Below are 144,179 nucleotides of genomic sequence, written 5' to 3' on the forward strand. Positions count from 1 at the left end.
TTTGTCTTGCAGTGCAAACCAATTCATCTTTTAATGTATTTGGGGTGTTTAAAAAGAATATAAATCGCATAGTGGCATGCTTAGTACCTGAACTCGATAGGGAACGTGACTCACAGTCAAGTGGTATAAGAACATGTAAACACCTGGACAAGGCACACCCTTAGTATGCACCAAAACAGCATGACTGTTTGTACACAGCACTGGTGACAAGGACTGAGAGCTCAAACCAGTCTTTTGTTTGTAAGGGTTTATTTAGGCTGAGGTTGATGGTGACATACAAGAGTGGAGGAAGATGCACACAGGTGGATTATATCTTATGTAAGAGGGCCAGTTTGAAGGAGATTGGACACTGTAAAGTGGTGACTGGGGAAAGTGTAGTTAGGCAGCATAGGATGGTGGTTTGTAGGATGATGTTGGTGATCAAGAAGAGGAGGAGTGTAAGGGCAGCACCAAGGATCAAATGGTGGAAATTGAAAAAGGGTAATTGTGAGGTGGAGTTTAGGGAAGAGTTAAAACAGGCACTGGGTGGTAGTGAAGAGTTACCAAATAGCTGGGTAACTACAGCAGACATAGTAAGGGAGAAGGCTAGAAAGGTGCTTGGTATGACATCTGGACAGAGGAAGGATGACAAGGAGACATGGTGGTGGAATGAGGAAGTACAGGAGAGTATACAGAGAAAGAGGTTGGCAAAGAAGAAGTGGGATTGTCAGAGAGATGAAGAAAGTAGACAGGAGTATAAGGAGATGAGGTGCATGGCAAAGAGAGAGGTGGCAAAGGCTAAGGATAAGGCATATGAAGAGTTGTATAAAAGGTTGGACACTAAGGAGGGAGAAAAGGACCTGTACCGACTGGCTAGACAGAGGGACCGAGCTAGGAAAGATGTGCAGCAGGTAAAGGTGATAAAGGATAATGAAGGAAACGTACTCACAAGCGAGGAGAGTGTGTTGAGCAGATGGAAAGAGTACTTTGAGGGGCCGATGAATGAAGAGAATGAGAGGGAGAGAAGGTTGGATGATGTGCAGATAGTGAATCATGAAGTGCAATGGATTAGCAAGGAGGAAGTAAGTATATATATGAAGAGGATGAAGACTGGAAAGGCTGTTGGTCCAGATGACATACCTGTGGAAGCATGGAGGTGTTTGGGTGAAATGGCAGTGGAGTTTCTAACCAGATTGTTTAATGAATTCTTGGAAAGTGAGAGGATGCCTGAGGAATGGAGAAAAAGTGTTTTGGTACCGATTTTTAAGAATAAGGGTGATGTGCAGAGCTGTAGTAACTATAGAGGGATTAAATTGATCAGTCACAGCATGAAGTTATGGGAAAGAGTAGTGGAAGCTAGGTTAAGAAGGGAGGTGATGATTAGTGATCAGCAGTATGGTTTCATGCCAGGAAAGAGCACTACAGATGCAATGTTTGCTCTGCAAGTGTTGATGGAGAAGTACAGAAAAGGTCAGAAGGAGTTGCATTGTATTTTTGTAGACTTAGAGAAAGCATATGACAGGGTGCCTAGAGAGGAGTTGTGGTATTGTATGAGGAAGTCGGGAGTGTCAGAGAAGTATGTAAGAGTGATACAGGATATGTACGAGGTTAGTGTGACAGTGTTGAGGTCTGCGGTGAGAGTGATGGATGCGTTTAAGGTGGAGGTGGGATTACATCAAGGATCAGCTCTGAGTCCTTTCTTATTTGCAATGGTGATGGACAAGTTGACAGACGAGATCAGACAGGAGTCCCTGTGGACTATGATGTTTGCAGATGACATTGTGATCTGTAGTGAGAGTAGGGAACAGGTGGGGGAGACCCTAGAGAGATAGAGATATGCTCTAGAGAGAAGAGGAATGAAGGTCAGCAGGACTAAGACAGAATATATGTGTGTGAATCAGAGGGAGGATAGAGGAATGGTGAGGATGCAAGGAGTAGAGGTGGCGAAGGTGGATGAGTTTAAATACTTTGGATCAAGAGTAATGGTGAGTGTGGAAGAGAGGTGAAGAAGAGAGTACAGGCAGAATGGATTGGGTGGAGAAGAGTGTCAGGAGTGATTTGTGACAGATGAGTACCAGTAAGAGTGAAAGGGAAGGTCTACAAGAGGGTAGTGAGGCCAGCTATGTTATATGGGTTGGAGACAGAGGCATTGACAAAAAGGCAGGAGTTTGAGCTGGATGTGGCAGAGTTAAAGATGTTAAGGTTTGCACTGGGTGTGATGAGGGTGGACAGGATTAGGAATAAGTATATTAGAGGGTCAGCCCAGGTTGGAAGGTTTGGAGACAAAGCCAGAGAGGCAAGATTACGTTGGTTTGGACATGTGCTGAGGAGGGATGCAGAGTATATTGGGAAAAAAATGCTAAGGATGAAGCTGCTAGGTAACAGGAAATGAGGAAGGCCTATGATAAGGTTTATGCATGTGGTGAGAGAGGACATGCAGGTGGTTGGTGTGACAGAGCAAGATGCAGAGGATAGGAAGAAATGGAAACAGATGATCTGCTGTGGTGACCCCTAATGGGAACAGCCGAAAGAAGATGCTGATGATGATTTAGGCTGAGGTCAGAGACTGCATTGGAGATGTGTGCTCCAGTTTTACCTGCTCTTTCACATGTTTAAGAGGTAACTGTTATAAAATGTTTAATTTCTGAAGTGTCCTGTCTATCCTGTGTAGAAGCACAACTCCCCTCCTCCCCTTGGCCATGGCCCCTGTTCATGTTTGCGCCTGGCAAGCCTGCAGCTGGCCTCCTTCCTTCTGCTCTCTCTCTCTCCCTCCCTCTTAGAAGCCTGTGGTCAACTCAGCAGGAAAACTGAGGTTTCACATTTTCACTCTTTGGGCCAGCAGAGTCAGTGTTCAGTGCCAGACAGCCCTGTGGCAGAGAGAAAACTCTGAAAGAGAATCCCGTCAGCAGACAGGACATCTCCACAGCCTATGGCAGGCACTGCAAAAGGAAGGGAAGCCTCTTTCACTGTCTCAGCTGAGTTGCAGCTCTGATGTTATGCTACAGAGCATAGTGTGGCATTTCGTTTCATTGTATTAGCAATAATACAATGCAGTGGATGAGTCTTACTCTCGTGTAGTTATGTCTGTCTTTCTGCCAGCTTGTATTTTTTGGGCATTATACCTCTTGACCTTGACCGCATAACGCAAGAAATCTGAACAAAGCTGAAAATAATTGGGGGACAAAGGCACAGAAAATAGGGACATATTTTAAATATTACTCCTATAAACTTAGAAAGTTGCTAGAATAACAGGATTTATGTTAACATGCATTTTCTGAAGGATATGAAGTCTGAAACTCAAATGGCTGCAAGGGCGCCTGCAGGAATCAGCTGGCTGGGAGATTAATATTTTTATTTTTAAGGGTGTTCTTCTTTAAGAAAGCACTTTGTGCCCAGTCACACAGATGCTTCTGTGCCTGTGCAGCCAATGGTTTACGTCTTCATCTTCAGCACCCACGCGGAATTTGAATTACAGAAGATGTTTGGACTGTGGACAAATGTACAAGTGAGAGGTAGGTGTGTGCATGTGTGTGTTTAAGAAGTGTGTGTGTGTGTGTGTGTGTGTGTGTGTGTGTGTGTGTGTGTGTGTGTGTGTGTGTGTGTGTGTGTGTGTGTGTGTGTGTGTGTGTGTGTGTGTAGAAAATAGGTAGGGGTGTGTGGATGTAAGAAGTAGGTAGGTTGGTAGAGGTGTGTATGAGTGCATGAGTAGGTAGGTAAAGGTAGGGGTGTGTATGCATGTATGTAAAAAGTAGGTAGGTAAAGTTACGGTGTGTGTGTGTGTGTGTGTGTGTGTGTGTGTGTGTGTGTGTGTGTGTGTGTGTGTGTGTGTGTGTGTGAGAGGGAGGTAGGGGTGTGTATGTGTGTGTTTGTGTGTAAGTAAGAGGGGGGTAGGAATGTGTGTAAGAGGAGGGTTCATACCTCGCAATTATCCAGATTTTTGCCTCATATGTTTCATTTGTTTCTCATAAAATTGTATTTTTCTGGCAAATCGCTGAGGACTGACGTCAGAAAATAATGGCAGACATTTGAGTTTTAGACTTCATATCCTCAGAAAATGCATAGTAATGCAAACCTTGTTGTTCTATCCATTTTCTAAGGAGGTAGGGAGATGTATGCATGTCATACCTCTCAACTGTACAGATTTTCACAGAATGCCCACATTTTTGCCTTATATCTTTGCTATGTTCCTCATAAAAATTCTGTTTTTTTGACAAATCACTGGGATGATTTAAGCATCAACTTTACTAAATAATGACATATATTACAGTTTCAGACTTCACATCCTTCAGCAAATGCATTCTAACACAAATTGAGTTATTCTAGTAACTTTCTAAATGTGTCCCTAGTTTTGGTCCTTTGTCCCCAACATTGTAACAGGCTTCCTCCAGATTTCTTGTACTCTTGTGCTGAGAGACTGAGAGGTATGGTGTGTGTGTGTGTGTGTGTGTGTGTGTGTGTGTGTGTGTGTGTGTGTGTGTGTGTGTGTGTGTGTGTGTGTGTGTGTGTGTGCGCGCACACAGACGGAATTTATTTTCAAGGAATTGTTAGCTTCAAGGGAATAGAAGTTTACTGCTGCTCATGCTAAGTCTGTTTAAAATGTGCAACTGTTTTGTTTAGCGAATGGTATCAATATTGTGGTATACAATTTTAAAGCAGTGTTAGTAGCACAGCAGGTAGCATACTTGCATCTTGATGTAGAGGGCTGTAGGTTCTACTCCCACAGCATGTGGAGTTGTATTTTAAGGGGGTGGGGTGCTGCAGTCCTGAGTATGTCCTCCTTTGGATGAGATGCCTAGTAGCTAAGAACCTGTTTTTCAGCTTGCCACTCATTCCCTATTGCAGTATACCAGCTTACCATTTTTTTAATGTAACATAGGCAATTTATTCTTCAAGGGCAGCAGGCACTGAATTTGTAGATGAAACACTGAAATATAAAGTTGTTTTCTAGCAAAAACCTATTTATTAGTTTCAGATATCTTTAATGTGGAATTATTTGGATGACCTTTACTTCTGCAGACATTGTGCATATTGATTGATATTGGTGGATTGTATTGACAGAAGTTTGAGTGACCTTTTATGGTTGAAATGTTCTGAATTGGGTAGTTTGTCATTATTGGTTCATATGTTTTGTTTCATTGCTTACTGGAAAAATGTTCAAAACTATAAATTTAAACACACACTAAGTGATGCATATTATACAAGGGATATAATTCAGTTATTACATATTATAATTAATACAATCAGGAAGGTGAGTCAAAGAACTTTTGCATGGTCCTAAAAATGTGTGCAAGGGGTCTATGATTTGAAAGCAGTCCAAAGGTAAACTTAACCTGCCACTGGCCAGATGCATTTTCTTTGAATGTGGGTTTCAATGCTGTTTCAGTGAATGTGAGTTTCAAAGGTAGAGAAGTTTTAATGTTACGTCTGTTTTCATTGTAAGACTATTGCTTTGTTTAGCAAATGTATATCAGTGTTTGTGCTATAAAATTTGAAATAAAAGTTGTAAATTCAATCCAAATACCTTTAATCATTGAAGAAGTAAAGCATAAAACAGTATGCACACTGAGAGTTTTGAAGAGTGTTTATGGCAACTGGGGAGAAATAGCCAAGTAATGGGACACTGAAATGGCCGTGTGTGTGTGTGGGGGGGCTGAGTGTGTGTGTGGGGGGGGTTCTGGGTTTGCATCCCCCTGCAAAAAAATCCTGTGGGCTCCCCTGAATGGATGTCATTATTTAGGGACTCCAATCCTCAGTGATTTGCCAGAAAAACATAAATTTTAGGAGGAACAGGCCAAAAATCAGGACACTCTGTGAAAATCTGGACAGTTGAGGGTTATGGTGTGCTGGGAAAAAACTTGTTTGCACTTTCTTGAATTTGAATAAATTACAATTATGCATTGCATTCTGAGTATGCACATCAGCTGCTTTATCACTTTTTAATTCCATGGCATGAGCTTAAAAGTCATTGCAACATGGTATAGCGGGATGCTGGAAGTAACATTCCCATCTAGTTATTTTGTTAGTGTTTCTTTTCATATGTCTTCACTGTTCTGCATCGACAGGGTCTGTGTCCAAGGTATGTAAAACTGAATCTGTTCTAAATCATATTAATTCATCAAATGTGTATCGGTCTTTCCTATGTAATACCTGCAGTAACACTGCTGACATTCTGGGGAAGCTCCTCACTTCAAATGCAAGGACCCTTGACTTCAACAGGTAACACCATTACTTTGGAAGTACACACTGGCATTCAGGAACAGTGTATGTTTACAAAATATTATGGTATAACAAAGAGAAATTTGTAGAACTGGAAGTAGGCATTCACAATTACTCAGATAACTTGTCTTGAGGAATGGTAAAGAACAAATACGGAATTGGGCATAATCTAAGAACTTAAAATGTACACCCAGTGTGAATGATTTGAAATCCACATTTTTGAGTTAAGGATTGTTCAGGACATTTTCAAATCTATAATATACCCCAAAACATAGTTTTACTGAAGTTTTAAATTAAAAATCAGTTCTATACTTTGTGGAACTCTGTTAAGGAAAGAATAGCTAGAGGTATTTGAATTAATTAAATAGATCCCATATTAGAGTTTCTAAGCAGCACACATTATACCTTTAGCAGTTTATCCATCTGGAAGGCACCTGCATCCCTTCACAAGCCCCATTTTACCTTTCAAGTAAGAATGCTTCCTGAGTACACCTCTTCAAATCCAACATTCCCCTTATCCCATCCTGTCTTTCTTGGAAGTTGTACTGTTGTTGTGGGACTTACACTTTTTTGAACAGATAAACCTTTTTATCTCATTCCTTTTCACTCATTTAATAATATAGCCATACCCAGTCTATCTCCTCCTTACATTTCTCCTCCTTATACATTACCTTTTTGTTTGTCACTCCATCTCTGAAACCTCCCCTTACAGCTCCCTGTAAATTCTCCACTCACCATCACCCTTCTTTCACAAAAACACACAGCCATTCCCCATATGACATTACAAATTTCCCAGAGCCACTCAATCTGCAGGTGACAGCAGATATACTCTTTACCCTCCATAACTAAATCAACTAGGATAAATGACCCTTCTCACATTTACACCTGCAGTGGTACCTTTCCAGCTTTGCACTATTAACTTTTTCACCCACCCAATCAAGTGTGTGACCTCTAGTGCCTCCTTTCTGCTTCAAGCCTCACTAACTTTCTCTGTTTGGCCTGATAGAACCACCCTTTTCTGGATACATGTTGCACACAGGTCATGTATGATATTTGCCCATCCATTCCTATAGTCTCCATATCACTCAGAATTACCATCACAAATAACAATCATAAGCAACATCTCCTGCAAACTGTGACTAGATAATCACTATTTTTTTAACCTAGCTGGTGTCAGTGTTGTGACAAATACATACCTTTGCATTAAACTCCAATTTTGCCTTCCTAATTCATCTACATACCCACCATATCTTCTTTCTAAACCTCTCATCGGCCCACTCTTCATTCCTTTTCCCACTACTTGCTGTCTTTCCTCCAAGACTGCCTTAACTGCTCTGTCCCCTGTCTACTCCTCTTCTTATTCAAAGTCTTGTTAATGTTCATTCACGTTTCTTCTTTTCCTATCTTTGTTCTCCCCATCTACCTTCCACTACTCACCTCCACTAGAGTCTTTAACCCTCATATGCCAGTCATACCCTCTGTGGAAGCCCAAATTCAGCTATTACAGATAGCACCTTCTATAGCAAATGTGAATAATAATTCCTTAGAGATTAGTATAGTATTCTTACCACATACAATGCCAAATTATACTATTTTTTGGTGAAAAGGTATGGATACTTGTGCATTTAATTTTGTTTGTTTGTTAGGAAGGCCTCTTTGAAAATTTTCATGAAGCTGTAATCTCCTGTCATGACATCATGAAAGACTGAGCCTACAATACCTCACTACTAAGTCAATATATAGCCTACTGCATTTTCTTTAACACTACAAAAAAAGAAAAGTCTTGCATTTTAGTGAATCAAGTTGAAATCTGTGAACCACACAATGAACACCCTATATTGAAAATTAATATATGTGATTATATAGTCATACCCACATAACACAGATGTCCAGAATCTGAAAAGTTTGAGGAACCTGGCACATTACGCTGATATCAGTGTTAATGTTGAGGATAACTATGTAATATTAAATATGCTACAGAGAACTCAGAATATCCCAGTGCACAATGGAAAATCTCAGCAGTAATGACGCACTGTGTATCATTTTCAAGTACTCCAATAGTAATGAAAAATTGCTGTCAAACCATGATGTACAGTAAGAAAGTTACGGAAAGAATCTCACAATCTAAACAGCCTGACATTCATAGGTACATATCTGTAACAGACTCTCACCAGTACGTTTACAGACAATTATAGAATATCTCCGTATGTCTGTTATTTTTAAAATATGCCAGCTATCACTTATGGAGTCTGTAAAGTTTCTAATAAAAAAATGAATAAAGCTGAAGGGCAATCATGGTCACATCACCATAGCAACATTGACTAACAATGAGTGCAGGACTTGTGTGGGCAAACAACGCCCACACCCAAGGAAATTGAGACATAGAAAAACAGATGAGGGGTATGGATGTTGATGAAGAAGAGGGACACACAAGATGTATACTGGAATAGGAAAATCTTAGGGAAAGTCAGAAAGGTATGGGCAATATATATTTTTTTTTTGTGAGAATAGGCCTCATGTTTTTATTTTTTAAGAACAGAAGGAAAGGTAAAGCTAGGGAAAGAGGAGGAGAAGGCCATCACAGCAGGTACACCTACAAAACAGATATCACAACACAAGACAGACAATGGTTGGAAAAAAACAGTAAGGACATTTAAGTTACACAGACCACACACTGCACAATATGGGGAATAGAAAGTCATCAAACAGGGTGGAGATGCATACAATCCATGCTGAATTGCACAAAAACATATCTACATATGCACTTGAAATCTGCCCGTGTTTGTGAATTGTCAGTGTCAGAGATTTAGCAAAGGATGGACAGTTTTCATAAAGTTTTAGCAGCATGCACAGCCCTTCCCTTCAGAAGAGAAAGGAAGTCCAAGTATTACACTGGGACTGCTCTCAGAAACTGGTAAAAAGACCTTTACTTAATTGAACTTCACTGGTTCCACATAAATCATTATTTAATTAAAAAAAAATATTTCACTGTGGCAATTTTCACCTTCAGTGGGACACTTTCCCAGTTCATAACAGTGCATACTCGCTGTGCCATGTAAGGAGAATGTGACTCGGTATGGACAACCAACCGTCTTTTCCAGGCATGCATTGAAAATACTTATTTTGTCTGTACATGTGCTGTGTGCTGCACAGGAATTATCTCTTTCTACTACCATATCCACAGCAAAATCATGTGCATCTGAATGTATGATGTCAGCGCTTCTTAAGGTGATCTTTTCACAACCACCAAACCCAGTGTCCCACTTTCCCACTTCCACCCCGGTAGTCAGCTGACCAGACTGCGCCCACTCCCCTTTTACAAATTCCTGGATCCGCCACTGTTTAAAAAGTAAAATAATTGTCCTATGGTATGTACCTCTATACTGTATATTTATCCTGTGGCTACAAGGATCTACATCCTTTTTCTGAAAAAATAAAAAGATTTATAGACTAAATAAGTCCAGTTACAGTATCCACAATATTGCAAGCCAGTACATGAGGAACAGGGGCTGAGTTCCATTGATCTGCACCATTGCAAGCCATTATATGAGGTACAGGGATTGCTGTTATCCATTCTACACCACAACAGCCAAATAAGGATAGAAGCCTATAAACAATATAAAATATAAATATGCAAAACAAGTGAAGTTTAACCTTTAGAGTGTGTGGCAAATATGTACTGCTTAGTAACCACAGGAAAAAAAAAACATTTGGTGTACACACAAACTAAGAAAAACAAACTGTCGGACACTGCTAATAAAATTAAATTTTCATGAAGCTGTAATTTCCTGTCATGACATCATGAAAGACTGAGCCTACAATACCTCACTACTAAGTCAATATATAGCCTACTGCATTTTCTTTAACACTGCAAAAAAAGAAGTCACCAAATGCAGTAGCCACGCAGAAAATATGCCGCCAACTCTGCGGAGTTGGCGGCATATTTTCTCCGTGGCTACTGCATTTGTACACACAAACTACTAAACAGAAATGTCACTGAACAAGACTCTCAGCAAGATAAAATCACTTATTTACTTACTAAAGCTCCAATAAACCCCTCTCTTCTACTTTAAAACCATTTCCACCACAGCATTTGATAGTCTGCTTCTAATATCCTCCTTGACAGCCCTGCTGGTTCTGATGGACTTCCTACCTGATTTATCTCTCTTTGTAATACAAAAAAAAAAAAAAAAAAAAAAAAAAAAAAATAAACAAACAAAAATACATTTAGTGCAAACTCTAATGTCTCTGGAACCACTGCCTCAAACTCAGCATTATACTTTTCATCTAGAAACTTGTTTTCATAAAACCTATTCTCAAAACTCCCAAAGCAAGCCTCCACAAATGACTTTTGTCCCATGTCAATTTTGTCTTCTCTGGGGAAAATATTTGAAAAATAGTTTACAACCAGCTCTGTGAATATCTCCAATCTGACTAAACTCTCAGCCCTAAGCAGTATGGCTTTTGAACTGGTAGAAGTACCTAGCCTGCTCTAATTACCTTAACAAATTATATCCTTATGAACATGAACAATGACTACATCACAGTCTTCATCAATCTCATCAATGCTTTTGACCTAGTGAACCAACCCTTGTTTGACTTAATTTCTTCAGCTGGAATGTGTGACCAAACCCACCATGGTTCAAAAACTTCCTAACAGACTGATAGGTAAGTCAAGTTCTCCAGCAGTCCATCCTCATCAAAGGTGTTCCACAAGGATCAGTCCTTTCCCATTGCTGCTCCTCCTGTTTCCCAACTCCCTCCCAGGAAACCATCACATACCTGTAATCTAATACTTATAATAATAAGGATGACATGGTTATTTACAGATCCAATCACCAAACTCAAAGAAAGAGCACATGATCTGATAAAACTGCCTTGTGCATGGAGACAAGATGCAGATACAAGAATGAAACATCATCCCAGCACTCAAGGATTTCAAGGAGAAGAAACCATTAATTGGCAGTATCCAGTAGTTTATTGTAAAAGCAAGGATGAACTGGTAAACCAGTTTTGAAGAATACAAACTTCTTCAGTGCCAAAAATATGCAATCTGTTTTCACAGTTGTAACTTGTATTTTAATGTGTTTAAAGAAGGGGTGACCTCTATATTGCCACTCTGATTGGAGAGCAAACGTTCTCCAGCAGGGTGTTAGTATACAGGTAATGCCCAATGAAAAACTAGTCCATCTACTGAGGGAATGCAGAGGGGGGCTTGCCCTCCCTGCAAAAGAAAGTTTAAAGGAGAAGAATGATTTCAAAATTTGTTGTTCTCCTGTTTTTGTCGGTCTTTTTTTTTTTGACTTGTTGGCACTTGGCATTTTTAGAGTCAACATTTCAGTAGGGAACCATTTACTTGTATGTAGTTTTAAACACCTGTTTACAAAATATACAATTTCTACGAGGAAAAAAAAAACATTTAGGCATAGGTCCATCAATATTTTTTGTGTACTATATTTGTTGATATCCCTTTTGAAAAAGTTAAAATAGTCTGCTAAAGTTCTGCCGCATCAGTAGGTAAATTGACATGTTTCTGGTACCAAATATTCCAAGTCCTAATCGGTCTGTAAGATACCCCAAAAACGAAGACTTTGAAACCTGTTTACTAGTTCATCCTTGCGCCTACAATAAAATATTTATACTGCTGATTCGTGGTTTCTTGTTCTTGAAACTCTTGAATGCTGGAATGCTGTTTTGTTTCAGTCTCTGCGACTGACTTCCACGCACAAGGTTGTTTTATTGGACCATGTGTTCTTCCTTTGATTTTGGTGTTTGGACTGTCTTTCTACACATTGGTCCAGAATCTAACGACAGCCATCACTGTAGTTCAACATTTTCTTTACTAAAACAGCTTTTTGGATGATTTTGGTTTGGATAAAGATGATGTACATTTTTTAGTGACGATACTTCATCAGGAAGTACTCATTTATCTAACAAAGCAGGTATGAAATACAGTAATTTAACTAATATTGATGCTGTCTTTAAACAATTAATTGGTTTAGTTTTTTAACACTACATAGTTTTTTTTCAGTGGCTTTATATTGTTTGACCATTAGATGGGGCTATAAACCTATAACCTTTATATAGGAACAAAGATGAAATTGATTTAAGAGTTTTCATTCTTTAAATAACATAATAGCACATGGTTGGCAGAATGTATTTCACTATCAGGAATAAAAATGGATTGGTATGTTTAGGTCACTCTTCTATATAGGATGAAATGAATGCTTATAATTAATTATAGTAATAATATTTGCAGGCTTCTTGAATGTTTTCTGCTTTTGCATTTTTTCCATTTGTTTTTGAATTCAGTGATTATGGGTTATTTCATAACTAGAATAGTTATGGGGATGCTGCCCTCCCACACACACACATGAGGGAAGTGTGGAGGCGAAGCCCCACAGTTGCCTGGGTTTGATTTGGTTTGTTTTTTTTGTAGTGGTGGCCAAGTGTTTCCTTTCCCAGAGTAAAATTCTGGTGATCTGACTGGTCATGAAAGGAAGTTTTTGGTGAAGTCATCTCGTCCTTTTAACTTTCGGGTAAGTGTAATTTCAATCAAGTAAAGGGGATCCCTATACACAAACACACACATATATATATATATATATATATATATATATATATATATATATATGTTTAAAATACCAACTCCTTTTCCATGTAGGTAGCAATTTGGCGGTAATAACTTCAACTTCATTAGGTTAAGCAGATCGTTACTGTTCAGATACAGCAATGTTTTATGAAGAACAAAACAAATAGGGCTCACCACGGCCGATAAAAACTCTTTTATTACTGCAGTACAAGTTACACTCAAAAACCTTCTTTTTTAAATACGCTCAACAATAAAAAACAACCAATCTAAGTTGTTACAAACTCATCACATGTTCCCATCACTTAAAAAATAAAGACATATATATCAGGGGTGGCTCATGGCATCAGACTGCCGGACTGCAGCCCCCTCAGCAAAAAAAAACAGAAAACGTACTTTTTAGTTTATTTATTTTTTTTAATGAATGTCTCAGTTTAAAGTACTTGTTGTCTGACTTACTCGTCTTGTTTCTCTGCTGCCGACTCGACTGACTTGGCGAGTACACGCATGCGCACTTTGAATACTTCGGGTTGCGGGAGATTTAAAAAAAGACGTTTTTTTTTTTTCTTTCTGCTGCAGTCCGGAGAGCAAATTAAGGCATCAGTGTGATGCCCAGCAGTCTATGCGGTTCCAAACCACATAGAATTGGAAGGGGTTCGGACTGCCACGTCCGCAGGCACGTACATGACATGCTTGGGCTAAATGGCTGCTGATTGGTTGTTGCTCTCTTCCCGGGCTTTAAGTGTTGGGAAAAGAGCGAGAAGCAAACAGTTACAGACAGTTTCGGTTGTGGAGTAGTGCATTGGTGATTCATGAATCAAGTGAAGTCTTGAAGTTGATTTAATTCTTGGCGGCCTAAGGCTATAGTATTTCATTAGCTGTGCCGGGTGTTAGCAGAGTGAGAAGAGTACAGGGAGTTTTCTTCTTAGTACTGGTGGTATGTATAAATTAAATATATGAATGAGGTTTGCTTTATGGGTTTAAAAGCTGAGGCACTGTGAAGTGTGGCTATATTATGCAATGATATTATTTAAGGAAAAGAAGATGTAACTTTTATTAATAATGTCACTCTGCAAAAGGATTTTAGTGGTCTTCCACTGGTGTCTGATAGTCTGGGGCATCCAAGATATGTACTGGGCATGCTCTATGACTACACAGTACATTGCTGTTACTTCCATTTTTTTTAATGACTTGGCTATGGGATCTTTTGTAGAGAGTCATGTACAATATGTGTGCTTAGATTTTTGTTTGAAGATATTTTCTTCATAGTTTTGGTCTGTTCTTGTCAAAGTTGCATATTATTGAGGAATTAAGTCAATAAATAATGAAAGAGGTGTGGTTTTGGCAGTAAGAGGTATGTCTGAGAGCTTCTTGTAGAAACACTTCCAGCATCAAAATTGTGAGTTTCTTTTTTTTTTCATTTTTAATATATTGTATTAATTTGGTAGACTTTTTTTTTTTAATTCTTTGATAGCAATGCCAAAAACAGAATGTCTTCCTCTGGGGAATGGTGAATTTACAATGAACACATTGATTGATTTGTCCAATCAGCCTATTTTTGAATGTTAACATAATTTTATTGCATAATTCATATATTTTTTATATTTTGCCTACAGTACAGAGTGGTGTTTGATCATATGGGTGTAGCATGAGTGATCAAGCTAGATCCCGCCACTGTGAATAAAAGTATGAATTGCTCATGTCTCTACCATGGTGTGTTGTGATTATACAATGACATTATTTTGAAAAGAAATGTCTTATCATTTTAAAATACCACTGCATAATCAGAGCTCATTTATAATCCATTTTAGTGCAGTACAGCAACTCCATGGGGGGGGGGGGGTTTGCAAAGTACTTGACACATGCATGTACGTGAACTTAAAGTTGTATTAGAAATACACTGTGAAAGTGCACTTGGTGTCAATGTGGGGCAGAAGAGATGTGGACTGTGTTCAGCAGTATTTGAGTGCATAGACAAGGCACATTTAAGAATTACAAGAAGCTACCTATGGGTTCAGCTAATTGTTAATTAATTTAATTTGCAGGGCATGCAGCTGGCTTTTCAAATGAATTGCAGCAGTAGAACTAGGGGGATTTCAGTTTCATTACCTGTAGTTACACTGATCTACATTTCAGAGCAGATTTTACCTCTTGTAGCACAATGGACTTTCTTGGAAATTAGACTTTGTCTATGGCATGTTACTAATATATAAAAAGTGGAAATCAGAATTACAAGAAGAAATTATAACTTAATTACCTACAGAAAAAACACAATTCTAAACCATAATTAATATATTTCTGCTTGCCTCCAGTTGGATACTGGCTGCAAGCTTGCAAAGAAAATTAAGAAAAGAAAAATATCTCTACCTGTACTCAGTATCCTCCAGAATGGCACACCCACGAAAAGAAATGTACTTCTCCCACTGATACCTTAAAGCCACAAAATTGAGCTCTGATGCAAAGTGCTTTGGCCATATTACCAGTGGCACAAAGTACACTGTAAAAGAATGCCATAAGTCTACATCACCATTTTCATGGGCATAAGCTTATGCACTGCATCGTGCAGACATCTTCAGTGATGGGTCCCTACAGAGAACAATTATTTTATGAGCACAACTATACAATGATATAATGCCTCTTTTAAAATGCTGTATTAAAACAGAATGGTCAGTGTACAGGTAAGTTATATTTAATCACAGTGGAGGCTGCACTCTCATCACCAAATAAGTTACATTATGGGGGGAAAGCTTTAAGGCCCATACCTTTCATACTCTATGACACTATAAAAGAAAACAGACTATAGTAGTTTTTGGGAAGTTTTCTTAAATAAATTCTGTGATGGCTTGGTGGATAACTACTGGGCCTATGGTGTATAGGGTCCTTAGCTCGAGGCCTGCATGGCTGTTTGGGTTGGGAGAGTGGCTTAATGGCTAAGGTGTTTGCCTTACAAACATAAGGTGTAGGGTTTGAGTCTCACAAGGGATAATTGGCTAGGCTTAAAATGGCTCGCAAGGGCACTTAGCTTAGTACTAAACTATGAATGTATGAATAAAGGTTCCCTCTACATTTGTTTAGTTTTACCTTTTGCTTATGTGTTCTTTCATGATGGCACTGCATAAAAAGTAGCCACATAAGCTAGTGTATTATGTTGATATTGTTCAAATGCTAATCTTGCCACACTGATTCATTATATGTCACTTTATCATACAAACTATATAAATAATTGCTTTTTTATGTATTGAATAAAACAGTAAATGAAATGGCAAAACAAGCTTTGAAATCAACATACAAGATTCTAGACCAACATTCAGCAATCATTTTACATCAGTAGTTTTAAATGCATTGCACCTGGTCTTGTTATACTGTTGAAAGTCATTCTGTTGATGAGGAAACTAAATGCCTTTATAACTGTTTACCCACATTTCCATTTTTACAATGCATTTCATTTTATCTGTTGCCTCCTATATGATATTTTACTAAAGTTGCTATGACATAGTCATTTATCATTTTATCCGTGCTTCAGTCAAAAAGTAAATGGTATACCTGCTAAATATTTGAAATGCTGTTAGTGTCCATTTGCAAATGTTCTTTTAATTTTCAGACTGTTTAGTAATGAATATAGCCATTTTTCTCACTGTAGAATTTGGATCATAATTTGTGTACACAGTAGTACACCTCATATTCAGTGAAATATTCTCTACCCGGAAAGGGTATAAGATTCATGAATGAACAATTTATTGCATAGCACATTCATTTTGATTTGCCAGGGATTATTACATTATGATTACTGACCTCTGTAACTACATGCAGGTAACCGCTTTGGTGTTCTAAGTTTAAAATGAATCCAAGCACTGTCATAAAAGTCACAGTAAAAGCTGAAACAGTTACTTCACAGAGGTCTTTGATTCTAGTTTTTGATTTGGGGGTTCGTTTAACTGGAGTCACTATGCCTACAGTTATAGCCATTTCCAGTTTTCTAGTTTTTTAAAATTGTTTCTTTCATGGTTTCAACACATTGCAAACATGATATTGCAAAGCTGTAACTCCCAGAAACTAGAGGGACATTAAAGATAAATAAAAATTAAATATTTTTATTTCAGCCAATAGCTGCAGGCATACAGTTCAGCATACACTCTATCAAAAAAAATGTAAATATCTTGCATCACAGTATGGGGAGTGGAAAAATATCGCTCAGAGGCCATGCAGTACTCTTTTATTGCTTAGATTTGCTCTGTGTATTGGGGATTCAGTGATTGCCCCCAATTTGCAGACATCAGCAAACTTAGTCAGCCAAAGGCCAACTACATTAACCTTGACTTCACAGAAGTATGTTCTGAACAGGAGAAGTCTCAGTACAGAGCTCTGTATTACAGTACTAATATTAAAAAAAGTGTCCCTTCTTTGACAGGTTCCTAGCTGTATTGTGTGGCTATTTTATATTTTTGCATCACATTTTTCGTCCGTTTTTCATAAAATTGTGGTTTTCTGACAAATTAATGGCAAATCATTAAAGATTGAAGTTAGATGATAAATAATGTCAGACATTTGAGTTTCAGATTTCATACGCTTCAGAAAATTCATACTAATGCAAGGTCTACTATTCTATTATCTTTTTAATTATCTTTCTAAGTTTATAAGAGCAATATTTAAAAATTGTCCTTATTTTTGGGCCTTTGTCCCACTTCTTTGTATGGCTTTGTCCAGATTTCTTGCTCTGAGGTTGAGAGGTATGGCAAATGTGTCAGGGCCATCACAGTCAGCCAGAGACATTTCAAATTGTGACATACTTGTTGCACCCCACTCCCCCATGTAGTGACTCTGGATGTGTCGAAGCTAGGCAAGGAGTAGTTATGCATTGTAAATGTGCAGAATATCCTCCCGATCTAAGATAGACACAAGTACTAGAGTGGCTTTTCATCTATCCTTGATTTTTGCAGAATGGTCTGGTTTCTATCATATTTTTTTGAACTGTTGATTTATGCTTATTACTCAAAGTGCCTATTGCTCTGTGTTTAAGTAGCAATAATAAAGGACAGGATTACATTTTTTTAAGAAGCTCACTACACTTGGGGACTTCCAGTCTTCTCTGCAGGCTTTATCCATAAACTAAACAGAATGCCAATCGTGTGGTCCATAACCTGCATAGTAATCCTTTTAAGCAATGTATCTTGAGCTTATTTCTTGTTTGCTTTTCATTTTTTACTTTGATCATGTTTTCCCCATGAAACAAGTAGATAGTTGTCAGGCAGCAGGTCTTTTTTTGGATAAGAAACATTTTTACAAGTTGGGGCATCTAAAAGATTTCTACTTTCAGCATGTTACTTGGTACTTTAATAAAGCTGAATATAAATTATAATTAGAACTGCAGTGCAAGAAGTGGTTTGAGTTAAGTGCTGCTTGTTTTTCTTATACTTGATTTTGACTGGCATTCCATTAATGTATTTAAAAAGTAATTTATTTTTTCATGCCTCACAACCTTTTTGTTTCCATCTAGATATTAAGTAAGCTGTTATGCAGCCAATGCATTGAAATATTTTTATTCTTCTACACTTCATTTTGTCTTGATTGGACTTTCATAATGATGGTTTGGCACCCAGGGCAGTGCATTTAGTTAGTTTTTGTGGTTTTGAGCATAGCTCCTCCCCTTTCTAGTTGACCACACCCCTTCCCATTGACCCACCCATTCAGCTGTCTCCCGCAGCCCCCCTTTGATTTGAAGTCACCAGCCACCACTGATATATACAAAAGAATATATATGTATTATATAAACACTGTTCATTTCATAATAAATATATATAGTAGATTTGTTTAAACATATGTGAACAGATATGTTAAAACACTTCAATAAAAATATTGATAATAATGTACAATTTCATAAAGCTAATGCTTATAGGGGCATGCTGCTAGGAAGGGTTTTAAAGTAACCTTTCCATTGAGTCCTCGTCCCTTATATGCCTGTAGTCTAATGATCCATCTGTTCTCACACTCTTCTGTGTGATTTTTTTATATTTCCCAATCTATTTGTTCTTTTCACTAACTGCAGTACATTAAACTTAAAAGAGTATGATGTTCCTACACTTAATATATGTCGAGCTAGAGCATTGTGATCATCTTCCTTATTGATGGCATATATATGTTCCCTCACACGTTCCCGGAGACTCAATGTTTCATGCTTACAGTTGCCAAATTCATGAGCATTAAACTGAGCATTAAACTGATTCTTTTCGAGTATCATAAATGCACCCACACATTGCTGATCCATGCTAAAAAACAGACAATTCAATAACAATAAGCAGATAAAATCTAATACTTCCACTTAAGGAATCCACTCCAGCAATCAGAAAACTCCAAAGTAACAAAAATATATAGAGCAGAAAATCAAACAGGCTGGGTAAAAAGCAGTTTAATATCCAAAGCTTAAAGATACACACTCACAAGCACTTTCGGGATGAAGGCCAAGCACATAGGATTTCTCGTTTATGCACAGATAACAGTACCTTTGATTTGGAAACTAAGAAGTTGAAAAATAATTTAATAAGTAGATGGTATAAAAATGATATTATAGATCAAGGTATAACTAATACACAACTTAATAGATCAGGTACTGCAAAACCTTGGTACTCTGAAACTAATCATGCCTACAGGAGAAGAATAAATGAGAACAGAGAGCATTCATTACGTATGACATTAAATACAGTAACGATATTGGGGGCATCTGTGACATTATCCAGAGAAACTGGAAAATCTTTTTATCTGATCAGAAATTGATTAACATAGTTGGTGGAAAACCATATTTTACTTTTAGGAGAAATAAGAACTTAAAAGATTTGCTATGTCATAAACAATTAAGCAAGGAAAAAAGCACATACACAGGAAGAAAGGGAACTTTTCCCTGTAGGCATTGTAAGGCTTGTCCTTCAATTAATAGTTTAAATTACTTTGTTCATCCAAACAACTAAGAAGTATGAGTTTGATTTGCAAGCCAATTGTTTCACTCAGAATCTCATTTATTTAGCTCAGTGTAGGCACTGTCCCAGCTTTTATATAGGAAAGACTAATTGTAGGCTGAAGGACAGAATTTTGAAGCACCAGTCTTCTATACATTTATGTGATGTACATAATGCTTTATGTCAACACATTGCAGACAATCCTGGGCATGATTTTTTTCATTTATGGTTGTACAAAATGTTTTTATTAACAACAGGGGAGGTGATTTAGTTGGTCAAACTGAGTTTATAGAGATGCAATGGATCACTGAGTTGGGGGTAGATAAAATTCCTGGATTAAATGGTGTGATACCTTTAAAGCCAGCACTGAAAAAACAGAGGGTAAATACTAAAGTCTGACTGGTTGTAACAGTTATTTTTTGAATTATTTAAAAGCTGTGTTAAAGTACTTCATTTTTTATTCATCTGAAAAAGGGTTCATCTCAAAAGCGCTTATGAGTGTGTATTTTTAAGCTTTGGATATTAAACTGCTTTTTACCCAGCCTGTTTGGTTTTCTGCTCCATATATTTTTGTTACTTTGGAGTTTTACTGATTGCTGGAGCAGACTCATTAAGTGGAAGTATTAGATTTTAACTGCTTATTTGATTCTGACTGCTATTTATTTCCACACATGGCTGAGAGACAAGGAGATGATATAGATCTGGATTATTCATCTCAATGCCGTGGCCCTGGATTGATACAGGATAGACTGAAGGGATGCACAAAGGTGGTCCTTAATCCTCTACTGAATGTGAATGTAACAACGCTAGCACAAAATGAGAAGAATGCTGATAAGATGGGATGTAATGAATGTGAGTTTAATGAACATTATTAACATTTGATAAATCTCTGCATACATTAAAACAGTTATAATGCAGAGATTTCATTTCCAAGCTGGCATCCAGAATAACATTATACCGAGAGGTCTTAGTATATTATGCATGCCAACACAAGGTGAAGCTTTTCCTGAATTACTGGCACGCTGACAGCGGTTAAATATTGAGACCAGTATATCCTATATGAGACTATTATAGAGTTTTTACTCCTCATGAAAAGCAGTTAAGAAAGGAGATAAAAACACTACAAAATAATTAACAACTTATTTTAGTGAAGAACGATATGTTCATAAAGTTGATGAAGTCATATGTGCAGCAGCTAACTTCAAACTTAAACTACAACAAAGACTAAAAAATTGGTTTGGGACTATCGTGACTTCTCTCTTGGCAATATTTTTACATGGCCCCATGTATTCAGGACTTCAAATAACTTACATCAGCAAGATGAGATTCAGCATACTAGTGAAGCAATCCTGGTGACTGTAAGCAATATTAGAACTGAGGAGCAGGTCTATAAAGGTAATGTTATAGTTACCAAGATTATCATGGATACTTCCTGTAGAGAGGATATGGGACAGACCAATAAAGGAACAACAGAGTCATCATGTGCTTCTATGAGTACCGCCTCCAATATGGAGCATACAGATCAAGGAGCAAAACCTAAAACCATGCGAATGGTGACACAAGCCATTCCTTCATCTTTTCCACTACTTCCAGTGCCCGTGAGAAAGAAAATCGAAAGAGGGAGAAGTCGATCGGGCCTGAGGGAGGTGAAACAGTGATGCACATCAACTTGACTGATAATAATGGTGACTGTATTATTTTTAACTTGTCTGATGTTATTTTAACTCCTGAACAAGAATTTGTCATGAACAAATGACTTTCATATATACCAAGCAAAGGTTCGGACTGTAAAGAGGTTTTATTGGACCTAATGCTTTTTGGTAGGAATATTTCATTGAAACAAATGTTTAATAATAATGTAGCTACAGGGAATGTTAATATTAATGTGAATAGACCATTAAAATGATCTAGTATGTTAACACCACCTACACATCCTACGGTCAACACTTTTTTAAAAAGTTTGTGAGAAAGAGATTAGAACATATTTAAGTAATAAAAATCAAGATAGGTATTTTAATCTTACACATTCACAAAATAAGGCCCTACATGAGTTAATACAGGATGAATGTATTACAATAAAACCAGCAGACAAAGGGGGAGTCATTGTAGTTATGAACACTACAGAATATGTTGCAAGCTTAAGGGCATTCCTGTGTGATACATCTACATATGTGCTTTTCTCCCCCATTTCTATACATAATTTGATTGATAAAGTAAAGAGAAGATTGTTATGCCTAAGAGAATGTAATATTATACAACCAGAAATTTTTGATTTTGTATGGGTAGAACATCCGGTTGTTCCAGTATTTAAAGCCCTTCCAAAGATTCATAAAAGTTTAATTTCACCTCCGTTGAGACCTATAGTGTCAGGAAGTGGCTAGTTAATGGAGCACTTATCAATATGGGTTGAAACAAAATTGAAAAATGTTCTGGGGTTATTTCCAAGAATTTTAAAGGATACAGGGCATTTTCTAACTATTTTATATGGTTTATTAAAAGACTGTGTATGATGACTGCCTACTAGTAACATTAGATGTGAACAACTTATTCACATTTATTTCTAATGAATATGGCTTGCAAGCTATAGAAACTATTTTGAATGAATATAAAGTATATCAAGGTTCCACTAATCCGTTGATTTGTGAATTTCTAAATATATTAGAAAACAATGTATTAATTTATCAGGATAGTCTTTATTGCCAGACACATGGTGTGGCCATGGGCACACCCTGTGCAAACTCTTACACTAACCTTGTGTTAGCTCATTGGGAGGATATGAATATATTTAAAGGTGAACATTTATGGAAGACACAATTATCCTTGTATGTCAGATTTGTGGATGATGCCTCTTTCCTCTGGAGAGGTACAAAACCAAAATTAGATGCCTTTATAGCTTACTTGGAAAGTACATCTAATTTTCTAAGGTTTACTGTTAATTTTTCAGTATCAACTGTAGACTTTTTAGATGCATGTATTTTTAAGAATGACAAGGGATGGTTACAAACTACCTTATTTAGAAAAAATTGTTGGAAGAACACAATATTAGCTTATGATAGCATGCACCGAAAATCTACTTTTAAAAATATAGTCAAAGGCCAACAACACAGGACTTCTCTTTTATGAACAGAGAACAGTACCTTTGTTTAGGAAACTAAGAAGGTGAAAAATAATTTAATAAGTAGAGTGTATAAAAATTATATAAATCAAGGTATAACCAATACACAACTTAATAGATCAGGTACTGCAGAACCTTGGTACTCTGAAACTAATCATGCCTACAGGAGAAGAATAAAGGAGAACAGAGAGCATTCATTATGTAGGACATTAAAATACAGTAACGATATTGGGGGCATCTGTGACATTATCCGGAGAAACTGGAAAATCCTTTTATCTGATGAGAAATTGATTAACATAGTAGGTGGAAAATCATATTTTACTTTTAGGAGACATAAGAACTTAAAAGATTTGCTATGTCATAAACAATTAAACAAGGAAAAAAGCACATACACAGGAAGAAAGGGAACTTTTCCCTGTAGCGTTGTAAGGCTTGTCCTTCAATTAATAGTTTAAATTACTTTGTCCATCCAACAACTAAGAAGAAGTATGAGTTTGATTGGCAAGCCAATTGTTTCACTCAGAATCTCATTTATTTAGCTCAGTGTAGGCACTGTCCCAGCTTTTATATAGGAAAGACTAATTGTAGGCTGAAGGACAGAATTTTGAAGCACCAGTCTTCTATACGTTTATATGATGTACATAATGCTTTATGTCAACACATTGCAAACAATCCTGGGCATGATTTTTCATTTATGGTTGTACAAAAAGTTTTATTAACAACAGGTGTGGTGATTTAGGTGGTCAAACTGAGTTTATAGAGATGCAATAGATCACTGGGTTGGGGGTAGATACATTTCCTGGATTTAATGGTGTGATACCTTTAAAGCAAACACTGAAAAAATGGAGGGTAAATACTAAAGTCTAGAGGAAACAGAAAAAGACACTCAAAACTGAATAAAATGAAAATGGCAGTTCATGGACTCTGCTGGCAGCAAATTTAGATAGAAGACAAGTCCACTATGCTGGAAAATCACACAAAATCCTTTATTGTTTGAAATAAAATATCCTGTTAGTGCTTTTGTTTAAACAAAGTGTTAAACTTCATCAGACAACTGTTAGTTTCACATTCACTTCCTATATAAACTTCCTTTAGTGTTGATTGGTTAAACAACTCATTAATATTAATAAAACTTAAAAATCCATCACATACACACAAACATAAGCACCTATTCGTTCTAAATGCATCTGCCTACTACTACTTATGGTTATTGAATTTATGAATAAACTATGAGTAACTGTAAAATAAAATTCATTTAACATCTTATATAAACAGTCTAAGACCAATGCTAAAAACTTTTTTCTAGTAAACATTTTTTCTATGAACTGTGTTTTAGTGTTAAAAAACTACATGTAACTCCAATAGCTTCACATCTCATAAAAACATTTCTTAAAAATGACTAACTACACCTATTTGATAAATATGTGCAAACACAGTAAATTAAATATAATAAATATTTAGAAAAATATGTAAAAAAATACTTCCATCAAATGAAAAAGCTTATATCAAATAAAATATGTATATATGTAAGTAGATTTTATCTAGCTGATACTGCCTTCACTTTTTATGAGCACAAATGTGCTGTAAAGAGACAAAATCAGAACAATGCCTTGGCTGAACATATTAATTGTAATAGTGACCACAAGTTTAGTTTCATGGCTATAGATTCAGTACTTATACAGGATAACAAGCCATGGGGGCTACTTCTAGAGATAAAAGAGCTTAAGTGGCAAATCCACTTACAGGCGGATAGTTGGCCAGGTCTGAATGAGTGTAGCTCAATAGCCCCTGTGTTGAAGTTAAAAGCTCTTGAACGGAAAAAAGTGAAGGCAGTATCAGCTAGATAAAAACTTTCATGATTTTCGTCTCGGGATTTTGTTTTTTTCAATAATTTTTATTTTCATTTTGCATTTATAAAAGACACAAAAATGTTCATATTTACAACATGACCATAAGAGAAAGTTATATATTGTAGTCAATATAGAACCATGAAGGTCATATAACAAACCTATTTACACTATATACATAGATGCTTTCTCAAACAAGTTTAAACAATATAAAGACAACACATACATTAATGCTTGCAATACCATATTTTGTTGTGAGTTTGTGGGTATATTGCTAGGTTCCCTTATAACACGTTACTCTACAGTGTGCATGATGTTTTTATGCTAATATGATATTAAAGGTTTGTTCCCAAGTTGCTCGAGTTTTGCTGTTTTTGTTTCTTTTTCGTCTCGGGATTTTGAAAGTCAGTTATGTGACAGTCGGGCTTTAGAAGTAGACCCTAAATAACACAATTCATTTTCTTTTATCCTGTATTTTCTCATGGTCAGCTGTATAGTGCCAGTGTTCTGCTGTATCACTAAATCTGTCAAAACTCTATCCTGTTTTCTGCTCACATCTGTTTAGGATTTTACAAGTTTGCATCTGTAATTTAGAACAGAGTATATTGTTCTTTATGACGGAAAGCTGTTTCTTTTGCTGCTCTCTTTAAGCACCATTAGGAGGCTGAATATATGCATACACTGTAGGCACCCATATAGTGGCATTCCTGATATAGGTGTGGTATTGTGCAATCAGTGCATTAGTACAATCTAACTTTATGAATTGTGGTGATTACATCATCACATAGTAACCACAGTGCCCACAGCTGTTTTATGTAAATATACCATGTTTATGAAAACTGGGGATGGGGGTTCTGTAATGGCCACAACAAATTGGGCAATATTTCAAAAATGTACCTAATGAATTGCAATGCATTTGTGAGAGTTACATTAGGAGATAGTATTTTGTATTTGCTAAGTTCTGCTTCTACATACCGTTGCTTTATTTGCATTTCTGTATATGTGGCAGACAGTACTGAGTTATTTTGTCTGTCCATCCATATGTTGTCTTATAACCCACTTTATCTTTTTACAGGTTTTGTTGGTGTAACAAAGCCTATACTTGCAAACAATAGATGCAAGGCAATGACTCTAGGGTTGCCACCTTTTCAAATGGCCAAAGTGGGACATTTTCGGGACACACATCAGATTTTACAGGCCGACACATACCCACGGTCAGTACAAAGTATATAATTTAACTTTTTTGCCTAAATAAAAGCTTATTCTTGTAACATTTTAGTTGCTTATTCTGTTTATTGTAACATTTAGTTATTTTAGATACAGAATAACTGTTTTATGCACCCATTACATAAAATATGGGACATAATTATGTCCTACAATCTTAGGACATTTGCCATTTTTAATATTTTTTGTTAGGACACAACTGTCCAAAGAGGGACTGTCCCTTGCAAAGTGGGACAGGTGGTAACCCTAAATGACTCCCGTTTTTGGACACAGTGCTGGTCTATCAAAGAGCACACACACACACACACACACACACACACACACACACACACACACACACACACACACACACCTATCGGCAATTTGAAGAACGCTAGTTCACCTACCATATGTCTTCAGGAGGTGGTCTTTCTGAGTTGGAAGGAAATCAAAGCACCCAGAGAAAACCCCCAAGGATACAAGGAGGGGATGTAGACTCTGCACATAAGACGTTCTGTCTGAGAATCAAACCAGAAAACATTTTGCTTTGACTTGGCTGAATGACTTGCCACCCTACTGCATCACCTTGTGTTAATTTATATTCTTCTTTAAAGAGGTCTGATAACCAGGCAGCACTGCAAAGTCACTAAGGCTAACACTAAGTTGTGGTACATCTGGGCTCACACAGTATATCTTAGTAAATATGTACCCTTTCTTAATAGCAGTACTAATTTGTAAACTTCATGATGTCAATAATAGAAAAATCCAGGTAAGTGCCAACAGGCTCTTTTGCCAATCTGTTATACATGTCTCTTTGCTGATCTTACTGGATCTTATCTGTATGGCACCAGGTATTTAAATGTACTTACAACACACAGAAACTTTAGCTGACACTTCAGTAATAACCATAAGTAATTGTTTATATCATTTAAAACACTAAGTATCAGTAGAAGCAGTCTTACCCCTCCCCGATACAGTCTTCAAGTTCAGTCATGTACAACTGTGTCCCATGCACACTGTAGAAAAACATTTTATGGCATTCCACAAGGAAGTAAATAAAAAGTACTGCATTAGAGATTTTAAACTTTTTTTTTTTGGCAGGGCGTTATGTGATATAAAGACAGCGAAACTGGGGAATATTTATAGCAATCTTCTTTTCTGGGAAACAGCTGCAACCCTACTGCAATGCAGAACTAGACTCTGTGATGTTTCATAGCTATGTCAGCACTATAGCCCTTGGCAAACACTCAAATCAGACTTGAAGTTCTGACTGATAGACCCTGCAATACTTAACTGTATAACATGTAACAAATTCAGCTGCAAACAACGTTAGAGGCTTTAGAATCAGTGCAATAAATAATACTTTAGCATAAAATAGAAAAACGTCTCTGTAAGGCATTTGCAATTTTTCAGAAAAAACCGACCCCAGGAAACTGGTGCTTATATTGTACAGCTGAAGATAACATTAAGAAACAACACAGCAGTCAGTAAGCCCAATGAATACTGACTACAGAAATCCTTTTACTTGTCTAGCTTTAAAGGGTCCCATTGAAGTAATGTGGAGAAAGATAGGACTGCATTATTTCCCTCAAAACTAAATATGCTTCCTAGAGATGAGTATGGAGATGCAGCTAGAATCACATTCAGAATATGGCCATTTCGAAAGGGGAAAAATTGTGTTTGAAGTTTTTAGATTGTAGAAATAATTAGCTTTGGAAATTTGTATGGCTTAATTTGCAGCTGAATTTAAAAGGTCACATTATAATAATGTGGGGAAAGGACTAGATAATCTTTTTTTTACTATTAAATATTCATCCATCCATTCTATAAACCTCTTGTCCTGGTGAGGGTTGTGGGGCTAGCAAACACAGCAGGGTAGAACAGATTTTTTTATCCCTAATAGTTTCAGATCATCCTGTTAGGTTTGTGTGAATCCCTGGCAAGCTGAGGGCTATAATGCCTCTACATCCTGGGTTGGCTTCTGGGCCTGCTCCCAGTAGACTGTGCCAGGTATGATTTTTGTGGAAGATGCACTCATGGGGCATCTTCACAAAGCACATAAACCACCTCAAATGACTCCACTCAACTTGGATACAGCAGTGGCTGTACTCAGAAATCTCCAGGGCTGTGAAGGTCTTCACTCTGTAGACAGTCAGCTCAGCTACGCTGTAAAGAAACTTCATTTCTACTGTTTGTATTTGTGATCTCATCCTTTTTGTCACTGCACCAAGTTCATGACCACAAATGAAATGGAGTCATACACTGACTGATAAATTGAGAGCTTTGTGCATGGCTTAGCTGTCACTTCATCGCCACAGTAATCTATAACACCTGAAATATTGCCAGCACTGTATCTATCTACCACTCAGTCCCATTGACTCCTGTCTACTCTTGCCCATCAACACCAAGGTGCTTAAACTCCACCACCTGTGATACTGCTCTCTCCACATCTGCAGACACCAGGCTACACTTTTCTAGGAGAGAACTGATTTGGAGGTGCAGATTTTCAACCACCCAATTCACATTCAACAGTGAACTGCATCAGCCATGCAACAGGTCACAGTCACTTGAAGATAAAAGGACATCGCCACTTGCAGAAATCCAAGATGGGAATGTCACAGTCCCAAACCACATGCCCTTCACTCCTTGGCTGTGTGTTGACCTCCCACCTATGAAAATCACAAATAGTAAGGACAAGAAAATCCTTCCATCTTATGTCCACCTTGAATACATTCAAATTAACACTAAAGATGTAGACACAACTGTCACCCCTTAAATACACAGACTAAATGCAGCAGTGGGCATGAGATATCATACTTCTGCAACAATTCCCACAAACACACTGCAGAGTGCATTATCATAACATCCTCCAAGTCCACAAAACATATATCAAACATATTTCCTAGAATTAAAGAATACAGATGTACAATTAGATTTGCATCCAGAATATAGTCATTTTTGAAAACAGGATTTGTGTTTGAACATTTGATTGCATAATTAACTGTGGACATTTACATCTTTCCACTTGCAGATGAATTAGCTTCTTTGCTGGATCTACCCAGGGGGCTCCACTTCCTTTACCAGACTGGATCATTTATTCATTCCAGGCAACCCTAGGCAAGACAAAAGTCCCATGACTCATTTATTTCTGGTTGGAGTGCCAAATCAGCTCATTCAATCCCTCTATGGTGAGAGTTAGATGATAGGGAGGAGACTATCTTTCAGGTATGACTGAATAACTTAACCTCCCCCTTGGAGTTCCCCCACTTCCTGTGGCAAGCAGTTCCTTCAAACTCCACTATGTGCTTTCTGCTATAGGAGTTGTGTGTCCAAATGCTGACTTCCCCATCCAGTATGGTTGTACAAAGGTAGTATGTGTTTGGCAGGCCTGTACTCTATGAGTTTAAAGCCCACTGCTTCCTGTAGGTGACACCTAAGCAGTAGCAGGTTGCTTCCATCGTTCTTGCCCCAGGGCATCCATCATCACAGCAGCTAACTGAACCTGGGACATCTGGGCAGTTGTCAGGGGGTTATCCCTCTATGCCACAGAGCCAAGAAGTTAGCTGCTTTTTTAAAATACAGATGATGTTTATTTCAAAGGAGGCAGGGTATTTAAACAATGTAAAATGTATCTCCAAACCATCTCCATTAAACTTTTTAATTTTAAAATGAACTATCAAATACATATGGTGTACGTAAAGTGGTTCCTACCTCCTATTTCTGTAAATGGATTCAGCTGTTTTTTTTAATATTGCTAAAGTTACCATAAATATTCCAGATAGTAGAACACTATATTTATTTTGTATACCTGTCAGTATTATGAACACTAAAATCATCACATAAACTATCAAAAAACACTGCACATGACTGAAAAGGAACACCCTGTATTATTTTAAATAATGATAGATTTATTAGATTTCATATAGGGCTATGTGCCAAGGAATCTGCACATATTTAGATCAGTGATTTAATAAAATGTACCTTTATCAAAGGACTTTTATTTTAGATTGGGGTGCCTTTTTCTGGCATTCTGGACAAGAAGCCCATAAATTCTCTATTTTTTTATTTTGTTTTATTTGAAGCAGAACACTGGTCTCTTTGGACCATTTATTATAGGTTTAGCTCAGGAGCAAAAGATAAGATTTACAAAACTGAGGTACAACAAATAAATATAAAGTATAAAACACAGAAGTGTATTATAAAATAAAATATAGCATATGCAAACTAGCAGTGAAAACCGATATGTAAAATACAATGTGAATCAATGAAATATGGGTGAGGTAAAGAGAAAACAACACTGAAGAAGAAACCATCACCAACTGCAGAGTAAGTAAAGAGTATGGGAGAAGTTATGTGTATGTAAGTATTATACAGAGACTTAAGCTGAAATGAGCACAGCCACTAGATAAGAAAGGTGGTGGTGTAATTAGGTAATTGAGCTGACTATGAAACATGAGCTAGTAGTGTCTTTGAATAGAAAGAATTTTGTTTCTTTCCTGAATATCTAAAAGGAGGAACATTCTTTAAGAAAATTATGGAGGTATTCCCAGATCTGTGATCCAAGGATGAAGTAGCCATGGTCAATGCAATGAAGCTTTGTTTAGTTTTTTTTAGAGGGAGGTTGTATTGGGAGAAAGCTAATGCTGTAGTTTGAGGTCCTTGGAAATAGACCTCTGGTAAAAAAAATGAATGAAGGTTAATAAGCTTAAAAAGAAATGATCCTAGTATGAGTTTTATCCTGTGAGTGCTGGATAACCAGTATGATTTGGCAAAAACCTGACAGTGATGTTTTGTCTTTGTTGATAGAGCTATAACTGCGGATCTTGTTGGTACAAGTGTGTAAGCTGGAGAGGTTTTTTTTTTTGGAGGCTGATACCACCAGAGAAAGCCATGTTCAAGGTATGAAAGAAGCACCCCTATACCTATAGCTATCCTTCCTTCAAGGAAGAGTAAGTAGGAGATGTTGGTTGTCTGGAACAGTTGAGTTAATTTTTGCTTTGGTTAAATGTACGTGGTGTTGAAAGTTAAGCTCTAGACATTTTATTTATTTATTTATTTATTGACATTTGATTACTAGGAAAGTCTGACTGGGTAGAAGCCCACTTTCAATGGAAGCCTAGACAGCAACGCTTCAAATTATAACATAACATTTTAAGAATAATAATTTTACAATCTTCAAAAATAAAACAAAAACATCTGCAGTTTAAATAATTATAACAAATTAGACATAATATAAAAATATTGGTAAGAATCGATACAAGGTATATGACAATTGTTTAATATTTAGAGAAATTTTAGACAATTTGTAGAGAAATCCTAATAATAGAAATGATTGGTAGTTTAAGAAGTGTAAGGTTATTTCTCTGCCCCACCGTGCAGATGGCCATCAGCTCTTCTCCTTATTTACCTAGTTTACTGGACCTGCTTTAGCCTCTTCCAGGCACAACCCAACCCAACCCCATATCTCTGGTTGGTGAGCAGATCAAAGACTGGTGCAGCACCATATTGCTAATAGGGAGTGTATCCAAATGGGTTACTAAAAGTAGTCCAAATACACAGAGTTTGGTGTAACATTGACAAAAATTGAAAAATAAATGTCTACATTGAACTTTTTTTATATTGTACTGTTTTATATTGTAATTTGCTTAGTTATGGAGCTTTTCTCCCCTGGCCTCCACTGAAAATGGGTTTTTCTGGCCCAGTGGACTTCCCCGGTTATCAAACTGAAATAAATAAATAAATACATAAACTGTGCATGCAGTGAGGCATAACCTAAGAACCTACAACATTTAAACTATATTTATTTCAGGAGGAGCAAGCCCCCCTGCACCCTTCCCCACACACCCCTGCCATAGCTCTTAACCTTCAGTTTCTAGAATGTGAAACACCACCTCACATAATGTGGAACATATAGGGAAAATGTGGAACACTTGCTAACATCTTATTAAGAACTTCAACAAGGGAGCTCATGTGATGGTTAAATGTGTTAGTTTCTACTTACAAAATGTTCTTTTCTGATGAATTAATATGATTCAATATTATTTACTATGGTTATCAGTTAAAAAAAATTCATAACACTGAAGGTGTAGCAGACCATTTCAGTGTGGAAGAATGAGGAACATTTTTTTTTCCAGATATAATTTTTATTTCTTTTTCCACCTTTTTTTCACAATTATATAGTACAGTAACAGAAACAGAAAAATATATAGAACAAAGTGCTTGGAAATTTCTTAGTTGCATTAGAACATATTCACATTTACAGAGCATAACTCATCATTTCAAACTTACACAATTAACATAAAAATATTTGGAAACTTATTACTGTACACATACATTAGTGATGTAAGCAATCCACTCATAAATTCCGAGTCTTAGTAAAGTCTGTCTTTGAGTACGAAAACAGTTTTCTTTATTGGAGTCTCTTAATCCTAACAGCACCTTGTTAAAACTATGTACAGTATATACAATGAATGCCATTTATGATGGTCAGCATGTCTGCACTTCCTGTATCTTTACCATTTTAGTATGAATAAAATTTTACAGCATTTAGATTCTTGTGTTTCTCCTTGTCTTTAAGAAATAATAGAGATGTTTTAGTCCCTTATCTGCATTCTGATTTTACCTTAAGATTTCTATAAGCATTTTCCAATATTTCTGGTAGTACAAGAGTTTTTTTTTGTCTTCTTGTAATTAATTTACTTGCTAATACATGTTTCATGGCCATACCTTTAAAATCGTCCCATGTGATTTTTGTCCTATCTAACCAATTTTGAGCTATGTATGATGTTATCATTGCACACAATGTTACAATGATGTGTTTGTTTTCATAAGTATAGTTTGTAGGAAATACATGAAGCACTGCAATTTCCCATGACAGGGTAGATTTGGTGTATTCCTTTTTTCTAACTTGGTTCTTAATGAGCACCATAATTTGTATACATTTTTACAACTCCAGAAGATATGGAGTGTATCAGCTGGGCTATTAGGACAAAAGGGGCAAAAAAGAGAGACAGAGGGATTAATTTTACATAGAAAGAGTGGTGTATGATAGGCATTGTTATTTATCATAATTTGGGTATAAATTAATTTTTTAAGTGGGATTAATTTTAAGGTAAGTTCAATTGCTGCAGATTTTTGGTCTACAGTAATCTTGTCATTTTTTCCATCCCAATATTTTCAGTATAGGAGTGAATTTTGGTTTTTAACTTTTGTTATTAATCTATATGTGTTAGATAGTATTTTAGATCTCATGAGTAATAAGTTTATGATTTGTTGGTATAACTCCATATCTTGTTTGTTTGAATTAATGTCTGAGGTAATTGTATTAACGAAGTATAGTATTTGCCTGATGATACTGGTATAACTTTTGTTTACTTCTAACCTTTCCCTTAAATTCTCAATTAGTAGGTTTTTTACTTTGATAGAAGTAGGCTTTTTAAAACTCAAAATAATGAATTTTTCTCATAATGAGATACACTTGAGAAGTATGTCCCCTACTACTTGTTCAAACTCTGAGATTGCACAATACTGGGGAAAGGCGATATTCCCCAACTCAGGTAATCTAGTGATCTCAAACAACTGTCTACCATTTGCTTTGTCGACCAAAGTGTGTTGACAAATCAGATGTCAACTTTAACTACCCTTGACTAACTTCACGGATCTCATCCTAACACCACTACCTCCCTATGGTAACTTCTGCAAGTTTTTTATATTTGCTGTATCAGTAGGTGCATGCATGTTCCTGCACATATGCAACCTCCAACTAAGAGATATACAAATTGCAGTGCATAGCTCACCAAGCTCTTCACACTGCTATGTTGCAGTAAGGCTATGGTGTTGTTCTCCCTCAAGGACAGGTAAGCCAATGTCAGCTGCTCAGTCCCACCCTCCCCCATATGGGTCATCTGGGTCACAGTAAGGACTTTATCCCTCTACACTATGAGGGCATTAATGAGTGTATGGTTATTGACTGATATTTGCCAATTGTTGGGGACCTTGCAGAGACTGGGTTTGGTTCTAAATATCATACTTCTTGTATACCTGGCAATTAAAATCTGTCTAATAACACCACCTATGATTTCTTCATCCTCAGGTGACCTCCTAACACATGACTATCTGCTAGCTTTGTTACTAGCATCCTACAAGGTTAGGAATTAGTAACAGATTCAGAATTTCCTCCCTTTCTTTACTTACTCTATATAAAAGATCATATTTTAACTTAAAATAGGAATAATAAACAATGAGAGCATTCTGTTTACTGTCCTACCATATAACTTTGATTATATGTTCAGTTACTGTACTTAAAGTATAATTTTTCCATTGTGCCTTTTTAAAGCTTATGGGGCTCACTTGTAAGTCTACTAGTTCAGAATCACTCTTTAGTAACCTGCCTCATGAAAGAAGGAAAGTAAAGCTTTTTCCCCTAAAAATACCAGCACTTTGGCTTTCCTTCAAAAAGTAGTTCTAAATAAAAATCAACTTTTACTTTACTTTCTTGACTACCTGAACAGGTGGCTTAAGTGCTCTCTTTTCTTTTAGTTTGCTGTCTACCTACCTTATTTTGAGGGCATATCACCCTCTCATTTTCCTTTCCTTCCCTTATGTTGCCATTTCAGTGCTTAGGGTATCTCAGAATAACATTTATCATTGGATTTACTTCATTCTTGTCTTACAGGTACTTGCTGTGGAGAGTTTGCCTTTATTGGCAGTCTCTGCTTTACAATAGCAGAAACAGGCTCAGAATTCTACATTCAACTGTTTACTTCACCTTTTGTACTCACTTTGTTCTGAAACTCCTCACTCAAGTGCCCTTTGTTTCCTATTTTAATTACATTCATTTCTGTGTTAACATATATTGTAAGTCTTTGTGCTGACTTCTGTCTTGTACCAGTTTTTACTTTAGAATTTCCTATCAGTCCATCTTGAGTTTTCAAATGGACATCTCTCAGAGTTTTGGATTTCTTTTGTTCTGTCCACTCACCTTGCTTCTGATAACATTAAGGATCCTTTTGACTTGATTGACCACAACCAAATTATGGTCCTTTTTGTAATTTATATGCCACCTCTCTTCTTCTGGTTTGAATTATGCATCTCTTTGTGAGTGTCACTGCTTTGTTCTCCATCCATCGCTATTCTAAATGAGAGTGTTAGCTTTTTATACTGTGTGTGTGTATCCCTCCTCCTACATTTTCCATAATGACTTAAAATGAGAAAGTATTTTCCTAATGTTACATCACAGGCTTAATCAGGGGTTACAGTTACAGGATGCATCATTTTCCCCAGAACTGTCTGAATTTCTACATGTATAAGTGGATACACTTTCCTGTTATCATGAATGTATCTTACTTCCACTTTTTGATAGTTGCTAATTTTATGCTTACACGTTAAGGAAAGATTAACAAGAGCATCAATTTTCCAGAATTTAGCAGAGCTTAAACCTCTCTTCCTTCTAAAAATGCAGTGCATTTTACAAGTTTGACTATAATACAGTCATATAGGGCTAATTAATTATCCTAGCTGTAATTATATTACATTTCATAGGTACAACTTCATCTAAAGCATACATTTCTTTTCTTTCTTTTTTTTTTTTGCATTACTATTGCCAGAATTTTTTTTAGTTTTAGCTACACAGCATTTAGCAATGTGACATTTTTAGTTTTTTTTTGGCTCCCTCAGCAGACTGGTTTGTGAGCAGGTCCTCTCTTCATTCACCAAGTCTACAAGACCCACCTTAGTCCCTCCTGGGCTAACATTGACCCATATCTGGGGCCAGTCAGGAGAGGGTGGATCCTGGTACAGCATCATACTTTTTTTTATGCCCTAACTTCTCCCTGTCTCTTGAGCACAACTTTGATGTCTTTGTGATGGAAATACAATGAGATGTGTTGGAGTATCTGCCTGGCTGCCTCCATGGTGAGTCAGCCCCTGCCCCTGCCTCTGCCTCCTTTAGACAATGTGTCCCTGAATGTCCCTGAATGTTCCAGGTCTCTGGTGAAGATTTAACACAATGTGCACCTGAGTATATGCCCCCCCCCCCCGGGATGGTCACACTCATCTTCCCATACCAGCACCTGAAATGTCCAAGTCACTAATCAAACTCAGGTTGTCTGGGCCATAATCAGGACTTCATCTCACTAAAAAAGACTGCAACCCACATTTAAAATAGATTATCAAATATCTTGCTGTTTTGGCTTGCAGAAGAAGTTTAATTTCTTCCTGCAGTATTAGCCTTAGAAACTGATGGTTCATTTTAAGCATGTTGTCATTAACTGGTAAGTATCCTACAAAAGTTTCTAACTTATTATAATTCTTTGGATTACTTTTCAGTTCCCATTTTTGTGTGGTAAAATGTAAAACATTTTAGCAGAAAATGTTGGTATTAGACTCAAGCAGGAGCTTTAAATATGCGTTATGTCATACATCTGTGCATGTACTGATTTATGTCTGTATTAAAATTCATCATGAACTTCTATTACTTGTCCTGCTTAACAATTCTTTCATAAGTTCATCATAGTCCATACAATCAGTTTCTGCCATGCCCTTGTATGTTTTCAGTGCCTCTCCTATTAGATGAGATGACAGGATTTTTGCCCAATCTGCCTGGTTGCAGTTTTCTGTGGTGAAATAGCACTCAGATGTCACTAATAAAAATCCAGGTCATCCTCCCTTAGTTAGCTTCTTCATTGGCAAAATAGTCCTAGGCAGCTATACTGGCCAGCATAATCAGCTGTTGTTTCAGCTGCACAAGTTTCTGGTCAGTCCCCACATGTGATTTCATGATTTTCTAAATAATGATTCCATGGTTGGGAATACCAGCTAACCATGCCAAGGGCACAACAGTTGCTGTTCCCTGAGGAATTTGTAGACTAAATATGATTTGTAGATCACAGTGGAAGTATCATAAAGAACTAAAAAATGGCAAGTCCTTAGCCACCTGCCCATTCACACACAACCAATGTAAAGTCCAGAAAGGCATTGGTGACAGGATATATGTAAAACAACACAGGTTTATTTATTAACTCATTCACTTCAATGGAGATCAGGAAGTTTGCACTGTAACTTCCAATGGGCGGAGTCTAAGATTTTTGACAGAATCAAATTATGTCCTCACATTTCAAACAAATGTTCATATCTCTGGAACCATAGGGGTTATATAAGAAATATGAATGCCAAACTCTACAGCAAACTATTTTTTATAGTAGTAGTATTTTTAGGTTCTAGGTCTTAAACCAAATTTTATGAGTCACAGTAAACACAGTAACTATTACATTTGTAGTTTAGTAGTATTTTATAAACAACTTACAATATCTCAGGATCCGCTCACATTACACACATAATATCAGCAGCATTTTATTTATCTAGCTGAGAGCTTTCGTATGAGGATAAGGAGTTCTGTCTATGTTACTCGATTGTTGAGATATTTAGAAAATGTGAAAATTATATCTATATAAATTAATATCTTAAAATAACAGTTAATATCTCTTTACCTGCACTAGACAGAGTTCAAATATTAATACAGTTGAGTTTGCTTTTATGTAAGCTTTAAGATGAAATCTTTTAAAACCATGGTTTTAGAATTATTGATATGGATATGAACAAGCAATATTTGATGCCTAGAGGTGTCAGTGGGAGGTAACTGCAGATACACCTGGAGGCCTCACTCGGATGTAATGAATTAATCCACAAATTATAATATTAGCCCACTTGGCTTTGCAAGTTGCATAATAAGCAGTACCTTTGTAACAATAGTCATTCCATACAGCCCTTCCGGATACAGGTTATCTTTTTGTTTTTAAACACTGTTATTAAATTATCATATAAACCCGCGGTGGTGGTGGTGCTGCGGTAGCGTTGTCGCCTCACAGTAAGACGCTGTCCGGTTCGATTCTCAGCTAGAGCGTCTTCTGCGTGGAGACATGCGTGAATGGGCGTACCTTCGTTGAAGGTTATGCATCAGCCCTGGCAAGCCGGTAGGTAAAAATCAACTGCCAATCATTAGCGGACCGGTGTTCGTGACCCCTAACCGGGAAAAGCTGAAAGACACAAACATTAAATTATCATTTAAGACATGAGCACATATACATAAACTGAAAATAAAATAAACCACATTAATATTTGTCATATTTATGCTTTTGTAAGAACTGATAGGACTGTAGAATACTGAAATAAACTGGAAATAATTGAAAGAAATTGGAATGAGACTGGAATGAATGTCTTTATTTTTTAATTACTGAAAAATTCGCTGAACAGGTGCCAGTCTCTCCTTTACGTTCCAAATCTTCTTGTACCTTTCAAAATAAAAGTCTGCATACACTGTAGTTCAGTTAAGAATGTTTTATTATGTAGGTAAATGTCAACAATATCCAAATCAAATCTTAATGACCGTAGCTTCTGTCCTCATTATACTGTCTATAAATTCTCTACTCAGAATGTCAAATCTTATTGTTGCCAATAACAGTGCTGATAATTATGTCTGTAGCATCTACACTCATATTCCTTTCGACTTGACTAATATAATTAATATTCTGGAATGCTGAATATTTGACCTGACTTTTGCACTCACTCTGTACCAAACTTTTGAGGACAGCAAAGACGTTGTCGTGTTCGATTCTCAGCTAGAGCGTCTTCTGTGTGGAGGCATGCGTGAATGGGCGTTCCTTCGTTGAAGGTTGTGCGTCAGGGCTGGTAACTCGGCACGTAAAAATCCACTACCAAACATTAGTGGACCGGAGTTCCGCTGTGGCGACACCTAACTGGGATAAGCCGAAAGACACAACAACAACAACAACTTAAATGATTTTCTGTATATCAGTCCAAACAAACTAACTAACTGTATCTGAAGCATCTCCTAATAATATCAAAATACCCTGTAAATTTCTGCACACCTCTTTAACTTTGGTTCCCAAGCCTTGTACCATCCAAACAAGATCTGTTTGTACTAAATGTACTGCACATAATGTTAGCACATTTTATTCTTATCAATATTCTTGACTGAAGGTTATTTTCACTAATTGAAAGTGCATTCACTGAAACTGCATGTAAAATGTGAAGGCCTGCTTTAATATGACTGCATTTCTAGACTTATGCAAAGAGAATACTCTATTTTTGTCTAACAAACTACATTTACTGTAAATGAAATCTGATCTTACAACATTATAAATTACATATACATTTCTTTCTTTTTAACGGCTATTGACAAGAACAGTACATAAATTACTCAATACCTGTCTTTCCTTAAACCTAACTTCACCTCTTCCTGAACATCATTCTGCAAGTATTTCCCCACAGGTTGCATTAATTTCTATGTAATTTGTTTTATCCCTTTTATAATAATCCCATCTCTAGTTCTTTAATCTCCTTTACAATATTCAGTACTTCACTTACGGTTGGTTTAGATTTTTATTTACATTTTTAAATAATTGTTTTTTTGTAGCCAATAGTTTTCAATTTAGTAATACCTTACTGTGTGTAGGTAATTTAGATCCTGTGTGTCTCAGCTCAAACAAATCATTTCCTTAGTTACAGACATTTGCCTCCCAACATTTCTGACAGTATAGTCTGTAGGGAATTTTTAAAACATAACAGAAAACATTGGTAAAATGGCTTACACAAGTCTGAAAACTACTTGGAGATTCAAAGAACGGAGACTTGTTTAAGCTCTTTCATCCTAATTTGTATTTCAGAGGAACTTTATCAGAGAATTTTAAAATATGTCAACTCATTACTCTCAACAAAGCATGTTCCCATTTACTTCTCCATTTTCTACCAAGCCTCCAACATTTGCTACCTACCCAATGAAAAATTCTCTGAAGTTTATCTGAATAGCTAGTTAAAACGTCTTCTATTTTCCCATCCTTTTCTTATTTGAGTTAATATATTCATTCAGTGTTTCATGCATTATAAGTACTTTCAATTCTGGTGCAAGCATTTTGGGGGCTCCCAGCAAGTTTCAAGTTGGGGGCCCTACCCAGGAGAATACAAAAAGTGTGACCATATTGCCGTCATGCCCCCTTCCCTATAAAGCTCATGCAGCACCACTTAACAATCATTGTGTAGTGTTACTACATTCAGACCATTAAAAAGACTTGAAATGTCAGGGTACACACTGACTGGTATTTAGTACCAATGTTGTATTATGGCAAGCCCCTGTACCACAGCAAGGTAGCCACTCATAATGGTACACACACACACACACACACACACACACACACACACACACACACACACACACACACACACTCTGACTGGGACTGCGCAGAGGTGCAGCTGTTAACACTGTCGCCCCTTAGCAAGAAGGTTCTCTGGTTCAATTCTCAGCTGGGGTGCATTCTGTGTAGAGTTTGCATGTCCTTCCTGCATTCGCATGGGTTTCCTCCCACATTCCAAAGACATGCTTCTGCAACATTTCTCCCCAGGCCTCGGCAGAAAATTGGCTCTGTCCTAGTCAGACTTTCCCAGAAAAAAAATGTTAAATAAATAAAATTTAGTACCAATAAATTATGACAAGCCCCTGTACCACAGCAAGGTAGCTACACATAGAGGTTCACACACTGACTGGCATTTAGTACCAATGTTACATTACAAGCCCCTATACCATTTCAAGGTAGCCACTCACAGATGTACACACACACACACACACACACACACACACACACACACACACACACACACACACTGACTAGCATTTAGTAGTAATGTTGTTACATCATGGCAAGCCTCTTTACTACATCAAGGTAGCCAGTCCCTCAGAGGTACACAAAAACACCCACACAGGCTCTCTCACACAGGACAGAGACATAAGATACAGTGAATACAACAACGAACCACAAGCATCCAACAAAGGACAAAAAATAACATCAACACAACACTCCACAGCACAGCTTCCAAAAATAACAGCAGGCAGGGTAAATTTTCCACCATTTATTCTTCTCTGGTACCTCGGTTTTTCGCCTTCAAAGGAATAAATTAACTCTGCAAAAACCCCACCTTATATACCATTCAAACACATTTAATTAAACAATAAATTCATTCTCCAATGAATATATTTTTTTCCATAAATTCTGCAATACTGAGTACTCAAAGAATTATTTTGTTTAAAGCATCATTTTAAAACATTCACATTTAGAGACCCATAGAAACATTATAAACAGTTAATCAAATGTAAACATTTACCTTATTAAATGTTTTTAACATTTAAGCATTTAAATGATCTTATACTTTAAACAATTTTAACACTAAATGCATAATGCCTGTCTAACCCAAGTGAGTTATTTTATAAGATTAAATTACTATCAATATTCATACCACATGGTTGAAGTGTTCGATAGTTAATAATGAATCTACATTCCAACTTATCCAACTCATTTTTAAAACTACCTCCATATTCCATAAATGGACGTGCTTCTAGAACTCTAAAAAATAAACTCTTAGAACAACCCCAATGTGCAGATGCAAAATGATCACCTACTGGACAGACAGCTACACAGACTTGCACACAAGACATAGACACCCACACATGACGAAGACAGCATTACAGTAAGACTGACCATTAAGAATTTAAAATAGTGGGATTATGAACTAATGATGATGCTAGAATAAGCATGCACTGTGTGACCCCACAGTTTTGATGAACAGACCAAAACTAACTAACATCTGGACATTGTGTAACATTCTCACAGCCCCTACCAATCTCCTAACCTCTCAGCATAATTCCAAATCCGAAAATAACTGCAGAACAAAGGTGTAACATCAAGAATAGTTGCCAACATTGCTATGATAAACTTAAAAAGATATTAGAATAACAGGGACTGTCTTCTTCTTTTTCTTTGGGCTGGTCCCATTAGGGGTCGCCACAGCACATAATCTTTTTCCACATAATCTTTTTCCATTTCTTCCTGTCCTCTGCATCTTGCTCTGTCACACCAACCACCTGCATGTCCTCTCTCACCACATCCATAAACCTCATCTTAGACCTTCGTCTTTTCCTCTTACCTGGCAGCTCCATCCTTAGCATCCTTTTCCCAATATACCAATCATCCCTCCTCAACACATGTCCAAACCAACGTAATCTCGCCTCTCTGGCTTTGTCTCCAAACTGTCCAACCTGGGCTGACTCTCTAATATACTTATTTCTAATCCTGCCTACCCTCATCACACCCAGTGCAAATCTTAACATCTTTAACTCTGCCACGTCCAGCTCTGACTCCTGCCTTTTTGTCAATGCTACCGTCTCCAACCCATACATCATAGCTGGTCTCACTACCCTCTTGTAGACCTAACCTTTCCCTCTTACTGGTACTCGTCTGTCACAAATCACTCCTGACACTCTTCTCCACCCACTCCCATCCTGCCTGTACTCTCTTTTTCACCTCTATTCCACACTCACCATTACTCTGAACTACTGATCCCAACTATTGAAACTCATCCACCTTCGCCAACTCTACTCCTTGCATCCTCACCATTCATCTATCCTCCCTCTCATTCACACACACATATTCTCTCTTAGTCCTGCTGTCCTTCATTCCTCTACTCTCTAGAGCATATCTCCACCTCTCCAGGGTCTCCTCAACCTGGTCCCTACTCTCACTACCGATCAGAATATCATCTGCAAATATGTGGACAACAAGGGATTGTATTAGCATTAATTAAAATAATTAGTACATTCTGCAGAACTCTCATAGTCCCCCCCCCAAAAGTCTCAGCACAGTTCTAGAGCAGGTAAAAACAAAATAAAAGAAAGTTAAAAAAAGACAAAGACGTAGCATTAGGGATTTAAAACACTGGGCTTATGAACTAATAAAGAATAACAGAGTTTTCCAGTAGCATGCATCGTGTGAATCCACATTTTTGATGAGTAAAAACACAGATCAAACATCTAAACATTGTGCAACATTCTCACAGCCCCTACCCCTCTCCTAACTTTTCAGTGTAACAATTACAGACAAAGCCCCCCCCCCCCCCCAAAAAAAATGGCAGAACAAAGGTGTAACATCAGGGATAGCTTGAAACTTTGCTATGATCAACTTCAGTAGTAGAACAGGGTTTGCATTGGCGCACTTTAAGACATCAGCACATTCTGCAGAATTCTCACAGTCCCTACCCCCCAGTGTCTCAGCACAATAAATCCGGATGAAGTGAAAGAAAAAGAAAAACACAAAGGCATAATATTAAAAAATAATGTGTTTATGAGTAAACAAAGATGCTGGAATAACAGATTTTGCAGTAAAATGCATTGCGTAACCCCACGTTTTTAATGAAAAGTGGCAAATACCAGGCAAACATCTGAATATTGCACAACATTCTCACAGCCCGTAAATCCCCCCCCCCTTACCAACCTGTCAGCACAATAACTCCAGACAAAGCAAAAAACGGTCATAGATCAAAGGCGTACCATCAGGGATAGTTGTAAACATTGTCGGTATACACAATGTTAGTATAACAGGGTTTGCATTAGTGTATATTAAAACAACAGCTGTACATTCTGCAACATTCTCACAGCCGCTAACTCCCCTCCCAATCTCTCAGCACAATAATTGTGGACAGAGCAAAACATTATCGTAGAACAAAGGTGTAGCATCATGCTTAGTTGTAAACATTGCCGGTATGCATAAAACATACTAGTAGAACAGGGTTTGCATTGGTATACATTAAAACATCTGTACATTCTGCAGCATTCTCACAGCCACTATCCCCCCCACTACCAATATTTCAGCACAATTGTACACAAAACAAAAATGCATTAATGAATATTCTTATGTAAGACTAGCTAAAAAACTACTTCAGATCTGAATATTAATTACAGACAAGCCTTCCTTCCTCAATCTCTTAGCAGAAGAATTCTGGCGAAAGGTAAAATAAAACTGTTACAACCAGAAGTCTACCCCCCCCCCCAAAAAAAAAAAAATCATCTTGGCATAAGAACTCTCCAGAAAAAAAGCTATACAATCCTCTCCATAGATTTCCTTACCACCCCCAGCAAAAAATAAAGTTAAAAATAAACCCAGCAACTTACCTTTTCTGCAGTTGATACAGGGCTGGTATTAATCCTCTTCTTACTTCTCCTACACACAGACCAGACCAGTTCAGCCCCTTTAAAATTTCCCTCAAAAGGACAGTTTCTCAGATCTTTTAGAAATTGCCCTTACAAGGGCAGTTAAAATACAGCTGCTTTGCTGGTCCCACAGTCTTTCCAGAAAAACTTGCATTCTCCATCCATCCTCACACCACACCTCTCAACCTCTTAGTGTGAACAATCTGGACAAAGCCAAAAATAATGGGAGTACAAAGGCTTAAAAATAGGGACACTTTTTAAATATTGCTCATATAAAGTTACAAACTTGCTTTCAGGCTTTGCTTTAGCCTGCATTTTCTGAAGGATATAAGGTCTGAAACATAAATGTCTGCCATTATTTAGTGAAGAAAACCCAAAATTTTATGAAGAACAAACTAAAAATATGAAGCAAAAATGTGGACATTATTAAAAAAACTGGGCAGTTCAGAGGTATGCCTAACGCCAATAATCCATTGAACTGACCCAACAGACCACAGATTACAGCAAAGCCGATCAGAAAACTGGAACTTGTGTCTTTGACTGCGGCAGCCAATCAGATCCCTAGTTTCACTGAAGCAGACCTGATTGAGTGCAGCTTTCAAGTGAAGCAAGGGACCTGATTGGCTGCAGCAGTCAAGGAAGCAAGTTCTTTAAAAAAAAAAAAAAAAATGGAATTGCGCGACTACGCTAAATGAACGAGGCAAGGAGCAGAACAGATAGAGAAACCCGCGGCTGCTTAATGTGGGGGCCCTCACATACGGGGAGATAATCGGGGGCTCCCTGCGACCGTGGGTTTGGCGGGTGCCTAACGCCGGCTGTGAGTACTTTTTTAGTAAATTTGATTTATTTTTCACTGTAAATTACTGGAAGCCATCTTCTATAGCAAAGATGAAACTTGAATTGCTTTTTGCTAAACAGCTCATAGGATCATAGGAAGTTACTAGGCTATCGGCCCTGAGGCCCTTATAAGCCTATCCAAGGATTTAGCCCATGTATGGACAAATCAGCACCTGAAGCCCCTGTCTAGCAGGTATATGGGTGGAATCCCAGGGATGTATTTTCTATTTCCCATCCAGTTATCCAGGTTGCACTTAAAAAGGGGTAAGGAGGTACTCTGCTTGATGTGGAGAGGGAGTCTATTCTACAGATGGGGGAGTCTCTGGGACACAAATCTGTCACACCAACAAGTCCTATCGATGTCACAGACCAGGTTGAGACCATGTGTGTGAGTTACTAGAATGGAGCTTGACTTGTGGATATGCAGCTGTCCCATCAAGGCGGGGTCCGAGATTGCCTTGTATGCCAGACAGAGGTCACCTCTGTGGAGTCTGTATGAAACAGAGTAAAGGGATAGGGCTTTTAGCCTACCTGTGTATGGTTGATTTTTGAGGCCCTGAATTCTCCTGGTGAGGAACCTCTGTGGTTTGTCCAGCTGCTGCCTGTGCTTTGCGAGGTACATGCTGAATGGCACATTGTACTCAATAATGGGCCTTATAAGGGAAGAATACAGGGATGTTATAACCTCCTTGTCCCTGGATGAGATACCCTTACTTATGAGGTGGGCCATGTAGAAAACTTTCTGTACAATGGAAGCAACATGGTTGTCAAAAGTCAGGTTGCTATCAATCTGGTTGCCCAAATCCCTCACAACTGACAGCATGCTTAGGACATTGTTATTAATTTGATAATTTGTGGGGACTTCACTCTTCTCAAAAGGGATGATGATGCATTTTTTTTGTATTCAGCTTGAGGCCATGTTTCTGGCAACAGTCATTTGTTTGGGTGAGACCCTCTATAGGATTCTTCCCAGCCAGAATTTTCTCTTCTTTTTCTGGTTGAATTTCTCTCAGGTTCTTCAAATGGCTTCCTTGCTAGCATCCAGGCAGTGCAAATAATATACAGTAACTGAATTTTACCCAAACTGACAGTTTCAATAGCTCTTTCTTTCTCAGTATCTGTTTTCACAGTGGAAGAGCTGAAATCATCCTATTGATTAGTGAGCAGCCATCTTGAAAAACTCACAAAAAGGAAAGTCAGTCCAGGACTACAAACCTCTCCTAGGCACAGTTTTCAACCGTAGAAGCAATTATTCCCAAAAGTTACCCTCCACAGATTACTCTCCAAAGTTTACATTGACTGAGCTCTTTTTCTATATGCTTCCAAGTCTTCCCTCAAATAAACACTGGAGTGAGTACTAAATTTTAAATTTAGCCACCCCCCCCATGCTACTCCACTTTATAACATAGTAATTGATAGTTAAGACCTAGTGAGTTAGCTAACTCCTATGAGAATATTCCCATATTTCAAACTGTGGTATACATTCTTTGAATACTCTGTTTAAAGGCATACACACATGCAGATAAAAGCACATTATTGCAATGTATGCATAAAACGTTATTGTCAGATGTTTTTCTTTTTTGTACCTTTGTAATAACTGTCTGGAGGTTTTTCTCCTTGGGTCACCACTGAAAACGGGCCACTGGTTTAGTTGGACTAACCCGGTTAACAAATGACAAATAATAAATATATACAGTAGTGGGGGTGTGGCTGCATAGCCTCCTCCCCACATGGGTGTGTAGCAAAAATTGCTATTTTTCTCAGGGGGGTGTTTCTTTTGGTTATAGTATTTTGTGGTTTACTTATTAGTGTGTTTGCTTTTATATGTACTCAAGCTGTTTTTTTCCCCTTTTGTGTACACTTTTCTTTGAGTTAGACCTTTGCTGATATATACAGCTAGTTTAGTTGATGAAATGTTTAAAATGTTGAAATTTATAAGGACAAGACCAAGACCATATTAGTCAAAAATCAAGAAAACAGCACAAATAGTATTATGTATATATATATATATATATATATATATATATATATATATATATATATATATATATACATACATACATACATATAGACTCCAAGACTGCACTATTGTAGGCAAAATGGCACATTCCCTGACCGCCATTGTACTGTAATCTCAGTTCAGTCCAATCAAGTTGATGTTTTTAGAAAATTTTGATCATACTGTCTCAACCATATAAATTATTTGACATTTTAAAAATGTCATCAACTAAACTAGATCTGTATTTCTATATCTATCTTTATCTAAATCTCTCTCGCTCTATTATATGCGTGTGTGTGTGTGTTTGTGTGTGTAATTTTCTCACACCATTTAGCAGTCAACTAAATGAGAGTCAGCCAGATTTTGTTTAATAGTCCTTTGCTGACAAAATACTGTTCAATGTTTTACATTGCAGCCTCACTGTGTGCGTATGCATGTTTGTGTGTGTGTGTGTGTGTGTGTGTGTGTGTGTGTGTGTGTGTGTGTATGTGTGTGTGTGTGTATATATATATATATATATATATGTATATGTATATACACATACAGAGAGAGAGAACTGTAGCTAAACTAATATATGCATTTTCATATTAGTTACACTGTGTCCAGTGTTGCACCTATAAAAAGATTTTGAAAATGTGTTAAATGTGCTTGTTCATAAACAAATCATTTATTTTTCTGAAATAAGCCTGTTTGTAATGATTGCCATAAAATATTAAGAATGTACACATATTATGACATCTGTCCCTTTCATGTCATTAGAAGCAGTCATCTTGAGAGGTAAGATTGTGAAATTAAAATTATACTGTATATTACAAATGCATGACATTTTTAATTGCACTGTCAGGATGTTCTGGAACCACAGAAAAACAAATGATACGTATAGCCTAGTATTTTCTGTTAGATTTAGTTCTGTATAGATACAATAAAAGCCAGTATGGTTAAATAGGTTTCACTTTTCTTAGAAATGAGTAATTCACATACAGTTAAACAACTGAATACACTGTATTGCAATTTTCTAGTTAGCAAAAAGAGATTAGCTCCTAGCATAAAACTGTTAACAGCACTTAATATATTTTTTTCTTTTTTAAATATATTATCCTTTTTTGCCTGCTGCTTGTAAACCACCATCTCTCCTGCTAGCATTTGGGCCATTCACTCACAGAATGAGAACTGACCCAGGGAGGTTGTCATTCAAGCAGCCATGAAGATTTTTGTTATATGGAGTTAGCCCTCTCCCAGTGGCTAAAATGAATGCTCGCACCCTTGAAGGCCTGCTTTGCCTTCATTTTTCAGTGTTTCCATATCCACACGCACACAATGAAGGCTATAACATGAATGCAGCTTAGCAGAGCAAAACTCATATCTGTGGCCCATATGCTACATGCTATGCTCATCTTATGCAGTAGGTGCCAGTATTGCAGTGTGGCAGACTGCCTCTGCCCCCTCCCCCCAAGATGGGTGAGCTGATATTGGCCATTGAGTTCCATCCTCTCCCACCTTGTTTCACTAGTATCCCAGCTGGTAATCATTCTCTGGTTGATTATAGTTCTTGAAAATAGTTTTGTCTCAAGTCCATAACCGGACCCCTTGTTAGTCTGTTTCAGTATTGATAGAGCACTCTCCTTTGCTATGTAATGATATTAAAATAAAGATGTAAGATTTTTTACATATTCAGAGTGCTGCTTATTATTTATTTCATTACATGTCTTAGTATTATCTATCTACAAACTCCTTATCACTTCAGGCAACAGCTGTAAATCAAAGTCATCCTTTGTCTTGATTCTAAGCTCTTCCAACTTCTCAGTGGATATAGTTAACGGACAGATTCTGTATCTTTCATCATTAGTTCTTCCTTATATTCTTGTAAATACAGTAACATTCTTTGCAGTCTTGCTGGAACTGTCCAAAGAGATTTCTTGAATATACTTTAAAGTGGCTTGCAATCTAGTCCTATACCATACGTATAGCCAAGTATAGCCAAGGAAATTCTGACAACCCAAAAATATGACTAAAACCACCACCTCAGTCTGAGCATAGGATGTTGCACTGACAAGGCAAAAATAAAAAAAAATAAAAAAAAATAAAACATTTAAGACAGTGAGATTTGGCTTTATTGACCTGAATGTGCCTATAAAGACTTAAAAAAAAATAAAAAATAAAATGTCATGAGCATTCAGAAGTCATGAAACAGTAGTATGCCGTTAAGTGGTCATTTGCATTTATCCCATGGGACTTCCCTACAGAAGGTTTAAGGTTTTACACAGCAAAGACTTTATCTTGGCTGGGTCTTACAGTTTTTTATTGAATGGTTTGTCTGTGTGACCATCTTACCTTTTGGTTTCAGTGTATAGACTGGGAGAATAATGGGAAATTGGGAGCATGATTTGGATTCACCACACAAGTTGGGCAAGTGGGAATTGTAGATTTAGGGAGAGACAAGAAGGAGATATAGGTGGCAGTATAATGGATATAGCTATGCTTGAGGAAATGCTACTTTACAGGGACTTTGTTAGGGCCTTTGAATGCATTGTGGCAGTGATGCAGTGACATTCATAAAAGGGGTTCAAATCTCCTTGAGACAAACAGAAAAGGATGTGGCAGTAGTAGGGTCTGGGAAAACTGCTCAGGGCTAGCACCACCACTCAGACTGACTCTGCAGCACATGGGGTTTCTTGCAACCAAATCTTCAAAACAATCATATTACTGTTTGGATACAGCTTAGAATCTGCATAAATATGAAAAAGGAATTATCTACAGTCAAAAATCTATATGCTGCTTGTGTTTCCACAAAGGGTGACCCCAGCATTTCAATGAAAAGCAGTCAAGCTGTACATCCCCACACCTAGTTTTCAGGGTAACAACCGTACATCACAGTCCACATAGCACTCTGACTACCTTCAGTCGGGGTATCTCAGCATGAGTAGTATGATATAAGGGACAGTTTCTGCTTCATTGCCATATGTGAAATGCATGACAACCAACACATGCAGTGCAGTGCTATATACGTTTTTTGAATTATCACTTATGACAAAGGCAATCATGAATTTATATAAATTAAAACAAACCATATTTACATATTTTCAGTTGCAAACATTGTACACCACATATAATCTTCTATGCAGCCATTGTCATTTGACCATTACATAGCTCATTCAATTCCTTCCTTCCCTTAAACCTTATTCCTCCTCCAAAACATCATGTGTGTAATATTCCCACAATTCCCATTTTTTTCTATGCATTTTGTGCCTACCCTTTTCTAAAAATCCCACTTCCAGTTCTTTTATCACTGTTACTATATTCACTCCTTCTAGTACAACTGGTTTAGACTTTGATTTCCACTTTCTAGAAATTGCTTTTTATACAGCCACCAGAATTAAACTCAGTAAGGCCTTACTATGTCTAGGCAATTCCAATTCTGTATCATAGCTCAAAAAATCACTTCCTTAGTTTCACCAATTGCTCACCCAGTATTTCTGACAGAGTAGTCTGCAGGGAATTTTTAAAGTCTACGAACTCATTACACTCCCAAAAAATATGTTCCCAATTATCTCTTTCTACCCCATTACACCTCCAACATTTGTAATCTACCTAAAGAAAAATTATTTGGAATATACTTGGGGTATAAAAACACCTATGTGAACACTTCCAAGCAAAAATCTAAATCTTCTAGACTTTGTTGCATATTTGGGAGTCATACAAACATCCTCCCATTGTTTCTTTGTGAATTGCTTATCCAGTCTCTCGTCCCATCCATTCTACCCTCCTCTGATTGATTCCTGTAGTGCCATGCAATATTTTATATGCCCTGCTAATTATCCATTTTAACAACAGCTTCTGTTCTAGATTCTACTAAAAACTCTACCAGTACTGGTTATTCACTTAGGACCCCCATCCCTTTCTCTTTGCCTATATCCTGATATCAAGCCTTGATATGGAAGGCAATTTCTGATCTGCAGTCCAAATATATTCTTGGCCTGTTCCCATTCTGTTACGTTTCCCTCTCTAATTACTTGCTCCCAATACCTTGGTTTGTTTGCCAGTTTTCTCCAGTAAGTTCCAGCCCTCTCTTGTCAATTCTCTGTACCTCTAATTGCAGTCATTCCTATAATCAGAATCTCCTTTCTCTATTCCTGTATTGGTTTAGTTCTTAAATACTTTCTATTACTTTATGAATATAATATTCTTTATGGTTATTGTTATTCTCGTTAAGTATCTGCATCCAAAACCCAGTCTCTCTTTTTTTCTTGAGCTTTCCCCATTTCATCATCATCCTTTTCCACTTTGAGTTATAGCTTTCTGCTTGTGCTATGTATAGGAACCTTACCTGTGTAGCTCTGAAATACCCTTTCAAATCAGGTAATCCCAAACACCTTGTTCTTTTGGAAGGATAAGCTCATCCCACTTGACATTTGTCCTTTTGCCCTCCCAGATAAAATTCTTCAATTCTTTATTAAGTTTGTTTGTTTGTTTGTGTCTTTCGGCTTTTCCCGGTTAGGGGTCGCCACAGCGGAACTCCGGTCCACTAATGATTGGTAGTGGATTTTTACGCACTGGGTTACCAGCCCTGACGCACAACCTTCAATGAAGGCATGCCCCATTCACGTATGCCTCCACACAAAAGATGCTCTAGCTGAGAATCGAACGAGACAACGTCTTGCTATGAGGCGACAATGCTACCGCAGCACCACCACCACAGTGCTATCCATAAATTCTCCTCTGGTTAATAAAAACATGCCTGACATGTGCAAAACTAAAGGCAGCTAAAAACATTTTCACTGCTTGCATCTCCACAAAACAAGAGCTTCCAGTTTCTCAGTTTTTGCAATATCTTTTGTTTAGTCTCTTCCAACATATACTTAGCTGCCCTAACAGAATCCTTTTAACACATGCTCCTAAGTACTTAATTGTATTATGTCCCCATAAATATGGGTATTTCTGAACCAATCTGTGTGTGGGTACATAGGGTTACAGCTACTGCCTTTATCTGCATTAATTTTGTATCCCAAAAAGACTTGAAACCGTTTCAGAATGTTCCATAACACTGAATTTCCTTTTCTGGTTTTAGCAGGTGCAAAATAATATTATCTGCAAATAAAGACAAATTTTCTTGGTTACCATATCAATTATATCGTTGAATGTCTGAGTTGCTTATTTTCTTTGGCAATGGTTCTAAATATAGTGCAAATAACAAAGGAGAAAGAGGACATCCCTGCCTGTTCCTCTGTTCAAACAGAACTTATCAAAGAGGAACCCCTCACTTTAATTTTCACCTCCGATCCCTCATTTATCTTCCTAATTAACCTTATTATTGTGTCAGGGAATGAAAATGCTTCCATTGTTCTACTCATACAATCCCAGCCTACTCTGTTGAATGCTTTCTCTGCATCAAGACCCACCAACAACAGAGATATTTTCTTACATTCCACTTCCCTCTGGATCATCATTGTCTATTAATGTTGTCAAATGTTTGCCTCCCTTCCACAAAACCACATTAATCCATATCTATCAATTTTGGAAACACATTTGCCATTCTTTTAGCCATTATAGACATAAACACTTTATAATTACAGTTTAGAATCAAAATGGGTCTGTATGAAACTAGATCTGATGTGTCTTTATTGTCTTTAGCTATTACAGCCATCACAGCTTTCTTCTAGGATGTTGGTGCTTCTCCTTCTTTTAAAATGCTGTTAAACTAAACCTTCCAGATCTTTATCGCTTTCTTCCCTTCTAGCTTCCAAACTTCCACAGGAATACCATCTATTCTAGGAGACTTTCCTGTAGATTGGTTATACATCACCATTTTTGTCTCCTCTCCTCCTATCCTAACTGTTAATAATTGAGCCTTATCTACCCCTAACCTTGGCATATTCAGCTCTTCCATAAGCATTTCCATTTCTACTTTTTTCTTGATTACTACATCTCTCTGCTTTATACAGATTTTCATAAAATTTCCAAAATATTTCTAATACCTCTTCATAGTCTCTGGTTATTTTTTTTTTGTTATAGGCTCCCTAAGCTTGGCAACAACCCTTTCTACTTTTTGTTGCCTAACAGCAATCTTTCTAAACTAATGCATATTATCTAGGTGGTCACATATTTTCTCTTTAGCCTTCTGCAACTGTGCTTCTTCTTCTTCTGTGAGATTCCCCTTATTCTGCAATACTTTAACTTCTGTCAGTCTCTCTAGATAATTCTTGTTTCTTCTTAATCATATCTCTTTTTTCTTTTATTTCTACCCTATTTTTAAACTTCACTTTCATTTTATCCCACTTCTAGCTATATTTTCTGAATAATATCCACTACCCATTCCTTAAAGTCCTCTCTTTTAACAGGTAGGTGGGAAAGCTCCAGTGTCTTATTTTTATTTCATTACCCTACATTTGTATTCTAGTTATTATTGGCATGTGATCTGAAATAGTTATTGGATGCATAACAAAACTGTCAATTAAATGCATATGTTGCCGTGAAGTATTATTTCTGTCTAGCCTAGCCCAGTTTTTGAGGAATAATATGTACATTCTCTCCAAGCTCCCACTACTGAATTCACATCTTCCATACAAATTATTTTCATAAATTTCTTTAAAAAGTCTACAGTAAGCTCTCAGTTAATCGGCACCCATAGGTATTGGTAGATGCCGGATAACTTTAGTTTCTGGTTGCTTGAGAATTACTATTAAAAACAGGCCTGACTAATACTGTACCCTATCTTTATCTCTCAGCTCCAGTCTCTGGTTTATTTCCAACATACTCTTGGTTCTTTTAGTTAACTCCTCTGCTTTTCTCTGTCTCTCAATCAATTTTCTTTGGAACATTGTAAAAGTTTTTATGACATATTCTCTCTATGAACTTTATTATCAGAAGGATAAGAAACAAAGTGTCCTTCTGTTTTATAGCTTACTTTTTGTTGGACAAACTTTTTTTATTTCTTCCTTAGCATGTTCTGCATGAAAAAATAACTTTGACCATCTAGGAAAAAAATATCCTGAAGATTGCTGGATAAAGAAGCCTGCATCGCACACCTGCCTGTTGACATTCCCTGATTTTTGGAATAAATTTACTCATCTTCTGCCTGGTGTAGAGTGAGTAATCATTCTCCCCAAACACTCTGCTGTCTCGCACTTTTAGTACTTTGTCCCTGCCACAATTTTATCAGAATCAACTCTTTCAGCTGGTAGTATTGCATCTTTACTATTAGAGGTCTTGGCTGCTTTCTCATGGCCAGGTTTGGAGCATACATACGATATGCCTTTTCAATTAACACCCCCAGCTGTGGAATAGCGGTCCAGTTATTTATGTGTGCTTTCATAAAATTAATACAGTCTGTTCCTTCCAGTTTGGTACAGCAGAAAATCTCAGGTTATCCCTACATGCTCTGTTCTCTAATTCTATCATTTTTTGAAACATCTCTTCTCGAGCAGTTCATACTCAGCCAGCTTTTTCTTCATTTTGACCTCTGATTTTTGCAGTTTTATCAGCTCATCTGGATATGTCTAAAGCTTCTTCCATTTTTCCACCCTTTTGTTATTTGAGTTGATATACTCCTTCAGTGTTTTGTTTATTTTAGTCATCTCTGAACACATGTGACTTATTTTTTCATCTAGATTACAGGAAGTCATCTCTTGCACCAAAACTGGAGCTAGAACTGCTTTTTGTGCTGAACAGTTGTAGGATTCTTCCCTGCCAGTGTTTTTTCCTCACCTTTTGTGATTGATTTTCTTTCAGGTTCTTTGAATTTATTTATTTTTGCTGGCATCCAGGCAGTGCACTTACTAGCCAGTTAATGAAATGTACTCAAAAAGATAAATTCACTGGCTGTCTTTTCTGAGTTTCTGTTTTCACACTAGGAGAGCTGAAATTAAGCTGTTACTCAGTGTGCAGCAATCTTGGAAGTCTAGTCTGTACCATAAGGTTTGAGCCTTCCTGAAGCTACTCTGTTCACCAGGAGCCCGTACCCCCCCCCCCCCCAGCAAAAAAAAAATGTCAAAGAAAGACTGACACAATGACTTTGTCAATTAAAAATTTGTCTCCTTTGGTTTATTGAATTTACATATCCCATGTCTAGCCTACCAAGGGCCACATTACCACCACCCAGTAAACTGATGTAAGGTAGTTTAATTACAATTCCAAATAATATGTTTTTTCAGGAAGGTTGTACCCCACCCCTTGATGTAATGTGGGCTGTGCTCTAATTTCCCAGTTCATAAAGTATATTCCCTCCAAGGTTGCAGCAACTTGGAGAATGTGGAAAAGCATTTAGTCCCTTTCTTTGAGTTAGGTCAGCCTCGGAGGTGGTATATTTAAAAACGGGTTGTGGGGACAGATCCATGAAAATAAGAGGTTGTGGTGGTGGAATGCAACCCTGCTACAAAGCAGATTAAACTCAGTTTCATATAGATGTTCTTCATGCTTCACTATTGCAGTCCTAACTTATTGGATTTCTTGCTTTGGAAGCTCTTGGTCAGCCCAACTACCAGAGTAAAAAACTCCCTCCTCCCTGAGCTGGTGTACACCCTACCCTGACATCAGGATGGTTGGGTATAAAAGGAGCCAGCCAATGCCATGACATCAGTCTTTCTTGCCATTAGAGCCTGAAGCAGATGTGGGTCCATTGGTCAGTCTGCACTGGAGTGAGAAATTATTCTAAAGTTAAGTACCCAGTCGGGGAACTCTTTTTCTTACTTGTTACTCATGTTAGATTAAGTTAACAACTGTCTCCATTGTGGTAAACAAATCCCACACAGACACTTTCATACCTTGTGTGTTGCTTGTTTAGGCCCAAACCACGGCAACCCTAATTGCCATCTGTGCACCCTTTTCAATACTAGGACTATAAGGCGTTCAACCGAAAAGTTGTCTTAAGCACCTTAGTCAGCAATCTGCTTCCCATCGGATGATGGCATCCATCGGTCGTCCTGAGGTTGACCTCCCTAAGTGAAAAAAGGAAAAAATACACAAACTTAGGGCCTCAGACAACAACCTTTCTCCATCTGCCAGTACTCCAAGGCTCATTCTCACATAGGAAGGAGAGGCACCTTCACAGCCCTTTCTGCATGCAAGGTGGTGGTGCAAGCCTTTGTCGAGACCCTTTCGGAGTCTGACATGCTGTTGGGTCCCTCAACTTCAGTTCAGGCCTTGGTGTTTAGTACATAGATTGGGTCCAGAGTCACTAAGCAGACCTCAGCTTCCAGTATACGATCCTCAACTGACAATGTCCCTTCGAGGCATCTGCCAACATTGGGTATTTCTTACAAGGAGACTAGCATCAGAGTAGCAGACATGCACAGGCCCAAGGCAAAAGCTACGACTAAAAAGAGCTTGACTTCAGGTACTGTGCCGAGGCATACCATCTCTTGCCCCCCACAGGTTATCAGCAGAATTTAGTCAGGTTAGCTGAAGACTTTATTTCTTTGGCCAGAGGCAGGCAACTCCCCCCAAATCTTCAACAGGAAAAAGGAAGAGGGACCCTGCATCTGAGACCTTTTCAGAACCCCCTGATTCAGATGAAGACTCTGAGTAGGAGGACTCTTTCCTGGAAGATGAACCTTTCCTTACCTCTTTTGAGGAGTTTGACTCAGAAGAGGTGTTTCCTTCTCCGTCACCCCCTGAGGACATTACCTTTGGGGTGACACTGCATGCCATGAGAGAGTTTTTCCAGTGGCAGGCACAGGAGTACCCCCAAGCAAAAAAGAGGGTCAGGGAGTTCCTTGATCTCCCTCAATGCAAACCCTTGGCTATCCCTCCAGTTTTGGAAATGGTAGAAGATGTCTTTATGGAATCATCTCTCAATACAGACTCTCTTCCTCCAGCCCCTCATAAACTAGACAGGTTTTACAGGGTACTGAACTCATATAAATTCCTTTTTTAAGATCCTCTCTGCTGACCTAGGGGTTGTCAACCCAGGCCCCAAAGGAGTTAAAGCTAGTACTTCTAAAAACCCTTTTCCCATGGACAAAGAAAGCAGGGTCCTTGACAGATTTGAGAAGAAGGTTTACACTTCTACTCTGGCCATCACGGTACTCAATTGCCAATTCCATATGATAAAATACCAGCCGAGTATTTTGGGAAAAATGAAACTAAAGATTTCCTCCCTGGATGACAAGAACACCTCCAAGGAATTGCTGGATCTCTGCCACTCCATTTCCCAGGTAGCTAGGCACTCCTTGCACTGTGGATATGATGCCCTAGAGGCATCTTCCCAAGCTTCTGTCTCAGTCATCAGAAGGCATGCTTAGCTTAGGGAACAGACATTAATAGAGCGTGTCAAATCTAAACTGCTAGATGCACCCCTGGATAAGGAGTCCCTTTTCGGACCAAAGGCTGAGGCTGTGTTGAAAAAGATGGAGGATAAAGCAAAATCCATGCAAATGTTCAAAGACTTCCTCCAAGTCCAGTAGGATTTTTCCCACTAAACATTGGTCCTTTCCCTCCCAGTCAAAACCCAGTTAGAGGAAAATCCAAAGGGAAAGTTCTCATAGGTAGCAACAGCAATTGCAGAGGGCAAAACAGTGGTCCTCAGGGACACCCAGCTCAGTGAGTTCTAGGCCACAAGGCTCTTTCAGAGCTCAGCAATAACTCATCCCACTCCCAACCCCCACCTCCCCTCCACCCCCCACCCACACAGACAAGATAGTAGGAAAATTAGGAGGAAGACTTTTCCTGTTCAAGGAAAACTGGACCCTCATCACCTACTACAAATGGATTCTGGAATATAATCTCAAACAGCTACAAGTTCACTTTCAAAGAACCATTAAGATTCTCAGGATACTCCATTGTGCCACAAAACCAAAGGGCAGAGGTAATTTCTCAGATTCATAACCTGTGCTTTCAGGGCTTGGTGGAACCAGTACCAGACCTACAGATAGGAAAAGGGCTTTACTCTGGTCTATTCCTGGACCCCAGGAAAGAAGGCTCTTGGTGCTCTATTCCGGATCTGTCCATCCTCAATCAGTCCCTCCTAGTCCCAAAATTCAAAATGCTTACTCTTCAAAACTTTCTTCCCATGATCACAACTCAGGCTTTAATGGTCACCTTTGACCTGAATGATGCCTACTTGCATATCCCTGGAGAAGAATCCTGCAGAAAATTTCTTCACTTCAGAGCAAGTACCAGTCACTTTCAATTCTCTCCATTTCCCTTTGGCTAGTCTACTGCTCCCAGGGTCTTCGCCAAATGTCTGGCCCCTGTGATTGCTTTCTGCAGAACAAGAGGCATCCAAATTTACCCTTATCTGGATGATTGCCTCATTCAGACCACAAGTCAGTCCAAGCTCTTCAAGGATCTGGCCTTCACCCAGACCCTACTCTATTACCTAGGATTCACTATAAACCTCAGCAAATCCAACACAAACCCTTCCACCAGGATAGTTTTCCTGGGGGCTCTGCTGGATTCCTCCCTCCAGAAGGCCTTCCTCCCAACAGATAAGGCTTCCTTCTTAACCCAATACTTCCAGGACATTATGGAGAGCAATGCTGTCAGCAAGGGAACATCTCAGAGCACTGGGCTACATGGCACCCTGTATACTAATGATCCCTCTGGACAGGCTACACATGAGGAAGCTCCAGTGGTACCTCAGGAATCTGTGGTGTCAGCACTCACAGTCTCTGGAGACAGATATTCACCTAATTCACTGCATCAGGGAGGAATTGGTATGGTGGGCATGGGCATGTGCACAGAACCAGGTTCTCCCCTTCAGGTTCATCCTTCACGACCAAACCTTAACTATGGATGCATCCAGACACAGCCTGGGGAGCCCATTTCCAACATCTCCTATCCCAGGGCAAATGGGAAGAGCAGTTCAGACACAAGCATATAAACTGGAAGGAATTGATTCAGTACAGAAGGGCATGTGGCCTTCAAGGATCATTGGAAACCAGGGTTATATTTATCAAAACAGACAACACAACAGTTGTGTGGTACATATACAAACAAGGGGGTACCCACTCCTACCCTCTTGCTGACGGGCAGTGCAGATCTGGAGACAGCCAATGCTATGGGGTTGTACATGATGGCTCAGTACCTTCCTGGGGCTTAGAACACTCTAGCAGACCACCTCAGCAGACACTTAATGGAGCCCCAGGAGTGGCAGCTGCATCGGGAAACATTTCTCAGCATAGTCCAGAAATGGGGATCCCTTCAACTAGACCTCTTTGCCACTGACAAAAACACTCAAATTAAAAAGATTCTGTTCCAGGGGCACACTACACACAGCTTGGAGAACAGATGCCTTCTCCTTCCTCTGGAGCCACCTTTTTGTTTATGCATTCCCTCTCCTGGCTCTTCTTCCAAGAATCCTCCTAAAAATCAGGGAAGAAGGACCAATGGTCATCCTGATAGTCCCAGAATGGCCCAGGCAAGCACTGGTACTCCCTGCTACTCAATTTCACCAAAGAAAAACCTTGGCAGTTACCCAGAGAGTGGATATGCTGACTCAGGCAAAGGGAATGTTCATGCATCCCAACGTGTAAACTCTCAAACTCTCTGCCTGGATAATTCATGTAAATTATCCCCTGAACAATCCCTGAGTAGTCAGGTGTTTAATATCCTAAAAGAATCTAGAAGACCCAGTACTAGGAAAACATACTCTGCCAAGTGGAAAAGATTCTCTATTTGGTGTCAGCAACAAGGCTTCAACCATGTCTCAACCAACATTTCAGCCATTTTTGGAGTACCTGGCTATCTTGCTGGACAAAGACTTATCCTTCTCATCCATTAAGATTCACACTTCTGCCATCTCAGCCCACATCCCTACACCTCCTCCTATCTTTTACCATCCCCTAATGAAACTGTTCTTTAGGGGAGTGCTGCACATCATACCTCCCAGGAGGCAACTCACCCTCCTTGGGACCTCAACTTTGTTCTAGAAAAAATGACCTTACCCCCTTTGAACCAGCTGCTTCAGCTAATTTAAAATTCTTGACCTGGAAGACTGCCTTGTACTGGCTATCACCTCAGCTAGGAGTGTCTCTGAGTTGCAAGCCCTCATGGCTTTGGAACCCTTTCTTATCTTCCACCCAGACAGAGTTTCTCTCTGAACTAATCCTTCCCTTATGTCCAGTGTGGTCACGGAGACTTCCCTGAATAAAGCTATACACTTGCCTACCTTCTTCCCTAATGAAACCAAACCAGTGGTAAATAGACAAAGCTAATAAATACAATATCCAAGAACCAAATTCTGATGAAGTCTTTACAGGAGATGAAAGCGCTTATGAGAGTTTTGTGATTTTATATTAAAGTCCATTTTTCCCTTGCTTGAGTTCGGTCCTTGGATATTGTATTTATTACCTTCTTCCCTAAGCCACAGAATCAAAGGGAAAGAATTCTTCACTCTTTGGAAATACACAGACAACTTTGTTACTACCTTGTCAGATTAAAACTCTCAGAAAATCAGAACAACTGTCTGTTTCCTTTTCCTTGGGCTCTGAAGGAAAACCAGTCTCCAGGCAAACTATCTCCAAGTAGATCTCCCACTGTGTTTCCTTTTGTTATATCTACCATGGCAAAAAAAAAACCCTGAATCTGTTAGGACCCACTCAACTATGGCCACTTCTACTTCCACAGCATTCCTGAGGAGAGTACCCACCAAAGACATTCTGGAAGCAGCCACCTGGTCATCGATGCATACCTTTACCAAGCACTTTCACCTGTCAGCCTTTTGCAAGTCCAGAGTAGGATTTGCCACTGCCATCTTGCAGGGCATCCTCTCTTCCCATTATGGCACCTTCCACCCTCATCTCATTTTTGGTAATCATCCCATAAGTCAGAACTGCACCAGTGAAGCATGAAGAACATAGTACAGTTGTGTACACTTAACATAAATGTAGATGTTCAAGTGTATTCACTGTTGCAGTCTTCTATCTCTCCCCCATCCCCCTTATTCTCCTTACAATAGCATCTTTTCTCTCTGTCCTCCTCTTCTAGAGGACACTCTTCAGGGATTCCCTACAGGTCCCCCTCCTCTAACTTGGTCCCTTGCTTAAGATTAATCTATGGGACTCCTACCTTCTAGGGGCAAGAAAAAACTGATGTCCATGGCGTTGGCTGGCTCTCTTTATACCTAACCATCCTGATGTCAGGGTAGGGCATCCGCCAGATAAGGGAGGAGGGAGTTTTTTACTCTGGTAGTCAGGCCAACCAAGTGCTTCTGAAGCATGAAATCCCAGAAGTCAGGACTGCAATAGTGAATACACTCAAAAATCTACATTTATGGTAAGTGTACACAACTGTACTTTTCTGATTGTGCCTGTGTAGTGAGACAGCAGGACTGTGTAGTTTGTAAGGTGTGCATCAGTCAATATGCTTCAGTCAAAGCAGAGTCAAAAACATTACCTTATAAAGACTATGATAGGGCACAGGAGATAGAGACTGTAAGAGTGTCAAGCCCACCGAGGAGCCTTTCTAAAGACTAAACATCTATGGCATTTACATAACCTTTGTGCTCACTATTCCTGTGCATGTAATTAAAGGAATAGTGAATACATCACCACCTACCCAGTATCTTAAACCTGGAAATAGGTATCTTTTACTGAAAACAAGACATTAATTTAAACTGTGGCAATCTTTATTCAGTCAAAAAACTATATATTAAGCATCAAATTCTGATTAATTGAGAATAAAGCTGGTGTAAAACAGTCGTCCAATGGTAGTGAATTTGATTGGATTTGAAGTGAAGTAACACTGACAGAAGTAACGTATTTGTGTAAGACAGGCTGTGAAAGGAAATGTTCTTCAGTAATATGTCCACAGAGTGCATGTCAACCATTGAAATGAGACAGCACTAGGCTATCACATGCAAGGATACAGAGCCATGATCCATTGCATAAAGAGTCTGATGTGCCTAATTTTAACATTTTATGTTCTCATTCTCATTTTATCCTCTGAACAAAGTGCCAGCAATAATTTTCCTGCTGCCACGATATACCTTTTTTTCATTTTGCTTATAAATATGTTAAGCAAAGGCATTAAAGTTGCTTTTCAATGAACTGACTCTAAGATATTCTGGTACCCATTCCCTTAAATGTTTCTGTGTTTTACTGTACAGTAGCACAATGAAATTGTATATATGCCTCCTTGGCTATAGCCTGTCTTACTTTACTCCTGCCAGGACAAGCAGGGGGAGCTGCAGTACACAAATCATACTCAGATGAATAGTTCTCTGAAATACTGTATCTCAGTGAACATTAAAACGTAATGAAAATGAACCAGTGTCATAATGACCTACTATAACAACTGCAGGACATCAGTGAACCCACAGCTGAGGAGAGAGAGAGAATCCAGCATAGTTACTATTTATTACTCTGAACAAGGATTTGCTAGGAAGATGCAGCTAGGATTACACTAAAATCATTATACTATTTGTTATCCCTTTGAACTTTAAGCCAGCACCAGTGCACATTTCAAAGCAAGCACCTAATGGTAATTTAACATTGTATTTCTTTATGACAGACTTATTTTTCCAGTCATTAAGTAATGTATCTTGTTTGCTACATTAACTGAAGTATCTTCATTCAGTAGTTATTCTTTATTTGCAGATGGTAGTGAATGCATGTATATATTTACTCGTGGTAGTGGTGCTGCGGTAGCATTGTCGCCTCACAGCAAGACGTTATCGTGTTCGATTCTCATCTAGAGCGTCTTCTGTGTGGAGGCATGCAGGAATGGGCGTGCCTTCGTTGAAGGTTGTGCATCAGGGCTGGTAACTCGGCACGTAAAAATCCACTACCAAACATTAGCGGACCTGAGTTCCGCTGTGGTGACCCCTAACCGGGATAAGCCAAAAGACACAACAAAAGTGAATGCATGTACATTTACTGTAAATCAGGTCTCTTAGGTAAAAGCTGTGGTATATTCTTTGAAGGAAAAATAAAATATAAAGTTTTTCTTGAAAATTAAGCAGTGACATTGTGCTAGAACTAATATAACTGCTATCCCTAAAGTGTCAGTGTTTAGTAACAGATTTATTCCTTTATAACAGACTTTCCTTGCTATCAGTGATAGCTATATAGTGTTTGACTTATGTAACATTTCTCATACAGCAGGTATACAATATGTTCACTCTGAGGGCAGTACTTTGTCTCACAATAACAGTAACTAAGTGAACTGCAGAAAACAAAGGGAATTCATTTATAAAAGATTGTTTTAAACCAGTTAGTGCTATGTACTTAACTTGTATATACATATGGTCTTTCACTTTCACTATCTGTAGAAGCCATTTTCTGCCTTCTTAATCTTCAAACTGTTAAATGCTCTAGTAGAAAGAAAGGTGGCAGGATAACATACCTAGCCTTTCTGGAGCTACAATAAAACATGACAATGTCACATTATGATCACATTTGTATAAACAGTTCTCACTGTTACTTTATTTATTTGCACAACAAACACACACACACATACTTACATAGAGATCCATGCACACATTATATTATATTATATTATATTATATTGTATTATATTATATTATATTATATTATATTATATTATATTATATTATATTATATTATATTGTTTGTCACTCTTCATTTTCTTTGTTATAGTCAGCCTATGCAACAGTACTATCCATGATGCTATGGTGAAATATTCATTAATGGGAGAATCCTCTATCTACTAGGGATTTATCCCAAAGTCCCCATTTAAAGGTCAGTGGTAAGGATCTGAGCCAGCTACCAAAGATGTTAACATTCTGGCAGACATGTTTTTGTTGGGGGGTAACTAACTCCCCCCTTCACCATTAGGAAGCACTGATGCCAAAGCTGGAGCCAACAATGCCAAGCCATGGTCCTGCTCATGTAGTACAACACCATTTCATCTGTCCTTTGATGGACAGAGCTCATGCAGCAATGCCTTGCTGTGACCTTTCTTGCAGGATGGATGAGGCAACAGTAGCTGAGCATTCCTGGCCCTTCCCAGTAGACTTCTTAAATTCCAGAGTCAGTGACTGAACCTGGATCATCTGGGGGCCAGTCAAGGTTTTATCCCTCTGTGCCTTGCATCTGGCATGACACAGTCAGTTGTGATATTAAACATGTTATTTGATAGAGAAGTGTCAATATTATCCACGCAGTATATAAATATAAACATGCAGGTAGGCAAAAGATAAAATTACAAAGCAATACACTGAGTCCCTAAATATGTGTCCCTCTGTATATTTGCACAATTAATAGACTAACAGTATATGCTGGAAAACTATTCATAGGATCATAGAAGGTTACTAGGCTAATGGCCCTGGGGCCCTTACAAGGCTAGCCAAGAGTTTATCCCCAAAAAGAAACCTCAGTCACCACCTGTCATCCCTCTCAGTGAGGGACACAGGTGGAACCCCTGGGACAAATTTGCACTTTTCCATCCACTGATCAAGTTCATGCTTGAAGAAGGTCAGCAAGGTACTCTGTTTGACATGTATGGGAAGTGTAGTCCAAAGACGGGGCAGCTTCTGGGAGAGAAACCTGTCTCTCCAGCAGGTTTTGTTGATGTGGCATATTAGATTCAGGCCTTTTGAGTGGGTAATTCATGAGGAGTTAGACTTACGGATATGGAGCATCTCTAGTAGGTCAGGGTCCAAGATTGCCTTGTAGGCGAGACACAGATGACCTCTGAGCAAGCTGTATGATACTGAGTAGAGTGATAGTGATTTAAGCCTGTCCACATAGGACAGGTGTTGGAGGCCAAGGATTCTCTTTGTGAGGTATTTCTGTGATGTTTCTAGTTGGTGCAGATGTTTGGAGAGCTACATACCAAATGGGGCGTTATACTCAATTATTGGTCTAATGAGGGAGGAGTATTGAGAGGTAATAACCTCCTTTTTCTGGATGCAAACACTTTACTTATGAGATGAACCAAGTAAGAGGCTTTTCTGACCACTTCTGCTACATGATGGTTGAATGTCAGATTGTTATCAACCTGAGTACCGAGGTCTCTCACCACAGGCTGTGTGTTTAGGGGGTTGCCGTTGATGTGGTAATCAGTAGGGGCCATGTTTTTGCTGAATGGTATGATGAAAAATTTTTTTGCATTTAGTTTGAGGCCATGACTTTGGCACCAGTCATTAGTTGCTGTGAGTCCCTCTTGCAGTATGTTAACATCATCTGGGGAGTCAATGACAGCACCCAATTTACAGTCATCCACAAACTTGGTCAGCCACAGGACTTTTGTCTTTGCCTGGACCTCCAAGAAGTATATGCCAAACAGTAGTGGTCCCAGGACAGATTCTTGGGGAACTCCACTAATGACAGGTCTGCTATTGGAGATGGCGGCACCTATTTTGACCACAAGGATCCTATCAGTGAGCCAGTTGGCCACCCACCTGATGAGATAGGGATTTATGCCAAGTTGTGTTAGCTTTTTGATGATGCCTGAGTCAGGGATTGTGTCAAAGGCCTTGGCAAAGTCTAGGTAAGCTGTATGTACTGACTTTCCTTCATCCAGGGCCTTGGTGACAGTCTCAAAGAAGTCAACGAGGTTCAACAGGTAAGATCTGGCCTTCACAAATCCGAACTGGGTGGGGGCAAGTGCTTGGAGATTGCCTATGTCCTTGTTTATGAAATCCATAATAATATGCTCTACGGTTTTACAGATCAGACTTGACAAGCTAATGGGGTGATAGTTTCCAGGGTCAGTAGTGGCATCACCTCTGTGCAAGGGGATGACAATGGCAGTTCTCCACTCTGCTGAGATGAAGCCTGTACTTAGGCTGTGTTTAAATAGGGTGCTGAATGGCTGAATGCTAGTTCTTTCTGGAGATGTTGCCGAATACAGCCTGGGATACTATCACGTCCCATGGAAGCTGTGTTCTTTGCCTTGGAAAGGGTCTCTAAAACTTGATCTATGGAGATGTGAGGTGCAGGATAAGTATCAATTATGTCAAAAGGGCCTTTGGGGGGACAGGGGGGGCTGAAGTTTGCACTGAACCTATCTGCTAGCAGGTTATCTGAGTCAACAGGATCAGTATAGGTGATACTGTTAAATACTAAGTCAACAGGATCAGTATAGGTGATACTGTTAAGTACTATGTCAACATGATCAGTATAGATGATACTGTTAAGTACTAAGTCAACAGGATCAGTATAGGTGATACTGTTAAGTACTATGTCAACAGGATCAGTATAGATGATACTGTTAAGTACTAAGTCAACAGGATCAGTATAGATGATACTGTTAAGTACTAAGTCAACAGGATCAGTGTAGATGATACTAAGTACTAATTTGGAACAAACCTGGGCTTTGCTATGGAGGTTCCTGATGTAATTGAAGAAGGCTTTGTGGTTTTCCTTTGTTTTGGAGGCTAGTTTCGATTCATAATTGGCTTTGGAGGTTTTCACTAGTGATCTAATTTGCTTGTTGAGGCTAAGAAGGGAGTTTTTCCAATTTGGAATTTATTCCTTTTTACCCTTGGACAACTGTTTCCTCCTTTTGTTGTAAAGCTTGTTGATAGAGGATGTCCACCAAACAGGTTTGTGTTTCCTTGAGGAGCAGGTTTTAGTTCTGTAGGGAATGGCTCAGTCCATGCAGTTCTACAGGTGCTTGTATACTGCATTGGTGTACTGTTCAGGATAGTTGTCTGCATCCTCTGAGGGGGGCGGTGGTGTGAAGCTACAGATAGCCTCCCTTAGGAGGTTGTAGACAGCTTTTGAGATGTTTTTTAGCTTGATTATGGCTGGGGGGGGTGGTTGGGATAGAAACTTCAAATGAGACAGTCCAATGATCTGATCTCACCAGGTAAGAACATACTATGGGGGTGGTACAGCAGTCACCCATGTTGGTGAAAACGAAGTCCAGAATGTTATCTCCCCCTGTGGGGGATGAGACAAGCTGGTCTAATGCGTCAGAACTGATGAAGTCAAGGAACATTGAGTGAGTGCATTAGTGCAGGAATAGTTCACCTAGTCTATGGTGGGGTAGTTGACGTCACCAAGGATCAGGGTGTTAGGGAGTACCTTGATGGTGTCAAATAGATCCAGTTAAAAGAAGTGGGTGTCCTGAGTCATGGAGGAGGGTCTATAGCTGGCTATAACTTGGATGGGTGCATTGCCAACTGTCAGTTGCACCTGGTGTGCATCATGCTGGCAAACCAGTCTGAAGGTGTGCCTGTCCTTAATGAAGATAGAGACTCCACCACCTTTAGTCTTCCTGACCTCATTTTGTGGTAGGAATGCGTGGAATGAGGTATAGCCTGGTAAGCCAGGGGTGCTCTCTGCAGCCCTGAACCAAGTTTCCATGACCACACAGACATCAGCATCTTCCAGTGCAAGGAGAGCCTCCAGTGACTGCATTTTCAGGTTAAGGCTACTAGCGTTAAGCAGCAAGACCTTCAATTTGCTTTTTGACAAATCTTTTATGTTGGAATATTTGTCTTTGGGACATTGCCTAAAAAAGGCACAATGGGGGGGGTGGGAGATCCTTGGCCAGCTGTGGTAACAGGGTGGAGGCCATCTTTGGCAAAGCATCGAGGCCTATCAACTTTGTCATCCCAGGCAGACAGATACTGGATTCCCATGGAATGACACCAGAAACTAACTAAGCCAATTGTTGAAGTCAATTATTTTTTGTTGGTATTGTGGTAACATTCTTGGTGAAGGTAGGATGCTGCTTAGAGCTAGGATCATACCTGCCTGTGACACATACACTGAGAAATGAATTATGCCTCTCTTCATGTAGTCCAGGGAGGTATGTCTCAAGTCATTCACACAAATATGGACAATGACATAGTCATATTTGTACTTGTTGTGGAGAGACTTAAATGTGTGCATGATTTGGCAGATTCCTGCACCAGACTGACAACTGACCATGACCATCTCCCTGTCGAGCCTGGTGAAGAGAACATTGGTGTGTCTCACAACTGAGTCACCAATGACTAGTATGTTTGGTTTATTGTTAGGCCTTGTGGGCTGTGATGGTTTATTGTTTTGCCTTATGGGCTGTGCTTGTGAGACACTGGTGTGTTGTCTGCTGTGTGTGATGTGTTTGGTGTTGTGCATGGAAAGTTTGTGATTGTGTTTTGGAGGTCTCTGCTGTTTAGGTAAGTTTTTATTGAGGACCTCTGCATAGATGGGTGTGTCGTGCTTGGCTATGTGATGTGAGTGGTGTGGTGTTTGTGCTGGCAATCTCCTTTTCATCAGGAGTACTGACTGTGGCGCAAGAGAGCATGGATTCCAGGTTACTGATGTACATGCATTTCTCGCAACTAGAAGAATTATGTACTAGGAAGAGGGCTGTCAGTAACCATGAGACAATTGCTACACTGTCTCAGTATGCCCATGTCGACCAGGCTGGCAGGAGAAACTAATGGGAATTGTCCAGACATAGTGTTCTGAAATACTTGGTCGGACTTATGGAGAGAGGGTTTTGATAAAGGTTTGTCCACAAGAGTGTAGACCACAAAAACCTTCTTAAATGTAAAGTAACTGGCCTGAAGCACAAGTGCTAAAACCAAAACTAAGATGCTTAAAATAACAGATAAATTTAATCAGGCTACTAACAAGCAGTAATAAATGCAGCAAAATACAAGCACTCGAACACTTAAGAGCATGCAGCAAAAATAAGGTGATAAAGTAGGAAGAATACAATTACAGTAAAAGCAGCTGAATAAAGTGTAATTTTTTTTTTTTTATTAAGCGGTTGGGGATGAAAGAGAAGATAGTTCAAAATTAAGCAACTAAGGGGGTTGGCCTTCCCAAACACTCTCTCTGTACTCAGTAGACTGAGCTGATGAGATGGGACAGGGAGGAGTACCCAAAATCAATTTTACAGCAATTCCAAAGCCACCAGGTTTAAGAGTACAACAACACTTTTTATTTATTTAACATTTGTTTACTGGGAAAGTCCAACTTGGAACAAAGCCAGTTTTCAGTGGAGGCCTTGGGAGAAACGCTCCAGCTGCATGTATTTGAAATGTGGGAGGAAACCAGAGTATCCAGAAGAAACCCACACGAATGCAGGGAGGACATGCAGACTCCACACAGAAGGCACCCCAGCCAAGAATCGAAATAGAGAACCTCTTGCTGTGAGGTGACAATGCTACTGCTGCACCACTGCGGTGTCCACTTGGGTGGGAGGATGGGAAAAGCAAACAAAGAAGACAGAAGAGGCCAGCAATAAACAATGAAGCAAATATATACATGCACTACAGTGCAAAAAAGTATACTTATCAGTTTGGTATATCAGTGGTTATAAAGTCCAACATAGCTCTGCACAAATTCATAGAATGTGGTTAGCACTGCCGCCTCACAGCAAGAGGTTCTTTGGTTCGATTCTCAGCTGGGGTGCCTTCTGTGCGGAGTCTGCATGTCCTCCTTGTGGTCGCGTGGGTTTCCTCCAGGTGCTCTGGTTTCCTCCCACATCCCAAAGACATGCAGTAGGTAAATTGGACACTCTAAATTGGCCCTAGGTGTGAGTGTGAGCATGTGTGTGCCTTCTGTGGAAGGTTGGGCGCTGGGCTGGCAACTCAACACCGTAAAACTTCACTGCCAATCATGAGCGGACAGATGATCCGCTGTGGTGACCCCTAACTGGGAAAAGCCAGAAGAAGAAGAGAAGAAGTCTTTGTACTAGAAGTACAACAGAGGAAATAAATCTCAGGCAATCAGATTAACACAGAGGTATTGGCCAATAGCTAACACCTTAGGTGGGCTGACTCTACAGAAAGAAAAAACAATCCCCACTTGAAACTAACTACTGAACTACCCTGAGAAACAAACAAAGCAGACAGAAGAGGCCTGCAATAAACAATGAAGCAAATATATAAATGCAGTACAGTGCAAACCAAGTGCAAAAATGTATACTTATCAGTTTGGTATATCAATGGTTATAAAGTCCAATATAGCTCTGCACAAATTCATAGAATGAAAGTCTTTGTACTAGAAGTACAACAGAGGAAATAAATCTCAGGCAATCAGATAAACACAGAGGTGTTGGCCAATAGCTAACACCTTAGGTGGGCTGACTCTACGGAAAGCAAAACAATCCCAACCTGAAACTAACTACTGAACTACCCTGATAAACAAATAAAGCAAACAGAAGAGGCCAGCAATAAACAAAGAAGCAAATATATAAATGCAGTACAGTGCAAACCAAGTGCAAAAAAGTATACTTATCAGTTTGGTATATCAGATGGTTATAGAGTCCAATACAGCCATATTATATCTGTTTCTGCTATTTATATAAATTGCCAGCCTATTTAACATCTGAAATCCTGTAAGTTCCTAAACTGTTTACTCCACGGCTTCTAAAGTTAGTGCAAATTAAATCATGGCATTAGACAGCCTTAAACATTATGTCTATGTAAATTAAATCCAAGAGACAGAAAAGTCTTTGCACAAGGTTTACCTTATGAGAATGAAAGAATGCTTGTTCTTCTCCTTCCGGCTTTTCCCAGTTAGGGGTCGCCACAGTTTTACAATGGTCCACAGAATGATTGGCAGTGGAGTTTTATGGTGTCGAGTTGCAAGCCCAGCACCCAACCTTCCACAGAAGGCATACACATGCACACACACCTAGGGCCAATTTAGAGAGTCCAGTCTACCTACAGCATGCCTTTGGATGTGGGAAGAAACCGGAGCACCCAGAGGAAATCCAAGTGACTGCAGAGAGGACATGCAGACTGTGAGAATGAAACAATTCTACTTGTTAGAAATGCATTTACTTATTAACTGAAATGAAAACAAGACAAGCTAGGATAAAAAAATCTCAAAAACAAATAGGTGTTTTTATTGAATACTTGCATTGCAGAAACATTAGATGCTAGTTCATGGATTCACTCTGGAGTAAGCAAACTCTCCTAGGAATTTTAAGTTCAGGTGGCCACTGGAGAAGGCCTTAATCTTGCAAAGAGAGTATTATTAAGCACTTAGCTCATTGAGCACTTAACTTGAAAGATTCAACAGGACACTCCCAGATGGTTTAAGCATGCTACAAGGAATAACTCTGAGTCCTGATTGGTCACTATTTAGAGGGAGATGGTTGACAGAGTAGCAGTAATATAAGCCGGAAAACAGTGAGGCACTTAACACTGACCATACACTCTGTGGGTGGTGATGGCTATTAATGGGGTCTACTGCAGGAGTCAGATGCAACTCAGTGTTGACAGCAATTTACCCACATAACCTTTGTTAACAGGGTAAGTAAGACCATCTGTATCAGAGCAGTTTTCAGACAATGACTTTAGTTATGAGATTTAGAAGATTGAGAAAACAAAGCTACATTGAAAGTGTAAGTCAATGGGCAGTGCAAACAGGATAGACAGGCAGACAGACACAGAACTCAGGCATAGGACACTTAGTTGTGCAGACAATGATGCAGTCATAACTCAGGGATGTAGAGCAGTTGTGATCAATGCTACGCTACCATCCACTTCTAATCATAAACACAATGACTTTAACCTCTCCCCAAAGTGCTCACCACTTGCTGGCCTTCATTAAGACCTAGGTTAATCATGGCATTCCTCTGCAGTGTTGCATCTTTCTCTGTCTCTGTATGTCACAGTGAATACTTGAGCTGTGCACTGCACTTTTACTCTTGCTTATGAGTTGGTAGACATTCCAGTGTCTCCAGCATTTTCCTCACTGATGTGGGCTGCATAATCACACTCTTTCAGAAATGGAGCTTCTACCTAGTCTGGGTGCTACTGCTTTATGAAAGTGTCATTTTTAGCCTGCAGCCTAAGCACAAAGTGGAAGTTCCCCTCAGGTGTATGCTTACTGAAGGGTTCATTGGCAGCCACCTCACATGACTTGGTCCAAGAAATATTATTCAGAACATTTCCTTTAATTACAAAATTATAGGTTAGTACTAGGCTAACTGGCCTTGCGAATCATTTTAAGCCTAGCCAGTTATCCCCTCTGAGATTCAAACCCTGTACCTTGTGTTTGTAAGGCAAACACCTTAACCATTAGGCCACCCTTCCAACCCTGATGTATTTTTCTTGCTCATTTTTCCCCCTTTTGTCTGCCAACCATCAGTTTCCATTTCCACCTTAGCCATTATCCAAACAACCATCATGGCTTTCTGCTTATGTCCTTCTCCCCCATTGCCCCCAACAGACACCATGCCACATCCCCAACAAAGTAGGGATTGCAATGCTGGACCCATTTGGTTTAAGCATGTTCTCACACCTATGTCACTGCAGTCTTTCTGTGTGGCTGGCCAATGATTTTAATACATTCTGCTGCCTTCTGCTAGGAACCACAAGTTAAGTGGCTTTGTTAACCTTCCTCTCCCCATGATGAGACAGCTCACATCAGCCATTCATTCCCACCCTCTCTGGCTAGCTCCTTCAGCCCCAGGATTGTTAATCAATCCAAGCTCATCTGAGTCACAGTTAGGACTTTATCACTCTCTTCCTCAGAATCATGAGCAGAAAAGTATACAGTTTTCCATATAATGTGTTTTACTTTCCCTGATTTATCTTCTGTTTCTTTTTTGTGTATATTTTTCATGTATCAGCTTCATCATTACCCACCTGGTACTTGTTCATAATCCTCCACATCTCCATCAGTCACTGGCTCGGTATAACCCCGTGAATGGGCTGAAAGCTCCCCTCTTCTGATGGAGTGGGATGGGGTAGACGAATTCTACAAGAAGATGGAGAGGAGCTCAGTCCCCGTATCATATATTTACTGTTCTGGGGTTTTTGCTCCTTATCTCTAGCTTCCTCACCAAGCTGGGTGACATTGTTTGTGAGTGGGGCTGCAAAGGAAACTACAAGGGGACCACTTCTACCTGGGTGGTGAGGTGCCCTACCAGTTGTCCACCTAACCAGCATTACCAGATGATGTCTGTTTTTGTCACTTGCTCTGATTCCGCCACCAGAGTTAAGACATCAAGTACTCCCTTAGCACATCCTGCAGGCACTGCCGTGTCATTCCTCTTTTATCTCCTCATGGGCTCTCCAAGTGCTCAGGCTACTAATCAAACCTGTTTTTTTTTTTGGGGGTCATAGTCAGGGCTTTATCCTTCTACTCTATGGAGCTAACTTTATTTTCCATTTTTGGCCTCTAGTATCACATAAGGGTTGGCTGGCTAGTGTATCTGAAAATATGCTCTAATCTGTTACGAGGGTAAAACACACTACATATTGCTTTTTAACTACCATCTTGTATGAGTGCTAATTCAGAAGTCCTTCTTAATATCGGATACTGTTTTAATGAATTACACGGTGATGAGAGCCTATCTCCTCAAAATGCATGACAAAAGTAGAATTAGGAAACACACAACAATATACTTTTTTTCTGAAGAGCAAGGCCCACAACCTCCTGCTACTAAATATGAATACATTTGAAATGGCCATATCTCTCAGAAAAAAAGCATGTACATTTCACATTTTATGGCTGCCTCAGAGCTGAGGCTGCTTTGAGATAAAACAGCCCTTTCAACTGAATTTGGCTGATTTTGTTAAGCAAATCTGTCAGTTAGACATTTGCATTTGACTATCTGACCAGCTCTCCATATATACCACTTCTTTTACATGTCATACATATGTGATTCTGATGATAAATAGCTGGAGGTAACTAAATGGAGTGACACTTGTGTGACAATGTTTTATCAGACAGCCTCTTAGAATCATTAAAGATGAAGTCGTGGATGAGTCTAGCCAGCTTCAGTACATCCATAATGCAGTAATCACATCAGTTATGTAGATGGCTGTATCTGAACTTGAAGTCTAAACAGCATGCCAAACTTAAATTAATCAGAGCCAAATCTGTCTTACCTAATGCAACAAAAACAGCCTTTCCTGAAAAAAAAATTGCAAAAAACATTTTTTGCAGAAGCTGTTCACTCTTACCCCCATGCAAGGGGGGTATACCATTTGCAGTCCCTAAACAATCTAACAAACAATCTACAAGTGAAAAGACAACAAAACAGGACAGGTTCCTGATTATACTAGTCTGCACTGAGAAAATCTTCATTAAAATTAAAAATAACAATTGTAGAACTATTAAGTGGTGGGGTAGTTTCAAACTTGATAAACCTATCTTCAACAAATGCTAATACATCTGTTTGACTGCATGATTTAAAACATACAATGTATATTGGATTTTATGTCTACCCACTTACAAATATTCTTATGAACAATCTGTTATATAAAAGAAACTTCAGTGTGCTCACTGTTTGAAATTAATACCATCAGTATGGATGATAAAATCAGATATTCTGATTCACATTTATGTCTGTCTCGTCCCACTTTAGAGTGAAAGGAAATCCTGGATCCACGTAATATAAAAGTGGTATTACAAGTTAAATTTTTTTAGTCTCTCAGAACAGTATCAAAGCCAAATCTTTTTCTCATGTCTTAAAATACTTTGCATACTAACCATTTGTCCCTAGACGCACAATATTCTTTAATCTCATTTCCCTTCTTTGTAATATCTGTAACAGAGGCATGAATTCCTTCCACTTATCTTCCTGTATTTGTATCATGTGAGTGTGGATAAAAAGATCTGAAGCACAAAGAATCTGCCCCATCCAACTAGGAAACTGTGTTTTAAACTGATCGTAGATACAGGCAGCATTAGCTATGTGCTTTTTAGCCCAGACACTGCAGAGCTTCCACTATAATGCTGGCTCACTGCCAACGTTACTTGTGTTAGCAGAAAAATTAGCTCTTATTTGCGAGATCTATTCTTTACAATTCTGTTACAAGATGAATGTTTTGCATATTGTTAGGTTTGCTGTAATGCAATAGAACACATTTTTTTTTATGACACAGAACATGAGAGCTTCGTAGTAAGTGTCTTTACAAAACAAACAACAAAAATGAAAGGAAACATACAGAGCACATCAGTTCTCTGGCTAGATATGCCAGTTAATAACTATTATAGCTATTATTATAAGATATGCAATGATTTGTTTTATCACCACATAAAGGCAGAAGTTACACACTAGCTTGCAAGACCGAACAGTTAATTCAGCATATAATGGTGATAGTGTCATATGAACACACATCTGCTTAGGACTGAATTACTTGAGTAAAATAGAAGCTGGTGTTCTGTGTCACTGCTGGAGGTTTTTGTTCTCGTGTGGTAAACATGCAGAGTCAGGCGCTGTTTGTATTTCTGTGGCTACTGTCATGCTACAATGAGTCTTTGTGTCCTTGGAGCCTTGCTTTGCATGTTGCTGTCAGATACGGTACATAATTTACCTATGCATGGCAACATAATGAAGGCAGTATATGACCAACTGATTTTTGGCACCTTTTGTACAAAATTATCTTTATAGTCTCTCACTAAGTTTTCTTACCAAAGTCTAATTCATCCAAACAGTGCAGACATAAAAAATAAACATGTTGTATTCCATTATAACATAGCAGTCACAGTATCATCAATACATTCATCAGAAGTCTCAAAAGACAAGTTGGAATCCCACACAACACCATCACTTTCACACCTCGAGCTTAACCAAGTCATTTAACTTACTTGCATTCAGCGAGTGGGCTTAGAAGTAGAACCTACTGACAGTATCTTGATAAGATAACCAAAGTAAAATCATTAACATAAATGAAAAAGTTCTTTGTCACAGCTCTTCTGGGGGCAGCAAACCTGGATGCAGTGTACATATCTTTGTTTCTGCTGGTGATTAACAATACTGTGTAATCCAAGGATAGTACCTAATTCACATGCAGGAAACTGTGATGTGCGAATGTTGTGGAGCATTGCTTCCTAGCAGGATATACTGAACATCACAAAATGTATCTTCAGTTAAGAGTTCCTTCTGTTTCATTGTTATTCATCTCAATATCAAAATTAAAGAAATCATATGCATTATTCCAATAACATGGAATTAAGTAGATAAAGTAATTAACTGGTAATGCAATTATGCTCATCAGCTGGTCACCAGGAAATAAGAAAAAAAGTTAGGATTCCTCTTCCCCTTTTACCAAAGGGCCGAAAGTCTTTCAAGGAGAGTTTTGTACCTCTATTGCTCATTGCATAGAGGATTCTGAGCAGTTCACCCCCATTATTATGTGTTCAGGTAATGGATGCCAAGTTCACCCTTAGAGTGAACCAAGTTAGCAATCGGTGAACTGCTCATAATTCTTTGAAGTGCATGGAGCTTTATCTGCTCCATGTACTGCGTCACAGTAAAAAAATAAGCAGCAAGTGTTTCACCAGTTTTCAAAGCCGTAAAACACTTAGCAAGTGCTTACAGAAAGGTAGTGTAACACTGTCCCTTGTGTTTACACTCACCTTGCATGGCTCTCAACTGTCCAGATTTCCGCACAATATCTGGGCTTTTACCTCATATGTTGGGTGTGTCCCTCATAAAGTCTATGGTTTTCAAACAAATTACCAAGGATTGAAGACACTAAATAATGAAATACAGTTAGGTTTCAGACATTTTATCTTTCAGAAAATTAGGCAAACTCACATCCTGTTATTCGTGTAACTTAAGTTTAAAACAGGAAGTCAAGGTCACGTTTCTGATGCGCAGCAAGCAGAAATAAATCTTTTACTCTGCTTCTGTCATTTGTACTGGTAGATTTTACTGACTAGTGCAGGATCCAACATTAACAACTTTAACAAGAGGTGCTTAAGCAAGCAATAATACCCAACAGGGTGTGTGATACTGTATAAATAATGCATGCTCAGGGGCCTCTTCACCCCCTGGAAGGACATTATTTCACAGTAACACACACACCCTGGAAAGCATTATTGTGCTCAGAGAATGGGCTGTCTGTGGTGGTGCTGTGGTAGCGTTGTCGCCTCACAGTATGACATTGTCCTGTTCGATTCTCAGCTAAACCGTCTTCTGTGTTGAGACATGCGTGAATGGGTGTACATTCGTTGAAAGTTGTGCGTCAGAGCTGGCAACTCGGTACGTAAAAATCTACTGCCAATCATTAGCGGACCGGAGTTCCGCTGAGGCGACCCCTAACCGGGAAAAGCCGAAAGATACAACATATGTATATATATATATATATATATATATATATATATATATATATATATATATATATATAATATTTGATGTAAAATATTTCATCCACCTAGTAGTAATGCTGTTGGAGGAAGTATTTTACATCCAAAATATATGTTTGGTAATTATTTAATGTCTGCACAGGCACATGCACAAACACACACATACACAAACATTTAAAAGCAGTGTAGCTTTTGCAAGCTTGAACAGTTAATGATTTTAATTAATAATGCCAGGCATTAAAAGCTTCATACCCCCCATATCTGTCAACTGCCCAGATTTACAATGAATGTCCAGATGTTTACCAAATTTTTATTCTGGGTCTGTTCCTCATAAAATTAGTGTTTTTCTGGCAAATCATTGAGGTTGAAGTCACTAAATAATGACATACATTTCAGTTTCAGACTTTATTTTCCTTCCGAAAATGCATGCTAAAGCTAAAACAAAGCTTGTTATTCTAGCAGCTTTCTAAGTTTATAAGAGCAATACTTAAAATCTGTCCCCATTTTAGAGCCTTTCCCTCCATTATTTTAGGCTTTATCCATATATCTTGAGCTAAGAGGTTGAGAGTTATGCATACCTTTTAACTGCTGCTGCCACTGCTCAATAGCTCTCACTCTGTCCCTCTGACACACACACTCTGTCTCACGCACGCACACACGCACACACACACACACCCACACATACACACACACACACACACACACACACACACACACACACATACACACACACACACACACACACACACACACACACACACACACACACACACACACACACACACACACACACACACACACACACACACACACACACACACACACACATACACACACACACTTCTACTTGTATACATCCCAAGCATGCATACATTCAGGCATAAACATAAACACACATGCATAAAATTTCCTATTTTTTTAAATACTCAATTACTTTTATTTTTCACTTGCTAAACAGCAAAAGCACTGCTTAGTAAGCGTAAAATAATGGCTACCATTAGCTTCCCTACTTTCTGAACTTCACGGCACCTTAATATGCTGCCATGAAGCATCTGACTCATTTTTCAGTGGCCATTACCTTTACGTTAACACCCTGCTGGAGAACATTTGTTCTCCAATTAGGGTGCTGATGTATGGGTTGTCCATTCTCTAACATTTGTTTAGGTGAAGTCTTGTGTCACTCTAGCACTAATTTGTCTTTTTCCAAATACTGGAGTATAATTAGCATGCTGTATGCAATACATGAGTATTATATACTTCAACACAAAGTTTTTATGGATGATCACTCAAAAACCACATCACTAAAATGGCACATCTCCAAAAACCTCTCTTCACAATTAAGTTTTCTTTGGAAGCAGAGGACCTCCTCCCTTTCTGATACAGAGGGGAGAACCCTGCATCACCCACTTAGAAATAAGCATCTCCAAATCTACCATATATCGAGGGGATTAAATGTGATGAACTAGAGGTAAATATTTTGGGTTCAGATTAGACTTTTAGGGTTATTGATCAGTCTTAGGGTTAAGGATGAAGTTTTAGGATTAGAGTTAGGCAGAGAGTTTTATGGTTAGGGAAGGGGGTTAGGATTAGGGAGGGAGTTTTAGGGTTAGTACATTTTAATGACATTGATTGCTTAAAGCAAACAGGAGTAACTTGCATTATCATTAAATGAGGTAAGATACAAACAAGTTACGCCTGCATGTCATAAGCAACCATCACTGGCTGAACACTCTAGCCAAGGCATTCTGCAAACTGGGCCAGATTATTCAAAATAATCTTCCAAAATCCATCCACTTAGTGGAATGTGCTCAGGCTTTCTGTACAGAGCTAAACATCTGTTAGCCTCAGCCTACCTAATTATTATCTGTTCATGAAAATGAGATACATTTGAACAACAGTGCTGTGTGCAGACAAACTATGTCCTATTACAGGAAGTAAGGCTGAGTAGAACTAAAATTAAGAACTGACGTCATTTTGAGCTCTTCATTTCCAGACTTAAACATCCCTAATAGGAAAATAAAATACCATTTCCTGAACATCAATCATTCTGATCACCTTCTAATAACAGTTTATGTACTAGCAGCAACAGAAAGTATATTCATTTTATTTCCATTGTCATTATTATTGTTATTAAGTTTGATAATTATGTGCATACCTCAACCTCTTAGAGCAACAAATCTGGACAAAGCCATAAGTAATGGGGGGACAAATGCTCATAAGTAAGGACAATTTTTAAATATTTCTCTTGCAAACTTAGAAAGTTGATAGAATAACAGGTTTTGCTTTAGCATGAAATTTCGTAAGGGTACGAAGTCTGAAACTCAAATGTCTGTCATTATTTTCTGTTTTCAATCTTTAATGAGTTGCCAATAACTTGCCGGAAAAATCACATTTTTATGAAAAATAGGCCAAAAACATGAGGCAAAAAGCCAGACATTCTGTGAAAATATGTACAGTTGAGAGGTATGATCATGTGGCATATTTGTATGTTGTATTCTGTTTTCGCTGTTTAAAATTTGCTTGTTTTATTCATTAGACTTAACTACTTTATCTCCCATGTTTGTAAATTTAATTAATTAGATAAATAGCCATGGAAATACCTTTATTGGTTGGTTCCAATATCATCAGATGTTTCTACATAGCTATAACCAAGTAACTGTCCAGCAGTAAATCTCATCACCCTTTGGGGATATTCCAATCAACATTCACCCAACAATAGGAAGCCTTGATCTGCTTCCAAACTTTCCTCACTGGCATGAGTGGAGATGAGAAGTACAGTGTTTCATCCATTTCCTCTACTTCATCTGCTCTCACAATGATCGTTTGATCCTAAATACCTCAATACACAAATTCAAAGTTTCTAATAGTAGTTAAGCATACTTTTATAAACACACTTTTCTTTTCTTTTTCCATTTTAAATGATGTCCGGCCAGACATCACTGAAAATTATTAGACCCCTTGGCCACAAAGTCCTCCCTGTCATTAATATTACATCAACCAAATCACAGGGCTGTATACATTTCACTAAAGTTATGGGATCTGCAAAGCTTCTTTAAACCTTACACTGTGAAAATGATTGAGAAGTGTATTTTACAGACTGCACTTGACATCATAGGTACAGTACAGTCAGAGCCAGATCCAGCACTAGGCGACCTAGGCAGTCCCCTAGGGCCTGCTGGCTAGAAGGGCCTGCTGACTCAGGGGGTTGCCACTGCATTTACTTTAAAAAAATACTCTTATTTAAGAACATCCTCTGCATCTGTGGGTTCCTGCGTAAGTCAACACTGATGCCTGCTTTTGCTTGCTAACTCTTTTCGGTATCCATGCATGGAATTTAAACACAAGGCAGTTCCTGCTGCCTAGACATAGAATTTATGCCTGCTTCTGCCTGTGGACAGAAAGGTATGCGTGTGTAAAATGCCCTCGTCAGGGATGGCTGGTTAGTTCATTTTCTCAGGCTCAAACCATGTAACTTGGTTACAGGAGACAAGAACATGAATCCTCTACACCAATTGCCAAACTACTGAGTCTCACTGCATTTTCAAGGAATTAAGTTTCAATCCATTTTCAAGGAATTGTGTGAGCTACAAGGGGAGAGAAGTTTACTGTTGCTCACTCTGTCTGTTTACAATGTGCAACTGTTTTTGATTAACAGCTGGTCATCACTGTTTGTGCTATAAATTGAAAACAGTATTAGTAGCACTACAGGTAGCATTCTTCCTTTTGCTGCAGAAGGCTGTGGGTTCTACTCCCACACCATGTAGATAGATTGCTAATACTATGTTGTACTTTAAGGAAGGGGGGCTGCAGTCCTGAGTGTGTCCTCCTTTGGATGAGATGCCTACTATGAACCTGTTGTTGCTTTGCCATCGATTTTCCAATTGCAATATTACCCGCTTACCATTTTTTAATGTAATCTAAGCAATTTATTCTTTAAGGGCAGTAGGCACTGAATTTGTAAATGAAGCACTGAAATATAAAGTTGTTTGCTAGCAGCAAAACTCTTCATTAGTTACAGATCTCTTCAATGAGGAATTATTCAGACAGCTTTTACTTAATACAGAATTATTCAGACAACTTTTACTTCTGCAGAGATTGTGCATATTGATTGACATTGAGTGGCCTTTTGTGGTTGAACTGTTCTGAAATGGTCAGTTTTGTCATTATTGGTTCATACATTTTGTCTCATTGCTTACTCAAAAGATGTTCAAAACTACAAATTTAAAACACACTCTCGCAAGTGGTGTTGTATTATACAAGGAATATAATTTAATACAATCAGGAAGGTGAATCAAAGAGCACATGCATGTTTGCATGGTCCTAAAATGTGTGCAAGGACCCTGTGGTTTGAGCAGCCCAAAGGTAAACTTTATTAGGCAATGGCCAGATGCATTTTCTTTGAGTGTGGATTTCAATGCCGTTTCAATGAATATGAGCTTCAAGAGCACAGAACTTTACTGTTAATGTTAAGCCTGTTTTCCTTGTGAGACTGTATTGTTTTGTTTAGCTTATGTCTATCAGTGCTTGTGCTATAAAATATGAAATAAAAGTTTTACATTAAATCCAATTATCTGTAATCATTGTTGAAGCAAAGAATACGATTTGAACAGTGTTTATGGTAACTGGGGAGAGAAATAGACAAGTAATGGGACACTGGAGTGGCTGTGGAGGGGGCTGCTGTGTGTGTAGGGGGGCCCCAATCAATTACCCTGCCTAGGGCGCCATTTGACCACGATCCAGCTCTGAGTACAATACAGAAATTAAACAGATGCTGAATGCAGCTTCTATTTACACTAAATGACTACATTGCATTTTTTCCTTAATATGACATTAGTGATATAAAAAAGGCTGACAGTGTCTCCACAATTTAATATTAATGAAACCACTCCTTAATATACTCTCAACTGTCGCACATAACATTTTTGCTTGTTATGAAATGAGAGTCTGTTTTTTTATTGGGGCTTCTAAATGCTTCATTCATAATTCACATTATTTAAAAAATAGTACACCACTATACAACATGGTAATTGGGAAGCTTTATCAACAGTACCCTTTCAGTATTATTAAAACTGGTTACAGGCATCAAAGACCTCTTATTCCTGCCTGTCTAGTTGTGAGAGATTCCATTCATAACACTCTGTCAGACTCTAAACAGTTTGATTATGCTGAGAGAGCCAACTGCTATCGTTACAACCACTGCAAGTTTATAGCATTTGGACCACAGTTCTGAAAAAATAATGCAGCTGGTTCTGGAAACAGACAGAAAGGTCAGAGAAACAGTTGGCCTTTTGTGAATTTAAAACTACAGCAGAGATGGCTATCCTGGCATAGTAGAAGTTCTAATAGTGTGTAGGCAGCTATTTTATGCAGTGAAAAGATAAAGCTCCTGGTGTTTAAGATTGTTATGAAATGTCTAACTATGTACTCTATAGTACTGTGGCACTAAAAAGTACATTTAATAAAATAAAATACACTAACTAAGCATATAATGAATGGCTGTATAAGCAGGCTAAAGTTCAAAGCTGATGCTCTGCCTGCTAAGACACTGAAGATGAATCTCGCCGTATATCAGTACATCAGAATCATTTTTTTTTAAATAATTTTGATCAAAACAAATGTAGTCAACATAATTTTTGAAAATTAGGTTTTTATTTTCTATGAGTGGCAAGTGCCATACACCCCTCCATGCAGGAAGCTTCACAAACCTGCCACAGAACAAGACAACACAATTTGTCCTGAGGTCACTGCATTTTGGGGCGGTAACAACTCCCACTACAACTTGTTTACTTGGGCAGTATGCATTTCAAGTTGTGTACAAATTGCTTAGTATTTGAGTGTAATGGAACTCCCTGGAAAATGAGTAAGTCTTACATTACAAGAAAATGAACAAGAGAAGGGACATAGAGATCTGTGAGGCACTGAAGATGTGGGACAGTTGTTTGGTTCTGTGAGTTTTGGGGTGGCAGAAGCTGTGGTGTCTGCAGTGTTGTGAGAATCTTTATGGATGAATATGGGTGCTACTGATGCAGTAGGTCCTGAAAGAAAGTGGTAACAGAAGGCTTTGGGGCAGAAGGGGCTGGGAAAAGATATGGCAGAAATACTGAGGACAGGAAGATATGGAGAGAGGGTGTCAGAGGAGCACAGTTAAATGGGTTGGCACAAAGTAAGGCAAAGGGAGACACTGGAATATGCAGCCACAGAAAGGAGGACAAGGAAAAGAAATTCAAGGTGAAGGGACAGATGCAGACAGCAGAGACAAATAGCAAAGGGGAGATGGTGCTAGAAGTGACTGACCACACAGGAGCCAACACCAAAAGAAAAGGCAGTGGGAGGGAGGGACACTCAATCAGGTAGGAGGGAAAGAGGTGAAATGTGCGCACATTACTGGAGAAGGCATGTAGGAAGACTACAGGGCAAACTGAAAAGGGAATCTTATGCAGAACTGAAGGAAGGCAATCAGGGGTGTTGGGCCTGGAGGGGAAAGCTTGCAGATAGGAGAGATATTGCCACTGTACAGGAAATGACTATGATGATAGCCAGTGGAGAATAGAGACGAGATGGAGTTTGTAACTGGTTATTCAGTCATTGAGAGAAATAAGCATGCTGGCAATGAAAAACGGGACATCAGATTACAGTGAAACCAGTCTCAGGGCTGGTACTTAGACATGGGAGGAGCAGACCAAGGTGGTCTCAAGGGAAGGGATGGCCACATGTTGTAGTGCTTGTAGGTTAGTGATCTGTCAAAGAAGATATCTGATGTAGTAGCAAGCTGGGCAAGGGAGGTGACAGAGATGCCAGTATTGGTAGGTAGAGGTAGCATTTCCAGAACTGATACCAGTGTTAGCAGGTAGCACACTGGGGAAGGAGAAGATCAGGGAGCATAATGACTGCCTGTGGTCGTGGACAAGGGAGATGGACCCTATGCCACAGACAGTGTCCAACTTAGCCCAGAAGGGGCAAAAGTGCTTACGGATGTATATCTCAATGGTTTACCTTCAAACTAAGGTGGAAATAGGGAGTGACAAAGACGCATAAGAGGTATACATCTACAGGCAGCAGACAAGAGGTATACGTCTACAGGCAGCAGACAGAAGATAAAAGCAAATGCCAAATGTAGCAGAGGAACGAGCAGGGGATGGCTCAGAACATGGCTGGGTAGTATTATTTTGCAATACAAGGAGACTCGGTAGGAAGATGACACGGCTGTAAGCAGTGATGCTGGAGGGGAAGGTGAATATTGCTGATATCACAGAGACATGGGGGGGCAGTGACATGAGGGGAGGGGAGGGGAGAGGATATGACAGAGAGAGACAGAGAGAGGGGAGAGGTGGAGTAACAATCTACATAAAGAAGGGTATCAGATATGAGATCAGAGAAAGGGTTGGGACAATGGTCAGAAATGAATCGAGCCTTCCAATGTTTAAAATGAGAGAGCTGATAGAGGGAGACAATGTATTATCCCCAAACACAACAAAGGAGGAAGAGAGGGAGAGAATGGAGGATAGCATAAAGGAGTAATACTCATGTTTGATCTGAATCTGTCAGGATGACACAGTGAAATTCTGGGCTCCTGCGTAGAGAGGCAGAAGAAGTCGACTGAGATCTTTGACCCTGTGGGGTTCAGCCACCTGATGCAGGACTGTACCAGAAAAGATAGAGTTCTGGCTGTGGGCCTAACCAGTGCAGATGGAGTCATGGATGAAAGTACATTGAGTCAACATACTACTGTACAGTTTAGAGTGGCAGGACAACGGTAAGAAAACAAGAAAAAAAAGTTGTGGTATTTTAGCACAGCAGATTATAGTGAGTTCAGGGAGAGAGTCAGTGATGAATTACAAGACTTGGAGAAAACAATCTATGTGAATGGGATAGGCACAGAGTACCTAAGGATATGGACAAGAGTTTGGGGATGGGACAAAATAGGATATTGCCAGTGTGTTTACATAGGAATATAAGTCTAATAATAAAGGAGCACAAATATAGGGCATATATGAGATGGAAAGGAGGGCATGTGGAGGTGAAGGCTGCACAATGCAGGCATGTTAACAGAAGGCAATAAAGACGGCAAGAGCAGTACACTGCAAGTTGGAAGGGAGTGAGCAAATGGGATCAGGAAGTGGAACAGGGGCTTTTTAGGTGTATAACAGAAAGAGGGATGTGAAGGATAGACTTGGCCAGAGTGAGAAAAACAACAGTTGAGAGATCAACAAATACTGGGAAATAAGTATCTATACAGAATAAATACTTTGCTTCAGTCTTCACACAGTAAAGTAAGAAGAAGGTACCATACTTGGGGGAGGGAGGTTTGAATGAGAAGAGTGGAGACACACCAGAAGGGAAAGGGGGATGCTTAGTGGGAACTGTCTTCTTTTAGGGAGGGTAAAGTAAAAGGACCAGATAGACTACCTCCAAGAGTCTTCGGAAAGCTGGCCGGTGTGTGTTGGTGGATCCCCCCCCCCCCAAAAAAAAGAGATCATCATCAAATCCATGGCTAATGCGAAAATGCCAGGACAACGGGTGTGGTACCTATCTATGTACATGGGGAGGGGGCAGGAAGTAGATCTGAGGAACTGCAAACTTGTTACCCTAACAAAAGTGGCAGAAAGTGTCACAGAATTCTGAGGGGAAGGCTGGTAATGTATCTAGAGGACAACATTCTCCAGAACCGTAGCAAACATGGGTTTATGGTCAGAGGCAGCTGTTAGTCATCCCTCTTCTGGATTTATGGCTGGATTACAGGTGAAATTAACAGGGGAGTACAGTCTAAACTGGCATACTGACCCACGCAGGTGGCTGACCAGAAAACTAGAGAGGATAAGGGTAGGACCACAACTGTAGAACTAAACTGCTGCATGGCTGAAGAGTAAGACACAAAATGTAGGAGTGAAAGGGACAATACCAGGAATTAGGAAAGTGATTAATGGGGCATCACATGGAACTCTCCTGGGTCCATTACCCTTTAGTATGATCGTCTTGGACATATCTCAGGAACAGTCTCTACACTGATGGCACAAAGTTAGGGGCAAAAGTGAATGATGAGGGGAAGAGTCTAGGGAAGAATTTGGAAAGGCTAATAAACTCTTATGTATGTATTTACTTATTTATTTGAGTTTGTTAACTGGGTGAGTAAACTTCTTTCTAGTCACTTCCTGAGCTATAAGCTTAATACAGACATTGCAAAACAACAAATACACAGAATGAGAAATAAACATTTGTTGCATTTAAACTGAGAAACAAATGAAAATAGGATGGTAAAATCAAAATCTGTAAAAAGAATATTCTTGAAAACATACCATGAAGAATTCTTATTTACAATAGTAAAATGTATGCATAACACTGTTTAGAATTACAGACAAATAACAGGAAAAAGCGCTAGATTCAGCTGCTGCTTAGGCTGGTACAAGAAGACAGAATTAACAGGACAAGACATTCTGACGTATGAGGACAAACTAGAAGACTAAAAATACCAGCCATAGCTTATAAGAAATGCATATTGAGATGATTTGTTAAATTTGTTTTTGAGTTGCTTGCAGACTACAATCAAGCCTGCTGATTTCCCTGATATCTTCAAGCATCGAGCATCAAGATCCAGAAAGCAAGTGCTGAATTGGAGAATGATGTTTCACCCACAGCAAGTAAAGAAAATGTGAACGTGTTGGAAGAGGTGGAGGAGAGGTAGAATCTCAAAGCACTTTATGGGCAGACTAGATAGGCTTATTGTCTTCTTCTGCCATTAAGCAAACGTAATGGATTTCTGCTGAACATTATTCATTGTGGGTTTATAATTTTATAATTCCATGTTAGCTTAAGTTATTTCTAGAAGGTTTAGAGTACTTTTTAATTTATTTAAATAGTACCCAGTCCCATCCCCAGCACGGAATCAGTTTTTCACTAATACTCAACAAATGAATCCACAGTATATCATTTGCAAAGTATTGCGATGCTGTGAGTTTGTTTCTTATTTATATTCTGGTAACCAGGATGTCCTTCTGGACAGAACTCATTTCCAATAGAGTCCATGGAGAAAACCTCTGTAATAAATTAAATATAAAGCTACAGCACTTGGATATCATACTGTAACAGTGAGTCCAAAATATGTAGCTGCAGAATTTGGAAAGCATCTGTATTGAATACTTGATTTGAACTCAAATTAATATTCAGTATAACTAAATGTACTCCATCAGATTCAAACCTACCAATCAAATATGAAGAAAACATAACAAAATGTTATAACATTGATTTTGCAAGGGAGGCAAGTCCCTGTGCACCCCTCACACCCCACTCCTTCAAATATATCAACTCTGAGATGGCACATCAGTCAGGAAAAGGTCAAACAAACCACACACATGGTGCTGTAAATCATTGGTAGATTAAGTGAATGGAACAAGATCAATTTACTTAGACTGCGGATAGCAAACAAGCTGCACAGGGTCGATCAACTACATACATCAATGAGACAGACCAGTTTAATGCAGCAAAAGAACTGTCCAACAAAGTGCAGCCTGGCCAATTGAATGACACCATCTGTTTATAGGCAGACTAGATCGGCTTATTGTTTCCTTCTGCCATTAAGCAAATGTAATGTATCTCTCCAGAACATTATTAACCATCTGTAAATTGGTACATTATTTGTTCGTGTTTGGAAGAAGAATAATAGAAATATTGTACTGTTTCACTGACAGAAAATAGTGAAAAACAGGTGTGATGTGATAAACCATTTGTTGGATCAACATACGTTTTGCAATATGGTTACTTGTGCTTTTAGACTCCTTCATATCTAGATGCAATAAGTTGTTGTACTAGATGCAGTACATTAATATCCACTAGTCACTAGTGCCTAGAAAAGAAGACTAAAGTGCATCCTTGATTTCCCATTCGCTAAAAGAGATGTTTCAGACATTCAAGAAGGACCTTTATTTTATATGCCATGACCTTGTCTTGTAAGTTTCAGGTAGACATAAACACACACACACACACACACACACACACACACACACACACACACACACACACACACACACACACACACACACACACACACACACACTTCCAAACATAAATGCCATATTTTCTCTCATCAATCTGTGTCATCGGTCCAAGCGTCTAAGTTGCACTCTTTTTTTCTCACACTAGCATTTTTCAAAATGTGTCTTTTAGTCAGTCAGAAAGAAATGATTCACTCTGTTCGCCCTAAACATAAGTCTATATTAAAGCACTATATGCAACATTAACAACTTATTACTTCCTGATAAAAGGCTTGTGTTACTATGAAAGCTTGAATAGCTACATTAACAACATATTACTTCCTGATGAAAGGCTTGTGTTAATATGAAAGCTTGAATAGCTAGCTGTGTTATAAAACCTGTGTTATTCAAACTAAAGGTGTCCTATCATTTCTGTGCCCCAGTGTTTTCATTGATATTTGTGAACAGTGTCAAGTGGCACAGCAGGTAGCACAGTTGCCTTTGGTGAAGAAGGCCATGGGTTCTATTCCCACACCAGTAAGATTAATTGGTCACACTGCAGTGTAGTATGAGGGTGGGGGGTGATGCACTCCTGAGTGTATTGTCCTGGATGAGATAGTAAGCCAATGCCCCATATGCTTGAGTTGGTGGTAGTTCAGGTGGCTGTAAAAGATCCCACAGCACCTATCAAAACAATAAGGCTTCTTTATTGATAATCGCCACTGATATACATTATTTACAATTATTTATACCATTATATAGTACAAAACAATTTCATATTATTAAACATTCCCCCCACCCTTTTTTCCAGAGCCAAAAACGTATTTTCTTCAAGAACTCTGATAAAATCCATTTCCCATTAAACTTTATTTCATTAAGTCTCTCAATCCATAATGTCCATAGAACAAAAAATATTATTTTATCAATTTTTTTTAAATTCTTTTAATTTTTTGTTAGCATAATACCCATATTTGAACATATTCATGTTTAAGTGTTCAACCTTCCAAAACCTTTCAACATTTTGTTTTTACATATTTCTTCTCATAACTTCTTTACTCTAGAACATTTCAAAAACACACACTCTGTTGTTTCAAGATTCCCACAATGAATACATATTTTTCTTGTTTTTTTTTTAATAAGGCATGTTAGCTTTAACAGGCAGTTTACCGCGCATTAATCTCCACAGAAAATCTTTACAGTCATATATTTTCTTACACCACGTAAGTATTATTTTAATAGCATTTCTTTTCTCCATTTCTAAATTATTCCAAGGAAAAATAAAATATATTTTCTTACACCATGTAAGTATTATTTCAATAGCATTTCTTTTCTCCATTTCTAAATTCTTCCAAGGAAAAATAAAATAATTTTTTCATAATATTCAAATACCATTCTTTCAACAATATTTACATTCAATTTACATAAAAAGATTTTACTTTGTACTCTTTTATATCTTCATTGATATAACTTTTCCATGTTTTCCACAACAAAATTCCTGCATCACATACGCATTCCAAGGATTGCAATTCTTTTTTCTTTATACTGTTCTAAAAATTTGTCCATATACTGTCACGTTTCAAACCATATATCATTTCTTTAGTAATAAGAATAAAGGCTCTTACCTCTTTAGGTGAAACACCCAATAGTGCAGTTATATTGTCCCATACGTCATACCTTTCAAGTCCTTTCTCTTCCTTACTGCTTAACCTTATAAGGAATTTCTTCTTCACTTCCTTCACTTCAACTTTTCTCTCTCCTTCTTTCACTGCCTGGCTGTAGGATTTCTTTCTTACTGTACCCTCAGCAACCTCCTCTTCTTGTATTTTCTCCATAATTACACCCCATGAAGCCACTGCTTCACTCTCTGCTTCACTCTGGTCAATCATTTCCTTTAAATAAACATCCTGCAACCCTCCCAACTGGAGGGTTGTTACAACACAATTTTGTATTGCTACCTCTTCATTGAAGAGGTTTTGCTGTCTTAAGCCGAAAAATCACTCATCCTTCTAGGATCCATCTCTTGAAAAGGCTCTTCTGCCTTATCCATTTCAACAACTGCTTCATTCTGCTCCTTGCAAAGTAACTCTTCCTCCTTGCTTCCATTCATCACCACAGTCATCTTCGTACCCTCTCTAACTTCATCAACCATTAGGACTTCCATATGTTGCTGCATTACTCTCATCTCACTGTTTCTCCGCGCTGCCTTTGCACTTGGAATGGAAACAGGAAGTGCATCTGCAAAGCGTGTCCCTATACAGAGATTAGGGGAAGTTCCCTGATGTCCTGACCAAATACCACCTTAGGTCCCCCATGAAAAGAGGCTTTTAGCCTAGTGTAATTAACCTAGTCAACAAAGGATAAAGAAATGGTCCAAATGGGTAGAGCCAATTTTCAGTGGTGGCCTGGAAGAATACCTCCAAATAATATGTATTGATTTCAGTGCAATATAGCTTGAAAATCAATAGGTTTATTTTTCACAGTAAAGTAATATATAATTTTGGATGATACACATTATACAACAGAGTAGTGCATGTGTTATAAGATTAGTACTTACAAAATTGAATACGACATATTTTTGCATAGAAAAAAACATTTTGCATGAAAGATAGGATCACTAGTATTGTACAGGAATCAGCTGACTTGTGTAGTTTGCCGACATACAGACTGCAGACAGCAGTACATACATAAACACTTTATAGAGAATGAGACCCAACAACCAACACATTTTATTGTATAGTAAGTGCATAGTGTGCAGTATCGCTTCTGTGTTATGATAAGAGAATGTCCATGGACTGTAGAAACCTTGCTGTAGGGTAAGAAAAGAGAGGTGATTAGTAGAGGGAAACTAAATTATATTAGTGATAAAGATAAGGAGTAAAGTTAATATACTATTCAAGGAGTATATGTGTTAGTTGGACAATAGTCCAGAGAGAGATGGGGCAAAAAAAAAAGTGGGCTAAGTAGGGGAGGGAGGGAGGACCTGGAGTAACCTTAGTTCATAGATTTATGGGTTTATACTAGGCTAATGACTACCAGAGTCTTCACAAGCCTAGCCATGCAACCCAGCCCAGTTTTGTCCCTTGGATGTTTATATGGTAGAATACATTAGTAAAGAGGTAGCTAAGGGTTATGTGGGAGGGAGTATGTTAGTTGGGGATTAATCTACTTACTGTTGACCTCTGTCCATCAGAGACATGTGGGCTAGAACGAGGGTGAATTTTCAATTTCCAATCCAATGATCAAGGTTTTTTTTTTTTAATTGGATCAGGGATAAATTTTGCTTCATGTAGATGGGGAGCTTATTCCATAACATGAGGATCCTTTGAGACACATATTGGTCTCTACAGTATGTTCTATTAATGTCTCAGGCAAAGCTCAGATCCCTGGATTTGTGTTTCTGGTGCTTTTTGCTTTGCTGATGTGCAATAAATCCATCAGAACTGCATATAAGGATGCTAGGCATATATCACCTCTCAGCAATGTGTAGGAGTCTGAGTACAGAGATACGGCCTTATGGTGATCTGTGTATGACAGGGTATTCATACCATGGATTCTCCTGGTGAGGAACCTTTGAGGGTGTCCCAGCTGTTGCAAGTGCCTGATTAAGTACATGCTAATGGGGGTATTGTACTCAGTGATGGGTCTGATAAGGGCTGAGCAGAGTGCTACGATAACTTGCTTCAACCTGGATGCCATACCCTTGCTTATGAGTTGGGCAAAACAGAACGATTTTCCTACTATGTTGGCTAGGTGTTGGTCGAAGGCCAGATTACTGTCTACATATGTTATCAGATTTCTAACAATCAGTTCAACTCTTAGGGGTGGTTTATTGATGGAGGATTAGCTTGGGTAGATGATTTTCCAAACAGCACTATAATGTACTATAATTATATGAGTGATGGTAGTAGGACTGTAATTATAAGAGCTACATACCCAGGAGCTCCTAAGTTGGTCTGGGTAGTATTTAAAGGGCTTATTGGAAAACTGGACATTTGTGTTTGAGCTTAGGGCATGGAGTAGGTTGTTAAATGCTTTTAGTGCTACGGTAGTGCTAAGGTAGAGCCACTATGTTTATTGTGGGTACGGCCAGCCTTATGCATAGGCCAACTAGGTGACCTCCTATGGTGCCATGCTTGGAGGGGCACTCTTTCCCAATTTATTTATTTATTTTACAGCAATGAAATGAATAGCTTATTTGCTATTATTTGCTATAAAAAAATAAATAAAATATGGCATCCTAATCAAACAAAATGCACCAGCCCCCCCAGGGCGAGGTGATCCACTTAACTTGACCATTCAAGACAAGCAACATCACATTAGACTTGCACTGTAGTGTCACAGAGATGACCTCACAATGTTCAAATGGCAGACACAAAGCCATGGCACTGAGAGTGAGGGTTAACATCACTATGACACTTTTTTGTATTAAAACTAAAATGTTGGAGTGTCTGGCTTTGTTGACAGTATTTTCAATTAATCAGGAGGGACATGCTGCTGAATTCTGAATAGTTGAAGGGAATGGAGTAAGACAGAAGCAGTAAGATTAAGTATTATTATTTTTTTAATTGTTCCTGGCAGTGGGTCAACTATATATTTTCTGGTAATATTTATGGTTGATTTGTGTGGTGCAACTTAGGAGTACTGTAATGTATGGCAACGTGTGTGGACTGGGCTAGTAAAGGTGAAACTTGCCATCTGACCTCATTGTTGTAACTGTTGGATGCAGTCTGGGCATACCTCGCAACTGTCCCTGATGCTGACTAAAAAAATGGGCTCTGTCCATCTTAATCCCTTAATAAACTAGTAATTTTGGGAGAAAATATGGTAGATTATACCAAATAAATAATGACAATAATTAGGCTTATAGTCTTTTTTTGCTTCAGAAATTCAATTTTTTTCACATTGTCTTATTCTGTCAACATCTCACATTAATAGTAAGTGTCTGGTTATTTTTGGATTTAATTCTGGAGGTAAGAGGTTGAGAGCTACGGGGCTGGGTTTGCTTGATTGAAAGCAATGTCATGCTGTTGTCATTTGTTCAGTTTTAAGCAGTCACTGCTATCTGTCTTTGCAGAACTACTGTGCATTTGTGATAAGTAATATTGACTACTTAACCTGACACTTGATATGCACAGACAGAGTAGGTATAATTGCTGGGGCTTTCTGTGAACAAAAATGACTAGCTGCCTGACAACGTTAGTTTATTATTCCAGCTTTGCAGAAGGAGTTTGATTTATATGAATCAACCTGGAATATTTTAATGTGTGGAAACTGTTTGAAACAAAGGTGAAAAACATTACATTGTCTTCCTTTTTTATCATAATCCAACGTATGAATTGTAGATAGATGTGGGTATAACTGCTTGGTGGGGGTTACCTGTACGAAAGTAACAGATCCTCAGTTTACATTAATTTCTCAAAGGGATGAAATGCATAACAGAATACCCAGACCTTTTTTTGGTGGTGGGGGGGGGGGGTCTGGTGGGCTACAAAACTCAAGGCTATATAAGTGGATTTTGTCATGGACTTAGTAGTGGCCTCTGCACTGAACTCCACCTGGTCTATACCCAGCCCTGCTCAGAGGTGTAGACACAGGGTCACTGTAGCTTGTGTGGGGAGCTGGAGATAATATAATTTCTTTAACTTTCCTCCCAAACCTCACAGGTCACAGCTTGTGTTGGGCTTGGGACAGTGTGGCATTATTTCTTTAACTTTCCTCACAAACTTCAGAAAGGTTTACAGAAGGATTAATGAGCAGTGCACAGGAGCAGTGCACTGTATAAAAGTAGTTGGAAGCATTATTGTAACTGTTATCTTTTTTTTTTATTTTCCTCACACTCAGACATCAGATTACAGGTGGTCATCTTTTGGGGGAGGGTAAGGAAGAATTCTCTTTTAATATGTCTGACAGCAAATATGTTCTATTTATTTTTTTTCAGTTTTGTTCAAGTGTGACATCAGAGTGGTACGTAGAAGGTGGCTGTCCTTTGCTGGTAGGGATGAGGAGGCATGCTGTTTATATATGTGTATATATATATATATATATATATATATATATATATATATATATATATATATATAGGACATCAGTGACTCAAATTATGATTGTGATCATTTATTGCTTTTATTTCATTCCAATTTAATACCAGAAGGGGATACACAGAAAGTGACTACCTTTTTAAAGGTTATTGCCAGATAGGATATCACCAAAAGCATTTGAATTATATTTTTATCGTGCACTACTATTTGGTTAACTTTGATCATTAAGCCTTGGATACAACTAATTTCTTTCTTGAAATAAAAAAAAGTATAATTGATTTTTTTTCTTTTTTGTTCAAGCCGTCAGTGAATCAAAAGGTGGGAGAAAAGCACTAAAATGTAGCTCAGAGCATCTATAACGCTATGATTTCTGATAAACAGCAGTCCCAAGAACTTCAGCTTAATTCTGTTATTATAGTGTAGTCTCGGTCAGTTTGGGGGTGTTGAAAGAATTCAAGGTTATTAAGGTATAGTTTTGACGATTAGACTATACTGAAATGATTCCTGGAAAACCAAAGTTGAAGAGCAAGACTGAATTTCTTCCCTAAATAATTTTTGTTCATGCCATCAGTGGATGAAAAGATTGTTTAAAAAACTATAAAATGCACCTCAGAGCATCTGGAACCCTCATGGCTTCTGTGGAACCTGCAGTCCTTTGACCCCTGGCTTAAAGCAGTTATTCCCACTGCAATTATTACAGTGTAATCTTCGTTAATTAGAGTATTGAAATAATTCAGGTGAAAACCAAAGTTAAAGAACAAGACAGAATCTATTCCCTCAATCATAATTTTTGTTAATGGCCAACAATGAATGTAAAAAAAAACTTTATTTAAAAAATGTAAAATGCACCTCACAAAAGCATATAGAAAACCACATCGCCTTTTATTTGCTTTCAGACCCCAATTTAAAGCAATTTATTTCCAACAGAGTTATCAGAGAGCATTCTTGCCTACTTAAAATGTATGACTAAATGAGAGGAATTAGGTTTTGGTTTCAAACCTGATGAACATTTTTATAGGATACTGTGGTGGGTTACAGATGAGTGGATGAAAAGTAGCAACTCTGTGATAGTCTTGCTAGAAATTTGCCTGTTAGGGATGAGCTGAGGCTAGTGATAATACTTGTACAGAAGAACAGATTAAGAAGGAAGAAAAATTTTGTTGCTAGGTGATTACATGGGGTCATAAATTGTTGAACCAATGCAGCTTTCCTTACTTTTGGTACACCATTCCTAGTTTTTGATTACAGTGATTGATTGTTATGGAAACATGGTAACCAAATTTTAGGGCTGGATTTCTGAATGCTGGTAATCCTTTAAAAGTGGTGACTGTTTCTGGATGGATTGTTTTTGTTAGTTGTTTTTAGTTCTGTTGCACATTATGGTGGTTTTAATAGGGGCAGAAAAGGATAGCTGTAGTTTTTTTTGCGTGCTGAAGTACAAACAAGAATTTTCAATCTGTGTTTCAGTGTTGCTAAGGCCTTTTTGAAGTCATGAGGATAGTTCAGGTACGCATTAAGATGAGAAGCACAAGGTAGTGTTATTTGCATGTTGTATGATTAAGGTAGAAGACCAGATGTCATGTGGTTTGCAAATGCTGAGAAAAGGGTGGGCCTAGGACGCAGCTGAGCCTTGGGGTACTCTGAGTGTTGTGTCACAGAAAAAGAGAGGACGATATGACCTATCTGCAGACTGCATACGTTTTGTAAGCCAAATAGCTGTAGATTCATTTTATGGCATTACTGAGCATGTCAATGTGTGGGAAATGGAGTACTTTATGGATACTGATTGTATAAAATGCCTTGGAAAGGTCTAAGAGAATGGGGCCAGTGTAATGATACTTATCTAGTCTGGATATAGTTTGTAAAAGAGAAGAGAGCTACTTCAGTGCCTCACACTGACTGGAATCCATGTTTGGGGGTGGACAGCAGCTTTTGGTCATTTAGTTGTCTTAGAAGTTGCTTATGTATATATTTTTTGAAATCACTGGTGAGTCTGGGAGGTATCTTTAAGGGACTTTATTGACTGAGATCCTTAAAAGGGCCATTTTTATGAAGATAGATTATTATTGAAGATATCCAGGGTTTGGGTACATGGAATTCACAGATTGGTATATTTAAAATTATGTGGACAAAGTACACAATTACAACATCAGCAAGTTTAAGGCATTATGGTAGCAGTTTGCCAGTTGATGGTGAAGATGTTTTGAGTTTCTTCTAGACTCTATGCACTGCAGAGGTTAAGACGGGGAAGGGTTGTGGGGTACTGATGAAACATAGGATACAGGTGGTGGGTGGTGTACAGTTAAAAGACAATGCACTTGAAAGAACTTGCTTACAAGTGAGCAACTAAGTGCAAAGATGAGACAGGTGTGTTCAATAGGTTTTACATTTTTAACACCTTTATTAAATTAGCACTTAAGACATAGGCAAATATGCATTTATATAAAAGAGAACAAACCATATTAACATGTTCCTACTTACATGCATAAGATGGTAGAAAACGCACGTTAAACTGAACTGCAAAAAGCACGGGTCCTTGGTACTCCACACTAGTCATAAACCAAAGTACTCGGAATGGCAATAACATACTTTTAATAACCTTTAAGTGTACAAAAATACATTCCACTTTTCGTCAACACAAATAGCTCGACTTCTTCAGAAACCATACAAAAGTAAATGTTGAAACAGGTTGCTTAAATATATAATTTGATTCTGTCACATGGTGAGTAAATTGAGGTTTAAAGGCGTACAACATAAATGCAAGAAATTATAACTAAACCCTTAGTAAATCTCAAGCCGTCTTCCACCTCAACTATACCTAAAAACCTCTCCAAAAGACATATAATATATAATTAAAAATTCAACTTTAAAATATATATAAATTTGCATACATTTATAAATATTCAATGTAGAAAAATATGTTAGAAAATATATAAATATATATAATAAATTGATATATGAACACATGCATATGTATATTCAATATTTATAAGAAGTACATGTAAATATACAAATACATAGAACACAAACTATGTAAACAAGTACATAAGTATCTATGCACTAATATAGTGTAAGTATGTAAATCCTGTAAAAACTAGATATAGAAATCCATAGTGTATAATATATAAGTAAGATAAAATGAAATATGAGTATAAATATAAATGTATTATATGAGTTAAATAACCCTATTTGTACATTCCATCGTACATATAATCTACATAATATAATAAAATACAATATTAAAATAAACAAGTTATGTCCGATGGAATGTTCAACCAAAAAATATATATGTGTATTTAATAAAGTAAATATATTATTATTCACATTCCACTAAGATAAACATAAAAAGGATGATAATTTCTTGCATTTATGTTGTACGCCTTTAAACCTCAATTTACTCACCATGTGACAGAATTAAATTGTATATTTAAGCAACCTGTTTCAACATTTACTTTTGTATGGTTTCTGAAGAAGTCGAGCTATTTTTGTTGACGAAAAGTGGATTGTATTTTTGTACACTTAAAGGTTATTAAAAGTACGTTATTGCCATTCCGAGTACTTTGGTTTATGACTAGTGTGGAGTACCAAGGACCCGTGCTTTTTGCAGTACATGCATAAGATATTTTTTATATAACTATCATAAATTCAGCATTACATATGTTTCTCAGTTCCTGCTTTCCCTTAAATCTCACTTCTCCTTCTTCTTTTTCTTACAGTTGCTCCCGTTAGGGGTCGCCACAGTGGATCATCTGTTTCCATTTCTTCTTGTCCTCTGCATCTTGCTCTGTAACACCAACCACCTGCATGTCCTCTCTCAACACATCCATAAACCTTATCTTAGACCTTCCTCTTTTCCTCTTATCTGGCAGCACCAACTTATCATCCTTTTACCAATGTACTCAGCATCCCTCCTCAGCACATGTCCAAACCAACGCAATCTCGCCTCTCTGGCTTTGTTTCCAAACCGTCCAGCCTGAGCTGACCCTCTAATATACTCATTTCTAATCCTGTCCATCCTCATCACATCCATTGCAAATCTTAATGCCTTTAACTCTGCCACCTCCAGCTCTGACTCCTGTCTTTTCATCAGTGCCACTGTCTCCAACCCATATAACATAACTGGTCTCACTACCATCTTCTAGACCTTCCCTTTCACTCTTACTGGTACCTGTCTGTCACAAATCCACCCTGATACTCTTCTCCACCCACTCCACCCTGTCCGCACTCTCTTCTTCACTTCTCTTCCACACTCACGATTACTCTGAACTGTTGATCCCAAGTATTTAAACTCATCCACCTTTGCCATCGCTACTCCCTGCATCCTCACTATTCCTCTGTCCTCCCTCTCATTCATACACATACATTCTGTTTTAGTCCTGCTGACCTTCATTCCTCTCCTCTCTAGAACATATCTCCATATCTCCAGGATCTCCTCAACCTGTTCCCTACTCTCACTAGAGATCACAATGTGAAACGCAAACATCATAGTTCACAGGAATTCCTGTCTGATCTAGTCTGTCAACCTGTCCATCACCATTGCAACTAAGAAAGAGCTCAGAGCTGATTCTTGATGTAATCCCACTTCCACCCTGAGCACATCTGTCACTCCTACTGCAGACCTCACCACTGTCACACTGCATTCGCACATATCCCGTACCACTCTTACGCACTTCTCTGCTACTCCTGACTTCCTCATACAATACCACAACTTTTCTCTAGGCACCCTGTCATATGTTTACCTAAATCCACAAAGACACAATGCAACTCTTTCTGACCTTCTCTATACTTCTCCATCAATGCCCTCAGAGAAAACATCACATCTGTAGTGCTCTTTCCCGGCATGAAACCATACTGCAGCTCACTAATCATCACCTCCCTTCTTATCCTAGCTTCCACTATTCTTTCCCATAACTTCATGCTGTGGCTGATCAATGTTATCCTTCTGTAGTTACTACATCTCTGCACATCAACCTTAATTTTAAAAATCGGTACCAATACACTTTTTTCTCTGCTTCTCAGGCATCGTCTCACCTTCCAAGAGTTTGTTAAACAATCTGGTTAAAAACTCCACTGCCATCTCTCCTAAACACCTCCACGTTTCCACAGGAATGTCCTCTGGACCAGTAGTCTTTCCATTCTTTGCCCTCTTCATAGCAGTCCTTACTTCCTCTTTGCTAATCTGTTGCACTTCCTGATTCACTATCCCCACATCATTCAACCTTCTCTCTCTCTCTCATTCTCTTCATTCATCAGCCCCTCAAAGTACTCTTTCCATCTGTTCAACACATTTTCCTTGCTAGTGAGTACATTTCCCTCATTATCTTTTATCACCCTAACCTGCTGCACATCTTTCCCAGCTCGGTCCGTCTGTCTAACCAATTGGCATAGGTCCTTCTCTCCTTCCTTAGTATCCAACCTTTCATACAACTCTCTATATGCCTTATCCTTAGCTTTCACCACCTCTGTCTTCACCACATGCTTCATCTCCTTGTACTCCTGGCTACTTTCTTCATCTCTCTGGCAATCCCACTTCTTTTTTGCCAACCTCTTTCTCCGTATACTCTACTTGTGCTTCCTCATTCCACCACCAGGTCTCCTTGTCCTTCTTCCTCTGTCCAGATGTCACACCAAGCACCTTTCTAGCTGTCTCCCTTACCACCTCTGCTGTGGCTGCCCAGCTATCTGGTAACTGCTCACTGTCACCTAGTGCCTGTCTTAACTCTTCCCTGAACTCCACCTTACAGTCATCTTTTTTCCCCTTCCATGATTTGATCCTTGGCATGGAGCTCACTCTCCTCCTCTTCTTCTTGATCACCAACATCATCCTACATAACATCATCCTATGCTGCCTAACTACTCCACCTCCAAAACATTATTCGGCATGTATTGTTCCCAGAGTTTCCATTTTTTCTATGTAATTTGCTCCTACCCTTTTCTAAAGATCGCACTTCCAGTTCCTTTAGCTTTGTTGCAACATTCAATACTTAAAATACACTTAGCCATGACTTTGAATTCCATTTTCTAGTAAATGACGTTTTGGTAGCCATGAGAATTAAACTTAGTAAGGCTTTACTGCAATGTCTTTTGGCTTTTGCCAGTTAGGGGTCGCCACAGCGGATCACTGGTCTGCTTACGTGGCAGTGGATTTTTAAGGTGCCGAGTTGCCAGCCCAGTGCCCAACCTTTAATGAAGGCATGCCAGTTCATGCATGCACCTACCTGCATGTCTTTAAATGTCACTTGACTATGGGGAGGACATGCAAACTCTGCATAGAAGGTGCTCCAGCCGAGAATCGAATTGGAGAGCCTCTTGCTGTGAGGTGACAATGCTAACTACTGCACCACCGCGGCATAATTCAGATCTTGTATTCAAGCTAAAAAAAAAATAATTTCCTTAGTTACACCCATTTTCTCAATCAATATTACTGACAGAGTACTCTGTAGGGAATTTCTGAAGTCTGCCAACTCGTTACACTCCCAAAACATTCTTTCTTCCCCATCACACCTCCAACAGTTGCCAACTACCTGAGGAAAAATTCTTTGGAGTCTGCTTGGGGGTATAAAAATATCCATGCAGACACTGCAAAAATCCTAAATCTTCTAGACTTTGTTCCATATTTGGGAGCCACACATATGTTCTCCCATTGTTTCCTTGTGACAAATTACTTATCCAGTCTCTCTCCCCAGTCTTCTACATCCCCTGATTGAGTCCTATAGTTATTGGGCAATATTTTATATGTCCTGCTAATTATTTCTTTTTAACAGCAACTTCTAGTCTAGATTTTACTAAAAACTGTGCCAGTGCTGGTCTTTCACTTAGGCTCCCCCTATTCCTTTCTCTTTGCCTATAATCTGTTATCAATCCCTGATAATGAAGTCCAAATGTCTTCTTCAGGCAAATATTGATAAATGATCAGTAAGTGTGTTCAGTACTGTGCCAGCTGAGGTGAAGCTATATGGGTTGAAAACTATTATCCACTAGGGCTCTTGATTAGCAGATTTATCTCCACATGTGATTTGGAAGATGAACTGTGTGAGGTTAAAAATCTGTATATTGGGATTTCAGTGTACATCTGAAGATTGCTTCTAGTCTGGGTTGTATTCTTCAAGCAGTATAATTTCATTATGGATGTTTCTAGTATGCAGGATTGTTTATGCTTGGTTTTATCTTTGCGGGAATCAGGGGGAATGTAAGTGTATCCTAGGGTGATAGGTTTGAAAGAATTTAATACTGAGTATGATTAAGAGGGAATCTATATGTATAGTTATTTCCTGCTATCCATGTCCCAAACACATAACAGGTAGGTTATGATCAGATACACAGTCATAATACTCTGTATTGTTGTTGGCTTTTACATGGACCATGGCATACCTGCACATCGATTAAGAAGCATTCATTGCCAAGCTGAATGAGAAAGAGGTGGTAGACATGAGAGGCTTTTACCAAGAAGGTTTACTATAGACTTACTAGTTACAGGGTCACATGATCCAAAGTACCCAATAGTTTTAGTTCATTTAAAGCCGCATGGATTACATTCACATATTACTATGCATGCAACATCCTGCATACTCAGTATCAAATGTGTAATTTATATACAATAGTTCAGGAAAAATATATGCTATTGCTGTGCTATGTAAATCATGTGAAATGTAAACAAAATGAATTTAACATAAAAACAATAAAACCTGATAACATTTAAACAACAATACATTAATTTATGTCCATTTACTGTATCTGAGTGTTTTTATCAGTCTCCCATACCTAGAATATTTACAAATATCATTTTGATTAGACCTGTCAACACATCATGGTAGGCAGGTTTGGAATCAAATGCAAGATGATTTTCATTAGGATGAATATTGGACATATCAGTAGACTGTGGTTAAGATTTAGTAGCTGCAATAGGTTCTCTACAAAAAGACACTTGGATTGTTTTATTAGATTCTTTATTGAACAGCAATACTTCTCTTTGCTGATTCATCTAAACCCAAACTCAGTTTGACTATTCTATAGCAACTGAATATAGCATATCTTCAAGAATGTTAAGGATGATAGAAGTAGCATTTACAAACACATTTAAATCAAAATAGTAATGGCATAGAAGGGGTAACAAAAGTATAATAGCCACAAACAATGGACATCTGCATTTAAGGTTAGCTACACACTTGATTAATAATATTATAAATAAGAACTGGAACATTTTAAATGGAGATACAGAACTTTTTTAGAACTATTGGCAACATGCCATTGCTTATTAATAAAAGAAAAGGTAACTTGAAAACTATTTCAGAAAAAGAGAACAAAGTTGTTCATGGTGGTCCACATAAACCAGCTGAGATATAAGTGTAGCTTTTGCCATGGTTTAATGTCTCCAAATGCTTAGGTTTTTAAATACATTCGCAAGAATGGACCCCATTCCTGAGTCAGGTCATAATTAAAGTTCATGATATCCGTTTTGCTTTAGTCTTTGACATTTGATACCAGTGCTCTTCTCAGCACCCACAACGTATCCAGAATTGCCACTTTTTGGTCTTCATAAGGGGTTATTTTTATCAGTAGCATATTTAGATATGTTTGAGTATTCTTTTTTTATTTTCCTAGTTGCTCCTACTACAACTGGAACCATCTGTACATCCTTATTCCACATTACTCTAGTCCTGATATTTTACAAATGTATGCCTTTCAGTTTATAAGACACAACAGTCACTAGGTGTAGCAATTTCAATAATCAAAGCTATTTCTTTCTTTTTCAATTGCATTACAATATCCAGTCTGTTTGCTTCTACTTTCTTAGTTGCCAGTATGGGATGATTCCATGTGATCATTACTTAATAATTTTCAACAGTCCATTGCAGTTCATGTTTCCAATGTCTCAGCTGTCTCTGTGTTGTGATGTTTACAATCTCTCCAGTGTAGCAACCTTGCCACTTTATTATACTTTTCAATATGCAAATCTTCTTCAGCCATGATTGTATCACACACCGCAACAAGATGTGTAACTGTTTTTAGTTCTGTACCACAAAACCTACACTTGCCTGTATATCCTACCGTCTCTATAGATCTTGTGAAGGATCTAGTATGTAATCCACTATCATGGCCTGCCAATATTAACTTTTCTTCTTTTGGTTTACATTTAGTTGTCATGTGAATGGTCATCTGAGCCATTCACATGACAACTGTTACTCAACATGTGGCTGTTCCAGCAGATCTCTATACTTCTTGCTAGAATTCTGATCTTTCTCTTTATTGTTTTCCTGATCTCATTCTTTATATTCTTTCTTTTCCTTTTTTGCACTTGCTGTTGCCAACTGTTCATAGGTTCATAGATTAGTACTAGGCTAACTGCCCTTGTGGGCCATTTTAAGTCTATCCAATTAACATATGTGAGAATCAAACCCTGCACCTTGTGTCTGTAAGGCAAATATATTAACCATTATGCCAACCTCCCTCTCATGTCTCTCAAACTCTTAGAGCAAAAAATCTGGCTAAAGCCATATATAAAACTGGGATAAAAGCCCAAAAATAGGAATTTTTTTTTAAATATTAGTCTTACAAAGTTAGAAAGTTGATAGAATAACAGGTTTTGCATTAGCATGAGTTTTCTGAAGGGTATGATACCTGAAATTCAAATGTCTGCCATTATTTTCTAACTTAGATCTTTAATAATTTCCCAGTAATTTGCCAGAAAAACACAATTTTATGAAAAACGGACCAAAAATATGAAGCAAAACTCTGGACATTCTGTGAAAATCTGTATAGTTGAGAGGTATGCTCCCTCTGTTTTTTATCTCTGTTTGGTTGGATTTCCACGCCGGTCTTTTTTTCTAAAGGCTTTTACTTACCTAAGCAAATACATCATTTTAGACTTATTTTCTTCATGTTTTAGAACTTTCAGTGTGCTTGGATCTGCTTATGTCAACAAATATGTATGCAGTACCGCAATCACTGACCTAAATGTATAGTCGATTTCAAGGATGCCCATACCTCCTTCAGATGGAGGGATATAATCTTGGTAAACACTGGATCTTGTATATCATTTAATGGGCATGGAACAATTTTGTTGTTTTCCTTTTAAGCTTGTTCAGCTCTTTTGGTAGCTTTTAAAAGCTAGTATTGTATTAAAGAAAGTTAAAGAAAGTTCGGGATCAGCTGATCATGCTCTAAACACTGCTTCAGGGCAACTGACCCCTTCGCCCCTGCCTTTGAAAGCCCTTGCCTCTCATACATATTATTATATTTATCCCTTTCTATAAAATCCAGCAGATCATCTCATAAATTATTTTCTTCCTGATTGAGAATTTCTTCTGTGATTTGTGTTTCCTGACCTTTCCGCCTCTGTGTGGAAATATCTTGGCTTTAAGTAACTGTGACATTTTGTTTTGTGAAGCATCTTTACTGCTTTCAATATTTAGCTGAGTTAATGAGTGATTCTCTCTACTATTGCATTGTTCTACTTCATCCTGTCACTTCTTCAAGCTGTTCTTCTTTTAGTAAACCACCATTCTGAAGTGACCTGTGTATCCGGGATACCCATTCAAATCATTCACTTCGTAACTGATCTATCACTTCAAATTCAGTTTCCTCTATTTCTGTACCAAACTGTTTACTTGTCTCTAAATTAGAACTTCTGTGCTACTATTATCTTTTGTAACATTTACCATGCCTTGGTGCCTTTATCAAAATGTATTTTCACATATTTTTGACTTTGCTTTACGATTATTAGATAACATTGATTTCTTTTCTGAGTATAAACTGCACCATATTTAGGTCTGGATTCTTCTCCTGAGTCATCCTACAAATACCTGTGGACTTTTTTCTTTATCTCTACATACTTAATTTTTGCTTCCTTTTCCAACTCAATGTTTTCTTATCTACATATTGTTTTGTTTTTATTTGGTCAATTAATGACCTTAAATTGGCATTTGTATCGTTTCTCATTTTTTCTATTTCAATACTTTTTCTCTTCTGTATTTTCCCTTACTGTTGCAGTGTGACCCTTTTTTTTGGGAACTCTGAGTTAGCTGCACATAAAAAAAACATTATTTCTTTTTTGTCCTCAAATGTCCATTCTTCTGTTTCCAGGCATCTTGCTTGGCTGGTTAATTTTTTAACATGTTGAGAATTATTGTTTTTTTATTGCCATAGTGGGACCTCTTAGATCAGCTGTTGGTTCAGGGCTTAAAACCATGACTTTGTACTAGTTTTCCTACCAACCCTAGCTCTATTGCCTTTGCCAGGACTGGGCACCTTTTTATCCTGGGATGAATGCACCCGGCTCTTCCTTTTTCTTATTTTTTCATGATGTATATATATATATATATATATATATATATATATATATATATATATATATATACACAAGAGTCTATATATATCAGATTTGCTTTGGTGGGATTTAGTATAGAATGGGCCCATCATCTGAAGGTATACACCAAGGCCTGAGAATGATTTCAGTTCAGAACAAAACTTCCTTTTCCTTTTTATTTGTGCTGATTTCATCTTTCCATCCAGGTTATCAGTGTATATCTCTTAGTGTGGTCCATATGTTACTAACCACAATTACCCTAGATATTTAGGGTCACAAAGCTATTTTAATTGCACCTCTATTGGAATTGTGTAATTACCTACTTGCAGCACAAGGAATTCATCTCACAGCAAGAAGTTCTCTTGTTCAGTTTTCATTTGAGGTGCCTTCCTTGCAGAGTCAGCATATCCTCCTTGCATTTGTTGTTTTTTTCTCTAGATGCTCTGGTTTCCTGAAATCTCCCAAAGACATGCAACAGACAAATTGGTGACTCTAAATTGTACACAGGTGTTCATGTGATATGTGTGTATTTTGTGAAACAGAAGCCAGTCCTCGCAAGCTACTCCTGTCCCCTACTTTCCAGTTCTAATTTAGTAAACTCAGTGCGTGGCCTTGGCTGTTCATGAGGTTGACATGACTCATGAAACATGAAGAGATGATGTACAAGTGTAATGCTTTTTATGTTAATAAAATTGAAAGGAAGTTGAACCACTGTATATATGAATATATGTGTGCCCTTAAACATCATTAGGCAGAGAATGCTGTTTAGAGATATAGCATATTATATATCAATTACAGAAAAAAAATCATTTTTTATACTGGATTCAGTGTAGTCGGATGGCAAGGATGCATCCTGGTTAAAAAAAAAAATATATAATAAATAAATATACACGTGTGTGTGTGTGTGTGTGTGTGTGTGTGTGTGTGTGTGTGTGTGTGTGTGTGTGTGTGTGTGTGATAAATATACACATGTGTATGTGTGTGTGTGTGTGTGTGTGTGTGTGTGTGTGTGTGTGTGTGTGTGTGTGTGTATAGAGAGAGAGAGTGAGAAAGTGTGGCCTAGTGGATGTTAAACAGTGAGAAATATTCATATCTGTTGTAATAAGTACTGTCTTAGTGTAAAATTACTGTTTTCTGTGTTATACGTTATTGAATGAGTGTTCATACTTAATGAAATGTGATGTAAAACCTATAATATCTTTTGTGCTGGAATTTCTATATCAGATATTATGACAAATGGGTTTATATTAGATGATCGAGTTTTCAGGTGTTTGAACTTCATATGTTCTAGATCGTATGTTCGACTTTCCCAAAACTTGAAGCATTTGTATGGAGATTGCAGTACAGTAGGGATCGGGGAATTTACCATTTTCCCAATTGTAGTGCAATCTTATCATTGATATATATAATTTGCAGGGGTTTTGGGGGCACAGCCCCCACATGGGGGGTGCAGGGGGATTGCCCCCCTGCAAAAATGTAGATTTTTGTTGTTTTGTTTTGTTTGAGTTTTCCAAAAGGAGAACATATGGCCTCAACCATTTGAAGTTTGAGTTTCTGAAAACGTAATCTTCTGACAAAATCAATGAAGCACATAACAACACGATCTAGGTAAAACAGCTGTCATGATGATCTTAAAAGAGAGGACTGCTGCCCAGAAAGACAGTGGCAATTGCATCTCATAGCAGTGGGAAAAGTTTATCAGGAGTCTGGGTAGTTGCCAAATGATGAGTTTCTGCATGACAGAACACCAAAGATTAACACAAAGAAAACACGAAGACCCAGGTAAAGAAATCGTTTGATTTAAAGGTTTTGCTGGAGGCAGAGACCTGAATGAACTGTAAAGACTTAAGACCAAAACTTTACCTGGTTGTAAAAAAACTTTGTTTACTTGTTTGTCACTGAAAATAAAGTGTAATGAACTTGTGAAATTTGACACCAGTGTCTTTTACTTACTAAAGTAAAGTGGTGGAGAATATATATATTACACACTCTAGTAATCTATGGAAACAGACTAATGATACATTGGTGGGGCTAAAGGAAAGACTGATAAGTAATGAAGCATTTTTCAGAACTAAACAAATTCAGATTATATCTAGAAAAATGCAGATGCTTGTGAACACCCAGAAAATGTCAGTAAGTGAAATAATGATGTAATTGTTGGAAAGAAGGGGCACATTCTTGTATGGCATAGCAAGGGTAGGGCAAAGGGAGAATGACTTCATATGCTGCTGGTACAATAGTACAATACTGGCATTCAGAAACGAATGATGATGCTATATCAAAAGTTATGGCCAAAAAGCTGAAGAACATCATCTGTGGTATCTGTAGGAACCAAGTCCTCCCGGTATCTACATGAGTTTCCTCCAGGTGCTCCAATTTGCAGAGCTAGCCAACCAACCAGCGGTGTAACCCTTGGTTGTAGATGATTGTTACTGCTGACGTGTCACCCTGACCCCATGTGCAAAAATGGGAAAAGGGGTTGTGGATGGATGGACATGTAGAAACCAAGCTGCTCCTCAGTTTAGATTTGAGGGAGGTGCCAGATTAGGGAAGTGCACAGGGAGTCAGATAAGCTAGCTATGATTCTGACATTGCCAAATATTATTTAACTGGTAATGCAGTACTTAACGAAAATATTATCATTAACCAATCTATTAACAATGAAAACATAAATGATGTGCCTAACAAAAAAGTGATTTTAACTAAGTTCCAAGCATAAAAAATTTGACTGTAATACTTTTCAGGAATGAAATTTCCAAGGAACTTGACGTTAATGAAACTTTACCAGCGGAGTGCAACAAAAGAATTTCTCGACTTGTAATGTTAGCCTAATGTCTCTATGTCACAGCTATATTAGACAAATGTACAGTATCGGATGGGAAGGAATGGAAAGGATTACTTGACCTGGGAAGGATGATCACACTTATTATGGAACCTGACATCTAAAGGCATAAACTCATGTGACAAAAGAAAGACAGATGGGACGTGTTCATGAGGATAAGAAAGAGTACCCTATAACACATGTAGAAATTTAGACTTTGTTGGGTAAAGTACTAAATCCTCAAGCTTTAGTTCCTAGTCTAACACATACTGTAATGTGAAGATTTTGCTGTATTCAAGACATAGTATAAATTGTTGGGGGAGGGAGCACAGTTAGATACTCTCTGGCCTGAATATTCATCAAGTAAAAATGTCAGGGCAGCAGCAATTTCTGGGTCTTGAATGTACATCTGGTTAGAATGGGGAAGGGCAGCAACAGGCTCACATACTACTATGAAGACAAAGCCATGAACAGATGCTTAGTGAAGCTGTGGCTGGACAAGAGCAGCCTGGTACACTGTTACAACTGCATAATCCAGATAAAGAGAAATATTCTTAGTAAAATTTGGGGATCGCAGCCTGCCACACTGTTAAAAATACATGTCTGATAAAGAAATGTGGTAGGTGTGGAAACTCTGACACATTATTATAAATACATAGTCCTGATAAAGAAAAATGGATAGGCATAGAAACTTAAGAAGGAACAACATGTAGTGTGGGACCAGGGAATACTACTTCTATTCTTCAAACAGATAAAACTTTTATCTAAGACCCATAAGAAGAAAGTGAAAGAGTTCTTTTAAAGAAATAAATATGTAATTTTCAGATCTAGCTGATAAAACCACTACAGTGATACTGCATCAGAGAGAACATAAACATAAACCATGCATGGTATCAGAGTCCCAAATTAAGCAATAAATGAGGAAGTGAGAAAGATGCTTAAGCTGGGAGTTTTTAAAGTGTTCTAAATTGAATGAAACAGTCTGACTGTCATGGTCCCTAAAACCACATGACGCATTATGATTTTGTAATATGCCTTCTGGAAACAGAATGAGATGTCCAACGTTGACATTTTTCTCTACTGCCTGGAATAGAATAGTTCGTGGAGATGCTAGGCAAGGCAAGGGCGTTGACCACCTTAGATGTGACCAAGGGGTGTTTGGATCAAATAACACAGATGCTCACACAGAGGGGTTATCTAGGTCCCATGACTCATCCTGAATAGTATAAACCAGGGGTTCTATGCTGGAAGGGGGTCATTGTGGCATATTGTATATCAAGAAACTGAAAAATATGCATTTTTTGTGCAAAATGTACTTTGCATAAATCTGCTTTTTTTATTTTATGTATTATTGAATGGGTATTTATACTTCAAGAAATGTGACTTAAATGCAAGAATGTACATACTGCAAAGAAGAACACACAATAGCAATAACTAACTAGAAATACCTGCTGTGATGATCTTAAAAGAGAAAGCATTGAGCAAAGAAAGATAGAGATGATTGCCTCCTATACCAAAGGGAAACATTTTTGGGCATCAGTACTCTTGATGGTTGCCATTAGTGGATTTGTTGCATAACAGAATACTGAGAAGTAATAGCAAGACCCCCTGTCCCCCTCCCCAAAATATAGATATACATGTATAAATATAAACCACAAGAAAAACTCAGTCAAGCTAGAGCTTTCACTATGTGATACCTTAAACCTCCTGTAATGGAGGCTCATGGGATATATTCAAATGACCCCTTAAGAACATCAAGTGTTTGAACTACATGGCTTCTGAATGTCCATGACTTTTTTACTTTTTAATTTTATATGGTTACATTCAGACCAATAAAGCCAATCCCCACTAGCTGTGGGCATGCATGTTTCAGCCTTTTTATTGAGCTCATCAACAGAATATAAGTGGACAGTTTGGCTATACTTCAAAAACACTGGGTCTATGCAAGTCTCAGTGGGACAAGCTCAAAGTTTGTCATGACTTCATCAGACAGTTTTACTTACCAAATAAAAACAGTCTGATGAAGTCCTGATTTAAAAGAATGAAAATAAATAACCTTTGGGCTTACCTGTACATATTGAGACCATGTATTTTTTATTTCACATGTTACTTTGTTCATATGCCTGCAATAGAAGATTTCTGAATTGTTTTTTACTCTGATTTTTATATATACGTACAAGTATATATGACATAAACTATGAAGAGAGGAGAAATCACAAGATTTGAAATCAAGTCCACTAATGTTATGGTAAAAGATATGTCATGTATCATATGAACTATCCATCCACATATTCCAGTCAGCCATTTTTTAGCTTAAATTACTATTTCCCTTTAATATAAATTTGTTGAGGTAGTTATGCTTTTGCACTAAGTAAGGATTTACATCCTTTTTTTAAATGTTTTATTAATGGACAGTCTGGACTGGTTTCTAATCTATACTTTTTAGGTGGAAGGTAAGTTTTTGGTATTGTTTTAGTAATGTACTGGAGGATATATTTTATATTAATTTCATAGGTTATTTAACGTTTTGCTTAGTTAGTAGTTATTTAAAGTCAGAACCTTTTTGCTAGTAATACTATTTTATTATTGGATGATTGTAGTCCTATTTTTATTTATTTTTTACTAATTATAGTCAATTTTCTTCAACTGTTGACAGATTTGTGATTTGGGGGTTTTAAGTGGAGAGAGTTGCTTTTGTGGTGTGGTTTTATGTTTGTTTCTACTGTATAAATAAATATGTTTTCTTTAGCTTAATTTGAAATGTGGCTGGGGGTTGACATAATGGGATATTGGGGGGTTGGCATAATGGTTAAGGTATTTGCCTCACAGACATGAGGCACAGAGTTTGATTCTTACCTTTGAAAGGAAAATTGACTACCCTTAAAATGTCCCAACAAGGGCAGCTAACCTAGTATTTTACCTATGAACCTAATGTAAACTCTTCAACTTAATGCATTAAAATATTTGATTACCAGTTTTGACTAGCTGAGGAGTTAGTGACGTGTATAGGAAGGACATAATTTTGTTGATGATGCACACAGGATGTACATAAAAATATGTACATTCTGAAATAGGATCTATATAAATTTATTATAACCTCACATCTAAGTATGCCAATAGTATAAATACATGCAATTATTTATTCATAAACTTGGACTATACTGACGTACACACAGCCACATATTATATTTGTGGGTACACATGTACATACATATGCATGCAACACACACACACACACACACACACACACACACACACACACACACACACTCACACATTTACACCCATAACCTCAAACGCCACACATGCATACATGTACACATTGATATGCAAGTTTAGATTTAAAAACTTACTTTCGTATTTTAGTTATTGCTGATGCATAAAAAGGTAACAAGTGGGTTAAGATTATGACAGCATGAGTGCATTTTGCATTCAACAACATATAGCACCCTGCTTCTGCATTGTTTTGGGGAACATTTCAATATATTTTATCACCTGTCCCCACAATGACTGTCAAAACTTTCTTCCCTTATAGATGTATGCATTCCTACTTTTTGTCAAATGTAAGTGGGTGGGGGAGCTAGAGCTCACGAATTCATGATCATCTTCCTTGAAGTTTTAGGAATGTTTTGGCATCTAGAAGATAAGAATGGAGCATGATCATAAAGAGAGTACTTGAGTGATCACAACCAGTCAAAACACTTCTATTTTATTCATTCTAATGAAACATACAGAAAACAGTTGCCCCCCCCAACACACACACACACACACACACACACACACACACACACACACACACACACACACACACACACACACACACACACACACACACACACACACCCTTCCCATGTTGGAGGCAAGTGCCCAGACATTCTGAACTTGTATATGTAAACTCCAGGTCATATAACACTGGGGAAAGAAGAATCTCCCCAAATCAGTGCATAGAGATCTTGAGCATCACTGCTTTCACTCTTAACAAAAATATGCAAGTGATTTTCAAAGGAATGTTGTGTGATGAAAAACAGGACAGATATTTTTCATATATTTGCATTTATTTCCCTCCTTTCTCCCCTGTTGGCTGGCAACCATGATGTTCCACCACAAATATATGTGCAGGGGTATGCTTCCACACATAATCATCCCCCAGCAATAGACACAATGGAAGGTATATGCCCACTGAGTCCCTGTGGACATCTGCTAGATGGTACTTCTAATGGAGGACTTCATAAACTCCTTTCTCCCCATGATGAGTGAATTACCACTGGCTGCTCACTCCCCTCCCTAGCCAGCTGTTCCAAAGCCATCCTTGATAGATGAACCCAAGACACCTGGGTAAAGTCAGAACACAAATCTCTGCCATGGAGCTGACATGCACATTTTCGTTGTCCACAAGTTCTAGGCCCTAATCTCCAACCCCCTCTACTAAACTACATAGCTCTGACTCTAGTATCTCTGTACTTGGTCCCAAACTGTGGCAGTCCCTTCCTCACTGTCTCACTGATCATGCTAAATAACTAAGTTCAAGCCAGAATTCAAACAGTGTCCTTAGGCAAGTCACTTAACCAAACAGTTTTTTTGGGGCAACTGCAGATTTGGACTAGGCTCCTCAATGGTCCCCTGGACTGCAAGCCTAGTAACCACTCATGAACCAGAGTAGATATGGCATAAAGAAACTGATGGTAGTAAACATGAACATCATCATACAAACCATATTCTTCAGATATGATCCTTGACTTCCTTAATTCTGACATTATTTTTATTATTTAGCTTCTAATAAACTGGACATAATGATGTCTATGAGTTTAATGTTAATAGGTTAACTATGAATACATTTTTTATTTAGTTTGTTTTTGCAGGCACACTGGTGTGAAATACACTGTTTGGGATATAACAGTTTGTCTAGCACTTAGTGCAGATGAGTAAAGCTATTAGTTGTTAAAGAGCTACTTCCTGTAATGCATGGTTTGATTCCCTCAACCTGCATTTATCTTATTTGTGATCCTACCAAGTTACTTCACCAGACAATACTTCTTGACTACTCATGAACAGTGAAATGCGTCTGCAGAGGAGTGTCCCAGGCTGTTAGCAAATGCATTTTACATTTGTTTTTTAAATTCCTGCACCTTTTACATATGCACTATTTAGAACTTCACTATGTTATTTCAGTACAAATCCCAACACATCTCTTGTAGTTTAATGGGTTGCCAGAGGTCTTTCATATTTAGTCTGTTTTCAATATGAAAGTGTTTTGTTTAGACACTGGCTATCAGTGTTTTCTTTTTCTGTAAAGTTTGACATAAAAGTTTTAAATGAAATCCAAATCTGTGTGATAATTGTAAAAGTAAAGAAGAAAATAGTATGTCCACTGATAGGTTTGAACAGTGCTTGTGGTAACTGGGGAGAGAGACAAGTAATGGAATATTGTTATGGCTAGTGGGAGCTTTATTTATTACCCTGCATAAGGGCCCATTTGTCCTTGATCAAGCTCAGTAGTGTCTGGATGTATATACTACAACAATGCAGCATTATTAGTAGGGACTTTCCAAGATGGCTGCACACTGATCAACAGCTTAATTGTAGCTCTCCAAGTGTGAAAAAAGAATCTGATAGATAAGGGCAAGTAATTCTTCCTATTTTAGAAAAATTCAGTTACAGGCTAGTAAGTACACTACTTGGATGCCAGCAAAGAAGAAGCTTAGAGAGCCTGAGAGAAAATCACTTTGAAAAGGTAAAAAGAAAACACTGAGAGGGATGTATCCCGCAGGTGTTCGCCAAGAAGCAGTTCAAGCTCCACCTTTGGTACAAGACACAATTTCCATTTTTTTTAAATGGAAAAAATAAGTTGAGACTGTCCCTATTGCAGGCCAGTAATCAAGGACCCTCAATCCTCCCCAATGACAATTGTGAAGGCTGCAAATCCCCATCACCACATTGGTTGTCTTCCTGGTTGCTAGTTCATGCTGCAGCTGTGATTAAGGCTGAAATAATTTCCTCTTTAGTCAGGTTGACATGCATAAGTCCTTTGGCTTCGCACACCTTGGTCAACTGGTTCTCTTTCAGGTTGCCATAATCCTCTGCTGACATTGTTGCCTGCTTTCCCTGACTAATCTAACAAAAATAAATAAAACTGCTGCAAAAATGAAAATCTGTATGTTTACCTTGTGGCTGCTGAGAGTACTCACACTCATTCACAACTGTCCACAGGCTACTGAAGTTCAATTAATATCCCACCCAGCTGTTACCAATATGTGACAATCCCTACTCTGGGCCAGTAATCAAGGAGCCTCAATCCACACTACTGACACAAGTGAGGAACGGCCACTAGGAACAAAAATTGATGGATGCATTATTTTCAGATGCAGCTGTCTGCACCAAGCACAATTTCCCTTAAGAACACACAGGGAGCACATTCCAGACCTGGGGCTGGACTCTTTCTCTCTCTAGGCCCCAAACAAGACCCCACACTGACCAATTTAGAGCTCTGTGTCCCTGTTTCAAGTGGCTGACACACACTTGGATATTTGATTTTCTCTCACACACACACACACACACACACACACACACACACACACACACACACACACACACACACACACACACACACACACACACACACACACACACACACACACACACACACACACACACACACACACACTCTTGGGAAGAGCTAGCAGAGATTTATCAGCTGTGTCCCCTCTGCCCAGACTACAACGTAATTATTCTGCCGTCAGTCAGCTCTTCTAAGGCTCTTACAAGAGTATCCAATTATACTGTGTAAAATTAATACTTATACAAATAGTAAAGTTTGACCAATGCAGCAAGGCTTTCAGAAGTGGCCACAGTGTCACTAAAACAAGCATAGGTACTCTTAAGATGTTAAAAGTATTCTCTAAAAGACCAGCCACAATGAAAGGTATAGAAATATTTAATAATAAATTGTAAAATAGAAAACATGAGAATACTGAATATCTAATTGCAATAAACACAAGAGTTTCAGTCACAGGAGATATATAAAAAAAAACAGTTGGATAGATTCACACAGATGCAGAAAAACAATACTTAACTTATCTCACTATATTTTCCTAACTGAATAAAGAATTACTGTTCCCTAGTTAAGTTACTTACTGCAGCAAGGCCAGATCATGAGTGCTGAGCTGCTTAATACAGCAAGGCAGGATGAGGTGTGAGGTTGTGTGAGATATCTGTGAGAGATCTTTCCTGTCAGGTTTCAAAAAATAAAGTGCTGCTGCGAGAGTTCCATCATATCTCTCACTAATATCTAAAGAATCATTTCAGTGCTCGTTATAGAATGACATTACATCTGGTCACCTGACTCTGGTACAATACACACCCAGAGCTTTACTAAGATCTGTTGCAGTATCTGAAAGCTATAAAACAATTTCAAAAACTTCCACCCTTCAAGGGCAGAAATTAGTTCACCCCTAAGGATAATACAGTAAGATTCCTAGTCCTGATTTTCCCAAACATTTTGTCTCTGTCTGCAGTCAGACTTGTAAGATAAAATCTTTATGGCCTAAATCAGCCCATTTAATTTTCAACCTGTTTTTCAAAATTAGCTGGACAGAGAATAACCTCTTCCCTTCCAGAAATCTCTGTTAAAACATATACATTTAATCAGAAATAATAACACTGTCTGACATACATGTATATACTTTTTCTATTCAGCAGGACCCACACAAGTAACTTTACAAATACATTTTTAACATGAGCATCTGTACAAATCAGTGTGATATTCAAATTACATCAATTTCTTTACAAAACTCCAGCTAGCTATGCTGGCATCTGTTAAATGTACTGCCCTACTCTCCCTGGCACAGATGGCACTATCTCATATCATCACATCAGTCAAATGTGCTCATGGTAATTAAAATAAATGAAACATTAAAGGAGTATATCAATGCAAATAACAGAAGCCTGAAAAAAATGGAAGAAACTTACAGAAAACAGACATTTAGCTTAACTGATAAAACTGTAAGAATCAGAGTTCAAAATGAATAAATGGCTGGCTGGGTAGACTGGTTGACTATGATGCTGGTCAAGAAGAGCTATTTCAGTGTATGTTTGCCTATGTCTTAAGTGATAATTTAATAAAGATGGTAAGAAAAAGGAAGAGCTATTTTAAAACATAATTAGTACTTATAGATTCCTGTCCCAGAGACTTCCCATACTCTAGAACAAACTACCTATCTATATCAAACAAAGATCATCATTAGAACTCTTCAAGAAAAATCTTGATGATTGGATGGGAGATAGGAAATTCACCCCGAGGATCACTTCCATGGCTCTGCTTGACAGGGGCACACGAAAATAATTTTCTTGGGTGGCAAAAACCAGGGTACCATTTGGCTAGGCTTATATAGGTCCTAGGGCCAATAGCCTAGTACCTACCTATGAACCTATGAACCTATATTAATTGCTAGAGGAGCTCCAACAGGGAAAAAAGATATTAATACAAGGGAGGAAGATTAAAATGGTATGTATTTATATTCCACCTAAAACTGCTATTATGGAGCTTAAGAAATTTTGGGGAAAATAAACAGCTTTCAGCAGGGAATATTACTTCTTGGTAGGGACTGGAACTTGATTTGCAACTGTGATGATGCATCTGGGGGACCTATTAGGGAAGATGTAAAAAAGAGGCTAGATTTCTAAGGTAATTTATGAAAATATTTGGTATAGAAGACATGAATTCAGTAGTAGCAACTCTAAGAGAATTTACATATTACTCCCGAAGTTAAAATAACAAGAGTAGACTAGACAGAAATTATATTTCAAAGGAAAATTTGCAATTAATTGAAAGCTTTGACACACATCCAATAACTATTTCAGATCATGTGTCAATAACAACTAAGATAAAAATGCAGGGTAATGAAGTAAAAATGAGACACTGGCACTTAGGTCTATATTATTTCTTTGACAGCTTAGGTTGTTGAATGCTCAATGATCGACACCTAAGCATCAAAGTTTCAAAGTCGCAAACGACCATATAAGCAAATTCTTTCCCCGGGAAAGAATTCACTTGGACATTAGCGGGGATTTGCCTTTTCTCCAATGTAGAGCAATCTCGGAGTTGATATATTTAGTTAGGGGGGTGTGGGGGGCACAGCCCCCCACTATATTTAGGTTGAAAAGTTAATTTTATTTCCGGATGGCTTAGCAAATTCTTTCCCAAGAAAAGAATTTGCTTATATGGCCATTCGTGATTTTGAAACTTTGACGCTTAGGTGTCGATCATTAAGCATTTGACAACCTAAGCTGTCGAAGAAATAATATATGCCCTGGCACATCACCACTTATCTGTTAAAAAGACGAATTTAAAGAATGGGTAGTAGAAATTATCTGAGAATTATTAAGGAACATAAAAATTTCTTCAGAGGTTATAGCTTATGAATGGATAAAGTGTGACCTTGTTAATATGGTTTGATTTCTTTTATATAAATGAAGGTTTGCCTATGTCACAAATGATAATTCAATAAAGGTGTTTAAAAACACATTGATCCATATCTATCAATTCTGGCAACACCTTTGCCATTTCATTAGTTATAACAGACATAAAACACTTTATAATTATAGTTTAAAATTGAAATGAGCCTGTATGAAGCTGGGTTTGATGGGACTTTATCATCTTTAGGTATTACAGCCACTACAGTTTTCTTCAAGGATGTGCATGCTTCCAATCCTTTTAAAATACTGTTAAACAAAACCTACCAGATCTTTATCAAATTCTTCCCTCCTAGCTATCAAAGAAATACCATCTATTCCTGGAGACTTTCACTGAAGAATGATTATACGTTACCATTTCATCTCAACTCCCCATCTTAACTGTTAATTGTTGAGCCTAACTCCAACTTTGGCATATTTAACTCTACCATAAACATTTCCATTTGTGCTTTCTCTTGATTTCCACATTCTTCTGCTCTATACAAATTTTCATAAAATTTCCAAGATATGTCTAATACCTCAACAGGATCTCTGGTTATTTTTTTGTTATAGGCTCCATAGGTTTAGCAGCAACCCGTTCTAGTCTCTGTTGGCTAAGTCACTGTGCTAAAAGTTTTTGTGCTCTACAGTTATCAAAAAACAGTTGCTCAACAGCAATCTTTTTTTAAATAAGAAACATCATTATTAAATTATCATGTATGACACAGGCATTCTTATAGTTATATAAAAGAAAATAAACTGCACCAACACAATTTCAGCTGGAAACATTATACATTACAAACCATGCTGACACAACTGCAGCTGCAAACATTATACATCACTTATAAATATATCCAGTCATTGTCAAACATTACATAGCTCATTCAAATCCTGCCTTATTTTAAACCTTGTTCCTTCTCTGCATGTAATGATCTCACAATTCCCATTTTTTCCAATGTAATTTGCTGATACCCTTTTCTAAATATCCCAATTCCAGTTGTTTTATCTCTGTTACTATCTGTGCTACTTCTAGCAAAGTTGGTTTAGAGTCTGATTTCCATTTTCTAGCAATTGCTTTTTTGGCAGCCATCATAATTAGACTCATCTAGGCTTTACCATCTCTAGGCAATTCTGATTCTGTATCATAGCTCAAAAAATAATTTCCGTAGTTGCAGCAATTTGCTCACCCAGTATCTCTACCAGAGCAGTCTGCAGGGAATCTTTAAAGTCTGTCAACTCATTACACTCCCAGAAAATATGCTGCAAATTATCTCTTTCTTCTCCATCACCCCTACAACATTTGCTGTTTACCTGAAGAAATTTTCTTTGGATTCTAAAAATACCTAAGTAGACACTTCTAAGCAAAAGTCCTAAATCTTCTATACTTTTTGCATATTTGGGAGAGATACATACTATTTCCCATTGTTTCTTTGTGAATTGCTTATCCAATCTCTCTTCCCAATCCTTTATAACCTCTTCTGATTGATTCTTATAATTATCTCTACCAGTGCTGCTCTTTCATTTAGGATTCCCCCTATTTTTTTCTCTTTGCCTATACTGTGACATCAGTCCTTGATAGGGAAGGCAATTTCTAACCTGCAGTCCAAATAAGTTCTTGGCATCTTACAGTTCTATTACCTTTCCCTCTCTAGTTTTTTGCTCCCAATATCTTGGTTTCTTTGCCAGTCAACTTCAATAAATTCCAGCTCCCTCTTTCCTAGTGTCTTTATCCCTAATTGCAGACATCCCTATTGGTAGAATCTCCTTTCTCCATTCTCACGTTGGCTTAGTTCTTAGAATACTTTCTACTATTTTATGACTATAATATTCTGTATGATTATTGTTATTCTCCTTAAGGGTCTGCACCCAAAATCCCAGTCTCTCCTTGTTTCTTGATCTTCCCTCTGTTTCATCATCATCTCTTTCCATTTTGAATGATACATTTCTGCTTGTGCTATGTATAGGAGCCTTAGCTCTGAAATACCTCTTCAAATCGGATAATCCCAATCTGGCTTGTTCTATGGGAAGAATATGCTTATCCACCTTGACTCTTGCCATCTTCCCTGCCCAGATAAAATCCTTCAGCTCTTTATTAATTGCTATCCACAACTTTTCGTCTGGTTGATAAAAATATGCTTGACCTGTGTATAAGACTAAAGCGACTAAAAACATTTTAAATGTTTGTATCTTACTTCAACATCCATACAACAGAGCTTCCATTTTCTCAGTTTTTGTATTATGCTTAGTTTAGTCTCTTCCCACATATCCTTAGCTGCCATACTGGAATCATTTTTAATCCATACTCCTAAATACGTCATTTTATCATGTCCTCATAAATATGAATATTCCTGAACCAATTCTTGGGTGGCGTAAGCCAGGGAACCTTGTTGGCTAGGCTAACTTAGGCCCTTGGGCCGCTAGCCTAGTACCTACCTATGAACCTAAGAACAGAAGTTGTTTTACTTACAGTTACCCTTTTCCTTCCTCTTTACCTGTCCTCTTTGTCCTTCCAATAATGACATGAAGGCAAGCAAATACCTTTCAGTTCCCCACAAGTTTAACAAAGTCAACAAAAGTCCACTCTTTCCACTTTTTCTTATACAGCCGTATTTCACAACTGTGATTGATGTTTTGCAGTTTCACATTTATTCACTAATTTCCGTGTCGCTGGTCTTCCTCCTGTTCATCTCTTTCTCCTAACTCCAGATTCTGGTTCAAATCCAAGGTACTTCTGATTATTCTATCTATCTCCCACACTTTTCTGTTTATCAAGCATTTTCCTTTGGAACAGTGGAAAGGGTTTTACTGGCAAAGTGTGCTTTATTATCAGAAGAATGAGAAGCAGAGTCTGTTTCTGCTTCATGGCTCACTTTTGTTTTGGACAAGCTTTTGTATTTTCTCCTTAGCTTGCTATGCATCAAAAAATGATTTTGATCCTCCAGGAAAAAATATTCTGAAGAAAGCTGGATACAGCAACTTGAATCTCACACTTGGCTCTTGACATTCCCTGATATAAATTTGTTTCTGTTCAGCCTGCTTTATAGTGAACAACTGATCTGATGTTGTCATTTTCATTCATTCCTCAACATTTAGGTTCAAATCCAACCCAGCCACTTCTTCCAGACTGTAGAATACTTGAACTATTTAGCTCCTTCCTTCCTTTATCCATAATATCCCATCAACCTAACATATCTCAGATCTTGTTTGTCTCCATAGCATTCGGACATAGATTGTGAACCCTCAAGTTTTGAATTTAATTCCTTTTTCATCTACTCTCACAAGTTAGCAAGTATAACTTTTTGTTACCTTTTTGATACGGCTATTATTCTTCCCTTCCTTTAACCTTTTTTCATAAATATTAGCTCTCCCTTTTTCTTCTTGTACTCATTAAGTACTATTAATACTATTGCTGGTATTTTCCCTTTATCTCTTGTATTTCAATAGTACTTGTAATTACCATCATTAGTAATAATTTTCCCCTTTCCCTTTCCTTTCTTTATTTAAAAAAAAAAAAGAAAGAAAAAAAAACTTTTGCTGTACTTTTCTATTTCAGTTTAAATTTGTCTTTCAAAATGTCTGATAAGCCCTCTGGCTTTAAGAAATGTGTGGATGTGGCCACAGAATACCTAATTCAGACACACACATCGAGTGTGCTTATTGTTTAGGTCCTAGACATTTGGACATCGAATGTGATATTTGTAAGTGATCCAACTCCCGTGCTCTGATAAAAACAATAATCGTCAGGGGTTTACTTCCCTCTAAATCTTCCTCAACAGCTGCTGGGCTCAAACTATCAAAAGACAAGAGAAAAAAAAGGTGATTCTATTTCCAAAGAATCTCATAAGAGATTCCTTGAATGCTCTTTGGCTTGGACCTCAACTCCATCCTTGGAGCCACCGATTAAACTAGCAAAAAAGTCAGATTTGAATGTATTTGATCTGAAGTTAAGATTCAAAAAATCTCCTCTGATAAGTTCTCCTCCTTTAATATCTGAGCCACTCACATCTAGGCTTCTGTCACCTTTCTGGAGCAGTCTCCCTGTCATCACTCAAGACCTTCATCCACATCTTCCTCCTGTCTTCCAGGAACCTATCTGAGGAAGATGTGGATAGTATGATGAGGAAGTTCCTCATGATACAAATTCCAATGGAAGTCCTTTTGACTACAACTGCCACTGAGTCTGGAGAACCTCCTTAGAGCCACACCTCTACTTTTGTAGCTCCTTCTCTGATCCATGTTTCAGTTTCTGAGTTGTTGGATCCAAAAGCCTTGGAGTCATCTACCTCAGATGTGAAGATATTGCATCTGTGACTCAGATTGTGTCTCTGGGGTATCTGGCCCTGAGTATCTCGGAGCTGGATGACTGTCTGTGCCAAAGTGTCTGTGCCAACTCTGGAATGTCAGATTTAATGCTGAAGTTGTCAGAGCCATCTCTTCCCCATGAGCATCGGTATTAGATAGCTCAGCTCCGACTCCCTTCTCAGGTAATTTGCCTGCAGGACAGCAGGAACCAATGATCCACGAGCCTATCTTGTCACATCCATCATTTTATGCTTCTCCCAGGCACTCCCCTTTCAAGGTAGTGGAGATAACATTCTCTATACCTAAAGTACAGACAACTTTGTCAACCTCGGATCCAACTTGCCAATCTCATTCGATTTTGTGGCCACAGCCTTGTTCATCTATTCCACTGACAAAGCCAGCCTGAACCAGTCTCCAGATCACCCAGGAGGGTATCATTATCTCTTCTGATAACTCTCTGGAGCATCCCACTGAGTAGGTCCCTCAGAACAGAACATGCAAAAGGAGGCACTTAGACTCTCTGCAAGAGTATGTCACTGATGACACTAATTTTGATGAAGGGGAAGCCCCCCCCCCACCCAGATCACTACCCAATGATGTCTTATTTGGAGACATCTTAGAACTCTGCAAACAAAGGGGTGGTTAGTCCCCCGATAACCCTTCCCAAGAGGAATCAGTGTTTCTGGAGGCCTTCAGGTCTGGCCCATCTACCTCCTGGGTGACTCCACTTACCAATGAGCTCATAGATTTAGTCTCTCAATGGGTGTGGAAGGAACCAGAAACAGCTGAGCCTATTCCTAAGAGACCAGACAGAATCCTGGTGCCACCTAAAGAGAGACCACACTGGTGTAAAGGAGTATTCATTGATGCCTTGGTCATAGTGGTGGCCACAAGAAAGGAATTGGCAGAGCAAAGTTCATTTGTCCAGCCCCCTAACAGGGAGTCTAGGGTGCTGGATAGATGTGTGAAGAGTGTCTATGCTTCAACAACCTTCACTCTTAGGTCACTGAATTATTTGGCACACTTCATGAGGATTCAGACAGATTTGATCAAGGAGCTTTAAAAGTTTCTCTGTCTGGGACTATATCCTCTGAAGAAGAGAGTACTATTTTCTCACAGTTGGCTGCCCTTCAGTCTATTTCTAATTCATCCATGAGGCTTATCTCTTACACTGCTAAAGGTACCTCATGGGTGGTGGGTTCAGGCATTTCCATTAGAAGACATGCCTGGGTGCCTTCAAATCTTCTTTCATTAGTGTATCCTTGAACAGAACCTCATTGTTTGGCCCCAAAGTGAAGACATACTCTCTAGGTGTGAACAGGAAGGGAAAACCCTGTCTGTTGTAGTAGTCTGTTGTAGGTCCTTTTCTAGAAACCAGTGAGGTGGTAGAAAACTGTGGTTCACAAATCCCAGGGACTCTTTCAAGATCCAAGTGGATAGAGTTCCCCCAGGAGCAGAGGGGGGAATTCAAATGAAATACACCATCCCTGTGGCAGAGGTGGTCAACATAATCAAGGTTCTAGAGATTTATTCTCTGATAGATCCTATCAGAACTCCTGAAAGGAGGCCTGATTATCCATCTCTGCAGGCAGTCAGGGGCCATCTATCCCTGCGCCAGAGAGCCTAGTTAGAAATCACAAAAGTTTCATGGGTGCAGATGATAATATTCAGTGGTTATATCATTCCGTCTCCTCATCCTCCATCAGTTTTAAAGAAAATCCCCAATGTTCCACCCAGTCAGAGGGAAGCAGCAACAGCACTAGAAATAAACAAGCTGCTAGGAAAAGAAAGTCATTCCCCAGACCAGAGAGAGTCCAGAACTTATTCAAGATTTGTTTTAGTGCCAAAAAAGACAAGGGACTGCAAACCAATCTTGGATATCAGCAAACTAAATCAATTTGTTCAGCGTACAAAGTTTTAGATGGCCACAGTTCAGTCCATTCTGCTGTTTCTGCACAAGGATGACTGAATGTGCTTGACTGATCTTCAGGATAAGTACTATATCATCAAAATGAACAGGCGATCCAGAAGATATCTACAGTTCCAGCTGGGAGATGGTCATTACTAATTCAGGGCACTGTCTTTTGGTCTCAACACAGCCCCCAAGGTGTTTACCAAATGCGTGGCAGTAGTACCATCTCACACAAAACTGCTGGGATACCACGTGTTTCCATACCTGGATGACTGGCTTCTGACCACTCCAACCAGGCATCAGCTAATTCAAGCAAGGGACTAGTTACTGCAGCTGTGCTCACACCTGGGGATATCTATCAGTTGCAACAAATCTCAACTCAATCCAACTCAAACTCTGGAATTCATCTGTGCCCATTTTAATAAGGTTAGCCAAATAGCTCTACTCCATCTGTCTTGGATTCAAACTATTGAGTTCCAGGTCAAGAGGATTACTCAGAATTCTTCTCTTTCAGCCCATCTGATACTCCAAGCCTTGGTATCCATGTCAGTGGCAATCGCCCTTGTAACACTGGCCAGATTCCATATGAGAATCCTCCAATGGACACTTGCAACTCAATGGTCTACTCCCCAACACCCATTATCCAGGCCAGTCAACATAACTCAAGTTGAAAGAAATTACCTTTTCTGGTGGATCCATTCCAATCAAATACATGAAGGCCATCCCTTTGTTCTCCCTCAGCCCAAGGTCACAGTGACCACGGACACCTCTTAAGTCAGGTGGGAGGGCACTACTTCGGAAGAACAGTCCAAGGCACATGTTCACCTGAAGTGGACAACACACATATCAATGTCCTGGAAATAAGAGCTGTCCTGCTAGCATTGCAGGCTTTTCAAGACACTCTCCTAACCAGAGTTGTCACAATTCAGACTGACAGTATGTTGGTATTGTGGTACATCAACAAGCAAGGGGGAACCAGATCTTACCCTCTTTGTCTTGAAGCTATGAGAGTATGGCAATGGATGATCTTCAATTTCTTTCTGATAGCAACACACACATCGTGGGGAAGTCCAATATAATTTCAGACAAATTAAGCAGGTCCATAGTGATGCCTCACAAGTGGTCTCACAATATCAATGTGGCAGAGATGATTTTCTGCCTTTGGGGCCAACCATGCTATGATCTTTTTGCATCTCCCCTCAACAACAAGTAAAGCAGGTTCTTTGCTCTGATCCCCCCAGTGGGGGTGTCCCCAAAGGATGCTCTGATTCACACTTGGCCCTCAGGTCTCCTTTATGCTTTCCCCCATAACTCTTCTTTTTCATAGTTCTCCTGAAAGTATCTCAAATGAAGAACACAGTTACCTCATTGGCCCTTACTGCCCTCATCAGATCTGGTTTCCCTTCCTTTGGCCTTGTCTTCTACATCATCCCTGGATTCTGGATCCAGCTCCAGACCTACTGTCTCACCCAATGGGCAAGACTCATCTACATGTTTCAGGCCTCAAGTTAACTGCATGGTTTATCCAGTTCTGTTGATTGTTAGACAGCCTAGACTCCCCTCTTCCATCTGCCATAGTTGCTATCACTTCTGCCAGAACACTGTCGGAACTTCAAGCACTGTCTTCTAAATCTCCTTATTTAATTTTTCACAAGTATACGGTCTCTTTACAGACAAATCCTTCCCTTTTACCAAAGGTGATGATGGAATCTAATATTAATCAGGTCATCAACTTCCCAATCTCCTTTCCTAATTTTTCAAACAAAAGGGAATACATGTTACATATTTTGGATGTCCCCAAACAGTTATGTTTCTACCTTCACAGAACCAAAAGAGAAATCTGAACAATTGTTTGTTTCTTTTTGTGATTCAAATCTAGGCAAACCAGTATGTAAAGTGACTTTGACCAAATGGTTAACTGATTGTATTACCTTTGTTTATGAGGAAGTGGGTTTGCCTTTATCAAAACCCCCAAGAGCCTATTCCATGAGGTCTATGGTGACTTTGTCAGCATTTTTGTCTATAACTTCCTTGGATGATATTTATACAGCTGCAACCTGAGCTAATCCTCATACCTTTATTGCTCATTACAAATTGATTGGGTCTCTAGGGGAAGAGCAGCATTTGGCTCAACTTTGCTCTGGAATATCCTTCCTTAGAATTCTCTCAGAATTTAGGTAGCTGGGGACTCTGTCACAAGTGTTCAGGAATGAATGAAAATGACAACTTTAGAAAAAGATATATGTATTTATCATAACATTCTAATCTGTGTTGTCCATTTTCATTCTTCTCAACTTCCTACCCACCTGCTCCCTCCTTGTTTTACTCCTGGAGAGATTAAAGACTATAGGAGGAACCTCTGTTCCTTGTTTGTGCTCCAGCTTCTGTTTTCTTATTTTCCACTGCTGTATAAATCTATGAGCAGCAAACTAGAGCTAAGGTATATTAGGTTGGTGGGGCATTATGGGTACAGGGAAGAGCTCTAGAGTTCAAGTATTCTGTGAACTGGAAGAAGTGGCCAAGTCGAATCCAAGAATCAGATCCAAACCCAACTATTGAGGAACAAGGAAAATGGACAACACAAATGGAATGTTATGGTGAGTATATAACTTTTTTCCCCACAAGCACTCTACTGTCTTCAGTTTTTAATACTTTGCCTTTTTGCCACAGTTTTGTCAGGATCAAATCTTTGTGCTGGTAGGTTTGCATCTTTACTAATATAGGTCTTGGCTGCTTTCTCGTGGCCAAATTTGGAGCATACACTTGGTGTGCCTTTTCAGTTAACATTTCCTACTGTGGAATACCAGTCCACTTGCTTATTTGTGCCTTTATAGAATTAATATAGTTTGTTTCTTCCAGTTTCTCTGGTACAACTGAAAATCTCAGATTTTTCACTCTGGGCTCTGTCCTCTAATTCTACCATTTTTTAAACATCTCTTCTTGAACAGTCTCATACTCACCCAGCATTTCCTTCATTTCAGTCTGTGTTTTTTGCAGTTTTATCAGTGCATCTTTATATCTTCTTAAAGATTCTTCCATTTCCCAGTCTTTTTTATTTGAGTTGATATGCTCCTTCAGTGTTTCATTTATTTGAATCAGCTCTAAGTACATTTGACTTATTTTCCCTCTAGTTTACTGGAAGCCATGTCTTGCACCAAAGTTGGAGCTTGAACTGCCTTTTGCTGAACAGCTGTAGAATTATTCCCAGTCAGTTGTTTTCTCTTCACCTTTTCTAGCTGAGTTTCTTTCAGGGTCTCTTAGTTTCTCCTTTGCTGGCATCCAGGCAGTGTACTTACCAGCCAGTAACTGAATTTACTAAACGTTACAGAGTTCCTGACCCTTATCTTTCAGTTTCTTTTTTTATACTGGGAGATTTGAAGTTAATATGTTGATCGATGTGCAGCCATCCTGGAAAGTCCTGGATGAATGTGGTTTTGTGGAGGGGAGGCAAACACACGAGAACATTAACAAAACAATGATGATCCAAATGGAAGCAGAATGTAAGAAAATACTATTGATGTTGGTGGGTCTTGCTGCCGAGAAAACATGACAGAGTAAAATGGGATTTTATGAGTAAGACAATGTAAGCATTTAAATTCCCTGATGAGGATATATGAAGGATCTGAGGCAAAAATTAAACTGGGAGGGTTCCTCTCTGATAAGCTGTCTGAACAGAGTAACCAGGCAGGGGTGTTCTTTTTCTCCCTTTGTTATTTGAATTATATTTAGTATAATTGGCAAAAAAAGGGACTCAGAAATTCAAGGATATAATTAGCATGGTAATATGGCTTTATTTGAAAATAATATTGTTATGTACTTGATAAAAACAGAAAAGGACATCTCAGTGTTCTGGAACATTCTAGCAAGATACAAGCAGTGAAATATTTTATTCCCTTTAGTTTTATATACAGGTCAGGCATATTTGTATCAACCAGAGGAGAAGTTGTGGACAGTAATTAATAAAGAATTGAAGGATTTTATCTGGGTGGAGAAGAGGGCAAGCGTCAAGTCGATAAGATGATCTTTCCAATAGAACAAGGTGGTTTAGGATTATCTGATTTGAGGGGATATTTTAGAGCTACATGGTTAAGGATTATATGAGGAAGCAGGGGAGGCGGATTTTGAATCCAGATCCTTAGGGAGAATGACAACAGCCATACAGAATATCAGTCAACAAGCAAAGGAGAGTAATATTGCAAAGGAGAGAAGTACTACTGAAATTGAATTCATCCTCAAGTCCTGGTGAGTATCTTCATGAGATGGACCCTGTTTGTCACAAAATCTCATCATGACAACATTGATATATAGACTGTATTTTATATAGCATATATCATGGACAGAAGTAGATCAAAAATTTAAAAAGATAGCTGGGTGCACAAGACCCAGGATAAAAACTGCCCAGTCCCAGTAGGTGCACTGGTGCCAGGAGTGGAAAAAAATGACAGCAGAGAATCCTCAAAATATAGAAACATTCCTACAATGGGGCCAGGCCAGGCCCAGGGGGAGGATAGCTCCCCTGTTGTAGAAGGAAGTAGCAGTCCACAAAAAACACAAAACCTGATAGGCCAAAGAAGAGCCATAAAAATGACAGAGTGGACTACTGAGGATAAGAAAGAAATTATGTATCGTTACTATTATCTAAAAAGTCCAGAATTTCCAGACACAAGATATACAAAAGGATTAAGAGAGAAATTAGAGGAAAGAAAAATACTTCCACAATAGAAACTGTCAGAAGCTTCAAATAAAAATGATTTCATTAATGCAACATGTGATGCCTGTGCACTGGCCCAGTAATCAAGGAGCCTCAATCCTCACCACTAACACAAGTCAGGGGCATGCACATTGGGAAAGATAAAAGTACACACACAGTAAAGTAAAATTTCCCTTAAGAGCACACAGAGATCACAGTCAGTCTGGGGCTGGTTTCTCCCTTTCTCTCTAGATCCCCAATAAGACTCCCCAGTGGCACAGCTATAGAGTGGAATCCTTAGCCAGGGTTCCAAGCCAAGTCCTCCCAGCACTCCCTCTGTCCAACCAGTGGTTTGTGTCCCTGCCCAAGTAGCTGACAACACACACACACACACACACACACACACACACACACACACACACACACACACACACACACACACACACACACACTTTAAGATATGATTTATATACAAACACACAGACACTTCTGGGGAAGGCTGGCACAGGTTCACTAGGTATGCCCCTTCTACCCAGGCTATAAAGTAGTAATCCAGTGCCACCAGAACCCCTACATTTCAGCTACTATAAGGCCCTTCCCAAAGGATGACCAATTTTCTGTGTATAATATTGTTATCCAATTAGTAAGTGTGACCAGAAATTTTATGGCTATTGGAGTGGCTTAGTACAGTATCACTAAATACATGCAAGTGCTCTAAAGCTTTAATTATCTCTACACAAAACAGCCATAGTAGAAAGGTTTAAAAATATTTAATAATAAATAATAAAAACACAAGACAAATCTCCTCAATTCAACACAATGTTAGTCAAGAATTCAGACACAGGAACTTTAAAACAATACTGTAGGATAGTCTGACATAAATATAGAAATCAGCTAGTCTAATCTTACTATGTTCTATCTATTTCTAAGAGAATGCCTAAGATCCTACTTACATACAGAACAAACAAGTGCTGGTGATATCAGTTCTGAAGGTAAATGCAAAATTATTTCTCTTTCTATCTGAGATTTCATAAATTGATAATACATCACTGCTGACTCATTTTAGATTACATCATTCTTGACAGTTCTCTGGTTTACTGGCTAACAGAAACTCAACATTTATATTTCTCTTTGTAATCTGGCACCTGGCCTCACAGCAGTAAAAGACGTTATACATGTAAAATCTAGCAATTAACTCTGGTTTCAAAACAATAGAAAGAATTCCTTTGTCCAGACATCCTGTCTCCGAGCTTTGAGATCAAATAGTTATAAAATGCTTTATTTTATCAGCTGTCTTCCAACAGGGTGCACTGTGGTTACATTTTTGAAGTTCAGAACATATAACACAGTTTTTCTTACATTTAGTTTTCTTACATTTGTAAAACAGCCTATGGATTATATTAATATTTACAGTGACATAGAATTATCTACACAAATCTATGTAGCTGGGCTGGCAACCTTTCAGTTATTCACACAACAGATTTGTAAAAAAACATTATATAGACCAAGAAACGTTGATCTGTTTGGAAAAAGAAGCACCTGAGGAAGTACAAAAATATAAACAACAAAACTTAGAGATTTATGAAAAGTATAAAAAAGAAATATGGATGTGGGAAAGAAAGATATGCAATGGTTCAATATCTGTGCAAAATCAAAGGTCAAATTAATCAATACAAAAAAGACAGCCCCAAAGATATTCAAAGAGAAATACAGCAAAGGCATCCCAATATGGACAATTTCACAATAAAAAAAATAATATCACAAAGAGGGAATGTAGAAAAGAAGATTAGTAAAGTAAAAGTTAAAAAAAATAGAAGTTGAAGTTATGGAATGCCTGCGAAGTGAAAAATTTGGTATAGAAAGTCTAACACAGGTTACATCACTGCATGATGGAATGAGTCCCCAAAGTAAGGGAAAAAAGGAAGCCCAGGAGGCATCTGAAGAAGAAATATGGACATGAGAAAGAAAAAGAGATTTAATATGCTGTAATATTTTTGCAAATAGGAAAACAAAACTGATCAATACAAAAACAGCAGCACCAAAGATATTTGAAGAGAAAGAAAAAAGCACTCAGATAGCTGCTGCTCACCCACAAACTTCTTTAATAACACAGCACAGCACACCCAGTAAAAAATAACGCTGAACACAGTTCTCAGTACGTTTTCGTCCAAGACTTCATCAGAATGGTTACAAACACAACTCACTCCCATTTTATACAAAAAACACTTCACCAATAAAGCAATTAGGACAATAAATCAATTTATTAAGCTTTTTAACCTGCTTAACACAACCAAGAACTTGCTTGTGAATATAGTGCTTAAACTGCTTAAATTACTATAAAAATGTCCCTACATATTATTTTATTAAAAACTAATAATCCCTATTTATACACAATCATGATCATTTATTAAATAAATAATATGGACATGAGAAAGAAAAATTGATTTTAATATGGTGTAATATTTATGCAAATAGGAAAGCAAACCTGATCAATACAAAAAGAGCAGCACCAAAGATATTTGAAGAGAAATACAGGCAAAGGAATAGGAATCCAGACATAGAAAACTTTACAATTCAAAAAATAAGAAGACAAAGAGGAAAAGTAAAAAAGATCAGTAATGGAGAAGTTAAAGAAATAGAAGGTGAGTTTATGGAGTACCTGTGAAGTGAAGGATTCAGTGTAGAAAATGTAACTTAGAAAACACCACAGAAGGATAGAGCAACAGACATCCAAATTAAGGAGAACCAGTGGAACAGGAAGCAACAGGTCAGTTGCCGTATGAAGACATTTTGGAGCCTTTCGCAGGAAACCAGTATAAATGTTCACTTGAAGCTGGACAGCAAGGGAAGGAACAGGAAATTGTGGCAACTCTGACGCAGTCAATGTTGAAGAGTGATAGGCCACTGAGTTCCCATATGACAGCGCAACGGATGGCAAAGGATAAAATTGAAGAGAATGTGCCACAGAAAGATGTTATAGAGCTTTCTATAGAATGCCCACAGGAAATAGACAACAAAAAATGTGCCCTCAGTTTAGAAGAATATGAGCTAAGAGAAGAGTTGCTTGATTTACTAGAGACAGGGAGACCTATTAAGATCAATGAAAGAAATTAACTGCAGAAAGGCAATAAAACCCCAAAATTTTGAAGTTTGATAAAACAAATGAACACAGTAATTAGGACTGTCCATAGAGATCCATGCAATACAACAGAAGTCAACAGGTTATATTACTGTACAGGTAAATTAACAATAGATACAATTCTACCACAAGAACACAGGGTAGTAAGGCAAATGAAGGGGAGAAATCAAATGCCATTATGGATATATCGAATAGAGAAAACTATAGAGCAATTAAGACAATAAGTGTCAGTGTTAGAAGAGTATAGAAGAGGGAATAGATCAACAAAAATGCTCAGAAAGATAGACATGAAAAAAGCAATGTGCAGTATTATAATGGATCAGGATTTAGCATGCACTGTTGCAAATAAACTAAAAATATCAGCACAAGCAGAAAAAACTTAGAAGATACACAGATAAATATAAAGGAAAAGTACAAAATAAGCAATTTATTGATGACTCAAAAAAGTTTTATAGAGAACTGGGAAATAAGGTAAAAGGAATTGAAAGACCACCAAAAAAGAAGAAATAGATATGTTTTGGAGAAGTATTTATGAAGATCCTGTGGGATATAACAAAGATGCTAAATGGATAGAAGAAGTAAAATAAATGATAATAAGTTTAAAGGTACACAATATGAAATGGGATGAAGTAACAGCCAGAGAGATTGAAACAAAGTTAATAAAAGCCTCTTATTGGAAAATCTCAGGCCCAAATGCAGTACCTAGCTTCTTGTTAAAATAATATCTTTGCACAGAGATTTAGCCATGAGTAAGAACTATTTATATGTGTACCCCGAACAGACACCAGTGGTTAACCACAGGAAAAACAATGCTCCTACTTAAGAGTGAACCTGCAAGCTACCCTAAAAATTATAGACCAACAGCTTACCTTCCAACGATGTATAAACTATACACCAGAATTGCTACCAACAGAGTTTATAGTCATTTAGAAGAAAACTCAGTTATGCCAATAGAACAAAAGAACAATAAAAGAAAGTCATATGGAACAAATGATCATTTGTTGTTAAATAAAGTCATAGTGGAGAACTGTAAAAATGGGAAGAATCTAAGTATGGCATGGATTGACTACAAAAAAGCATTTGACAGTATCCCACATTCATGAATAAAAGAGTGCTTAAAAATGTATAAGATATATCCTTCACTGATCGATTACATTACAATGACCTTGAAACAGTGGCAAACCACTCTGTAATTAAGCCATGATAAAGGACAAATTATTATTATTCCAGGGATAAAAAATCAAAAGGGATATTCCAGGGTGACTCCCTGTCACCGCTACTATTCTGTCTTGCACTTAACCCATTAAACTGTCTACTTAACAAATTAGGCCATGGCTATAATTTGGCTCCTAGAAAACAACAAAGTGTAAAGATACTTCTCATCTTCTCTTTGTCGATGATTTAAAATTGTATAGCTCATCAGATAAAGAATTGAAAGCACAACTGCAAGTAGTCAAAACTTTTTCAGATGATATAAGAATGTCATTTGGTCTTGATAAAAGTGCAAAAGCAACCTTTAAAGCAGTAAAGCTGCAGCACCAAGAAAACATCAGTTTTGGGACAAAAATGTGATATAAAAGAACTTGAGCAAGCGAGAGTGTATAAATATTTGGGAACTGATGAAGGATCAACAATAAAACATGAACAAATGCAAATAAAACTTGGTAAGGAATATTTTAGAAGACTTTAATTCTGAAAACAGCATTGACATCTAGGAACTAAATTCAAGCTATAAACCAATTTGCTCTTCCTGTCCTAACTTACAGTTTTGGAGTGACTGCCCCAAAAGTTGTTTGATAGATTAGATAGGAAAACAAGAAGGATGCTTCATGCTCACCAAATGACTTACAAAAATCAGTGCATACCAAGATTATATATTCCCCATTCCTAAGGAGGTATGGGCCTCCTTGAAATTGATTACATGTATAGATCTGCAATCGTGGGACTGCACAGATATCTGCTAACCTCACAAGACCCAAATGTAGTGAAAATTTAAAAACATGAGGAGAATAAATCTATGATTACTTCCCTGCTTAGTCTAGAAGATGCATATTGTCGTCAAACAGGAATGGAAATCAAACCAGAAGTAGATAATAATCAGGCAGGAACTGCATGTGCCAAAAAACAAAAGAAAGAAGGAATATAAGGTGAAAGATTAGATGAGAAGGCAAGAAATGTGGGAAATGCATAAATATAGTTGCAAGTATAGAAAACTCCTGGAAGAACCTCGCGTTGATCAGGATCGAATGCAGGAATAGTTAAGGAGAGGCAAATTCAAACCAAAAGATGAGTTAATATTGCAGGCCCAAGATAGTGAGCTGCATACATGTCGGTTTACAAAGTCCATTGAACATGTGGGAGAAACAGATAAATGTAGGTTTTGTAAAAACAGAATTGGAAACAGTCACACACCTTGTTGCTGGTTTGACATACTAATGGCAGAAGGACTGTATAGTGAAAGGCATAATAATGTGGCAAGACTGTTGCACTGGGGATTGTGTAGACATTATTGTACTGAAGTGGCTGAAAAGAGAAGCTTCATTGATGGCCTCTTCTTTGTGTGGACAGACACTGAGAGAGAATTGAATAAACTATATGACTTCATGAATTCCAGCACTTCTTTTTTGAAATTTACATTGAGCAGCTATGGGAAGACCATCATCTACTTGGATATCACATTATCATTAGAATGAGGCACCAATGAATTTGCAAGCAAAATCTTTAGAAAAGACACCTTTGTAAACCAGTATCTTCACAAAAGAAGTTTACACCCCTACCACATGAAGAAAGGGGTAAAAGGACAATTCATAAGACTCAGCACACTCACCAGTGAGGACATGATCTTTGAAGAAGAGGTTGTTTTTTTAAAAACACTGTTAAATCAAAAAGGTTATGATTTGGATTATCTAAATAACATCAGTTTGTTTGTGTCTTTTGGCTTTTCCCGGTTAGGGGTCACCACAGAGGAACTCCGGTCCGCTAATGATTGGCAGTAGATTTTTATGTGCTGGCTTGCCAGGCCTAACGCACAACCTTCAATGAAGGAATGCCCATTCACCCATGTCGCCACACAGAAGACGCTCTAACTGAGAATCGAACGAGCAACGTCTAACTGTGAGGCGACAACGCTACCGCAGCACCACCACCACAATAACATCAGTGAAGAAGTGTATTCACTAAGGCTGAATGAAACTAGACCAATTTTGAGAAGACTTCGGTCTGAAATTGATTCTGATAAGGAAATAGCATCTACTTACACCAGCAATTCGCTGACTAAATACAGTAGAGTTTTCCCACTACCCATTACCGGTGACATGTATCTCATCCAAGATGTGTTAAAAGAAAACTGGAAGATCATTTTGGATAAAGAGGATTTATCAAAGATTCTGTGTGCAGGTCCCTCTTTCACTTATAAAAGGAGTCAGAATGTAAAATCCTTGTTAGAAGGTCAGCAAAGAAGACCACTGAGCACACAGAACTCTTCTGGCACCTACAAGTATGGAAAATGTAAGCAGTGCCACTTCATATAAAACAGTTCAACTATATCCGTTAAGTCACTGGCTCTTCATTTGTGGGCTAGAGACAGGTACAGCTGCAATTCAAAGGGAGTGGTCTACCTGTCCACCTATGATTCCTGCTCTAGATTTTATGTAGGAAAAACTGTGAGGAAGCTAGCTAGGAGACTGTATGAACACAGTTTAGCTGTTAAGAAAAAGGACAGTGGCAGTGCTCTGGCTAAGCATCATCCACTTGTCCAAATTTCAGAAAATTTCAGTTCTTTGTACTGGATTCAGTGGGCATGGATGAATTTGTTGGGAACTATAATGCCTTACTAGAATGCCATGAGTCCAGTTGGCAAATAAGATTATGAGCAGATAAATCTTCTGGGCTTAACAATTCTATTAATATAAAATGCTTTCTTTTAGCACAAAAGCTGTGAAATGATTTTGTGTTGTTCAAAAGTCTTTTTCTAACTAAATGCATACAACATTGAGTGGTACAATTTTGATGCACTTATTGCTTCATAGAGTTTCGATGCATGAGTACATTACTTGTTTCTTTAAGTATGCTTTTAGATACAATGTTTCTTTAAACTTACAAGCTGATTACAAAATTGTTTGACTGTCTCAAGTGGTTCATGTGATGTTATGACTCCATTTTTAAATGTTAGGTCTGATTATGTATTTTTATCTCTGAGGAAGTTCAAGGGTATATTAAATGAATACAGGTGCTTAGTTAATCTAGACCAGTGACGGAGAATGTTTCTTTTACTGGCATCAGTGGAACAGGTTTTTTTTGTGATTTAAATTATTTATTCTATGCCACTTTGGTTGGACTTTGGCTGCTGTGTGTTTGTCTGAAACAAATTTAAAATATACGACTTTGGTTATTATTGTTATTAATTTTTAACACAGACATCTGAGAAGGCTGCAGTCAGCATTGTCTGTGTATAAAAATGACTGACCCTGCTGAGCTGATAAAGTTAAAAAGCCATTAGACTGTGTTTGCAGAACTAGTGTGTATTTGTGTAAAGCAAATTGGAATACTTTACCATGGCCATTTTTATCACAATCGCACATATGATATGTACAGTCGATAAAGTAGCTGTAATTGTTGAGTATGGATATCAGTGTATTATAATGAGAACAGTTTGATTGTTTTTTATTGTTGAAATGCTGTGAAGTTGGTACTTTTGTCACTATTAATTCATACATTTTGTTTCACTGCTTACTGGAAAAAATGTTCTAAACTGCAAATTTAAAACACACTCTAACAAGTGTTGTTGTATTAAATAAATATAATTTAAATCAAACAAGAAATAAAACATAAATTTCCTGTATACCCTTAAGGCAGAAAAACAACATTTCCTCGGTACTAGGTTGCGTTGTCTAAGAAATATAACTTAAAACAATCAGAAAGGTGAATCAAAGAACACATGTATTATGCATGGTCCTAAAAATGTGTGCAGAGAATCCATGGTTTGAAAACAGTCCAGGGCTCAAGGTACACTTAATCTGACATTAGCCGGGTGCATTCTCAATGAATGTGGGTTGCGCAGATGCATTTCAAAATAATGTGAGTTTCAAGGAAAGAGAAGTTTACGGTTGCTCATGCTAAGTTTGCTTTCAATGTGAGAGTGTTTTGTTTTCTTTAGCAAATGGCCATCAGTGTTTGTGGAATAAAATTTGAAAAAAAAAGTTTTAAATTAAATCCAAATCTCTGTAATACTTGTAAAAGTAAAGAAGACAATGGTATGCACACTGACTGGTTGGATCAATGTTTGTAGTAACTGGGGAGAGACAGCCACATAACGGGGCATTGGGATGGCTTTGGGGGCTGTCCATTATCTTACCTAGGGCCCCATTTGACCAGGATCTGTCTCTTTTGGTGGTTGTGTACACTGTCATGAGCTTCAAGGCTTGTTCTATGGATCATGACACTGATGATTTTCCCTGAAGATTTGAAAAAATCAGCCATCTCATTTGTTGCTGGGTGATATATAGTAGATGAGAAATACTTTATGCCATTTTGTGCAGTGAAATACTTAAATTCTTTTGCCAAAAACTGTTGGCCATAATCACTGACAGTTTGGTCTGCAAGGCTGATTCTTGTGAACACTATTTGTAACATAAACCATATGACTAAAAACAGATGGAGCTACAGAGTTGATGCAAATATTGGCTGGTGTTTCTATAGGCATGCATCCATGAACATGTGTAAATGATTTTTTTCTGTGTTTATTTGGCTTAAACAGGAAGAAAACAAGAAAAAAACTTTCTTGAGATTTTCTGTAACCTCATTCAAATTCTAGACTACATTCAGCTGAAGTCTTCTTTTTACTAAATGCATTATTTGAGTAGCAGAGTTGGAAAACAGTCCTAAAAACATTTTGACTGTTGTGAAGCAGGGAATAAGTCTTTTGGTAACTCCATTAAAAAAACAGATGCTCAGAATAATTGACCAGTAAAAAAGAACAAGTCAAGAATGATAACAAAAAGAAAAAAAGAACTAATAACTTCTTATTATATTGTTATATCTCAAGTAGTATTGCATTATGATGCTGGAAAGAAAAAGAGAGAAGCAGGACTGCATAAAGAATCCGTACCTATTTTTTTTTAGCATGAGAAAAATTGTTCAGGAAGCTAGTTATAGATTTCTATTCTTCTGCAAGAGAAACACCAGATAGATAGTTGTTCTGGTATATACACACACACACACACACACACACACACACACACACACACACACACACACACACACAAAATGCAGTGACTGGTTCAGAAAGAGAGCAGATCTTAAATAACAATATATAATCTTACCCATTCACCCAGACTAGGCCGCAGTAGTGCAGCGGTTAGTGTTGTCGCCTCACAGAAAAGGTTCTTCGGTTCAATTCTCAGCTGGAGTTCCTTCTGTGCGGAGTTTGCACATCCTCCCTGCAGCTGAGTGAGCTTTAAAGACATGCAGGTAAGTGCGTGTTGGTGTGCCTTCCATGAAGGTTGGGCATCGGTCTGGCAACTCGGCACCATAAAAATCCACTGCCAATCAATCTGTGGACCGGTGATCCACTGTGGCGACCCCCTAACCGGGAAAAGCCAAAAGACAAGTGAGACCCATTCACCGAGAGTCTTAGATGGATACTGAATCCACTCCTGTTATACCCAGAACTAAGTTTAAAACCAATTACAAAGCTTGCCCACAGAAGATGGATAACTAAATTATGTCCACCTATATAAAATACAGCTGTCTCAGTTCAGCAAATCCTACTCATCCTGAAGGGATTGAAGGCTGAACAAACTCAGCAGGCCAGATGTGTAGTGATGTAGCAGTGTACCCTATGCAATCAAACCTTGAAAATGTAGATCAGTAAATAACAAGCTTCTGCCAGAAGATATCTACACAAAGGTGTTTCTACTAAGAAGAAATAGTCACAGGCATTAGGCCAGGCAGGATGTTTTCTTTGGAGGGGTTTATAATGCGTATGTTAATAACAGTCATTCTCAGTCAGTAATAGAAAAAAAATAGATGACGGGCCTCTCTCAAACCAGCCACATAGCAAATAAAAATCATCATTGCTTTTCTAGCAAAATTATGTATTACATTGGTATCAGAAAACACTCTCATCTTTCTGAATCCAGAGTTAGTAGTTGAGGACCTTCATAGTACAGGTAAACAGAAAACCATGTGCACAAAGTAGAAACAAACAAGGCCAAACAATTAGTGTCGACAACGCCGAGGTCCATGGCAAAGGTCTGCGTAAACTTGTCTGGAATGAAAATAATGTTTCTATTTCATCCAGTAAAATAGGGCAAAGGAGGGGTAGAGTGATAGATATAACGTGCCCATCTACTTTAATAATATTATTAAAAATATGCTGAATGACATACTGTAATAAGGTTGATTACAAGTGGCAGTGGCTCTTGTGACATGACAAATACTTCTTTTGGATATGACTATTATAAATAAAATGCAGTAGTTGTGGTTAGTGTTTTTGTAATGGGAGTTTTCACAACTTCGGACTGTGATCAAAGGATGTAAAGTTGTCGTGCTGGGGAACAGTAATTACAGAAAGAAGCTTCTGCGTTTAAACACTGTATCCCACCCTTCATGTATTGCATGGCAGCTGTGATGATGGCTGTGTATAGAACATTCATTATATTCTCATTCTTTACTTAAAATGATTAAATGTTAGCAAACTATTTCTTGGTTTGTACAGTAGCAGTTAGATTACTAGCTAGTACTGTGTAAGAAGGATTTCTTATCAATTGTATGATGCATGATCACAAAACACAACTTATTACATTTTGTGTGCATGTGTGCGCGTTAGTGTGTGTGTGTTTGTGTGTGTGTGTGTGTGTGTGTGTGTGTGTGTGAGTGTGCACGTACGTGTGCGCAGGCGTGTGCACACGCGTATACATACGCGGGCATGCTCACGTGTGCTTGTGTTTCCTTGGGTGGTAGTGGAGACAGCCATGGTACTACTAACACCATAATATTCAGGTTTGTAAGAAATAATTTATCACAGCTTTCTGTCTTACCATTTTGTACAGCACATTGAATCTATAAACACTTATCTCGCAGTCTACTGACTGTGGTTCATTTATACTGAAATTTGACTCACTGTGCCTCAGTGAAGTACAGTCAGTAAACTGCTTCAGTAAATTACCTTGTTACCCCAATCTGCCATGCATCAGGAAGTACTGTTACTCACAATGCTGAATATTAGTCACAGCAGCGTGTGTTCATTCACTGTGTGACATTTAAGGTACAGAGATGTCAAAAATAAAGGAAATTTGTAAGTAACACAAGTAAGCAGTGAAATGCATTACATTCTTTTTTATTGGTCATTTTTTAACATTAAGAAAATCCACCTTAATGTATTAAAAACACTGTTAAATGAAAAAGGTTACAATTTGGATTGGCTAAATAACATCACTGCAGAAGTGTATTCACTAAGGCTGAATAAAGCTGGAAGCAAGAAGTCAGTTGGCTTTCATCCTAATCCAAGAGCAATAAAATAATACAGCAGCAAAATACACCGATAAAGAACGAATGAATCTTTGATTAAGCTGATCAGTAGTGCATTGAGCTTGCTGGAATCCTGCTGTGCATACTGGATTTTGTTTGTAGTTTACATTGTTTCACCTGGGTTTGGTCCTACTGCACTAACTGGATTTTATTGCTATCTACTGTTGAACATTGGTTCTAGAAGATGGTCACTGTTCGTGTGACATGCCAAACTCATGTGTAAAAATGGGTTAAAGGGGTTGTGGATGGATGCTCTTGCTCCTTTGTTAGACATTCCCGCCTTGCAAATTCTAATCCAGTCTATATTAAGGTGAATTTTCTTAAAGGACAACAACGGGATATTAAAGCAGATTGCTCAACCTGCTGTCTCTTTTAATCCCTGTTCGTTTATACAGCCTCAAAAAATCACCCATGCAGGTTTAAAAACTAATCCACTCAACCGTTTTCCCTGTTAGGCTTCCTACCTTTCTGTACTGTTTTACTTTCACTTTGAAAACCAAGTTGAAAAACCTCTAGCTGACTCTGAAATGATGATGTCACATTTGCCAGAGCTCTTGCTCTAGCTACCGGGACGTTTCCTCCCCCAAAGTGATGTAATCCACGCCTGATTTGCATGCTGTATAGAAGAGCCAGCGGACCTCCCACATTGTGATGTCAGAGCTGCCTTGCCTAGCCCACTCTTAACCTAGCAAAAATGTCAAACTATAATCTCACTTTTCTGAAAAGCCCTACCGATATGTGACAAAGTACAGGCAGAAGCACAGTAACAGCTGCAAAAACTAAGAGCATAAATTTGCAATGACTATGCGTAGACATTAATTGCATGTTTTTACATAAGAAGCAGATGTCTGTCACAATTAATCAACAACACTACATCAGATTACAAGAAGTATGCAGTACCATAATTTTCTTAAACTACCACTTAAAAAGTATATGGGTGCTGTCATGCAAGTCTGTGAAGTATTTTGTGTTTATAGTGCATCATTTGTTAGCTATTTAACCATACAGGAAGGAAAAATAAGTGGGAGTTTCATGCTTTGCAAACAGTGATTATTCCCAGTGCTATGGAGCTTGGTTCTAAATTTGACAGGAGGAGTGCAACAAAAAAAATCTCCCACTGTAAGGAAGGAAAGGCTTTCAAGAAAACAATACATTAGTCTGGTCACCTGCTTTGAGCTATCAACCACATGCAGATAATGGGTCAAATTACCCTTAGCTCTTTGACAGCTAGGGAAGGTAGGTGTGAAGGGGGAGGGGAGATACATTGAAGAACTAGATTTCAGCCTTCACAAAAGAAATCAAGTTAGCATTTCTAAGAAGAAAGAGCAATAAAATACACTTTTCAATTCTGTTCTGTAGCATTTGCACTGCTTGTGTTTGAAGTAGTCATTGAAAAAGGATAACACTTTAACCAAAAGTAGGTGACTATAACACAGCAGTGAATGCCTGTAAAGTCAGTAGACTGAAAGGAGCTTTAGGGAAAATGTGGCAGATCTGATGCAATTTTTTGGAGACAAAATGCATTCTGGGATACTTAGAGGCAGATTAAACAGTCAGAATTATTTCAAGATGCCAGACCCCATGTGGTCAGAGTCAGAAATTGTGTATAAAAATATCTAAAAAGCTCTAAATAGTCCCAGAGTGGTGTTAAAATGTAGGAAACACCAACCATGATGAAATAAACATGTGGGAGCGGTTGTCCTTTAATGTTAGGATTCTTATCAATAAATTACTTGGTTTAGAAACCTTAATAGGGCACAAGCACATTCACATATTTGTTGCTATAACAAACTGATTTTAATATTCTGATAATGCTCCCTCTATAACAAAGTATAGCACCTGTCACTCTTTCAAGCCCTTTGAGGGTGATAGGGGAATATTGTTTTTACCTCATATATTAACTTATATGATATACTTTGTGATTCTGAATTTGAGATCCTTGACATTTTTGTCAGATATGATAAAGTCACTTACCTTATCATTGCCTACTATAAATCCCTTTCAGTGCTACCTGAGGACCACATTAAGTGCCTTAACAAACCGGATTCTATGATTAGTAATCCCAGTACACTAATTCTACAGGAATTCAATTATCCATCCATCATATAGGAGTCTTGTACAACTAACAATAAAGGAACCTAACATTCCTAGATTTCATTAATGACAACTCCTTGTGTCACATTGTCCAAGTTTCCATTTGAGGGAGAAAGTACAGTTTTGTAAGTAAACTTACCATAACAGCAGATGTTTAAATGATCACTGCTGCAGTAGCCTTAACTATATGGGATTATATCCTGCCAAGGATATAACAGCCAACCAGCTTCCAAATCTTCAGGACATCTTCCATGAGACCAAACTGTCAGGCAGCTCAAGCTTAGATGACTAAAAGACAAGTTTGGGTTCCAAGCCCTTCAAAGCTTTCCTACCAACAGAAAGACAGAGGCTGAGCCCTGAAAGGACAATGCTAGGAAATAAAAGAAATAACCACACCCTGGCATAGACAACATACCACAAAACAAGGGAGATGGAGAGACAGAGTGGTTACTGCAGTAGTGATCATTTCAACATCTCCTGTTACTGTAAGTTTACTCTCCCAACTGTACAATGTTTATCATACTGATCACTGCTGCAGTAGCCTTAGCAGTATGGGTAGATTACCCTAGCTTACTACATTTGGGAGGTGGAAGAAGAAGAGTCCAGGTGTCTCTGGACTGAGAATGATCCAAGCAATGTCTGAGCTAGACTAGAAATGGAATAACATTTATAGCACTTTGTAAGAGTATGTACAGAGGACCACTAGAATATATAATCCTTTCCAAAAAGCCATAGATGAAGCCAAGGCCCTGGTATAGTGAGCCTTGACCCTGCCAGGAATAGTTTTGTTGTGATGAGTAAAACAATAGGTAACAGCCTTAGACAACATTTGGAAATAGTCTGTTTTGTCACAGGTTGTTTCTTCTTCATACCTTCACAAGAAATGAACAATTAATCTGAAGACCTGAAAAGATTTGTCCCTGTCAAGATAGTACATAAGTTGTCTCTGGACATCCATGGTATGGAGCATCCTTTCTCCCACATATTTATATTCAGGAAAAAATGTGAAGATGGATTTTTTGGCTTAAAGTAAACTTGGATACCGCCCTAGGCATAAAAGAAAGAAAGATTAGTTCTCAAAGAAACCCTGTCCCTGTGGAAAATGAGATAGGGTTGACTCACCACAAGAGCTTGCAACTCAGATACCCTTCTTGCAGATGTCAGAGCAATCCATAAAACTGTTTTCCATGTTAAGAATCTTAATTCAGCCAGGTTAGCTGGTTCAAATGGAATAAGTGTTAGCTTCTCTAAGACAAAATTAAGATCCCAACGAGAGGCCACCAGTTTACTTGGAGGTCTCCTGTGCAAAACCCCTTTCAAAACATTCTGACATGAGACTTCATTTTAAGAAAAGGATCCATGGGCAGACAGAGAAATAAGAAAGGCCATAGGATAGTAACTCACACAAATGTTGTAAAACAAGAGAACAGCTAGCCATAAATGGCTGCTGTTTTTGTTGTTGACACCAAACAGAAAATCTTTTCCATGTATTAATATATGATTTTCTAGTAACAGGCTTTCTTACCTCCATTAGTGCCTGCTGCACATCCTCAGTAAAGAGACACCTAAAAGCAACTAAGACCATATTATCCAGGTAGTCAATTGAAGTTGATTGATGTTGGGGTGTATCAAACACCCTTGTTCTTGCTTGAGTATATCAACTCTGTGAGGAAGCTTGAGGTAATTGCACCTGGTCATTTCCAAAAGAAAGGAGAAGCAGAGTTGCTTGGGGCAGAATACAGTCACCACAGTGATTTTGGGGGATTCCTTCTGAATCTTCAGCAGTACCTTGGATATTAGTGGAAAGGGTGAAAAAGTATACAGAAACATTCCTGTCCAAGGAAAAGAAAAGGCATCTGTCTTCCAGGATGAAGTCCTGGAACAGAATCCTGTCTGTTGATCATTCAGAGAGGAGACAAAGAGGTCTACTTGAGGAACATATAAACAAAAGTAATCCTAGTGAACAAAGGTCAAGAAAGTACAAAAAAAAACAAACAAAATAGTATAACCAAACTTGACCACCATGGCTGGAAGGTACAAATGTTTAATAACAAAAGAATAAAGGGATAAAAAAGGAAAGTGCTTTCATGGCAGATAACCACTTCTTCAGACCATAAAACATCATTAACAGTACTCTTGTACTTAAATTCCAATTTAACCAATCAAAAAAGCAAACCAAATCACATGTCCAAATACTACAAATAATGTAGCAGTTACTCATTTTCAAAACTTAATTCATAAAAAAACACTTCAT

The sequence above is a fragment of the Protopterus annectens genome, chromosome 12.part0 (genome assembly GCF_019279795.1).
Source record: "Protopterus annectens isolate FY-2018-M chromosome 12.part0, PAN1.0, whole genome shotgun sequence".
In the NCBI taxonomy this organism is placed as follows: Eukaryota; Metazoa; Chordata; order Ceratodontiformes; family Protopteridae; genus Protopterus; species Protopterus annectens.